The 144,179-nt window shown below is 38.9% G+C and overlaps 3 protein-coding genes and 1 pseudogene across 7 annotated transcripts in view; all 4 read right to left on the bottom strand.

The window, feature by feature from the left end:
* Positions 1–20,897, bottom strand: part of LOC114245905 (band 7 protein AGAP004871) — a 43,801-nt gene extending 22,904 nt beyond the window's left edge. Inside the window, exons 1-5 of one of the 2 annotated variants that reach the window (XM_028178225.2) lie at positions 20,763–20,897; positions 20,382–20,491; positions 3,995–4,067; positions 2,482–2,564; positions 622–881 (exon numbers count right to left, since the gene is read on the bottom strand). In XM_028178225.2, coding sequence (XP_028034026.2) covers positions 622–881; positions 2,482–2,564; positions 3,995–4,067; positions 20,382–20,491; positions 20,763–20,784 — 548 coding nt within the window. In that variant the 5' untranslated portion in view covers positions 20,785–20,897. Of the gene's footprint in view, positions 1–621; positions 882–2,481; positions 2,565–3,994; positions 4,068–20,381; positions 20,492–20,563; positions 20,697–20,762 lie in introns of those variants that run through there. The other variant, XM_028178217.2, reaches the window with a different exon arrangement.
* Positions 20,898–25,699: 4,802 nt separating this feature from the next.
* On the bottom strand, positions 25,700–41,153 carry LOC114245454 (uncharacterized). Its single transcript, XM_028177630.2, has 8 exons — positions 40,981–41,153; positions 39,361–39,513; positions 38,579–38,714; positions 38,165–38,292; positions 37,433–37,558; positions 34,556–34,720; positions 30,916–31,140; positions 25,700–25,830 (listed from the first exon to the last, which is right to left on the bottom strand). The coding sequence occupies exons 1-8, from the start codon at positions 41,105–41,107 to the stop codon at positions 25,709–25,711; spliced, it is 1,182 nt and encodes a 393-aa protein (XP_028033431.2). The 5' UTR covers positions 41,108–41,153; the 3' UTR covers positions 25,700–25,708.
* An 11,626-nt stretch (positions 41,154–52,779) lies between these two features.
* On the bottom strand, positions 52,780–120,609 carry TrpA1 (Transient receptor potential cation channel A1). Of its 4 annotated transcripts, none has more exons than XM_089727153.1 (21): positions 120,452–120,609; positions 100,346–100,498; positions 78,493–78,649; positions 70,415–70,505; positions 69,430–69,499; positions 67,991–68,116; positions 67,133–67,429; positions 66,138–66,377; positions 64,935–65,042; positions 63,806–63,984; positions 63,140–63,419; positions 62,066–62,235; positions 59,613–59,757; positions 58,812–58,910; positions 57,880–58,147; positions 57,341–57,546; positions 56,634–56,822; positions 55,754–56,026; positions 55,482–55,641; positions 55,161–55,291; positions 52,780–54,402 (listed from the first exon to the last, which is right to left on the bottom strand). In XM_089727153.1, exons 1-21 carry the CDS (start codon positions 120,593–120,595, stop codon positions 54,259–54,261), a joined length of 3,630 nt encoding a protein of 1,209 aa, XP_089583279.1. In that variant the 5' UTR covers positions 120,596–120,609; the 3' UTR covers positions 52,780–54,258. The 4 variants fall into 4 exon arrangements, with proteins under 4 accessions (XP_089583279.1, XP_089583282.1, XP_089583295.1 ...); XM_089727169.1 differs by lacking the exon at positions 58,812–58,910 and adding an exon at positions 58,649–58,756 and having other exon boundaries at positions 52,786–54,402; positions 120,452–120,603; XM_089727156.1 differs by lacking the exons at positions 100,346–100,498; positions 120,452–120,609 and adding an exon at positions 94,005–94,268.
* Positions 120,610–137,171: 16,562 nt separating this feature from the next.
* Positions 137,172–139,048, bottom strand: LOC114245806 (carcinine transporter-like; annotated as a pseudogene).
* Between the last annotated feature and the right edge of the window lie 5,131 nt (positions 139,049–144,179).

The raw sequence follows: 144,179 nt of genomic DNA, 5'->3' as shown, positions 1-144,179 counted from the left end.
CATACATTCAAAGGCTTATATTTTATATTAGCTTCAGGACATTCTTTATAGATACAATACTATTGTTCTATGTTCAGCTTCCTTAAGTATCGTGTTAATGTCTTGTAACAAAATTTTGTAATGATGTTTATATGAAGAAGATCTTAATTCCGAAAGAGTTATAAAACCACTAACGATTTAAAGTAATTCGCTAACGATGACACTATCACAGTCTATTAGAATTTTATTTCTTCTACCGAGACCTTCATAGTGTTTTTTAAGTTGTCATAACTATCACTGATTCGGAGTGCCGTCTTACCATTCAAATATACGACCGCTCTGATCCCGGGTAATAGGGATAATAGATTTTATTCCAGTGGCTTGTGCGATGGTAAAAAGTAGATTATGGGATCATATCAGCGGGTCATCTGAGTTCCTTCAATGGAACATACTTTACACAACAGAGAGATAACCCAAGGCTAAAAATAACGATGGATTAATGCTAAAAAATAACGATGCTAAAAATGGATTGGGAGAGGCCTATGTCCAGCAGTGGACGACTGTGGACTGTTGATGATGATGACGATGATGAAAATAACTAAATGAAACAAATATCTTACCTGAATATTTAATAATACTTACATCTCAACACGCTCCACTTTGATCCCCCAAGCCTCGGTGGCCTCATCCAGTGACAGCTGCATGTTGCCAGAGATCGTTTCGCGCTCACTCAAGATCTCGTGCAGAGGTCGAGTGCCCATTGTATTCCTCAAGGTTGTCTGAGCCAAGAGCCTGGTGGAGTGGTGAGCGTTCTCCACGTTGGCGATAGAGATAGTCGCGTTGTGGACGCGGTAGTATACGACGGCGTCCACGGAAACAGTAACAGAATCTTTGGTCAGCACCTGGTGTTTACAGTAATGTTTAGCACAGATGTTTTTCGACCATTTGAAAAGACACCAGTAGGCCAGCTTTAGCCATTTGAATTCCGCCAGCCACCTTGTAATATGAAATCGAGACCTTAATAGTATTGTGGGGCTTTTCTATTCTTAAAACCACTATCGGTGGCCCTGGGCAGTTTTTCAATCGTCGTAGTCTAAAGGATGATACCCGGTGCATTCGTATCAAGCGATGCACCGGTGTTCGAATCCCGCAGGCAGGTACCTACTAATTTTTCTAATGAAATACTTATTTAACAATTGTTCACGATTGACTTCCACGGTGAGGGAATAACATCGTGTACCTAATAAAAATCAAGACCCGCAAAATTATAATTTGCTTAATTTCTGGTGGTAGGACGTCTTGTGAGTAGTTCCCACGATTCTGCCTATTTCTGCAGTGAAGCAGTAATGCTTTTCAGTTGGAAGGGTGGGGCAGCCGTTGTACTGTAAAAAAAAACCTTAGAACTTATGACTCAAGGTGGGTGGCGGCATTTACGTCGTAGGGGTATGGGCTCCGATAACCATTTAACACCAGGTGGGCTGATAAAAAATATACCCGGGCTGTGCGCTCGAGTTCAGCAGTTCACCCTGGTGAATCTGGAAAAGTTCATGGACTACAAATAATTCCTCTAGTCGAAATAGGCAATAAAGTATCAAAATCAATAGACGAGCGTCAGTTGTTCCCTCATCATGGAAGCCGTTCATGAATACTTCGTAGGGACCAATTCATTTAGAATAAAATTTGTTAGCCAGATAGGCCTAGCGCTTGAATCCTCAATACGAGTTTGGAACATTTAGGACAGGCTACAGTTGCTTACTCATCACTACATAGTATAAAACAAAGTAGCTTTCTCTGTCTCTATATCCCTATGTATCCTTAAATCTTTAAAACTACGCAACGAATTTTGATGCGGTTTTTTTTATAGATAGTGATTGAAGAGGAAGGTTTATGTGTATAATAACATTCATTAAATAGTGGAGAAATCAATAATAAATTACAGTTTCCGAAGCGAAGCGAGGGCGGGTCGCTAGTTTACTTATAAGTATCCAACACAACAAAACTGTAAATATTTTTTTATCCATGGCTTACTTGTATAAACTTAACAGTAAAACAACGCGGCACAATATGCCTCCAGGCTTAGTGGGTGAAGCTATCGATACATTTTTCATGCGAGTTAAAACTTCATGAGCCCATCGCTTAGCCATCAAATCGATAACTGACCCGAATGACCCTTTTCTGTCATTGTATTAGAAATAGTTATACGGACGTTGTAAAGTAATAAGCATGCCGAGGGGAATCCATAAAGTGAAAGGGGTGTATACTCCGTTTGAAGTTGTTCCGTATTGTCGAAATTGATATTAAGGCAATAGACAATTTATTAAGGTAACAAATTGATGAATTGTTAATTGACCGATATTCGTTTACAATTAAATAATCTATTAGTATTAATAATTAAATTGTGGAGTTTTATTAAAGACTGAAGTAGTTCACACACAAAAAAAAATTAATACGTATTTAAGGTGTTTGTCTATTATTAAAAATCTGTATAGGAAAGGTACTTACTTCTTGCGGTGGAACATCATAGGTACGTGTGCGTAGGTCGACTCGGGCGTAAGTGTCAATGCAGGGCAGGATGAAGAATATTCCTGTACATGTTAAGAAAAAAAGTAATTCTTATCTATACAAGTAAATAAAATTGTATTTGAAGTCTCTGATGTTGAAGTGAAGCTTATAGTATTGTTCAAGAGTCGACAGCCGAGAGAAATTTCAGAACAAAACCACCACCATTAATGTGATGTTTATCTTTACGTATTTTTTTTTCCTGGGTGGGGACAAACCTCCTACGAGATCCCCGCATCTAAGGGGGGCGCGGGGTTTGTAGGACTACACTGCGAACCGCGGGCCCAAGGAAATTTTAAGGGGCCCTACCGTACTAAACGACAACTGCTACCTTCCCTGCCATAACTTTCCTTCATTCTCATTTAAATACTGAAATTAAAACCAATTAATTTATTGAGTTCGAAGTATTGAGGGATGAGACGTGAAATTTAAAAAAAACAGAGATACGGGTGTTTTTGAAAGAAGAATATATTATGTTATTAACACGTAAATATCGGATTGAAAAAGGTTAGCTACAAATAATTACGCATAAAGAACAACAGTAGTCTGTGTTTTACAATTTCGAGTCAATAAAGATTAAGAGAGACTTTGTTTCGAAGAAGGTGGCTTTGCAAGACTAGATTACCATTTCGATGAGCTTATTTTTCACTCGATTTACCTTTTTTAGAAAAAAAAATCTTTTACCAGTACTATCAGATCATTATTTTGTTGACGAAGAGGTCGGTGCACCCTACGTGTTGTTGTTGATGGTCTCACCTTCATAAAGGTAATTGATACGATCAATCACCGCCACAAAATTTTCCGACACATTCGGGTCTAATACCAAATAAAAGTGTCAGTGTAATCAATTGTTAGTACGTAGTTATTCGGAAGTAAATAAATAGTCACGGTACAGACTATTGTTGTCCAATCATCATCAGAAAATCAAAATACAGTTTTCATTTCAGACTTTGGGTATTATATAATTTCCTTCAATTAATTTATGTACTTCTTTTGATTTCGTTGTTACGTTGTTAAATTTACTCATGGTTTGATGCGTAAAATATTTTTCGGCATACCCAAATCATTATTTTTTGTTGTCCTTTGTAATATTAATTTTCCCATTTAATGAATATTATGAAAAAAAAAACTCTGCTAGAAATAAGGATTAACTTATATTTTATAGAATTTTAGATAGCTGTCGAGCTGTAATTTGGTGGTTCTAAAAATGGACTGTCAATTTTATTCCTTAAAAAGAATAAATATAACGACGCTTGTGTTTGTTCAACAGAATCTCTTTGAGACTATGGCTTTTGAGATTTTTGGTTGAATTATGTTAGAACTTTACAAAAAAGGTGAGCGATAACTAAGAAAACATCGGTGATCCGTGATGAAACAAAGTAAAAGTCAATCAAAAATATTAGCACTATTGAAGATAAGCGCGCTTTCTTGGTTTATTTAATGGAGAAATACTAACCGGGTCCCTTGGCACCTCCAGACAGTAAACGCCCCAAGCGAAAAATTACAGCTCTTTCATATTCTTGCACCACCTGTTGGCAATAAAAATAATTTAAACAAAATAAAGCTATTCCTGAGCTAAAGATGTTTCTCTAATTGAATCACCTGATCTAAATTGGAGAAATATTGAGCATTTGTCTTTAAAGCGCGTTGCGAAATATTCGTAATAATTCTTTAACTTTAATTATTTTATTATCTCTCTTGTACAGTTGGTATTAAGGGGTTATTGGGTAATTGGTTTTAGTGGTGGTAGGACCTCTTGTGAGTCCGCGCGGTTAGGTACCACCCTGCCTATTTCTGTCGTGAAGCAGTAATGCGTTTCGATTTGAAGGGCAGGGCAGCTGTTGTAACTATACTGAGACCTTAGAACTCATATCTCAAGGTGGGTGGCGCATTTACGTTCTAGATGTCTATGGGCTCCAGTACCCACTTAACACCGGGTGGGCTGTAGCTCACACGTCTACCCATCTAAGTTATAACAAAAAAAAAAAAAAACATCATGGCCGTCGGCTATCTTGAGATATGACGTTAAAGTCTCATTTTTATTTCACAAAGGCTGCCACAATCTTCAAATCGAAAGAGATATGTAATTACTTCGCGGTATTAAGGGATGGAATTCTGATGAAAACCTTGTTAAATATGTAGATTATATATTTACTGGTAAAAATTAAGGAATGTCCAATTTGTCCTTCATTCTTTAGAGCATTAATTCTGTAAATAAGTAGATAATTCATCATCATTATCGATCCATGTGTCTGTACGGTGCATCAGGAACCTAACTGCTCTTGATTTTATTTGTTACTAGCTGACCTGGCGAACTTTGTTCCGCCACACAGTTTGTTTTAAACACGTCAACTTCAAAATTCAACTATTATTAACCATAGAATATATTACGTGTAGCTGTCAGTTGCGTTTTGTTATACCATGTTTTATGACACGTCCCAATGGGAACGTGATAAAAAAAGTATCCTATGTCCTTCTCCTGGTTCTAAGCTACCTCCTCACCAATTTTCAGCCAAATCAGTTCAGCCGTTCTTGAGTTATAAGTAGTGTAACTAACACGACTTTCTTTTATATATATAAGATTTCAGATTAATAATTAGAACATAATATTCCGCATTCCTCGATCAATTTCAAAACTATCCTTTATATGCGCCTTGTATCGTCTACAAACTATTTACGTCCACTAATCGGAGTTTTACATTTAAATTGTATTACAGAACTTCTTTAGAGTCGGGTAAGAGAAAATAATTTATTTGCGTTTGCATAATGAAGTCTAGCACAAACAAACCACTGGCTCGACTATGAAGATCCCTTTTATATCCCTAACAACTCAATTTATTATGAAAACCAATGTTTTCTTTCCTACGCTTTTTTTTGCAGATAAAGTCACTAGAATTCTTATTTATATTTTCACTGAAGATTTGTTTAATTTCCTAGTATCTCGTGATCTATAATGCCAGAAAATTACAAGCTGATCCGAGATCAAAACGATTTCATTTCTTAAATTAATTTTATATCATGGACGGTGATAATACGAAACAGAAGCTAAGGTTATTTTTATTATTGTTATGATTTCATAAAATTACTTTGTATTATTATTTACTATTATTATTTATTTATATTTATTTAAAATCTTATTAATTACATAATATTTTTTAAAAAAGATATTAAAAATACAATTTTTAAAAAACACTATATAAAATAGATTACCGCTGGTGGCGGTGTCTACGACACAAGCCACCAGTGGTTAGGACTCCAGAGTGAGAAACCTCCTCACAATGCGTGCAGTATCGAGGATAACTGCTTTCTGTATTAGGCCCTTAACCCAGCTGGATAACGAAAGTTTCTTAAGATGTTGATCGAAACTTTTCGCTATCAAGCCGTGTACCGATACAACTATTGGAACAATGATGGTTGAATAAACATGCCACATGGCGGTAGTCTCGTGGGCCAGGTCTAAATATTTTATTAATTTGTCCTTTTCTGCCTTCACGAGGTTCTCGTCATGAGGAATGGTGACATCAACCAACACTGCTCGACGCGCAGATCGATCTATTATCACAATATCAGGTTTATTGGCAACAATATACCGATCCGTGATAATAGATCGGTCCCAGTAGAGCGTAACATGACCATTATCAAGAACTGGTTGAGGTTGATATTGGTAAATAAGGTACAGCAGAATCAAGAAAACCATATTTCAGAGCAAGTTGTTGATGGATAATCCTAGCCACTTGGTTATGTCTATGCAAGTACTCGCTGTTAGCAAACCGAGAACAGCCAGAAACAATATGTCTAATAGACTCTCCCGGACGGTGGCATGCCCGACAAATGTCGACCGTCCCATCCTTTAGTATATATTTACTATTATTATTATAATTTTTTATTTATATACAATAAAAAAATCATCGATTTAGATCAAAATATTACTTTAGGCGATGTAATCTTACAGAGAAATATCATAGCAGTTGGAGTGAATGGATATGAATTTTAATAGAATAAAAATCTGTAAACAGTTTTCGGAACATTGATTTCGGTTGATATCCCAATTATATTCGATAAGAACTATCCCACCCTTCAAACTGGAACACCTAAATGCGTCGCGGCAGGTCTGAGCAGGATGCCAATAGTTACCGTCCAGTTTAATTGAATCTATAAAATCTATAATAATATTATCTATTTAATCTATAAATAAGGTTGATTGTCATTATTACGTGCTACACTGAGTTTCTAGTCGGATCTTTTCAGTGGGTCGCGATTAAGGTCCGATGGTAGATTCGGTGAAGTACCTACTGCTCAGCTGCTTGTGTTCGTTTTTGTTTTAGGTCAAGCCCGTGAGCACACCTACCCGTTCGCGAGTAGCTGGAATAGCCCCTTAGACAAAAAAAATGTATAATATAGGTATAGCAAAATAATATATATAATAGAATAGACTTACATTAAAATCTGTGGCTGAGTAACAGAAAAGGTCGTTTGTAAAAAAAACTGCGTTATACAGAAATATGAAAATCAGTTTTAACAATCGTACCACATTTTTTTGTTGTGATCTCTCTGGGTATATACGTCATTACGGATCCTCCCGATCTATTAACGGTGCTTTTAGGTACCTCAAGCATCAGTCAACGTCCTCGCCAAGCCCGCCGCTTGCGACGAAGGGTTCGACGAGTAAATTAACCCATAGACACAGCCCACTGAGTTTCTCCCCGGATCTTCACAGTGGGTCGCGTTTCCGATCCGGTGGTAGATTCTGTGAAGCACTGCTTTTGCTAGGGCCAGTGTTAGCAACACTTCCGGTTTGAGCCCCATGAGCTCACCAACACGTCAAGGCAAAGCTGAAATAGCCTCTCAAGGGCTATCAGTATCTCTCTCTCTTCGATCGGTTCCTCACTGCTGAGGATCGTGACCCCGTCCGATTTCGTCAACCAACTGTCTCCATCGATCCCGCCCTGCAGCCCGGTGGAGTGCGTCGCTGATAGGCATCCCCAGTTCCTCCGCTATTTGGTCCGATCATCGTTTGGGACCTCTACCCCTATAATATTAGTATAGGTAAAAAAAAACCGGAATATATTCTATCTCGCCCTTGTCGCCCTAATATCGAAGAGCACTGTTACAGTTGTATGTTAACCACCGTAAGACCTTGTAAAGTACTCAATTATTCCCTCAGGATTACCTTGTTACTAGTCCGGTATGTTCAATGACGCACATGCTTTAACATCGCGCTGTTATGATATCACCATTAAAAAAATCAATAATATGTAAATCTTCGTAATCGTATTGACATTGACTGCTGACCTGTTGGCGATAATGAAAAAGGCAAACCAATTACCGCTATTTAAGCTATTTCGATTAGCAAGTTCAGAAGGTTGTATTTATGATGTTTTAATAGTGTAATCAGTTTAAATAAAAAAATCTGAGCATATGTTTTTGTTAATTATCGAAGGGAAGATGAGTTCAATGCCCACTAGTTAACCGGTTGCGGAACACAAGTCAATTGATTTAGTAGAAAAGATTTTTCTCTTTTGAAGCCGGAACGCATGATTGCTTAGTGGCAAAAATTAAGCAGTGTAGTGATTACCGACCAACCGACTTAAAATATATACGAGTAATAACTTAATGTCGAAAATATCTTAAGAATGTCTATGAAAATATTTTTCAGAAAAGCTGATGAGATACAACCCACACAGATTCTTTGATATGGCTTCCAGATAGATGCTTTATTGCCTTTTCCATCTTCAGTTTTATTGTGATTTTTTTTATCATTTATAAACGAGATCTCTTTAATAAAACTTCTCATATTTGAAAAACCAATCTATGAATCCGATGGAAAAAAAACATGTTCTTATATCTTAAAATACAACGACAGAAAATTTCAATGATCGAAAACAGATTAAGAAATGAAATATATAATAATATTATTTATGCTTGGATGTTAAGTGATTACGTCGCGAGCACCATCACGCAGCTTGAGATCGATGTTGCAATTGGATTTGTGTTTAATGGCCGTCCCAAATTTTAAACTAGCTTTATTGCTTAGATGTGTGAACGAGCTCACAGCCCACCTGGTGTTAAGTGGTTACTGGAGCCCATAGTCAACGTAAACGCCGCCACCTACATTGAGATATGAGTTCTAAGGTCTCAGTATAGTTGCAACGGCTGCCCCGCCTTGCAACGCATTACTGCTTCACGGTAGAAATGGGCAAAAATGGTACCTACCTGGCTTACAATACACCTTACCGTTGCAGTTCAACCTTTTGTGATCTCAAAACTTCACACCAAGATATTTCGATAAACCAATTCCTTAACAAAAAGCACGGCCGTGTTCCAGCTAAGTGAACCGCAAACGATAATATACTGTATTATACTCCCATTAGGTGTGACAGGTATAAGATGCGATCGCTTAATTAATTGCGGGCTATTGGGTAGATCCTTGATATATGTAGCTAGTTACATGTTATCGGTGTGCCTATACGTTTTCTTAGAATTTGTTTGGTCCGTGTAACTCTCAGACACAGCGCACTGAGTTTCTCGCCTGATCTTCTCAGTGGGTCGCGTTTCCGATTCGGTGGTAGATTCTGCGAAGCACGGCTCTTGCTAGGGTTTGTGTTAGCATCGTCATCAGGTTTGAGCCCCGCGAGCTCACCTACTAGCCACGGTTACGCTGAAATAGCCTCTAAAGGCTATCAGCTTAGGTAGGAAAAAAAAAAAAAATTGGTCCGTGTTTGGACACGGTTACTAAGGTATCGAATTCATATTAGTGATCAGTCTTAAAACATATTATTATGTTAAGTCTCATAAATACAGATGGGACGATACTAATGATGGTACGGACGGTGTTCTAAATTCGCAAAATTCAAACGTTTTTTTTTCTACAAAAATTAATAAATATATATTTTTAGTGGATCGGATTGAATGAATGAATATGAATTTTTGAATTTACTGGAACACGCACAAGAAACATCCTCAAAATCGATTATGTTTCGGTCATTTTTATTTAAAGCTGGGCCGATTGTTAGCAAAGGTATACATTACCAAATAACATAAAAAAAAATTATAAACATCAGAAATGTAAGGAGTGTATTTAATTATGCAGCAAATCAGGCACTCTAGTCTTAAGAAGCGACAAGCGTTTTTTTTCTTTTTGAAAGTCAGAAACATCGACAATTTCGAATAACCGAAAAACCAGAGCATTTAGGCGTAATTTTATTTTTGATAACTTTCTAGTGTTTAAGCTTGTTGCTCTTTTAATAATAATAAAATCTGAAATAACTGGTGGTAGGACCTCTTGAGAGTCCGCGCGGGTAGATACCACCACCCTGCCTATTTCTGCCGTGAAGCAGTAATGCGTTTCGGTTTGAAGGGTGGGGCAGCCGTTGTAACTATACCTGAGACCTTAGAACTTATGTCTCATAGGGGTGGCGCATTTACGTTGTCTATGGGCTCCAGTAACCACTTAACACTAGGTGGGCTGTGAGCTCGTCCACACATGTAAGCAATAAAAAAAAAACACTAGTATATAACTTCAATGGACTAACTGCTAATGAAGAAATTAGCTACGGTGGGTCTACGAGGAGCTACACAACGTAGGCATCGACAGTAAAAAGACTATTTGCTACGGAGATTCTCATTTAAACAGTATAAAAGCCATTGAGTATTAAACTCCGTAGTGGATTAAAGTTCATTTTCACTGGAAACTTTTACAGGTCGTGGTAGCTTGTAAGCTCTAAGTCCGTCTTATGTAGTCGTGAAACTGTCGCGAAACTCCTAATTTAATAAAGAGGCTACTTTTAGGAGACGAAACGGTACGAATACGGCTACGAACTTTTTGGACATGTTTTTGAGTTACCATTCTGTTTGTGAATTAGATCATAAGGCTACTACTTATATGTAATTTCTAAGGAAACGCGTACCTTAGTAAACAGTTTTTATGTAGCATTCTTAGTAAAAATAATGTTTTAATCGATACTAGAGGTCCCGCAGTAGTCGAAATTCGACTATAATTAATTGGAATTGTAAGTTTGTACACTATTATGATTGTATTTTATACTTCTATAATCACAAATTTCGTCAAGACTACACTATAAAAATAGTAACAAAGACAAACAATATTTAATCTATTCTCAATTTGACAACAGACGTCGAGAACAAAAGTTTTACAATAAATAGTATGCATGCGTGTGTGCGTCAAATACATGGTATGTAGTGTGTGTAAGGTTTTCTTTATTGATTTAATGTATCTTTTATGCATTATTTAAAAAAAAATTTGCATTGTGCACTTCTTCTCTATATTCTCTATAAGTGTGAAAAATTTCATACTCCTCCGTCGGCGCAATTTTCGTAAAAAGGGATACAAAGTTTTGCGTCACGTATTAATATATAGATAAAGACATTATTGCTAAGAAGTATAGTATACTCGTATATCTAAAACATTTTCGTTGAAAGCATGTTTATAACTAAAATGGTAGATAGCATTTAAAGAGTTTTAATGTGTTTTTTATTTAATACTAGCTGACCCGACAGACTTCGTAGTGCCTCAATCGATAAATAAAAGACCTAAAGTTTTGTATAAAATAAACTTAAAACAAACAAAAGGAATCCATCCGACGGGGGACACATCAAATGAAAAACAAAATTGTTATTTTTATTTAATTCCGAGCATTTTCATATTTATCTAAACCTTTTAAACCTTCTCTGGACTTCCACGAATAATTCAAGACCAAAATTAACCAAATCGGTCCAGCTGTTCTCGAGTTTTAGCGAGACTAACGAACAGCAATTCATTTTATATACATAGATATATAATTATTTTAAGCATAGCGTCTTTATACACCTCTCCAATTGAATGTTGCAACATTAACGAAGATAGACTCTGTTTGATCAATTGGAAAAAAAGCAAGTGCGTTTATTGTTTTTCACCAAGAGAACCAATAGCGTTCAGTAGATACCAATTAGAATTGTTTGCAATGGAATTAATTTGCTGTCTGACTCAATTATCAGCATGTACCACTGATTTAATCACGTTGAAGTTAATAAAATGTTACTATACATGCTAAGCGATAGAAAACGTTCGGATGGTGTAATTGTATATTTAATCGATTATCGAATATATCTATGTAATTGTTTAGTTCTTTTGTCCCTATCTTATCTAGTAAGTTATGTATTTTTAATGTGTAGGCGTCAATATGCGTTGCGGTATGAAATGTGTTGATCAATGCCATTGAAACTTAAATATTACGTGTTTGAGTGGAGATGTTCACAATATGTTCACAAAACGGCCGTCTAATGTAGTGGTAAGTGACATGGTCACTACACAAGAGAGTCGCAGGTTCGAATCCCGTCAAGGGAAGATATTTGTATGATAAATATAAAATGTCTTTTCCAGGGTTATGGATGTATATTATATGTATGTATGTGTATAATAAAAATCTTACATTTATTTTCGTTATCTGGTACCTGTAACACAAGTTCTTTACGAACTTAGCACGGGCCAAGTTCCACCAGTTAACGTGGCGTGATTGTTAGTAAATATTTATTTATTTATTATATTAATATTCACAATATGGTATTTATAGGGTCTAGCAAGAGAACCCCGATGGAGCGTCAATAATTGAGCAGAAAATAAACCTGTTTATATGTAGGTTTAAACGCAATGAATTTTGAATTTTGTCCAAGCTTCAAACGGAACGAGTAGGTAATATATGCGAACACAAATATTCATTTTTATTTCTTGATTCTATTTTATCGACATACGTAATAGAATACAACTTATCTCCTTTATAAGAAGATGTCAGGGACATTTTCAATAAACTTCACGATACAAAAGGAGACACGAGGTGTAAGAAGGTCACATCTAGTATTGCAAATGTTTTACTTGGTTTCTCGACATCCACGTTTTCACTTGTAGATTTCAATTATTGAAAATAAATACGGACGGTGTGTTAAAAATAAATTAGAACTGATTTGAAATGCTCAGTTTTGACTGTCGAGTACCGAGGACTGGGGAGTCATTGTAATACCAGCTATTAACACGTTGATTAAAAATGGAAATTGAGGTCTCGTAATTGATGCTTTCTGTCTGAAATAAAAAAAAAAAAACAAAATGTGTGCAATTCACACGTGGTAGAAGTGAAACCTTCCAAAATTAAAATACAATTATCTTTTTTTTTTTTATATGATTGAAAGTTTACTGGTGGCCCGAAGGCCTTTCCAGTTTCACCAGGACAGGTGGGCGAGCAAAGGCTCAGCCAAGAGGGGTGGGATTTGCTAACAACTGCCCGAGCGCCTCCGAAGGAGACCTAACAACTCAAGAGCAATTGTTTCGCGAATGAATCTACTACCGGATCGGAATCGCGACCCGCTGAGAAGATCCGGCGAGAAACTCAGCGGGCTGATGCATGGGTTAGGTTGCACGTCGACCTCTTTGTCGAGTTCGACGAGTACGGTTACCGGGGTGCCCTTAAGCCTGCCCCTAGTATTAGAGCTGAAGGCATCTAATGCAAAGGTTATTGGATCTGATGGATCCGTAAGGACGTGCCTAGGTGACTGGCTCCTGCATGATCAGGATTCGGGGAGTAGTCAGCGGCGGCAACGATAAGGCGATTATCATGACGCATAGCCTTATCGAAGTATCGTTCCGACGCTGACTTCATGTATTTCCGAATTGATTCGAGGCCCAGGTCGTCGTGTAGGTCAACGTTCCTCACAAACCACGGAGCCCCGACAGCTAACCTGCAAAAGCGGGATTGTAGGGATTGGAGGGTGTCTATGTGTGTGCGGGCCGCGTGAGCGAACACCACACTCGCGTAAGTCATGACGGGCCTTATGCAAGTTTTGTAAAGTGTCACCTTGTTCCGAAGGGACATTTTACTCCGCTTACAGATCATGGGGTAGAGTCTACCGAGAATAAACGCGGCACGGTCACGGACTGATTTTATATGCGGGCGGAATGTCATCGATGCATCCAGGGTAACGCCCAGGTACTTGACCTTCCTGGCCCAGGGTATGGGTTGTCTAAAGAGAGTAATCGGGGTTGTGAGATTCCTCCTCCTAATCCGGGAGGAAATCCGTGTAGAGCTTCCCCTCTGAAATAGCACCGCAGTACTTTTCGCTGGGTTGATGTCTATGCGCCATTTTCGGAACCACTGTCCTAGGGCTAGGGCTGCGCTCTGAAGCTTCTTCGCGATTAGGGACTTATTTCTACTAGAATAGTAAACAGTCGTGTCGTCGGCGAATAAAGCTAAATGGGTCGGCGGCGACCGGGGAATATCGTTGACGAATAAGCTAAATAGGAGGGGTGAGAGGACAGAGCCTTGCGGGACTCCAGCTGTGAGAGGTCGTGGGGAGGAGCAATACAATTATCCTAAACGTCTTAAGTATATGTAAAATTTTGTCATTAGTAAATAATTGTAAGGTAGCGCCCTCTGTGAATTGATATTTTAATTTCACGTATAATCCTAAATTAAAATTCACTACAAGAGCTTTCATACACACGTTAGAATTAAAAAATCTCACAGATGGCGCTGTATTAAATAGTATGTATATTTCTGTCTCATTCTTTGTATTTGTGTCTCTTACCTGTCGTTTTTTCCGTTGCATCCGGTTTGAAATCACAACGATTCTAAAGAAGTTTTCACTTCAAAAAATTTCTGAGACCTTTGTTTCAGTTGAATTATTTTCCAACTGACCGGTATAGGTATTTTTAAATCAACCTTTGTTTTAAAAATAAGGTATGAGTTCCCGCGTTATAGCACCAATGAGGCGTAATTAGGCCTGACTTAGGTACTTCGGAGATCTTCACGTTTTATTGAAATTATGATTAGTAAATATATTGTTAAGAAATTGTTGTTTGACAAAAAAATCGGTTGCTTACTGACGATATTTGAACGTACTGAACGTACGTACATATGAAAATACTGATAGAATGGTTTCATTTTTCAAAAGAAAATTCAATTTTATTTGTTTGATAGATATTTTGTATGGACAATTGACACCACATTCACTTTTCACTGAACTCAATACTTGACGAAAACATGTAAATGTATTATTATATAGCAGCTGTCCTCGCGGATGCATCGCTCACTCAAGTAAGAGAGGGACAGATGTCGAACGCTGCCGAACGCGGAGGCCGATTGTGCCTCTTTGTCGCTCGTTGCGCGCTCTCGCTTGCACTTCAAGCCTTAAATGGAACGTCTCAGAGCGAGGTAACGCCGAAAGAGTCATGTTTTTTCGTGCGTGCAGCCGGCTCCATGGAATTATAAGACGTTTTCACGTCAAAAGTGTAATGACGTCGTTGTTGATGCTACAATTGATTATTTTTCTGAATTTTCAGTACACGTTTTAAATTCTACTCAATAGTGAGTCACTCCTTGCAGATATAATTACTCGTAATATACTAGAAGCTAATATTAGCTCTGTACGTATGTATTATATGTTTCTTTTTTATGTAACATAATTTGTTAGAGTCAGTTTTAGCGACTTCAACATATCGAATTAATATGAAAATTTGCAAACGCCTCAAGGACCGATCACAATAGAATAATGATTTTATAACTTCGCCTACCAGTATCACAAAGATAAAAATGAAATTAATTGCTACTTCGGTTTATCATTTACAAATGTTTTTGTATCTTTTTATACATAGAGACAACATATATTATTATATTGCAGTTTAAATCGCAGCTTCAGGCGATGTTCAATCGACTGTACTAAGAGAATCATTTTGTAATGTAGTTAGTAAATAAAATAGAAAGTCGAGTTTAATGGAACTAACGCTGTTTTTTATGTTTTTGGGTGAAATAATTAAACTTAAAATACAATATGCTTTTTGTCTAGTTTTATTAAATGATTCAGAAGATAATGGCATATCAATTCTCTCCGATTTTACGTGACGAGCCGCTCCTGTATCTAATATGCTTAAAATCACGTTCATTACACAAATATTTTAACTTTGACTAAAGCATTTTTTAAATTTTTTATTGTTAAGATAGGTGGACGAGCTTACGGCTCATACCGTGTTAAGTGGTTACCGGATCCAATAGACATCTACAACGTAAATGCCACGACCTACCTTGAGATATGAGTTCTAAAATCCCAGTTTTTACAGTAAACTCGCGCGGTTAGGTACCACCACCCCGCCTGTTTCTGCCGTGAAGTAGTAATGCGTTTCGGTTTGAAGGGTGGGGCAGCCGTTGTAACTATACTGAGACCGATATCTCAAGGTGGGTGGCGCATTTACGTCGTAGATGTCTATGGGCTCCAGTAACCACTTAACACCAGGTGGACTGTGAGCTCGTCCACCCATCTAAGCAACAACAAAAAAAAAAAACGAAATATGTGTGTGTGCAAGTGTGATACTGACTATTCCACTACACAGGAGCATACATATGGACAATGTTTAGTAGACGATAATGGGGATGCTACGAAGAGGAGACCGAGAATCTAATGTGTTCTATCTCATTCTCTCACCGGCCGAATCCTATACATTTATGTGTTTGTGTCTCTATGGACTTATTTTTTCGTTTCATGGAGTTTGAAATCACAATGACTCTAAATAAGTTTCACATAAAAAATAAAATTTAAAGAAACTTCTGGGTACACCAAAGAATTGCTCGTTGCTTCAAAGAAACCAATATTTAGTATAAATAATTTAAGAGTACTTGAGGTTGAGTAGCGGTCTACATGTGCCCCTGGAATTGCAGGCATCAAACGCTGCGATAACCAATAACTGAGGCGGGTGCTCGTTTGACTTCGACAACAAAAAATATATGTTCGAACTGTTTGAAATAATAATTGCATGCAGTTATTGTCACGAATAAATACCGGAATCTATGTATTAATACGTGAAGCAAAAACTTTGTACCCATTTTTACGAATATTGCGCGGACGAAGGATTATAAAATTTCCCACACTTATAGAGAATATAGAGAAGGAGTGCAGAATACTAATATTTTTTTCAAATTATGCATTAAAAACACATTAAATCAATAAAAAAACATTACACACACTTATTTGACACACACATACAATTTATTTGTTTATTTTCAAACTTTTCTTATTGTTTAAAGTCTCTGGTCAAATTGAGAATAGATTAAATATTGTTTGTATTTATTAATATTTGTCTATAGTGTAGTCTTGGCGAAATCTGTGATTACAGAATTATAATAGTCTTTGATAATAGAATCATATAGTGAACAAACTTATAATTAATTTCAATTGATTATAGTCGAATTTCGACTATCGAGGGATCACTAGTTATATACTAAAAGATGAGACGGTCGACGTTTGTCAAGTATGCCACTTTACATCCAGGAGTGTCTATTATACGAATACTCTATTCCAATTACGAAATCCCATTTGACAGATGTTTTTATTATGTTATTGTGTGTGTGAATTAATTGTATAATGATTTAGATTGATTGTATATTTGTAAAGAAAAACCTACATAGTCTAAAACTTTTTAGTTTTAAAAAAAGAATTTTGCTTATAATATGTCATTCAGTGAAGTTTGACATTCAGTAAAAAGAAAGTTATTTTCTCATTATACACATAACAGAAAACGCAATTAAGTCTTTCATTGTTTATTTATTCTGCAGTACCCAATATCATTCATTATAAAACAACATTCAAAGCCCATAATTTAATGAAATTATTATTTTTAACAAACTGAACTTTCTTTTTACTGAATGTCAAACTTCATTGATTGACATATAAGAAAAATTCTTTTTATAAAACTAAAGAGTTTTAGACTATGAAGGTTTTTCTTATTTAAATGCTGATTTACGAACATGAACAAAAAATGATTATTATTATTATTTCAAATTATGCGAAACGTGAAGGGTTAAGTTCTAAGAAGTGTCAAAAGGGACTTCGTAATTAGAATAGAGTATAAGTATATTGTTTCTGGATTTTCTAATGGCGAGTACCTGCATAAACGCAGCCATAGCATTCAACAATATTCTCTGAAACATGGTTTTGTAGATTCTGCTGTACTTCATTATTAATACAAACTACAATCCAGTTCTTCAGAACTCTCACGTTACGCTCTACTGGAAACGATCTATTAACAAGTAAAGGACTATTGTCGTCAATAATATCGTCTGGTGTCGTGATAAAAACAACGATCTAGTGACGAGAAATTCGTGAAAACGAAACAGAGTAAATTGTTAAAGTATTTAGACCCGTCCCGAAGGTTAGAGTTAATTCAAGTATGCTTGTCCCGATAGTCTGTGCAGTGCTTGGTTTGATAGCGAAAATTTTCGAACAACAACCTTATTCGGCTGGGGTCAAGGGGCTTATGCCGAAAGCGGTCATTCTTCACACGGTATATATATTTAGGAGGTTTCTCACTCTGAGGCTCTAACCACTAAGCCCTGGAAACCGCCACCAGTAGCAATCTACTCTGCTGTATCCTCCAGCGTACCCAAGTGTTTAAAAATATACTTTCTAATTCAAATTCTTTAAATCTTTTTTTAAATATGGAACAAAAAATATTGTTACAAACAAAAATAAAATGCAATTTTAACCGGTAGTCCGTAATGTAAAACTGAAAAACGCGTTATAAGCATAGGAGTCTACAGTTTATCTAATGGCAAATGATTGTTAATGGTCACGGACATCGGCCAGAAGCACAGCTCTATTCCGGATTCTATTTAAACCTCCATTTTGTTTTTAATCTCAATCTTAAAAGTGAAATCTTTTATTTATTTTTCATCATATAGCAGTTCACTGAGCATTTATTTTTACTTCAACGTAATAAATAATCTTATTTTCCGTTTCCTTTAAAAATAACGCTGTGAAAAATACATTATTTTAATTAATTTATTCTGAAGACGAATATTTTATTATAGCTCCCGAAACTTTTACTGAGATTCCTCAGCGTGCTTACTGATCGATGTTAATATAGAATTCTTTCTCAGGAAAGTAAACGTAAAGCCAATGTCTATTACCAGGCGAAGATCAGCTTCGCAAGTCGGCTGTGTCACACCTCCGGGTCGCGTTTATTTGAGAATGAGATGTTGTTTTAATGGGTGTTGCTTTTTAATGTTTTTTTTTTTGTATTTCATTCACAGTCAAAATTCGAACGAGAGTGTGGCTTTGAAATAAAAAAAAAAACTTTCATGGCCTCACTTGCGACCCATCTGGTGTAAAGTGGTTACCGGAGCCGATACGACATCACAACGTGAATGCCGCCACCTATCTTGAGACATCGAAGTCTCAAATATAATAGCAGCTACAATGCTAAAATGGCTCCAGCTAAAATGGACAGGTTAATGGTACCGACTCATAGGGCTTACAAAACGCCTTACAAGCGCTTAACAGAGATAAGAATCGAGAAAAGAAAACATATCTCAGTATGTAACTGTTCTATATTGTATTATTAGTTTATTTCTGTTCCTTTGCTACGATTTTATTTTACTTTTACTTATTTCCCTCACTTTTGTACCTTAAGTAAGGGTTGCCGATAACAACGGCCGAAATAAAATGCTTTCAGCTTTAAATCCACCCTTTGTAACTGTGTGTTTATTTTTGTCAGTAAAGATTAAACATTCAAACGAGAAGGAATATAAGTTTAAGAAGACACCGTAAGATATAAAATTGTCTAATGATTATTCATCATCATCATCATTATCAACAGCCCACAGTCGTCCACTGCTGGACATAGGCCTCTCCCAATCTACACCACTGAGCCCGGTCTGCGGCTCTCCTCATCCACTTCTTGCCGGCCACCGTGTGGAGGTCATCGCACCATCTAGCCAGGGGGCGTCCCACGTTACGTTAATGATTATTCATACAAACTATTTTCACGTAAAATATTCTAGCTAAAAACTATCAGATATTGTTTATTGCGACGGTATACCGATCGCTATCACTTTTTTTTATTCCGACCAATCTCTTGATATCAAAATCTGAATAACGCCACCCCCATCAGATGTGAGGTGGAAATGTCCAACGAAATGTATAACGGCTATCCCACTTTTCCAAACAAGCCCCCACGAGTGCTTCGCGATAGAAACAGGCAGGACGCAGAAACTTACGGTAATACTACTACGCAAGTAATTTTTTACGTTGAAATGTCATTTGCACTAATTGTTTTTTTTGCTTTGAACTAGCTCGGGGCCCATCTCGTATTCAATGGTTTTCCGAACCCATAGTTATCCACAATTGTGATGTCACAAAGTGGGTGGCGGTAACTTAGAAGTGTCTAAGTTACAGCTTTATAGTAAAACGGTTGCCCCATCGTTCAAACTGAAACGCATTACTGCTTCACGGCTGAAATGGACAGAATGACAGTACCTATCTGGCTTCCAAAACACCCTACCTTTAAGCCGAACCCATAGCTATCAACAATGTAAATGCCGACACCCACTTTGAGATATCATTTCTAAGTCACAGTTTTATAGTAAAACGGTTGGTCTAACATTAAAACTGAAACGCATTACTGCTTCACAGCAGAATTAGGCAGGGTAATAGTACCCACCCGTGCAAGCTCACAAAACGCCCTACCTCTAAGTACCATTATAATTTGTGTTGTGTAAAGACTTTGGTAACCTCATAAAAATGACATCTGTCTTAGTTATTCAAACCCCATCGCGCTTCAATAACATTGGCAACGACAAATAAGTGCAAATATTTGTTTATTATACGCAGTAAATTGTGAGACGTTGCCGCGCCAGCAAGTACATATGTAATTATTCGTAGTAATCGTAGTCAAATAAACAAACTGACGTCTCGGTTACAATATAAGAAAAAAATTAGCAGCACTCCAGAACTTTCGCTTAAAAGGTGAATGAGTTTATTGAGTTCAGTGGTATAAATTGAGGTGGGTGTGAAATTTATTATAAACTTACCTTGAAGCATATGAAGAGTGAAAACGGCATGGTGAGGATCACCAGCATCCATGATAGCACCACCAGGATCTTGCCACATGTCTTCGACTCTGAGTCGACGTCTTCATTCGCTGAAACCGTTAAAATATTTTAGAACAATTGTGTTTTTTTTTTAACAAAATAAAACCGTAGTAATTTTTTACATGTAGTAATGGCTGGATACAAATTCTGGCGACTAGACATTTCTACCATCATGTTTTCTGAATGTGATAAAATAAATGATGAACCACGTTTGTTGATAGGAGAACTACTGCCGCGTTGAACCGGCCAATATATCTTTTAATAATTTACGTGGGAATTTTAAAGGTGGCTATGACGTCAGTCATATTTAATGATTTGTACCTGTCGCTTCGGTCACCACCATCGTGGTGGAGTCGGAGTAGCGAGCCAGGGTTGCTGCGTGGATGCGTCCGCTTCTGACGACTCTTCGCTGTAAACTGTGAGGAGGCTGAGGGCCTGCGGGTAAATATACTGCGCGGGGAGGACGCTACGCCGACCTGTAGCTCGTTTTTGTATATATAAGGATTTAGTTTTTCCTTTGACCATCACTTGCTACAACTTTTAAACTTTGCACTGGCGTAATTTCCATGAGCCTTAGAGCAGTACAAATTTAACTACAGTTGATTCGATTAAAATCAGTCTATATATTTTATGTTTTCTTTTTGTAATAATTAAAATCGTCATCTAAATTATATTTTCGCGTTTGCATTTATAAGTTACAGCATCAGCGGCTTCCTATTGCAGATTGGTGTATTTTTTCCATTATCGGAAAAAACCGTAGGTGTGACATACATTAATTAACGTATTACCTATATTACCATTCATTGTATTACCTATATTACCATCTATCTATATTGTTTCATTCTAAATATTACCATCTATCTATATTGTTTCATTCTTCATTCGTTCATTAATTTTATTGAAAATTTATTTCAGCGTTATTGACTTTTGACTGTATACGTGTTAATTACGTTGTTTTTACTACGAGTATTTACCTTTTACCTCAGTATATACATAATATTTATATTACCTTTGAAACATGAAGATTGCGCTTAAATGTTATCAGCTGTAGTGATTAGAATAGCCTTTTATAAAGGCTAAGACAATATTAGATTTTTGTACTCTTTGTATGATTTATGATAGGCAGATGAGCTCATAGCTGATTTGATTTGACGCGGTTACTGGTGGCTCTGTCTGGTTACTCTATATTTTGCGTGGATTTAGTTCAAAAGCTGTACGATTTTTAGTTAATGATCTGCTCTTGAAAATAGCTAGCTCCTTGTGGCGCCAATATCTACCAGCCAACGAGCGGCCGGCGGCTGGTCGAGGCGATCGTTGTACTTACCTCGCTTCTGTGGTAATCTACCCTGTTTATACATTTTAAGAAAATAATCTTTATAGTTTTTGTTAAATAATTGTCATAGCACCGCATGTTGTTACCATAAATTATTGTCATGTACTGCACGATCTGAATTAATTATAACTATTTTAATGTTCTCATTTAAGTGAATTTATGTAATTCTTTTGAGAATAAAGAATATCTTTAACCCGAAAATACCTTATGAGGCTTTGTTTTTGCAGGAATACACATTTGAGCGCAAAATTACCGCTACACACAAGCCGAAGCGACTCAGGGTAAATAACTGTGAATATAACGTAAATATTTCGCTTCAAATTGTTATATTCTCTAAGTTTCAATGTAGGACACAATGCTGTGCATGTCAGAAGTTGCATAGCGACCGCCGCTTACCCTAGTTCGTTGCATTACTCAAACATACAACGTTTATTCAACATTTTAGCCTGCATATTCATCATTTTAGTCTTGCATCATACGTGTATATTAGAATTCAATGGAAATTGTTAATTACTCTTTTATTTTGGCCTCTGTAGGCAAACGAACATACGGCAAATCTGATGCTGAGTTGTTACCATGCTACCATACTATTACCATGTATACCATACTATTACCATACAATTACCATATTATTACCATACTATTACCATACTATACCATTCTATTCTCACGGATGTGTGCTGAGGCATAGCCAATTGGCTGTCTATCACTGAAAACTCTCTGGAAACCTCTTTTGAATAGAGACATGTCACAACGCTCTAGATACATGGTAGAGGGAAGTTGGTGGGAGGTGCATATGTAGGAAGGAGATGATGGGAACATTTTGAAACATTTCTCAGAGCACTCTCCATAGAACATACGGTACAAAACATAAAGAAAATCGAACCTATCTATCTAAGCAATAATAAGGGCCGCAGACTCAGCAATCCTCGTTTACTCTATTTCATTAAAGCAAAATGATAAAAACTTAATGTTCAACTGGGCGGTCCTACTCCTCAGACCGGAATGGCGTGGCTGCTTTGCAGCAGAAATGGGCAGGATGGTGGTACTCACCGGTGTCTGCTCACAAGACGCCTTATCGCCAATAACTACGCAAATAGCTGTTGAAGTTGAAGCATCACTTGTATTGGATAACATTGTGTTGCCTATATGTTTCGGTATCTATCGAACATCCGGTGAGTCGTTCGAGTCTTACTGGTGGTAGGACCTCTTGAGAGTCCGCGCGGGTAAGTACCACCACCCTGCTTATTTCTGCCGTGAAGCAGTAATGCGTTTCGGTTTGAATACTTGAGACCTTCGAACTTATATTGAAGGTGGGCGGCGCATTTACGTTGTAGATGTCTATGGGCTCCAGTAATCACTTAACACCAGGTGGGCTGTGAGCTCGTTCGCCCATGTAAGCAATAAAAAAAAAGAATATATAATTTTCCTTAAATATTAATAAAGGCACAGAGGGAAAAAGTGATAATGTAGCTTGGAAACTTCACAAAACGACCACAAATAAATTCATTTAAAGTTGGACAAAAGCAACGTCGGTATCCCACTTTTTAATAAGAATAAAATAAATATAATTTTAAAATAGTTCTCTCAGTTTTTTTATGAGTTTAGCATTTTATATATACAATTGTTATATACATCTAAATATAATATAATGATTTAAATATGAATGAAATAGTCTTATTCGAACATAGCTATTACTCTATATTATTTAAATTTAGTGAAGTCTTCAGAGCACTGTATCGAAAGACTTAGACTATTAAAAACAAAAATACTCAATTAAAATGTATTTATTTATAACAGTAATATATTAGTCGACTTCAATGGAAACCTATTTTTATTTAATGCGTAGATCGGTATCTAAAAATCTCTAGATTATACTTATGATTATGAAAAATTTTGTGTCACAATATTATACAAGTAAAATGAAATGTACAGAAATAGAACAAGGATCAATTTTATAAATTGTCATCGTATCTTCTGAAGTATATGATTTCGGATCTACTTGTAGGAAAAATAACATTTACGTCGATCCATAAGTGATCTCTTGGTTTTTTTATTGGGACAGCGACTTTTAGCCAATAACTAGATTTTATTTAATAAACGGTATTTCACAAATGGTAAATTATAAACCTATAAAATTCTACTTTAGCACCAACAACGATTTGATATTGTTAGTTCGCAAGCTGAAATCATAAACATGCGACCTAATGGCTGTAAAAGTAGGAAAAAAAACATTTCATATACTAAAATATACATATACGCAGCTAAGAGTGGAAACTAATTTAATTAATTATATAGCTAAATTGAAATCTTAAAATCTACCAATCTATAATATCATTATCTCGCAGAACAGTTCCTATAAATTTATCTTTAATATAGTTATATTATAATCTATAAGAATATCTTTAATATTTATCTCTTTTTATTGTCACTTTTTCTTTTCATCGAAATTCAAACGCCAAAAGTCTAATAAAGTTTATACCTCAAAATTTTAATGTTCACGTGTTATTTTGTTGTTCACGTTTGCATACGAAAGAGAAAAATTGGGTTCCAGGGGAAACTTTGTTTTCCTAACGCTGCCATACATCATACTAGTAGATTCGTGAAATTATTTTTTTGACAAATGTAACATCCCACTGGATTGTTGGTCACACTGCCAAGGGATCTAGTTACGCTGGTTTACAGGAATACGTTGGATAAACTCGATTTACCTGAACCGCCTGTTAATATAGTACATCTTGTTCGCTGGAGTTTTAATGAGTGATATTCAACGGAACGTGATGAAGGAAATGTTAAATTTAATGTTTCGTCTCGTATGGAATATCAGAGTTAATATTATGTAGATATATTGAGAATTAAAATTATTATATTGACAATTAAAACGAATGTTTCCACATAGGTAGACGATACTAAGGTATTTAATGAAATGTTTCTTAATAATAGTGTCATTGGGAGCTACAAATCGAATTGAGATCGAGAAAAGCTGACCTGTATTTTCTTTGTGGCTTTACGGTGGCATCTTTCTGTTGAATGTTTTATGCTCAATTAATATCTGTCAAGTATTAAATTATTTTACATCGGTTACAATGTAGATAATAATAGATGTTAATTGAAGGAGAATAGATCGAAGTAAAATGATTTTTTGGTTTCGTTTTATGAATCAGTAGTTGACAATTGTTGTGTGGTGCTTCGGGTAAGATTTTCGACTTAGTACCATAAATGATTGACTGGAGTACTGGTATGGAGATGCGTGAGACGGTTTTAATGATATATTGTACTCGTTTAGTCATAACCTCTCTGGAGGCCAGGTTCCACTAAGAGCAGAGGAAACCCACAATAAGCAATAGTTGTTATCATCAAAAAAATCGATTGTCTGTAAAGTCGGATTTCTGACGATAGTTGAACGTGACAACGTCATAAGAAAATACTGATGGAATGGTTTCATTTTTCAATTATCGCAATTATCGTTGCGATAAACAATTGACACCACATTCACTTTTCACTGAACTTCATACTTGACGAAAACATGTACGCCTCAGAGCGAGGTAACGCCGCATGAGTCATGTTTTTTCGTGCGTGCAGCCGGCTCCATCGAATTATAAGACGTTGTCACGTCAAAACTTAAATGCCGCCACCCACCTTGAGATACGAGTCCTAAGTTACAGTTTTTAGTTCGTCGAATGTATACGGAAATAATATTCTTAACGGGACTTCAAGTTTTATTGTGAAGCCGTATGTATACTTTACGTAAATTCTGTGACGCTCCTGAAGTTTTATGTGAAACGCTTTCCCCAAATCATGGCACGTTTGACATTTACCAGCATTCCCTATTGTTACACCCGCGCAAACACGTTTTAGTTACGTCGATCTACACAAATGTTTGTTTTCAAACGAGCTCATAGGATTGTGTACTTTAATTGCATACAATTTAAAACTAAATTACGTTGTTGGTGCAAGGCTGTTGAACGAAATTGAGGCAGAATCCACGGTTGTCTACATCTATCGGCGCCTCCACATTGTCCGCGTGGAACCATAGCCGAAACGGCTTCACCGTGCCTGTACGAAAGGAAAATTGAAATACATTAGTTCTATTAATAAAAACAAATTTAAATTGTATCAAATTAGATATTATACTAGCGACCCGCCCTTGCTTCGCTTCGGAAACATTACATTTTATTATTGATAGCTGAGTCTCGCGATGTTACCTGCGATTATTGTTGTACCGTGGGTGACGCCGCGGGGCGAAGCTAGTCTAAAAAAGTAGCCTAAGTTACTTCTTATATCATCAGCTACCTATCAGTGAAAGTCTCGTCAAAATCGGTCCAGCCGTTCCAGAGATTAGCGGGAACAAATAGACAGACAGACAAAAATTGTAAAAAATGTTATTTTGGTGTATGTACCGTATATATATTTATATGCATGTAGTAAAAAGCCTTTATTTCAATATTACAAACAGACACTCCAATTTTATTTATGTGTATAGATGATCGCACGCATGATCCTTTGCAGTTTTCCTACTTATAACAAACACTATCGCTATTAATAATTGCTTTCTTGGAACAAAAAAAAAATAAGAATGACAGTTTTATGAATCAAGTTAAATATTTTTTTCAAAGTTTTAATAAATAAATAAAAACTACAGCTCCTCTTTCTTTCGACGTAAGGGTTTCAGCTTTAATTATCTGCAAAGTTATTTTTGTATCACTTCTGTATTAATTTTAACACCTTTTTATTGTTAACGCATGTTTATTTGATCAGGGACGTCGATGATGACGTAAATTGTAAAGGGCTCGAAGCGTCGGCCGATAAATGAAAATACTAAACGCGAAATGATTACAAATCGTATAATCTTAGTTACATATAATTGTATCTAACGACACGGGAAAACTGAAGAAAATGCTATTATACTCTGTAAGTATTGTTACGCCGGTAAGAGTAACGCCATCTATCGCCGAATAGTCGAACGAATATCGCAGGATCTAGTAGCATCTAGAACGCTCGAGAGGTACAACGCCATCTATTGTCAGATAGTGAAAACAATAAACAATACTCGACTTTTGTAGAATATTCTCGATAATTCTAGGGATGTGGTATCGCCTATAAAAGCGTTATAGAGATGGCACGCAGCCAGTCAGTGAGAGGAACTACTCGAAGCGAAACAGCGAACGGACTACCTGAAGCGAAGTACAAAAAGCGAATTGGGAATTTTAAAGTGTTTATGAAGTGTTTTAAGTGTTCTAAGTGCTAATACAGAGTTAACTTGAAATTCGGTAGAATTTTTATTTATTCCGAACCCCAGCGTGTAACAGTATGTTACGATGTTATCTTGAAACCTCTTCCAGACATTCTATTTGGTTGTGAATTTGCACACGTTTATGATTTACGTCAAAGGGAAAATCTTGAACCGAGCGAGTGCTATTGCTCGGTAGACCGACGTTCCGAATGTCATTCATCGGGACTTAACTTGGAAAAGCGTTAGAGAGATTCAGGCATCTGTCAAATATCTTGTATTCAGTGATAGGTAACCGCCACAAACGTGTCAATGCCTAATGACCAAAATCCAGGCCAGATCCGGAAAAAATACTTGACATTAAAGCCTGTTTTTAACCGACTTAAAAAAAAGGAGGAGGTTCTCAATTCGACTGTATGTTTTTTTGTTTGTTACCTCACATCTTTAGACTGGGTGAATGGATTTTGATGATTCTTTTTTTATTAGAAAGCTGACACTTCCGGTATGGTCCCATTTCAATTTAGTCTAGTTTTGATAATGGTATCCATGAGAAAACCATATGTCTTAAATTTGCATTAAGTACGTGCGCGACAAATAGATGAATAACTCAATAACTCAATATCACGCCAACCGATTTCGATCATTATTGTTATTAGTGTATACTAATTTGTTTTGGAATATCTTTTTTTTTCTAATAACTGAAGTCGATTTTTATTGTTTTTAAATTCTATTTCTATTTCTTTTACAGCGATTATTATTGTAAAGGTGTATATATGGAAAACAAAGGCAAACGCTATTAACCAATCTAAAATACATAGTCGAAGCGGTGTGTTTCCAAAAGAACCGGACGAGGAAGAGTAAACGGTCGCCATCAATAATAACTACGATTGAAACAATATTAACAAGAGAGAAACAATCACAGCGTACGCTTTTAGTCGGGTACACAGAATTAAAAATCAATTTCCACGTCCATTGTAAGTGAGTAGTACCGCGCTGGGATAGATTTGATTTTATCATGTGCAATCGAAGTGTCCGACGTTCGAGGGCAAGCATCCGTATGCTTAGTCCGAGTTTTTTAACGTTCTCGATAGCGTAAAAGTTAGCTCATATTTTTATGGAATGAGATCGTTTGCGTATGTTTGGGCGCTGTTTAAATTGCATAAAAATTTGGCTTAACTTTTACGCTATCGAGTACGTTAAGAAACTCGCACTAAGCACACCGATTTGTATACGCTTCACTTTGCTTGTGTGTCGTAACAAAAATGAGATGGGGATTTAAAACGTTTGTACTGTAAAGTGCACGAGGAGATCGTGTTTGCTTACTCATTTTTCTTTCTGCGTCCATATACTCGTAATGTAAGCAAACATTTCATGAGGGCGCACATTGATCGACATAACGTCCGGGACGATGTTATTCCGTAATGAATATCTATATATTTTGTTATTGCCTATACATTATTACTATTACTGGTGGTAGGACCTCTTGTGAGTCCGCACGGGTAGGTACCACCGCCCCGTCTCTTTCTGCCGCGAAGCAGTAATGCGTTTCGGTTTGAAGGGTGGGGCAGCCGTTGTTGTAACTATACTGAGACCTTAGAACTTATATTTCAAGGTGTGTGGCGCATTTACGTTACAGATGTCTATGGGCTCCAGTAACCACTTAACACCAGGTGGGCTGTGAGATCGTCCATCTAGCAATTTAAAATAAACATATGAATGGACGAGCTGACAGCTAAACTAGTGTTAAGTATTCATCGAAGCTCATATATATTCTGTACGTAATGCCGCCACCTATTTAGAAACACGATTTATAACTCTCAGTTTTATAATGCAACGGCTGTTTCACTTTTCAAACCGAAACGCATTGTTGGTTCACGGTAGTAATAGGTAGGGCGGTGACACCTACCCTAACGGGCTTACTAGACGCCTTAGGAATCAATAAGGAAGTAAACTGGTGTTACGAATTAAATATGTTTTTCATTCTTTAAGTCCTATTTGGCGCGTGAGATGAACAATTCATCTCTTTTGGGAATTCGTTTTATTTCAATATTGTTTTTCCGTTCGATGACCACGGTTCTGAGGCACCCACAGACCGGTCTCATAGTCCAGTGCTTTTTCTGCCGTATCTTAGCCTCTAATATTTAAAAAAAAAGACACGCCCGCTGAGTTTCTTACCAGTTCTTCACAGGACGGAGGCTAGTTTTTGTGAATTGGCGGTAGTTCTTTTTGACGTTTAGCAAGTATGTACTTTTATTTATGTTGAATTTTTTTATTTATTTGATTTGATTTAGTTAAGATCAATATAGAACTGTTTATTTATTGGCAGACAAATAACTAGAATATAAATGATTTCATTTCCCAAAAAACTCGACTCAATTAAAAATATTAACAATAAATTGCAGACTTTGTCTTTCGGTTTAGCGGTAACTAGGCTTTAAGGCGTGTATTTTCATTGGTCTCTATAACCTGTCTAACTTTTTTATGTGAATTGGTCATAGCCGTATTTAAAAATTACGTTGATAAATTTCATTACAGATAAGGTAATTATAAGACACAGGTCAAGCTAATAAAAATGTGTCAATAATATTTTAGCATAGCAGTTTAACATGCTAGGCGAAAACCTTGAAAATGTCCATATGGGAATAACACGCGGCACTCACATTATTGAAAAATTTTTTTCATAACGCACCTCTTTTCCAGACTACGCGTAATTTATACGAGACATTTTAAAATGTTTAGTAAGAAGGCACGTTCATCGTAATTTGAAGTCGTCGCGGCCTAACGGATACGACGTCCGGTGCATTCGTGTTGAGCGATGCACCGGTGTTCGAATCTCGCAGGCGGGTACCAATTTTTCTAATGAAATACGTACTCAAGAAATGTTCACGATTGATTTCCACGGTGAAGGAATAGCATCGTGTAATAAAAATCAAACCCGCAAAATTATAATTTGCATAATTACTGGTGGTAGGACCTCTTGTGAGTCCGCGCGGGTGGGTACCACCACCCTGTCTATTTCTGCCGTGAAGCAGTAATGCGTTTCGGTTTGAAGGGTGGGGCAGCCGTTGTAACGTAACTATACTTGAGACCTTAGAACTTATATCTCGAGGTGGGTGACGCATTTACATTGTGGATGTCTATGGGCTCCAGTAACCACTTAACACCAGGTGGGCTGTGAGCTCGTCCACTCATCTGAGCAATAAAAAATAATAATAATAAAAAAGACACCTAAGCCTTTTGAAGAACATTTCCACGAAGACTTTTTTATTGTCTTTATTTGCAGACGAGTCTACGGTCCATCAGATGGAAAGTGGCCACCGTTAGATGGAAGTCAGCAATGCCAGCTACACAGTCAACACTGCTGATAATATCACCGCCATTTTGAATATATTTATATTTTTTATTGATTTATATTATGTACGAAAACATATCTGCGCCGTAATCCTAGATTTACAACCTAGAATTCTAGATCAGCAATAAGTAATTGCAATTTAACGTAAATAGCTATTTTGAGTAGTTTTAGAAACATAGAATAAAGTCTACTGACCTTACTTAGTGTCTATTGAGGCCGAATACTATGTTCTTGTCTTCTTTAATAATTTTGAAAAGGTATGTTCATTTTTAATTGTTAGCATTACGCATGACTTAGGTTTATCACGGTAGTAGTAGGTCATGAGCAATTTACTTACATTGTCAACTTTATAGAAGACCTCACCTTACGACCTTCTGCTAGTTTCTCGCCGTAAGCTAATAAAAAAGTATTAAAAACAAATCTCCAGGCTTTGTGCAACGTCCCTAGATGGATAGTTACGTCAGTCTACGACAACGAACACCGCTTACTAATAAAAACAGCCATAAAAAGAACGGTAAAGCTGTTACGGAAATGTCTTCGTGTAATAAAGGACGCTTACTAAGTACTTGCGAGGCTTGCATTGACAGATCAGCAGAGAACGTCCCGCCGCAGATCCTATCGGTGCAAAGAGCTTGATTGGGCTGAATCCGGCCAACGTTTGCCGCACAAGGTACAAGCAGCCAATCATTCGCGCAGTTGTTGGGTCCAGCTCCGGAACCAATCATTGAGTTGACTGGATTGTTGCTGTTTCCGCTCAAAGTGAAAGATCTTGAGCGATTGTTTACTGAAATTAAAGACATTTGATGTTTTTTATTTCACTTTGCATTTTAGTTTATGAGATAGCTTAAATAAGATTCAATTAACGAAAATCATAACAATAATTTTTAGGCGGTACGAGATCTAACATATTAATTATTGGGTGCTTTCTTAGTTACGTGAATAATCGGCATAAGCCGAGATTCGAGCTGGGTACCTTGCTAATTATCTTTACACTATCTTATCTTCGGTTGAAGATGAGAGATGCCATTAAAATCAGATTCATTACATGTTGTATGTAGAATATCTAAGTCGATACCATCGTCCTAGATTATTTTCGTGGTCACGGATGACTAAAGTTCGACGAAAGTCGTTCGATGACATTTGAATATTGTGAAAACTACCCTCTATTTCTCTATAAAAATGTTCTAAGACTTCTAAATTTAATTCCATACAAAACGAACTAATAGTATCTCGGAGGTTTGTTCGAGTCAAGTTTTCGTCTTCTCGATAATTGGAATTCAGATGTCTCATAAATACTAAACATCTTCTTTATTCAAGTTAGGGCGTTCTGTTTGAGTTCCATAGCCTCGCGAGCCACATGTCGAATCAATTTCTTCTCATTAGCGAGTATTTAGATTTCATTAAATCTTATAAAATATTTGATACCAATGTTCAAAGCATGTTGACAATTTTTTTATTACTTAGATGGGTTGACGAACGCGGCCCACCTGGTGTTAAGTGGTTATCGGAGCTCATAGACATAGACATAAATAACGCAAATGCTGCCACCCAACTTGAGACATGAGTCCTAAGTCTCAGTTTTTGGTACAACGGCTGCCCCATTATCCAAACCGAAACGTATGGGTGCTTTAAGGCAGAAATAAGCAGCACGGCGTTACTTTCCTGTGCGGACTCACAACACGCCCTACCTCCAGAGTAAAATCTGGGGAAATGGACTAAAAAGACTTAAGATTAGTAATCATTGCTGAAGCAAATTAGCAATACCATGGACTATCCGAGTCAACGCTAAGAACTTTTTTCATAGTCAAGCCGTGGCGCTTAGGAAGCATCGAAAAAGAGCATCATTATTATTAAATAAGGCCGTCAGCACTCGGTACAATTGAAATGTAAATATGTACTATGTGCACAACTTAAAAACGCTCGTACGATTTGAGGTCAAAACTGCTATGTAAGGAGAAATGTCAAGGAATATATCTATCACGTTGACTCACTTAAGAATTGCATGTTTGGAATTAAGTAATTAAATTTACATTTCCTCGACTCGGTCCCAAGGCGACTCAACATGATTGACCATCCACTACGAGATACAATTTAATCAATTAACTACCATCGAGGGTACACGCAGTATCGTTAATGAAAATGTTAAATAATCGCGGCTTAGAATAGAAATCGCGGCTTTGCATTAAAATACATTTCGCCATGAATAATTACATATAAGTGTAATCAGTTTAATATTACGAAAAGCATGAGACGATAAAACGGTCCAAAAAAATCTGGACGGTATTACTGTCCATGAGCATCCGTGACCATTCCCATCAGGTACGCCGTGTGCCCGTTTGTCTATAAAAGCTCTTTCATTTTTGAAAGCACCATACTGAAATAGCTATCGAAAATGGCTCATTGAAATCCATTGTAATGAGTGTATCTATTTATGGAAGACTTAACAGGTATTTTCTCGTCCTTTATTTCGCAGAACGCACTCAAAGTCGATAGTCTACAAGCCGTTGGAAATTTTCGCGCAATAGAATCATAAAGAGAATAAAACAATCGCAGTTCGCTAGTACTCCTCATCTATAACATCCGATAAAATCCTCATTTTAATATCAAAGGTCGTTACGGAATGCGAAATCACGATCGTTGTTGAACCGAAGTAATCCCAATGCTGTGAGGGAAATGAGACTTCTACTCAAGTTAACCAATGATGTACTTGTGCTAGAAGAGAATTTCTAATTAAATTTACATGCGTTTAAATTTACATATAACAAAATCTATTTTCAGAAATACTAGGTACACGAATTATTTATTATTTGAATATAGTATTACCAAATTCCAATTATCTATATCGAAGTTTTCTCATTATTCCGACATTATGAATAAGTTTCCGTGGCCCAAATATAGGATATCAAGTCTATTCTTAGCATCAACCAAACAACCAAAGGTAACATTAAAGGTCATCCTTAATTACTCTTAAAATAATTGCCAATCAAAGTTTTAGTTTATCATTAAATTTATACACTCATTAAGATATTGATGTTTTCGATGAGAAATTAAAAAAGTAAATTTAAAACAAATTATTGAGTAAATGATCACTTAAATATAATTTTAAAATCGTAAATTGATTGTAAATTAAAAGAAGCCTCGTACCTCGCGAGTGTATAAAACATGTAGTATTCCTGAGAGAAATAAGTGACGTAATTGTCTAATTTTATTTAACTAGAGGTCCCGCAGTAGTCGAAATTCGACTATAATTAATTGGAATTGTAAGTTTGTACACTATTGTGATTGTATTTTATACTTCTATAATCACAAATTTCGCCAAGACCACACTATAAAAAATATTAACAAAGACAAACAATATTTAATCTTTTCTCAATTTGACAACAGACACCAAGAACAAAAGTTTGACAATAAATAGTATGCATGCGTGTGTGCGTCAAATACATGGTATGTAGTGTGTGTAATGTTTTCTTTATTGATTTAATGTATCTTTTTTGCATTATTTTAAAAAAATATTAGCATTGTGCACTTCTTCTCTGTATTCTCTATAAGTGTGGAAAATTTCATACTCCTCCGTCCGCGCAATTTTCGTAAAAAGGGATACAAAGTTTTTGCTTCACGTATTAATATATAGATGCCTTCGAAATTAGACAATCATGTGACCTTTCGTTGTCTGCTTACTCGGATTTTATTGAAACCTTATTTTTCAACTATCAAAGATCGCAGATCGAGGAGACTCATCTAGGCCCTACTTATCAATATTTGTAACTAATATTTACATTTATTCCGTTAAGAATGATAACGTTTATTGGGCCGGTCTTAACTTGACCTTCAAGAGTGTCTGCCAGCCCTCAAGTTAAGTATAAAATTATATTAAGTAAATTTTCTGAAGTACCTAATCATTTCCAAAATTGACCCTATTTACATTTACATAAGATATACGCCTACATTGAGATTCAATTGGTTTCGTGGTTAGCTATGTAATAAACTGGAAAATACAAGCGGTCATCAAGCATCAGTACAAATATAAAGGTCACCGATCCCCAGAACAATGTGATTATAAAATGTTTGTTAAAGATATTTGAGGTCTGGATCCTGGAGCACGGTGCTTGTGGATGTCCAATGTTTATATTAGCTCACATTTTAATAGGATTTGTCAGAAGCGTGCAAATTTTTTTAAAGACTTTTAATTTTAAATATACCTTGGTCGGGGCAGGCGGTGTACAGGATACCGCAGAAGTTCCTCTCCATTCTGATGCAGATGCCGTAGTCTTGATTACTCAGCTGGAATCCTGAGGCTGGGTCATAGTTGAAAGAGCGTAATTGACCAGACACGCCCGTGTAGTACTGGAGGCAGCCTTCGTCAGCTGTTATCATTTCAACAGGTATTTAAAACATCGGGAATCATTAAGGTACCATCTTTCAAATGTTTCTCTTAAAAACGTGAGCTGACCAAGAGTGAAGTGAACAATCAAAATTTAATGGCAACATTTCCCACCATTACGAGTTCAAGCCCTCAATTGCATTGATTTTGCCGATCACTGTCCTCGCCGAGCTCCTCGCTTGCGACGAAGGGCTCGACGAGTAAATTAACCCATAGACACAGCCCACTGAGTTTCTCGCCGGATCTTTTCAGTGGGTCGCGTTTCCGATCCGGTGGTGGATTCTGCGAAGCACTGCTCTTGCCAGTGTTAGCAAAACTCCCAGTTTGAGCTCCGTTAGCTCACCTACTAGTTCGGTGAATCTAGAATAACGCTTCGAGGTTACTAGAACAGGTAAAAAAAAATTTTGATTTTGATTGGTGTGACCATTCTACATCTATTCTTTCTTATAAACTCGGGTAAAGAATCCATTAACTAAATGTGAAAATCTTCAATAATTTACTGTGGATTTCAATTAATATACTAAATGAAATAATGTACGCCTTAACATACTTCGTTTGACAGTAACACACTGACTTAAAGACATATGATGAATGATCTTTACCTAGTTTTGTAATTACAAACAATTCGTCGAAGTTTAAAGAATAAGAAAATAAGAAACACGACGTACTCGTATTAAGCGATGCGACTAGGCCATTGTTCAAATTACAGGCGGGTACTAATTTTTCTAATGAATAAACGTACTTAGCTTATCACGAATAACTCCTACTATGAAAGAATATTATCGTGTAACTAGCTGACCCGGCAAACGTTGTGTTGCCTTAAATAAGATTTCTAGGGAAATTCTACTGTAGAAAAAAAACCTCATTTAAACACATAATACCTCATTATAAACAAAAAAAATATCCAAAAAATTAAAATAAAAAAAGTGTGTGTGTCCGCTCCGACGCACGACTGGAGTTTACTGGATATAAAAAATTAAACGAAACAATACGAGAAATAGTTCTATATTACGACAACACGATACACTACAGATTATTAACAAATTAACGAGATACAAAACAAACGACTAACAAATATATGAAAATACAATAATGAGAGAAACGCGCGATCAGTACGAGGCTTTGTGGCGGACTGCCGGCGCATGTACTAGCATGTCACACGAAATGCGCATAACGCATTTCGTGTGACATGCTAGTACGATTTTGGTCCCCATAATTTTCATACCCCGGGCCTATATATGTAAATCGATTCTAAAGGAGTAAACTCCAAAAATAAATGTTTGGGGTGGACAACCCTTTTCACTTAGGGGTATGAAAAATAGATAGTAGCTGATTCTCAGACCTACTGAACATACTATTGATACACAAATAAAACCAAAAAAACATGGCTGAAAAATGTATAGTATTGTATAGCTCTCAAATTATATATTAAGTGTATAATCTATGATGTATAGTGAGTAAGTAAGACAGGAGACCGGCTTCGTCCTCATCCCTACTACGTGATGTTTGCTGGATGAGTGGTGATACCTGGCGGGGATAGCTGATCAATTGATAGTTGATCAGTAGTCGACCGGCGAGGGCGGGAGATCAAATTCAAAATTAAAAAAAATCATAATTAAAGGAACTTGAAATTATAAACTCTGAATAAGAATTTATCGTACTACAATTATAAAATTTGATTGCCATCTTGCAACCTTATTGCAGATCTGTGCATAGAAAAAAAAATATTAATCGGGGTGGAAAAATAGGGGTTGATCATATAAGAGTGAAAATTGAGAGTAATATGATTTTTTTTATTTTAAGTCATAACAAAATAAAATAAAAAACTTGCCAAAAAAATTAAAGTTTATAATTAACAAATAAAAAATAGCGGTTGATCATAGAGGGATGAAAAATTGAGAGTAACATCAGATTTTTTATTTTAATTCATGACGAATTAAAAATAAAAATGAAAATCTTGCCAAAAAAATTAAAGTTTATAATTAACAAATAAAAAATAGGGGTTGATCATAGAGGGGTGAAAATTTCAGAGTAATATGATTTTTTATATTCTACGTCATGACAAAATAAAAACAAAATTCTAGCAAAAAAATTTAAATTTTTTAATTAGCAAATAAAAAATAAGGGTTGATCGTAGAGGGGTGAAAATTTAGGGTTGTATGTACTTTTGTATGCTGTATCATAAAAAAATAGAAATTAAAAATTTTGTCTAAAAAATAAATAAATAAATTTAGGGGTGGACTATCCCTAACATTTAGGGGGATGAAAAATAGATGTTGGCCGATTCTCATAGATACCGGATAAGCACAATTTTTTTTATCAAAATCGGTCAAGCCGTTTCGGAGGAGTATGGCAACGAAAACTGTGACACGAGAATTTTATATATTAGATAAAAATTATCTGCGAATTAATGCTCGTGAGGCGACTTGTGAGCGTGCACGGGTAGGTAATCGGGTGGACAAATAATGGTGTACTGAAATAGCTTAGACAGTCATAGAAATCTTGTAAGTCCAACAAAAGATACCGTCTTCATCCTAGTCGTTTGCACTGTTGGCAGAGTGGCTATCATTTCGGGTAGAGCGCTTCGCAAGACGTCGCCATTCCTCGCGTACTATGTATGGCCTTTCTTGTGCACTCGTTGACGTAAAAAGATACCGTACTTACGTATTGATGATTCATTAAATTCATAACTCACCCTTATAGGTTGAACTGCAAGGAATCTGCGTGACTTTGACTTTCCAGATTCTTTCGAACGTATTCCCGCTGGTTACGAATGTTAACTTAACCGGATTTGTTGTTCCGATGCCCGCGTCTATGTACACTGGAGGAAAACATTTTCACGGATTAGCACCTTCACTGGGGAATAGGTCCATATGGACCCGCCACGGTACTTTCAGATGGTGCGGACGAAGATAACTATGTCCCTCTCGCTGGTGAGAACCAATTATTTCAGTTCAGATTATACAGTAGGTATGTTCTCTCAAAGTTATAGCATTTTAATCTACGCAACCCAATTTAAAGTTAAGGAGCGAAATTATGTAATCATTGAAATGCCAAGATCTATGAAGGCGCCATCTTGTTGTAATAGCGCTGTAAGTGTTGTCATTTATATATTCCAAAACCTATATTATGTATGTACATAATGAAAAAATAATAACTTGTACATAGCCGTAGTAAAACTTCGACGTGGCTTACAGAGTAATGAATTTCTTAATAATTAAGTTTATTTTCACAGATTCAATGCCAAATACGGCTGATGCTGTATTAATGAGTAAATACATTGAGTTTGACTGGACTTCGTAGCGCTTGGATTCTGAAGTTTGTTTGAATTTAATATCGCCACTCCGAGTTTCTTCGAAGACGATCCGACTCGGCTGGACTTTGTACATATTTGATTTCTACAGTTTTGTATTTGGCTATACTCAACTGTGATGCCCTTGGTTGACTCCGCAGATGGCGGGGACCGGGTTTCCACCGGACACGATGAACTGGTCCTGGTTACAGACATGGTTTATTGGCTCGGGTCCAGTGATTGTGAATCGATCGAAATCTAATCTGTTGAAGGTTTAACAAAAATAATAAGAACGAGATACTAGGTCCGACACTTACATTGCAAAAGCATGACTGCGTTAGCTATTAGTATAGTAGTAGCTATTAGTATAGTAGTAAAGACAGAAACAAAAGCTGTATAAAAAAAGTTAAGAATTTTCAAACCGCGATTTGTTTTTGGATTTTATTGTAATTAAAATAAAAAAAATCGATCGATTTGGAAAGGCCAAGATGTGGCAGGATAACCGTTACGTGTAAATAAATAAACGTGGCAACGATCAGATATAGTTACCTTATCTGACATACGTCAGGATGTGATTTTATGACAGTGAGTTCGCAGGATCCCGTACCGTCGTACGATGAAGGATACCCAGAACTGACGAAGTAAGTTCCATTCTCAGACGTCGTACTCCCACACGATGTCATGACTGAAGATAATTGAGGTAATCAATTGTTTTGTTTTCCAAACTAATCACGTTTATTTCTGAACTTAATAGTAGCAAAATTCGTTAAAGCTTTTCGAGAAATATTGACACGAAGCTTATATGATCCAATTAATGTAAATCGTTTTTTATCTAGTTGTAGATTGTGTTGTAACAACGCATTAGTAGGGTAGTAATATCGCCTATTTCTACCGTGAAACAGTAGTCAGTTTCGCCTTACAGGATGGGAACTACGTTGCTTCAACGTTAATTTTCAAGAGGCTAATAATAATAAAGTAATTTTCTATAAGTTCCGGTAACCACTTCACACTAAATGGGCCGCGAGTTCGTTCATCTGTTCGATAGATGGTGGAGTCTGCGAACCCTTCAGCTTCTTACCTCTTGACTTGTCTGAGTGCGTCGTGATACCGGTCCAGTGGTAGATTTAGCGTGGCACTTTTTTAAGAAGCTAGTGAATATGTTAACAAACCCTCCCAGGTTGAGCTCCGTGAGCTCACCTATCAGCAATAATGTATCCTCAAAGCTACTGGCAGATAGGTAGATAAAAAAAAGAAATACCATTTTCGTATTTTAGGTGACCTTAGTCACGTAGAACTGTCTCGTTCTTTGATAATTTATAATTGATACTCACAGATACAGCACAGTCCATAGCCGTTGGCGCAGTATCCATTAGCAGAGCCACCTCTGGTTGAGCATTCTCTTGCTGTCATACAGGTGCCGTTATCACCGGAGGCTCCAGCGCAACCACCGTTTGGGAATGTCACTACAGTGAAAAGCGAGAGGACTGGAAATACAAAAAAACGACCGAACGAATAAGAAAGTCACCAAACAATACCAGCAGGGAAGTATTTTTTTTAATTGCCCTTGGATTGCCATTTTTTAATTGCCCTACCTAGTGGTGAGTGGTTACCGTCGCCCATGGACGTTAGCAATGCTAGTGCTAAGTGCTAATGCTAGTGCCAAGCCACTGCTTACCGTTAAGTACTCTCCAAACTGCTACTAAAAACTTGGTTGAAAAATTGACGTGTTTTTTTTTATTTGCCATTGGAGGTAGACGAGCATACAGACCACCTAGTGGTGAGTGGTTACCGTCGACCATGGACGTTAGCAATGCTAGGGCCACAGCCAAGCTACTGCCTACTGTTAAGTACCCTCCAAACTACACTAAAAACTTGGTTGGAAAATTGAAGTGTATTTTTTTTATTTGCCCTTGGAGATAGAACGAGCATACAGATCCCCTAGTGGTGAGTAGTTACCGTCGCCCATGGATGTTAGCAATCCTAAGGCCACAGCCAAGCCACTGCCTACCGTTAAGTAGTCTCCAAACTACTACTAAAAACTTGGTTGTAAAATTGAAGTATAATAAAGTATAAAGTCAAAGTAATAAAATTTCTGGCTTGTAGTCGGTCCTTGAAAGGTTTGCAAATTTTTTAAGTTAATCAAACATTTTGACGTTGTTAAAAAATACGTTGCATGATTCCGTAATACATGTATTTGCTCAAGCTGATAAAAAAGTGTGAAAGATACATAGAAAAGTGTGAAACTTTTATAGAATTTGGATTCATATAAAATAAGGTATACCTTGGTACGTATGGTTTAATTCGCGAGCGTATTTTCGGTTCTTAGAATGGAAACAAGATGTTAATTACATTACGTAGACAATGTATGTATGAAGTATGTAAATGAAGTGTAGACACAAATTAGGCTGTAGCATGAAACATGGAAATTTTACGGCTTTTTCGACGTTAAACATTCGAAGCGTCAGAAAAAATAACTTGAAATTAATAAACCTAAGATTATACCGTAAAAATAGCTATCATTTGTATCTAAGACTGTCGAAAATCAAAGAAAACACTACTACTGTACATAATTGTTTCGATAGGAATACTTCGTCACAATTTTAAATCAATAACACAATATATCATCGCCAAGCATGTGACTAGGAAACGTATGGAAATGGTAGTGCAAGGTAGAGGGGGAAGAGGTCGACCGAAGAAGACATGGATGGTATGTGCGAATGACGATATGAGAGGGAGAGGAGTGAGTATTGAGATGACGGCTGCTACAAGAGAACAGAAAAAAAAAATTGCTGTGCCGACCCCACCTAGTGAGGTAAGGTGGAGACAAAGAAGAGAGTATACCATCACCATTGAAATGCTGGAGCGTAAAAGAGATGACGATATATAGTTATACGCAATGTTAAGCAATTCATGTAACAGAAGAGAATTGTATTATGATTTTTGGTACTCACAGCGACTTTCCTTGGGCGCTGCAGGCCAAAATCTTCGTTCTTGTTTTATGTCGTAATAATTCTTTTTATAGCTTCGATTTAATTTTGGCAATGAAACACCATTCAACATGCCTGTACCGTGCACCATTTCTTTTGCATCCTGCGATGTAGCCAACTCTATAAACCTAAACAATATTGGCAGGTAATAAAATTTCATTTTTTTTATGTTAAATTAGGCAGTTTATTTGTATACGTTCAACTGGTAGCGTACGAATGGAAGTGTTTTATGAAACACAAATATAGCGGTTATTTTAATATATATTATATGTATAGGAGTAGGGGAACAATGGTGTTAAGTTTCTCTTATTATGGGACATTTGTGACAATGCGCGTTTTGTTTGTACAGTTTCCTGGTGAGTGTGTCTGCAACGAAACGGAACGCTTTTCCACTTACATCATGCACGTTTGATAATCACTTTATTAATTGGTGAACGCAGGTTGCGAGTTAGTAGCTATTAAAATAACTAGAGAGGTTAACGTGATAATAGCATGCTGGCAATTATGAGCACTTATGAACAATCTTATTCTATAGCCAGAGATACTCACCCGCCGTTCTCGTTTGACAATCGAAGTCAAGCAGCATCGCAAGTGGTCAGTACTGGGATTGGTGAATTAGGCAAATTAGGTGATGACGGCTTTTAATCTTTTTAGTTTCTCACCGGATCTTCTCAGTTGGTTGCGAGTCTGATTTTTTTTATTGCTTAGTTAGCTTGGCGAGCTCACAGCTCACCTGGTGTTAAGTGGTTACTGGAGTCCATAGAAATTTACAACGTAAATGCGCCACCCACCTTGAGATATAAGTTGTAAAGTCTCAGTATAGTTACAACGGCTGCCCCACCTTTCAAGCCGAAACGCATTACTGCTTCACGGCAGAAATAGCCGGGGTGGTGGTACCTACCCGTGTGGACTCACATGAGGTCCTACCACCAGTAAATTACTCAAGAAGAATTCCCCCGCGATTACTCAAGGAGCTTCAGCTATTAGCTCGTGAAGTTGTTGGCAAACCGCCATCCACCGTTTCTAGCTAAGCCTTCGAAAAGTCTGTCTCTAAAATAAACTCTTTCTGTTCAAAGCAAAGTCGCTTAAGCCAATAAAAAATGAAAAATATTCATTTCCCAGTAACAAATTTACTTTAAATATTGCGAAACAACCACCGGTTCGTTTGAAAAAAAAAAAACGTAAAAAATATTATGATTGCATTTTGAAGTCGACGAGTGTCTGAAAAGCTTTGATGAGATTACGGGAACGCGGTTATTTTTTTCTCGTAGAATTCTAAGTCGATGTTGCTGATAATTTAATATAAAAGGACGACTCCGTACAAAAAACGAGGCAATTCGAAGTGCGAATAGAAGAGAACTAACTCCTTCCTCTTATGTACGTAAGCTAAACAATTTATTAAACTTTAAGCGAAGCATTTTATGTCTAACTTAAATATAAATATGTATTAATCTAAAAAAAAGATTAGTTGATTTCGTAATAGGTTTTCATTTGATTGTTCGATCATTGTTTTTTTTTTTCTTAAGCCATAGAAATTGTTCTATAACACACAATAAGCGAATAAAATGGTCTTTTGATGATATTTTTGAAGTTACGTAATTATGAGTATTCAATAATTATCATATTACATTTTAATTTAGATTCAGATTTTATATAAACTTACGTCCTTTAAACGAATTTCTATGGAGTTTTTTTTTTATGGTTAGATGGGTGGATGAGCTCACAGCCCATCTGGTGTTAAGCGGTTACTGGAGCCCATAGACATCTATGATGTAAATGCGCCACCCACCTTGAGATATAAGTTCTAATAGTTACAACGGCTGACCCACCCATCAAACAGAAACGCATTACTGCTTCACGGCAGAAATAGGCAGGGTGGTGGTACCTACTCGTGCGGACTCACAAGAGGTCCTACCATCAGTGTAGTTACGAACCGTATTAAATTGTAATGTTAATAAGAATATTCCTACCTATATTTAATTTTCAGACAACCATCGCTTGTCATCAGTTTCGAATTGCAAGAGGCCTTAGTTGTGAGCACCTTCATAAATATATATTGGCGTCCCGAAAAGCATGCTTTAAATCGTATCTTATTACGTTTGACCGCCATATATATATATATATATTTTTAGTCCCTGTAATTTATTTTTCCCAAAGCAAACGAGGTTAAGAGGATTTCTTTTGAGGCGATTTTTCCATTTATTTATAAGTATCAAAATAGATTAATCGTCTAGACTTTCAATATATTTCTAGTAAGGAAAACAATCTCAGGTAAATTTATGTATGAGATGAAAATGAGTCTTCGTAATGCATAAATAAGGTGTTACGAAGATATTGTGTTTAAATTTAATCTTTGTCGTAGACGCATACTTTGAAAAATGGGTGGTAGCCACAGATGAGCGACGGAGAACAATAGCGACAACATGCGATCTATTGCCAAAAATATATTTATTGACGCAATATCAGTTGATGTTGATCATAACTGTAATTTGTTTTATCACTACAGTTAAGATTATGGCTTCATTAACTTGAGGAAGATAGTTATTAGAAAATACGAATAAAGCATAATTAAGATAAATAAAATTATAATTATAATTGAATAAGAAAGCGTACTCATTTCTTATCTTTATCTCATTTTCGCAGAGAATAAATTAGAAGAGTTTACAGGTACCCGCATAGCAAGTACTTAGAACCTATTGTTGAAAACAAAAACAAATATTCTTGTATTGTAATGTAATGTCTTTGAAAAGATCTTAATTCAAGTGTTTTAAAGAATTAAACAACTATTTATGAGTCTATTTTGGTAATGTCTGAAGTGGGCACTGAGACAGCTTGTGTAGATCTATTGGTTTATAGTCTAGACAATATGTTCCCGGGGCACTACGATATGTTTTTTTTTATTGCCTTTGTAGGCAAACGAGCATACAGCCCACCTGATTGTAAGTTTACGGTGTTTCCTCCACCGTGTTTCATCACCGGGGCTTCCCGAGCGCTATGACATGGCCTTCTTCAAACGAGGTTTTTGGAGAGTATTAAGCGGTAGGCAGCAGCTTGGCTCTGCCCCTGGTATTGCTGAAGTCCAAGGGCGACGGTTATCACTCACCATCAGGTGGGCCGTCTCGCTCGTCTGCCTACAAGGGCAATAAAAAAAAGTGGTCGCCGTCGCTCATGGACGTCAGCAATGCCAGGGGCAGAGCCAAGCCGCTGCCTACCATTAAGTACTCTTTTGGTTTGGAAAGAATCTTCAATAGAGACTTGACTTACCTGGTATTTGTGAAATTTATTAGTGACAATAATCACTTGCCATCCGTTGTAGCAGATATCAGTCGACCTATGAAAGCAATAAAAATAGATTTCATATAAGTGAGCTCGTATTAAACTTTAGACTTGTGTGGGTTGCTGCCTCAGTCTTATTAGCATTAATTTCTTTAGCTGTGTCTTCAACTATAGAGAAGTTAAACTATTATGGTATTACTTTCTCTTTTATCTTCACATTGTACATCGTATAGCGTTGCGTAGGACTGTGTGTACATCGCTTGTCGAGATATGGTTCCATAAATATATGCACTTCATTTCAGCAAAATGTGTTGTTGGCGATAGACATTTATATTCGATATTTCAAAGGATGCTATACAAGTATATTTCTATAGCTTGCACTATTCAAACAGTACTTCGCGGTCTTTGAGACTTCGTTTGTTTTAAATGAAAAATTAAATTTTATTTATGGTTTGAGTTGTGCATAGCCGACGCGATGTACCAGCTAATAGAATTCGCTAAAATAATTTCAAGTTGTCAAAACGTATAAAAGTAATTTGTAAAAGTAAATTACAAAATAATCACAAAGCCTTTGGATACAAAAATTTCAAAGGGATTTCAAAGAATTCTTCACTAAACGAAGCTGCACAGAAACCAGCCAATAAAACAAAGTTGAATAAAAGTGAGAATTCAATTTCAAGTTTCGATTAACTTGAAATAATATTTCCTCTAAGAGTTTTCCGTCTATCCTTTACAATATGTGTCCTCGGTAAATGAAAGGAGAGAAGTCGATCTAATAAGAGCTAAGTCCTAAAGACAACCATTCTCAATGTTCTTAACGAAATTTACGATGCAGTGAATGTAGTAGACAGCCCAAAAGCCAAATTATGTCCACACAAAAATTGATTGGAAATAACTAACTTCTACATACACGTAGTAATTGAAATCTTCAAGAAATTTGAAATTAAAAATAAGTCGTTTTGAAATAGGAGATACATAATAAAATTAGGTATATATCTATGAAATGAACGTTATGTAAATTGAAATTAATTTTTGTTATAACGTTTTTTAATTTTTTTTTTTTTTTTTATAACAACGTGAGGGAAACGAGCAAGACGGGTCACCTGATGGTAAGTGATTTACCGCCGCCGACGGTCACCAGCGTTTACGCCAGTGCGTTGCCTACCCTGAAGGGTAAGAATATGCTCTTTTCTTGAATAACCCAATGTCGCAGTTGTTGGGGAAGACCGATCAATCAAAATATTAATATATAATATAATAATATTACATCCATGGTATTGATGCATCTCAAGTCAGGTGTATGGGAGCCAACAAACTCTTCAAAGTTATTTTGTACTGCCTCTTGGGTATTGAATTTCGTCCCTGCCAAGAAGCTGTTCAAACGCAGCGGTAGGATTGGGTATCGTTACTATTATCGCCTTTAATTCTTCGTTGTTGATTTTAGTTCAGGTTTCACATTTTTAATTCATTTGAATTTATGATTCATTGCCAGTCACACATAAATTATATTTCAAATGGCCAATATGTCAATTTCATGGGTAAAAAGGTCCTATTATTCAATTTTGAGCTATTAGAATATTTAGTTTTGAATCCGACTACTAAAACACTTTTCAGTAGTGTGAAAATATATCTCGATTTTAGAACAAAACATCGAACAATGAATCAAACTGCAATCTCCGCTTTACGACTCAAGTAAATGTTGATTAGTCAATCCAGGCGCAATAGCCATTTGACAGGAAACTGTTCCCCATACCAATCGGTCAAGTGCGAATCGTCCCTATTTTAATTAATGTGGAGAACTGATTGTTCGACGCTAGACTACCTGCAATCTATATATTTCGTAACATAGTATATCGTAGAACAGTATACGAGCTTTTGGTTAACGGATTAAGAGAAATGCTGCTTCGATATTCGATATGTGGTGGCATTAACGTTGTAGATGTCTATGGGCTCCGGTAATCACTTAACACCAGGTGGGCTGTGAGCTCGTCTACCCATCTAAGCAGTAAAAAAAGACTTAAGAGACATATTTGCAATTTTAAAGGAGAGCCATTTAAAGTTTATAATATCTCCATGATGACCTGAAGCTTGACTCAGTCAGTAAATATATATAGTCGGCATCATTGCGCTACTTTGAAAAGGCACCACGTCACGAAAACTCCCGATCCATTAGCGGTGCTTTTAGGTACCTAAGCACCGGTCACCGTCCTCGCCGAACCCGTCGCTTGCCACGAAGGGCTTGGCGAGTAAATTAACCCAGCCCACTGAGTTCCTCGCCGCATCTTCTCAGTGAGTCGCGTTTCCGAATGCTCTTGCTAGGGCCAGTGTTAGCAACACTTCCTGTTTGAGCCCCGTGAGCTCACCTACACGTCAAGACGAAGGTAAAATAGCTTCTCAAGGCTATCAGCATAGGTAAAAAAAAAGTTTAATTTGGAAACAATATCATAACAAAAACATTTCTTCAGCTATTTGACTGAAGTAATCTTCATTGAAGTTCAATTAAAAACATAAAATTGTTGTATCTTTAATTACAAAGATAAATGTCGGTTATTAAGCGAAATGTCGCTCAAGCCAAATAGTCTTTCACCCCTCTATTTCCACTCCATTCCTTTCGGTCTTTTGCCATATTTCAGTATCTATATAAATATTTTAGGTTATTTTCGAACATGATCCTTCCCTTTACTTGAAGCTTATTGCGGAATATTATCAATTAAACGAATTGTATAGTTGTTAGCGCTGGATTTGCATTCCCAGGCTCTAGCTAATCTAATAATAATAATAATAATAATAAGCCCATTTTATTTCCAAAACACAAATAGAAAAAAAGAAAAAAAGAAAAAAAAAGAAAAAAAACACCTTATCAAATAAAAATTACAAAATTAAATATAAACTTGTGCTTGGAACCCCATTCGGGTATAGGCCTCCTCCAGCTTTCTCCACTCTTCCCTATCCTTGGCTTTGTTTCTCCATTCTTTTCCAGTTGCTGCTATTATTTCGTCGATCCATCTGCTTCTTGGTCGTCCTCTTCTTCTTTTGCCCGCTGGTCCTTCCCATGTTGTAATTTCTAATGTCCATCTTTTATCCGTATCCGTATAGCTAATCTAATAATCTATTATTAATTCCGGCATCAATATTTTCAGTACAAATATTAACTGCAAATAACAGAAATAAAAGAGATTGACACACTGTCCTGACATATTCTGGATTATGATTGTGTTACATTTCAATGATGGAACTGAAACCATATTTTCAGTTGCGGTCAGAGGCATTCACGATGTCTAATGCTTTTGAAATGCAATTTCAATCCAATCGTCTAGGCATTATGCATGCGGTTCCCACTTTAACCATCGCTCGAAATGTTTTAATGTTTACAACACTCTTCAATGTCGGCTACAGGACATTCGATGGGGTTGATTATGACAATTTATTGTATTTAGTAAATAAATTTACTCTGTACGTGGCCAAGCTTTGCCTATTATTATTATTCGATATTCGAAGTTCGAAAGTTGATGTTCGGATGGAGTAGGTAAACATATTTTATCAAAAGCAGACTGACTACAGGAAGAATGATTATGGCCAGTTTGTAAATTAGTCGCTAATATAAAACTGGTTTGTAAAAAAAATTTACTCTTTATAGGATGCGACGAAAATTTTTTTTAATTTTATTGAAAAGCAAAGATACTATTTACCGAAATCTAAAAAATATATATAGGTGGAAATAAACTTTGATTACAGATAGCTGGTTTCTAAATATAGGAAAGTACAATGCATTGCTAAATCAACTCGAAAACGATGTGCAGTTGACACAGTTACAAATAAATTATCACCACATTGTCATATTCCGTACACATCCGGTAAATGCTAAAACGTTTTACAACAACGTCGTAATTATTACAACATTATTGTTGTACATTTAAATTGTCTGATATCATTTCGTTCATACAAAGTACGTTTCAGTATATAGAATTTACCATTCATTATCCGGCTCTGGTATAAGAACATGTCCAGGATGTTTTCTGACAGGTACCATACGATAATTTTTTTTCAAATAATATGGTTTCTTTTTTATATGTTGTATGACCAAGACTCACAAAGGCTTTAGTCTACAACGTTATACTAATTATTTTTTCACGAACACCAGTTTGTTTAGTGAAACTAAAATACCTGACTCATCAAAATCTAATCGAATAGCAGGATTTCTTCTTTTTTAGCGATACACACATTCCATAAAATTAGTAGATACAATATTTGAATACTTAGAATGGATTACTTTTCTGAGTGGTGGAAAAGTTTAATAAATTCTTTAGCATTTTCCCCAAGGATAACTCTAAGGAAATTCTATCGGTCAAAACCTGTTTCTCAGTAATTTACTATGATATTGTAGTCAATCACCTTGGATCGTGAATTTATCTCGGTTACTTTTATAAGATTTTCAAATAAACATGTACATAAATGAAGTTTCATTGTGCTCTTCAAAGATGCATAGCTCTTTGGCGAATATCCATTGCAAACGATAATTAAGAAAAAAATACGACAGAAGAGAGGAAATTATTCTAAGGTACGGTATTGTAGTCAGTAGAATCTTACTTGATACTTAGATAGGAAATAAATTGATGCCCTAACTTTAACGGAATTAAATGCAGCTTTTATTAAATTAAGCTTGTAAATTTTGATAAATTAAAGAAAGCACTCAAATCAGACAACTAACAAACGTTAAATGCGATCTGCAATTTTTAACTTTAGTTCCAGGTCAGTGAACCAAAAGCCAAGCTAGTAAAAGTCATTTCAAAGTAAAATAGAACAGCTCGCTTAAGCCAACGGAGCCGTGATCTTGTTGTACCAACTATAGCAAATGAATGAAATTAATGAATATACATAACTGTATAATGGCTACTACCGTTAAAGATGATAGATGAAAAATCGGGAATGGATGATTTGTTTAAATTAGTTCTAAATTCATTTCTATTGTTTTTTTTTTTGTTAAATTGGCACAACCGTTTTTCATTTTGACGCGGAGTCGAAGTTGCATTTGTTATTTAGATTAATTATAATGCTGTTTTTAGTTATATCATATCTAGTACATATGTATATATATATTTGGAATTTCAAAATAGACAAAAACATCGAACAGAGTTTTTTTTTTCAGTTTTTCATCGCCAATGGAATTTTGTGAATCTTCTGAGTCACTGAAAATGATACAGAAGGCTTACAGTGAATCGACTTTATCAAAAATACATACTTACGAGTGGTACAAAGCGTTTAAATAGAAATTGAGATGTGACCAAAAATTTGCTTCGTTTTGGTAGGCCATCAAAGTCTGCAGCTGAAGTTAAACATCCCAAAAGTGAAGGAGATAGTGATTGAAATTTTTTATTGAAGCTTGAGAGAGAGAGAGAGAGAGAGAGCTGCCGAACATTCTGTGTCTGACGATGCGACCCGTAAAATTTTAAATAATCACTTCGGTATGACACATGTTGCCGCTCGGCTAAGCCCAAAAGATCTGAATCTCTAAAAACTCAATACAGCTCGCTGAGAACATACTCGAACGTGTCAATTCCGACCCGACATTCTTGAAACGCGCTGTTACTAATGACGAGTTGTGGGTTTTTTAAATGGTTTTTCAAAAGGGACGCTCGAACTTTGACAGCTCATAGCGGCCATCTTGGTAAAGCGATAACTGACAATATATTTGGTCGTAGCATCAGATGATCCGCAAGGACCCGCGATCACTCTCAATGACGACCGATATCGGATGACGTTAACAAACTTTTTATAGCTTAGGATAGATTGTATGGATCTCACAAACATGTGGTACCAACAGGACGGCGCTACTTACCATACAGTACGGGAAACATTAAATTTATTGTATGAGAAATTCAAAGGCTTCATCATCTCGCGTGGGGGCGACATCAGCTGGTTACCGAGATCGTGTGACTTAAAACCGCTCGACTACTTTCTGTGGGGATACTTGAAATCTCAATCTTAATTCAACAACAGTCAACAAGCTTCGCAGTGGCGTCTTCCAACTAAACCAAAACTCTAAAAAATCACGCCAAAGTTGATAAAAAGTCAAAGTTATGTTGATTGTTTTATTAGACTACCGCAGTGTGTACCAGGAGTTCTTGCTGAAAGGTCAAACGTTAAATAAGGAATATTATTATATTTGATCTTTATGTGGCGTTTAAGGGAGAAAATACGACGAAATAGACCCGATATGTGGAAAGAAAATTCTTGAATTTTGTACCACGATACCATCAATGGCCTTCGCTGCCCAGTGCTATCAATGTGAACCAACTTTGGACCAAAAATTCAACAAATACTATCGAGCAACAGCCTTCTTCATCAGATATGGCTTCAGCCGACTTCTTTCGTCAAATTACCCGCTCATGGCACTCGTATTCTTTCGATAAAAGATATAAATTAGAATCCGCGGCGAAAACTAAACTCAATTCGGAAAATAAGCGTACATAAAATGTTTCGATGATTGGATTATTCGTTGGGGTAAGTATATCGTTTCTGAAGGAGCATACATTGAAGGTGAAAATAAATTTGGATGAATAACTAACATTTTGTGTATTATTATTATATTATTATTATTATTATTATTATTGATCTTTTTTTCGGTACTTTCTTGGCTGAGTGGTACTTGAGATGTGGTTTGACGAGAATCAAGTTTTTTTTAGAAAGAAAATAAAACAAACACTAGTGGTTTATATTTATTTCACCAAATGACATCGACAAGTCTAATTAGTAAACAAATAATGAAATATTATATATTTTATCTGAATACTTGTAAATCCTGTCATATATTCGCGGGCCGAATTTCCATTTAAAATCACTTATTAATATTCATTTCTAAGTTGACAGAGAAAAAAAAACTTTTTCAATTAGATTTTTAATCATAGTGCGACTTATGGAAGTTTTGAAAATACACATACGACGCGCGTGTTTTCTCTTAAACACGAATGTATAGGTAATTTATTTAAATTATTAAAAAAATAAGCTTCAGTCATTCGGGAACCAAATTAAGATAAACATTGTTTTTCACAAATTTATATTGTTTGCAGTATCAAAAATGGAAAATGAATTTACAAAAAAAAAAACAATTTCGAACTGTAAGGTAATATAATAAAATATGTAAAAAAATATTATTCTTTTTTTATCATACAAAAATATATTACCGATTTTGGTTGTTTGTATAGTATGTGAAAACCAATAACTAGTAAATATTTAACGAAAATATTAATTGTAGTGTTCGAAGTTCACTTTGAACATTTGATTTCGATTTCAGTTGATAGCTATGAATAAATAATAAATCTATTTATTCGTAGGTTTATAGAGACTATTAAAACGTTTCTGTGATGATACGAAATTTAACCAATGTCAAACTTTATTAATAGATTTAAAAAGTTTGACTAACTTAGAATATTTATCTTTTGTTTTTAAATCCGAAAAAATATACCTTTTAGTTGATTATAATTATCAAGATCTATAAAGGAAAAACTATATCTTATCTCTTATCTAGATTAAGTACTAGTACTTAGCTACTAACATTCAATATTCCTATAACTAATTAAGTTATAACATTATATTTTTAATGACTAGCAACGACACTTATAGCTTTTATTCAAACAAAACGGTCACATCAATATATTGTAAATTTTAATTTAGAAAATGTCTGATTGTAAATTTCGCTGTAAATAAATTACTTATTAATGCAAAAACATAAAAAGTAATGTTAAATAAATGAAATTCATTAGAGTACTTCAGCAGACAAGCGACGTAGAAAGCAAAATTTACCATTAAACTCTTTGTAAAACATCATATAATTAGTAGGTACTTATAAACTATTTTTTAAAACACCAACATAAGCTTACAAATTTACGATTAACGTCTTTACTAGACTTACTCATTTCAGATTATATAAATACAGATATTCAATATTAAATTCGGAATCGTAACACTTACATGTAGATATCAAATATTTGATTGTTACTGGTAGGTACCACCACCCTGCCTATTTCTGCCGTGAAGCATTAATGAGTTTCGGTTTGAAGGGTAGAGCAGTCGTTGTAACTATACTTGAGACCTTAGAACTGATATCTCAAGGTGGGAGGCGGAATTTACGATGTAGATGTCTATGGGCTCCAGTAACCACTTAACACCAGGTGGGCTGTCAGCTCGTCCACCCATCTAAGCAATAAAAAAAAGGACATATGGCACTCGGAGACTGCCGCGGTAAAGCTATTGCATAGCATTTTTTATCAACTTATGCAATTATAAATCGACAATAATAATTTAATATTAAAACAACAATAAAAGATCATTTTCTATTTTACAATTCCGTTTGTTGTCGATAGATGGCGCCGATAGATGACGCAAAAGCTGAATCGCGCTATCATTGTGTTACCCACGAAATTATATTACATATTTTGATAGTACATAAATCGGTGTTTAGACTTCTTACTTTAAACACTACACAAGCGCAACGTGTGAATGTGTTGAACGCGAGCTACATAGTAGGCGTAGTGAGGGGTGGAAGGTTTTTTTCGTTACAGAATTTCACGATTCCGCTCTCAAGCCGCGTTCAAGGGCCGCGATAAAATCTATGCAATAGCTTGAAAATTCTATGATTATGATGTCTGGAGAGTTATAATAGGAACTCAGCAATGTCAGTGCAGCTTCAGAACCTATTGTAACGGTTAAAAATAGATAAATGTACGTATAGTTCGTTTCTATTACAATAAATAGTTCTTTAAATACTTAACAATAATTTGACACCAATACAAGTGATTAATATTATATTAATTATAATTAATCTACGTTAAGCCTGATGACACGTGCATTAGTGCAGGACAATAGTAGCGGAAGTCACTACAAAACACACAGCGACGAGACAAAAATTAAATAAAGAATTAAAAGAGAACTCCCAAAAAAGGTATTAAGCTTAAAAATTATAATATTATAATATTATTAAGCGTAAAAGCAAAAAAAATCCCAAGCTGTGGTATGCCGCTGTAGATGCTAGTTGTATCTACTGTTTCTTCTTTACACGTCTTTCACAATAATGGCCCAAATAATGGCCGCGAATCCAATCTGGTAGAAGATTCAGCGAAGTACTGCTCTTACTAGGCCCAGTATTAGCGAATCCTTTCAGGTTTCGGTCCGTGATCTTACCTTTAATCATAACGGCCGAATAGCCCCTTAGGCTACTAGTGATTAAGTAGGGAAACAAAACTACGGACAAATTAAGGAGAAGTAACAGTAGTTGGAAAGGCGTAATACAGAAAAATACCCAATAAGATCTTTACTTCTTATTCTCATATAATATTATTTAAAATGCTATTTCGACGATAATAACACTTAAAAATGAATATGACCAAACCCAAATTTTACTGGTGGTAAAACGTTATTGTAAGATCCCACAGCTAGACAACACTAGCACACAGCACACAAAGCCACAAATCATTAAGCATTCGATTTTAGCACTCGAGATATATGGTGGGATTTATGTTGCGCTGTCTACAGGCATTAATAAATAGTCAATGTTGAAGTTGAAGTTGATGTATGTTGATACCGATGTTGAAGATGTTGGTTGCGTGTTTGATTAATAAAGTCTTGTCGGGCCAGCCTACGTCCTGTATTTATTTAGGGAATTACATATATATTTTACAGCTTATATTTTTGTTTGTACCGCAAGTCTAATTTGAGGGAGGTGATTTTAGGACTTTCTAAGGTGTCCGGTACCGGGTGCTTAAGGCCATGGTTGTGGAGTGACTGGGTTCACTCGTTTGTTCTATATGGTTATTAGAGAGTGACTGGAGAGCAATAAAGGCTTAAACTGCGATTTTTCGCGCCGACAAGTCGTGTGTGACCCAATAAAAAAAAATTAGAAATCTCAGAGCTACGTGTTGTGATGAATGAGAAATATCCCTATTTCAATTTGAAGCTAAAAAGATGCGCAAATCAAGTCGACTTGTTAAATGATGCAGCTCGGGCCGAATGCAACTTCTTGCGGTTCCTATGAGAGCTCCAGCGGGGAACCACTTTAGTGTCGTTCGGCGATACGCCTTCGTCCACATCGTCGGCTTCGGTTTTGATTTCCATTTTCTTGAAAAATAAGTAATTTATTCATTCGTGCTATAGAAATAATCGACACTAATCTATTAACAATACAAGCAACAGTAATATGACACACTATATCAGTCTTCTGTGACAAGTAAACTGTAAAATATTCGAAACATTAAAAATACTGACTTTTCTACTGGGGGTAGGACCTCTTGTGAGTCCATACGGGAAGTTACTACCACCCCGCCTATTTCTGCCGTGAAGCAGTAATGCGTTTCGGTTTGATGGGTGGGGCAGTCGTTGTAAGTATACTTGAGACCTTAGAACTTATATCTCAAGGTGGGCGGTGCATTTACGTCGTAGATGTCTATGGGCTCCAGTAACTACTTAACACCAGGTGGGCTGTGAGCTCGTCCACCCATCTAAGCAATAATAAAAAAAAACGCAAGCAACAGTAATATGACACAGTATATTAGTCTGCTGTGACAAGTAAACTGTAAAGTATCGGAAACGTCAAACATAAGCCCGAGCGAGTCCAAAGCGCTGGTCAGACCAGATACGCTCTACTCTCAACACTTCAGTCAACGTTGCCATCTACACAGCCGAGCTGGAGATAGGTAGAAGTGACGCAGGATAATCCAAGAGAAAGTTATCAGAAGGAGGCCACTACCATCAGCAATGAGGATTATTCGACGCAAGCAGGAGGATATATCTTTACATATAGCTCTTACCATGTATTAGTATTTTATTATTACTTCCGTTGATCAAAGATTACATAAAAATTATTTTCTAAACAATACCTGCACAATTAGCCGGAGTAGCAAATATTGTTGGTCCAATACATTCTGCATCTCACGAAATTTACGCTTCTGCTTTTCCATTTGTTCCGTTACGTAATCGTCGTTGTTCTCCAAAACTAAGTCCAAGCCAGCTGATTTCAAAAACATTGTAAGCATTTCAAAATAGCCATGGTTGAAAAATACTATTTGGTTAATTTTTTTCTACTAAACAGCATCCATTCAGGACTTATTTCGCTTTGCTAGTAAATCTTACAGTAATAGTGTACTTAATTATAAAATACAGGGTAATAAAAATGTGTAACAAAATCTATATGTACTTACTATCTTCTGTGAAAGGATTACAGAACCATTTATGCAAGATTAAATCCAAAAATCCGAGTTTACATTTCTTATTATTTGGATATTCGATCAGTTCTAGTTTGTCGACTTTCTCCAATAGGAATGCTGGTAGTTTTCTTTCAAGTTCGGTATGCAAGACGACCTACAAAATTGCCATTATAATTTCTCATATATTTTGTTTTATGATACCTATATATTACATTTAAATGTAAATTTCAATGAAATCGACTAAATACAACTGGTGTTTGACGAACCTGCATAGCCAGCCGTTTCAGCTGAGCGTTTCTCCTAACACTCTCAATATCACCAACGGCCAAACCAATAAGCAAGTTCATTAGAAGTATAGGCATCAAAATCATGAAAAGAGCAAGGATTATGAACGTCGGTATCGGGAAAGGCAGAATTATATCAGAGTCATCCTTGTAGTAGGGCTGCACATAAGTTCCGACAAAATCTAATTCACCAAGCATCATAGCAAATGTTCTCATCAAAGCAATAGGGATGTTGCTGAAAGAAAGGTGATTCCCCTGCAAAGAAAGATCGTAGGTATATCGTCGCATAGTTTCCGTTACAAGTCGCTGAGCCTAGCTGGGCACATTCGCTTGGCTTACAAGTACATTCAAATATTACGTGATGGGTTTCTTATTGTTTGAAAAGAAGACGACTAATTTGGAAATCGATTTAACTTGTTAACGAATTATAATAAAACAATAAGTTCCCAGTTTCGATTGAAACATTTCGAATAAATTTTCATGACGTCATGAAATTAACGTTTTTTTTTATACAACCAAAACGACTCAATCTGAAAAATAACAAAACTGTAAAATTTTCTAAAACAAGCACCACTCCTGGAAAAAAGTGTAACAAGAAAAGAAAAAAACACAAAAATGAAAAAGAAAAAGAAAGAAACAGACTACTAGATACGAGACATTGCAGGAAAATAAATAGAATATAGAAGGAATTGAGCTGTTCAATTAAAATAAGTCCAAAGCTATATTTGTTGCTTTTTAAATTCATGGGGACGTTCTGTGTCACAACGACTATTCTAGTCAGGCCCCTGAATACAGGTCATGCTAATATTTGTGTTTTTCCAAGAGTAGTAAAGTTTATAAATACCATTTCGACTGAACCCACTTTAGAGAGCAAAATGTAAAAGGCCAGGCCGAACGCGATGATCAGAATGGAGAAAACCATCAACACTTTGATGAGAGTCTGGAGTATTTCGAGAAACATCACAACGTAGATCCCGACTTGATCGAAACGTTGGAGCAGCAATAACAGTTCGAACCAAGATAGGAATACGGTTATCGATGCCGCTGAGAACTGAAAATTAATTTACATAACGATTAGTTTTTTATGTCAACATAATTTCTATTTATTTTTATTTTTACACCGCGGGTAATTTGTTTCCTGATGCGATTCTTCTCTACGTGATTGTTGTCTGTCTTAGCGATAAAACCGCCCATTGTATTTTTTTGTATTTAATTTTTCGCATTTCATTGGTTTTGGTGTTTAATAAAGCAAACTCTCCCTCTCCTTCTTTCTCTGTTTCTCTCTTTCTTTCTCTCTCTCTCTCTCTCTCTCTCTCTCTCTCTCTCTGTCTCTTTGTTTTTAATAGTTTACGAAATTACATATAAATTTAAAGATATTATGTAGGTCTTTGGATTTTTGTGATTGTTTTGTTTTAGTTCAGTGTTTCTAGTAATTATTACTAATTGACATAAGCTGTTTTTAATAATAAGCAAATTTCATTAATCCTGTTTGAAGATGGATGTAAGTGAAATTTTTATAAAAAAATATAGTAATAATTTTCTTTAACGTAATAACTTAAATCAAATTACCTGATAATTACTATAATGTCCATAGAGAGTTGGAAATACTGTTATAGTGGCACTAATATACAATGTCCAAGATACAAGGTTAGATGGGTCCACTATGTAATGCCATTTTTGCTGCTTTAAATTATATGCTTCCCGTATCATACAGACGGAAATATAAACCATAATAACCACAGAGCTTGTATACATAATTAAGATGGCTTCGAAATCTGTAAGATATTATGTTAACATATTAGATTAAAGTCCGAATTGAAAAGAATCAACATTCTTTTGTCGCGGTCCAAAAAAGAAAATGTCGCTTTTATATAAGATTTAAACTTTCATTGAGCCTCAGTTTAATTATTATTCGGAGCTGGCTGACAATTTTCGAAAGTCTTCCGTCCCTAATACCTTACTTGGCCTATAATTAAATTGAAAAGTCCATATCGGAAATGATGCGTTTACTAATGATCAAACATCATTTTTATCTATGCCCCTTAGATTATTGTAAGTCTTATCTTTTTTAATTTTATAAGGCTCTAAGCATGTTTTTATTTATTTACCTGCATCAATATCCCAATTTGTTTGTGTTCGATTTGTAGCGGTGTAATTGTAATAGACATCACCAACCCGACGCCTTTCCCTTTTATTTATTGGATTCACGTGCTCCATCAGAAGATATGAATACACAGTGACGAAGATCAGGAAAATACAATAGAACAGCACATTCACGAGATGAAAGTATTTTCCATAGGAATTCCACTTCATTTGCAGGTATTTTTGGCTCAAGGGATGCGCCAATAGCTCTACACGCCCGTGTGCTACCATCGCCTAGATAGGTCCAAAATTTATTAAAATGTAATCGATCACTAAAATAGCAGCGTGTTCAAGTGTATGTACAAATATTTCGTGTAAACACAGAATGTTCCACCACCAGAAAGTGTAATTAGTTTAACAAAGACGTACAAATTGGTGGGACAGAGCGTGAATCTTCTTTTCCTCTGTTACGAATGGCACAATCTACGTAATGGATGATTTGTGATACCCTGATTATATTATTAACGAAAACACTTTTACTTATCTTACATTAGTATATAAAAATACGTTCGAATTATTTATATTAGGTATATCGCATTAAAACAATGACGGATCAGTTTAGTGTTTTCTTTGTTACTGATAGCACCGTTTTGCCTAAAGGACGATCGTTACCAGGGAACGTGTCCTTTTTTTTATTTCTTATTTAACAAGTTTTATACGTAGAGTGTGTCTTTCCGAGCCAGAGTTATAACATTTAACAAAAAGCCAGACGTCAGTGTTCGTTTATCGACTCACGTTGATAACACTCAACGGTTCTGGACGATATTTTGGGTCATTGTGCGCCAGTCTTAGCGCTTCGATTTCATGCTTGGATTTCTGGTAGTATTTGAACGAATACTTAATCTGTGATCAGGAAAAAAAGATAAAGTTAAAATACGTAACTTATTTACGGACTTACGTTGAGAGCCGGTAAAGGTATTTGCTGGGCTTGTTGAGATTTCCTAGTTCCGTCCTCGTCCATCAATTGAGGGCAGAGCGCCTCGAAGCTGTACTTGATCTATAGTTTTTAAATTGAGATTTCTATAGTTAGGAGCGTTTTCAGTCACATCAACTCGTCATGCAATTGTAACTACTGATGTACTTACATGATTGAAGGCGGAAGACTACCGTCGCGCAACAAGTCTAATGTGAGTGTAGGAAAAATATTTACTACAACATACGAAGCAGTACTACGGTGAAGAACTTGAAACTTTAGAATTAACCTCATTTAAGCGGCAGAAAAAGTAAATTAAGAGGATATTCTGATCTCAAAAATTGATAAGACTTTTTTTATATTTTCAAAGTTTTGATCTGTACGATGCTGAAACATGTGTTTCAATATTCGAATTATTTTTAGAGATAAAGCGGTTTTAAAAGCATTACACTTCAAAAAATATATTTGTAGACCAGAATACACCGTTAAAATCAAAAAGCCAAGAGGTCGAAATGACAATGTTTGCGTCAAGTATAAAACGTGACAGGAATTAGGGCAAAATAACCTTTTTGTTTCCGTATTGCTTACATATGACGCACTCGATGACGATGTACAGACATTTTTGGTACACACACAACAAGCTTTCTACTGTTATATTATATTTTATGTTTATTTAAATAAATAAATACATACCCTAAAATTTGATAAATGCGTCAAATTCGATACAACGAAAATGTTACCTTTCACGATGATTAAGCTAAAAGTTTATCCGCTACCCAGACTTACATAGAAGCTTTTTGAATCCTTCTTGCAGTTGGCTTTGGTAATGCACTTATCTTGTACAGCTTCAAAGACTCGCGGCATGTAGGCGATGAGAGCCAAGGTCACGCATGGATGGCGATCTGAACGTAATGCCATAACTTCTTTGGCTCTGAAATTATTACAATAGGTCCGTTAAATTACTTCCTATTTTGGTTTCAAACATTACTGTATAATAATCGTTAATAAGCAATAATATTTCATTATTAAGGTAAAGTGTGTAAAGCATCCGTTGGCAAAACGCCCAGTGTATTTGTGTGCAGCGCTGCAAGTTTCTTGAACATTTTCAGATTCCAGATAGATAATTGTAAATAGACATACATGCTTTAACCAAAACCGACTTCAAATAGATTAAAAAAGATATTCCAAAACAAATGAATATACACTAAAAACAATAATCATCGAAATCGGTTGGCGTGATATTGAGTTATTCATCTATTTGTCGGGCACGTACTTAATGCAAATTTAAGACTTATATGGTTTTCTCATAGATACCATTATTAGAACTGGACTAAATTGGAATGGGACTATACGGGAAGCGTCAGCTTTCTAATAAATAAAAAGAATCATCAAAATTAATTCACTCAGTCAAAAGCTATGAGGTAACAAACATTAAAAAAAAACATACAGTCGAATTGAGAACCTCCTCCTTTTTTGAAGTTGGTTAAAAATTGTGATTTAGAAGAGAAACTAGGGTGATGTATTATTTGACGCACTTAAAAATATCATGAGTTTCTATTTCTATTCGTTGAAGAATGATACGTATCTACGAGTATATTAAATTATACCATAGAGAATTCAATCTGATGTATAAGGATGCAACACCTTGTGATATTTAAAAACACATCCACATAACATCGTGTTGGCTGTGAACTCGTCTGTGCATTTACAGCAACAAAATTATAATATTAGCTATAAAACTTATCACAGTTAATGCATATTGGGTACTTCGTCATTATGAAGAATCCAAAATAATAATCCAGAGTCCGAAAAACATAGGAATTTAATTTAAATACCAAAAAAAGAATATTGAAAGTTAAAATAAAATAATAGGTCTTTACGTAATCGCCATTTTAAGATACTGGCCATTTGAAGCGTCATTTAATTTTGGACCTCAAATGACGCAAAAGACAGTCCCTAAGCTACAAGAAGCTTTGCGTCTTCCACCCTACTCACCAAATCTTACGCTGACAGAATTTTACATTTTCCAAAGTTTAAATAACTTCAAACAAGACAAAAAATTAATACTTATTTACTGGTGGTAGGACCTCTTGTGAGTCCGCACGGGTAGGTATCACTACCCTGCCTATTTCTGCCGTGAAGTAGTAATGCGTTTCGGTTTGAAGGGTGGAGCAGCCGTTGTAACTATACTGAGACATTAGAACTTATATCTCAAGGTGGGTGGCGCATTTACATTGTAGATGTCTATGGGCTCCAGTAACCACTTAACACCAGGTGGGCTGTGAGCTAGTCCACCCATCTAAACAATAAATAAAAAATTAAGAGTTTATTGGTTCCCGTACACCTGACTTCTTCAAGAAGGACATTAAAAAACTACCATTGCGCTGGCGATGCATCGATACCATGTGTGCATATTGTGATTAATAAAAATAAAAAATATCTATAAAAATAACTTCCATTTTTTGTATAATAAACTGTGGGCTTACTCCACATAGCTATTAAATATTATTTACAATATATAAACATGAGAGATATATATATATATATATTATATATTAATTTACTATATATAAATTACACAACACATAATATATACAACAATATAACATAACAATAACAATAATATTAACATGTACTGTATACATTCACACAACAAAATACGTTTACATTATGTACGTTACGATACGAATCTGACGGACGACGTGACGACATAATGGAAACGGACAATGCTACGTCATACGAACGAGCTTGGTGTAATGTATGAGCCAGTGTGAGGGCAGTTAGTTAAAAGATTGGAATTGTTTACACATCATATCGTTCTCACAAAAAGTATTTATTTTTCAATAATTTGTTTGTTGTTGTTTAACCTATCTCTGTGCTTGTCACTCCTTCTTTCTCTTTGTTAACTTCTTGTGTGTATGTGATTAAATAAACTGTTTGTGTTTGTGTACGGAGTGTACCTACATTATTTGAAACCACCTACCAACAATCACAACCACCGAAGGTAATTGAGCTAAAACGCATTAATACAACTAAAAATCAGCAAGTTCATTGGCAAAAAGCCTATTGAAAATATACTATAAATATACCTAAAAAATATACTATTGTTTATATGAAATAATCTGTTCTAGACCCAGTAGACGAACAATAACCATGATAGTTAATTCTGAAAAACTTTAGAATACAAAGAGTATGATTGAAACCGAGATCTTTACGAGACAAAATTAAGTTTAACTCACCTTTGCTCATGAGTGACCATAGCAAGAGCGGCTTCAGGGAACTTGTAGTATATAGCGTAATCTATTGCGCTCATATCCATATTATTATAGCTTAGTCGACATCCCATAGACAATAGCAAAGCAATGGACGACGGCTTGTTCTCCATCGTGGCCAAATGAAGAGAAGTATTCTGGAATATTTCAAAGATTTTGAAGGTAATTCACTTGTATCTGTTTTAGTATCCGTTATTTTCAATGTTTCTTTACAAATATACATTAAATATTCCTTATAATATTCATGATTGGAAGGGCAGTTGCGTTATTTGGTGTTTATGGGGTCAACTTAGCATAGCCCTATGCCATCGTGATTAATTTAAGTGGAAACAAACCGTATATTCACCGCAGACTGGGCAGCAGCGTTCTTGGAGTATTCTACTGCTAGAGTGCTGAGATCTTCAACCAATATCCTGCCACAAAGCAGCTACGAGTTGCGGTTTGAATAGCGATACAGTTATATACCACAATTGAAACATCGACCTTGATATCTCAAGGTGGAGGCATTCTCATTGTGACATTATTATGGGCACCTGTGACACAACTTTGCATCAGATGGGCCATGAACTCGGATTCATAAATAGGCGACAAAAATTATTTTCTTAAAACGATATCGTCGTGGCCCAAAGGATAAGACTCCCGGTGCATTCGTTACAAGAGATGCAAGGGAATTCGATTCCCGCTGGCAGGTACATACCAATTTACCTAAAGAAAAAATGTACTTAATAAATGTTCACGATTGATTTCGACGGTGAAGGAGTGGAGGAAGGACTTCCATCGTGTAGTATAAATCAAACCGCCAAAATTATAATCTGCGTAATCACTGGTGGTAGGACGTTGTGAGTCCGCACGGGTAGATATCATCACCATCCTGCCTATTTCTGCCATGAAGCAGTAATGCGTTTCAGATAGAAGGATGTGTGTTCGAAGAGAAGATTTACGTTGTAATGTTTATGGGCTCCGATAACTACTTAACACTAGGTGGACCATGAGCTCGTCCACACATCTAAGCAATTAAAAAAAGCAAAAACAAGAACCTACCCCATCCTTATCAATCTGGTCCAACAAATGAGAATGAACAGAATGTAACAGTTCAATGGTTTTTGTATATCCACTCATAGCGGCCAGGTGCAAAGGGTTTCTTCCATTATGATCTCGATGAAGCAAGGCCCCGCGGTTTAATAATAAGTGCACGACTCTTGTATGTCCTTCGCGTGAAGCTATATGTAAAGGAGTTAGGCCTTCGCCGTCACTCTCATTGATAATGAAAGTGCCTTTATCAGAATCGAGGAGTTGACAGGCGGTATGAAAGCGTCCGTATCTGAAATTATATCAACAAACGTATTAATTAAATACGGAAGCATTATCAGAAAATGGTGTAGATTGATATTTTTCCTCAACAAAAAAATTAATATATAGTTTTGTCTTACTTTAAAAGACAGATAATGTAACTGGTAAAAAATAACAAATAAATGTTGCAAAGATGATTAATATTAAAAATATCACATACTAAACCCTTAAAACACTCTCCTGTAAAATTAGTAAGTTTTGAGATTATAGTTTTAACGCGAGAAGGCGAAATACGATCAAATTAAAAAGTCGATTAATAATAAGTCTGAATCTCCAAAGATTTTTTTATGAACCACGATTAAATTACGAACTAACTGACATGGATGGCAATAATGAGCTAAAGTTTAATGAACTGACCTTGCAGCGAAATGCAATGGACTCTCATTGTTGTTGTTCTTGAGATTGATGCAAGCTCCCAAGCGTATCAAGTTCTCTAAAGACCTGATGTGACCTTCACGACTTGCGTAGTGGAGTGGCGAGCACCCGGTGTTGTCTTTTTCGTTCAATAGTTGTAAGAGACTTTTCTCGCAGTGATCCTGGAAATATTTGGTGCAAAAGTTAATGAAAATGAAGATGACAAAGCAAGCCCGGCCAATCTAAAGTTACGTTAATCGCATGAAAAAAAAAATTGAAACTCTTTTGTAATGTATGTATGATATATTCTGAAATTTCATCAAAATTCGTCTTGAGGTTTTTGTGTACTTATATTCATCCAGTCATCTCTACTAACTTTCAAGCTTACAATATGCATAGGATATTGAATATAGGGTACGAAAGCATTACTGGACTTTGTTCATTTGTTTTACCAAAAAAAAAAAACACTAAATAAAATAAGTATCATATGTTAGAAAATTCTATTCTATCTGATTCTATTCTTTTTCTGTGACAGTTTCATGTTAAAAGAAACGAATTTAAAAGCAAAAACATCTAATTTAAGCGGGACAGGATTTTATCTAGTAACTGAAGAAAAATTAGGCTTCAGCTAAAATCTTGTTATTGGGTTTATTAGGGTTCACGAATCTCCGCGCTCAAATAAATAATAAGACTTAGTAACGTTCTCGAGAATCTGCACAGTTTATTATGTTACGAAATTATCAAAACATAAATATACATAAATACATAAATACATAAATATATAAACAATAAGAAACGGGTTTCGTGTTTCCCTCAGACTATCTGTATCACAATGAACTTGATGAATTACTGAAATAAAATTGAAAGCTACAGGTGTAAAGCTAAACTTTTAAAGCAAATGTATAATTAAAAAAATGAACTTTCTAGACTAACCGGCGGACTATCCTAGATATAAAGCTTTAACCTAATATCCCGAAATGGGCAGTGACGTTTCTGATATTTACTTCGAAGCTTTTACTAGCGTGTGTGTAGAGTGACAATAATAAATAGTTTCATTAATTTACTACTGAATTAGCTCTTCATTTATTTTTTAATCGACAGAGAATTCAGTGAATAATCCATGTGTACTAACCTTGCAGCTCGCAGCGAAATCCTCTAGGCGACCACCATTCATGACGACCAGATGCAACACGTTGCGACTGTTGATATCCTTTAGTTGTATGTCAGCACCCAAGCGTATCTATACATTATTAATTATATGCTTTTTTAGCTGTTTAGAGAATGCTACACTTACAATAGCCTACATGGGATCTATAGCTAGTATATTAATCCTTAACACATCCGGTGTAACAACAACAGCATTGTCCATAGCTTCCTAAATTCTTTCTGGCCCGCCCTTTCCTATTTACCATGTTTACGGTATCATACCATGTTTTACCACTTCACCATTCACTTCACTACCTATTTCCGCTGCATATGCATTGTATCTTAGGGTCTAATGAACAGGACGTCTTAAAACAGATGACAACATGAAACCAGTCGGACCATGACCATGTTCACCCACCTACGTAATTAATAAATAAATATTGAGACTTCAATTCATGTCTCGAACAGTAAAAAATTTAGCCTCATAGTCGTTCATAAACAGAATTATCTAAGACTATTCAATGTAAATTATATAAAAACAATTTGGCTTCCGAGTACAAATTCGATTATGTAAATTTATAAAATTTAATTTTAGAATCCAAACAGGTCAATCAGTAGATTGGTTTTTTAAAAGACTCAATCAACATGATATAGGTTTTATCCTGATTAAAATCACAATTTTAATATCAAACTCGCATGCAACGTTTTATTAATACACGACAAGCTTGCATGAAATTTTAAAATAATTTCCAACTTAAAATGTTAGTGACCTCTGTTTCGCTGTTTAGCTTATAAAGTCGTCGCATTTAAGCTAGAGCTGCGATTTATGTAAAATTCTTTAATTTATCGCCACTGCGCTTTATGGACCTATAAAGTCTCTGCATATTTAGGGTTTAGAAGATAAGAGGTCCACAAATTAGCTAACGGATTTTAAATGTAGGTAATTTTATTTCATGAGTGATTATTTTAGCAAGAGGCTTACTAACGTAAAGCTTGTTGATTACGTTATTAATAAAAAAGTGTTAAAAAAAATTTTTCTATTATTATTTGTTTATTATCATTGTTCGTCGTGAAATCCGTTATCAATTTGCTTTTATTATTTTCAATTTCAGTAAAAATACGTTTCTGAAAAATGTAGATTGCGGAATATAATGTTAGTGTAAAAAAATTTATTAAATATTTTTATTACCAAAGTGTGAACCGTACGCCATCCCGCCCTAGATGCAGCTAAAAGTAAAGGGGACCTTCGCTCCTTATCCAGAGGGTTGATATCAGAGCCTTCGTTGATTAAATAGTTTACGATCTCCGGGTGGTCGAACATGGCGGCACAATGAATAGGCGTCATTTTCTGTACGTCACAGGATGTCAGACACGCATGCTTCTCTTTTGGTTGCATAGTAAACATTAACTTCACGATGTCCAGTGCTCCCTGGATGTGATATCAAGATAATTGGGCATTAATTAAACAGGCGTTTTGATGATTTAATGCATGTGACTAGGAAATGGTAGTGCAAGATAGAGGGGGAAGAGGTCAACCGAAGAAGACATGGATGGAGTGTGTGAATGTCGAATATGAGAGGAGTGAGTGTTGAGATTTCGGAATAAAATCATCGGGTCGGCATAAAAATTTGTTATGCCGACCCCACCTAGTGGGATAAGGTGGAGAAAAAAGAAGAGGTGTTTTGATGATTAAGTTTTTTATGTATTTGCAGTGTCAGGAAACGGCTCTCAAAGTTAATATACCTACCATACATAGTAACTAATATATTACGTCCCTTGTATCGAAGGTGGGTGTATTTTGATCCTGAATATACATTCCAGAAATATGGATTCCCGGTTTAAGGGTGACACTGCCTTACTTAATCGATCAACCGAAATAAAGGTTAAATTTTGATCTCTATGGACTCTAATGACCCCCATTAAGGTTCGTAAGCTCAATTATAACATCACATTAGTATTTCATATAGTCCTTTTGAGTGTAATCATCAATAGAAACAAAAAATATATTTTGAAATTAACCATACTATTTATTTTAAGGGTGTTTATGAATTCATAATTTCTCAATCTAAAACAAAGATAGTTTATGGATTTCACGCACGTCACCCAGGACCCAGCTGTAGTCGCACGGACTGTTCAAACCTCGCTCGTTTCAATATTTATATATTATAATACAAAAATACTCACTTGAGCACAAGCTAAGTGCACAGGTGTTGACAGATCATGTTGCTGTGTGGATATTTTTGCTCCGGATCGAAGACACAGTTCTACGGCCTTGATATCACCTCCATGAACGGCTGAGTGTAAAGGGACGTTGCCTTCGTTGTCGTAAAGGGAAATCATTTGCTCCCTAGTACACCCTCTTTGTTCGCCCCACTGCAGGAACACTTCTATAGTCCTTGACGAAGCGTTTTTTGCCGCCTCGTGAATGGGATAGTAACCGTTGTTGCAAGGCTTCTTCCATTCAGCGTCCAGATCGGTTATCTGTTGTTAAATTGGTTCATTACCAGTATTAATTTTTTATACGATATGGATGTAACTTTATTATATACCTACTAGCGGCCCGCTCCGGCCCCGCTCGGGTCTCTAACAAAAATTTCAACGATATTTTGACGTTTTTTTATTTTTAAAAATAAAAGAACACTTATTTCGGCATAGCTATAAGTGTGAGACATATGCTGTCGCGAGACTTTTTGTAAAAATAATGTGTTTTACTAAGTCGTAATATATTATTTTATTCTATCATCAATAGTTTTCGCAGGGCACGCGATTTAAAGAATATTTTAGGTAATTTTTTTACACCTTGGGTTACATTATCGGAGTTCCTTAATTTTTTTCAAAAAAGATTATAGCCTATGTCACTCGGGAATAGTGTAGCTTCCAAAGAGTGAAATAATTTTTCAAATCGGTTCAGTGGTTTCGGAGCCTATTCAATACAAACAAACAAACAAATCTTTCTTCTTTATAATATTAAGTATAGAAGTATTCTTAATCGTTTACGTGGCTTTTTTTTAATACAAAAAACAGGTCTTTAAAAATACGTACCAATATTTTGGCGCAGAGATCGTGGTCGTGTATTGCAGCGAAATGAAGAGCGGTTCTGCCGTGTTCGCCACCTTGATTGACGTTGAACAAGGACTTGTACTTCGCAAACACTTGCAGTACAGATACCTGAGCAACATCATATTATTTATTGAGAACTTGGTGATTAGAAATAACTGTTGACCTTTATAATAAATGAAAGGGTGTTTTTCTTGATTTCTGTCCAGACCTGAGAGATATGATTTTTCGTTATGAATTTAATTACGGTTTGTACACCAGCTGCTTCGACTACAAATTAATCTAAATGCGGTGCACGAAAAACATCCAAAGATGTTAAAACACAAATTAGATAGAAGTCCGTTTTAATTGTCTGCGTGGCTAACGAAAGCCTAAAACAATAAATTTGCAAAGGATTGCGTTTGGCGAGATTCTTGAGGGTTACAACTCTAAAATAATTGTGGAGAACAATTAATTTTTAATGAAGCTAGATCCTATTGTTTTTGAGTTCTGATAAGATGAATACCCCCAAGAACACAAATCGCAAACGGCCAAATTTATAAAGCAAATGAGATGGATATAGTGTACAAATTACGCTGTTTCTGTCGTAATTTAATCTTTATTTTCAAAATGAACATGAAATGGATTTCATTTTTTAAATAATAAGATTGTATCTAGTTGCGCAGGTTGGCAACATGCTATGGGCCGTTAGTATGATTAGTTAGACGTAGTTGAATCGCATTTACCCCATTTTAATAACAATAAATCATGCCAAGGTAGATTATGTTTCGACATCTAACCTTAACCTAATTATACTGGCTATCTGAAATCCAAACAGACGTTACTACATATCTGCATCTTTCGGTACTACGCTAGGCCGAAACATACATGGTTTTTTATCACCCAGTATAAAGTAATTATTATCCTGGAAGAACTAGACGTTTCCTTAAGACTCTCCAACATTTGCCTACGTAGAATTTTAGAGTTTTTTGGTCACGTTGCGGGGAAAAAGGGTGCCAATCTCGAAAAACTTCTCATCAGCGGCAAAGTGGAAAGAAGAGGCCTAGGGGGCGTAGTCCCATGCGCTGGTCCGATCAAATTAAGACGACTTTGGAATCCAGCATCAATGTCGCTATCCACTGCGCGGAGGACAGGAGTGAATGGAGGAACATAGTCCTAACAAGTGCTCAGTAAAGGTCACGACCCTCGGAACTGAGGAATACGACGCACAGAGAGAGATAAATTATATAGATTTTTATTATGAAGTCTGTTATTTTTTTATTTTTTTTATTGCCTTTGTAGGCAGACGGGCATACAGCCCACCTGATGGTGAGTGGTTACCGTCGCCCATGGACTTCAGCAATAAAGTATGGGCGACGGTACAGGCAATTGAATTTCATATCGGCTTATATTTTTAAGCAACTGGAAAACCAACCATCTCTTACCTTATTTAGTTCAGTTGCCATGTGTATTGGAGCTTGACACTTCTCGTTGAGGACAGAAGTTTCAACGTGTCTAGAACAATAATATAAAGTTTCAAATGCACGCACGAGCTATATATTTCTGGTTATAAAATCGAAATTTATGACAGGAAAGATAAATAACTGTCAGCAACGCAACGACGACAAATAGGAAGTACGTTAAAAACAAAACAATAACTCAAAGCTGTATCAGAAGTGAATTGTTTTGGGAATATTGTTCTTCGTAAATATTGTCTTCATTAATAAATAAAGCTTTTTTTTAAGCTGCCGACAGGTAAAATGTAGTTGCAGCTTAACTATTAGCTTCGAGATTGACAAATAAAAATCGGTTCAAGAATGGATACTCTTATTGTATTTCAGAAATAAATAAAAGATTTACAGTCTATGTTATCTACGTTTTACAATTATTTAAGAAGCCTAGAAAATCGTTAATTTTTTTGGATACAAAACATCGCCAGCAACGGTTAGTAATTATCACAAAGTTCATTAAACCGGCTTGCGGTAAGAGTTGACTAACAGAAATAGTAACGTAAGGAGAAAACGTTATGCCCCCTCCATGCGACTTTCTCTCCCTATCTCTTTCTTTTATATACCAGTAGGTGTGTGCCATGATTTATTGTCTCTTTTTGTATTGAATATTTAATAATTTTTAATAAATGTTTTAATAAATAAATGTGTTCTTAAGATATTATAAACGTTAAACGTAATATATATAAACGTTTCGTAAACCTTTTTGATCACAAAGAAATTCGCTTCTGACATGGAAACCACGATAGGACATTATTATTTCAATCTATTTTTGAAATATTAACTCAACCACGGGCTTGCGTAGAACCAAATGCTTATTTCAAGCAGCACCTCAATTATGGATTAATAAGTTGAAATTTCTTAGATAAGTTGTTGTATTAATAAGTTGAAATTCCTTAGATAAGTAAAGTCAAATACTCACTGTTGCAACAAATACTCTATAGCGTCGAGGGCTTCATTCTCGACAGCCACGTGGAGCGGTGTGTTCCCGGCGTTATCCTTAGCGTTAAGGTCTGGAATTTATTGACAGAATGTAGTTTTGTCAAAATTAATTTACTTTCATGAGCAAGCTGCACAGAGAAGATGCTCTTTTGACATTCATAGCTCAAGTAGATGGAACGGGGATAATAAAGCTTTCTTATATTTTTCTTATATCTTATATTTCTATTCTTTCTAAATAAAGTTTTCTTTTGTTTTTTTTTTTTTTTTATTCTAATATTTTCTTGCTTTATTTTGTACATATCATTGTTGTTATAATTTGTTATAATTTTTTGTTTTGATTTTGTGTGCTGAAAATAATCTGTATTGTTATTTTTATTATGTATACGGTGTGTGTTGACTGGCGGGTGGTGCAGAGAAATCAGCTTTTTGTTTTTTGTTTTTGAACTCATTGCATTTACTTTAAGTTATCAATAACTTTTATAAAATTTGTTTTCTATATAAGATAATAGTATATATATTTAAATTGTGCATTGTATTTGTATTGCATTGATTAATTTATGAGTAATTCATGTGACGACCTTTATCTTTCTGCCAATGAATCTCTTTCTCCTGTTTCTTCGTTAAATGAGGATAGTTTTTGTTCAGTTACTGGTACTCTTGGTGACTGTGTACGACGATGTTTTAGCAAAAATTCGGGCCTACTAAATTTATGTCACATTAATGCGCAAAGTGTGCCCAGTCATTATAGTGAAATTCTGGAAAGTTTTGATAATACTGACGTTCATGCTGTGCTGATATCCGAGAGCTGGCTAAAGCCTCATCTTCTTTCCACTAGTTATCCTCTTCCTGGTTTCGATTTGATTCGGAATGATCGTGTTGATAGGAGAGGCGGCGGCGTTGCTATCTACCTTCGCAGTGTTTTTTCTTATAAAATCCTCGACTGTTCTCCACCAAACTGTTCAACCTCTGCTGAGTTTATTTTTTTGGAAGTTTCCGTTAAGGGAGTTAAATTAGTGCTGGGTGTTGTTTATTGTCCTCCCACTGTAGATTACTTCTCCAGTCTCGAACCAATTCTGGAATCCTTAGGCTCAAAATATTCACATCACGTCATTATGGGAGATTTCAACACCGACCTTGCAGTTCATTCACCTCGATCCTGTAAACTCTTGGCTATCGTCGAATCTGCTAATCTTCAAGTCCTGCCTCTACAAGCCACTCATTGGAACAGTGATGGGAAAGATACCTGGCTTGATCTAATTCTTACTTCCTCTCCCACCCTTGTATCATCTCATGGTCAATATCCCGCACCTGGCTTCTCTCATCATGACCTCATTTTCCTCTCTTACTCCTTAAGTCCTCCGAAGTCCCAACCTAGGCTTATGAGCATACGTAGTTTCAAACGCTTAAATTTAGATCAGTTGCAAAAGGATGCGTCAGAATTAAAATGGGATGATTTCATGGCTACACCTTCTATAGATGATAAAGTGCGTATTTTTAATGAAACTATCCTTAACTTGTATGATATCCATGCGCCTGTTAGGAAGGTGAAGATAAAGCGTCCTCCAGCTCCATGGATAACGAAAGGTGTGCGTATGTTTATGCGGCGTAGAGATAGAGCTTTTCGTAAATTCCGGAGGGACCGATGCGATGACAATTGGGCTTCTTATAAAATTGCGAGAAACCGGTGTAACCAGGTGATACGAAATGCTAAACACCGCTACTTTCTACATAATATATCGTCTTCTTCAGTTGCTAATATCTGGAAGTTCCTCGGAACTCTAGGTATTGGCAAACAACGTCAATACAGCTTTCAGTCGGCAATTGGACTGGATGATATCAATGCGCACTTTACTACAAGTATCCCGTTGGATTACCAGTCTACGTGCCGTACTGTGAAGTTTCTGGAAGGACTATCCCCTCCAAATATCGACCCCTTTAAATTTTCCACGGTATCTATGGCTGAGATCAAAAAGATAATCCTCTCTATAAGATCCAATGCTGTGGGTCACGACGGAGTGAGCCGCCAGATGATAGTTCTGATTCTCGATTGTCTTCTTCCATCGTTACAACATTTAATCAATTCATCTTTGTCCTCTGGTACTTTTCCTGTACAGTGGCGCAAAGCATTTGTGATTCCCTTACCCAAAGTCTCTAATCCGACTCTTCCTACTCATTTCCGTCCCATATCGAATCTCCCTTTTCTGTCCAAGGTGTTGGAGGCCTGTGTACATAACCAACTGTCCCAGTTTGTTCATAAGAATGGTTTAATAAACTCCCTACAGTCTGGCTTCAGACCGGGCCACAGCACCATCTCCGCTCTCCTCAAAGTGACAGGCGATATTAGGGCTGGAATGGAGGATACTAAAGTCACATTGTTGGCTTTGGTCGACTTCTCTAATGCCTTTAATACCGTCAGTCACGAAATCCTTTTATCTATCCTGTCCTATCTTATGATTTCGCCTGAGGTGCTGAAATGGTTTACATCATATCTTCGAGGGCGCCAGCAATCGGTCCGCATTGATGAGTCTTCGTCTTCATAGCGTGATCTAGATACTGGTGTCCCTCAAGGCGGAATTCTTTCCCCTTTGCTTTTCTCTCTCTTTATCAATCTCATAACTCAGTCCCTTCAGTGTTCGTATCACCTGTACGCTGACGACCTACAGCTGTACTCGCAGGCTACTGTGGACTGTGTGTCTGAAGCGGTTCGCAGAGTGAATGGGGATCTAGAGGCTATATGCGATTGGTCTGGTAGGTTTGGTTTGACGGTCAATCCAACCAAATGTCAGGCGATTATTATTGGTAGTCCCCGTTTGTTGGGACGATTAGATTTTAGCTCACTCCCACCCGTAACTTATAATGGAGCAATTATACCTCTGAGCCCATCAGTCAAAAACCTTGGACTGTATATGGATTCTAGACTTGACTGGGCGGTGCAGGTGTTGAATGTTAGTCGAAAGGTTACTGGATCTCTGCGTGCCCTTTATCGCTTCAAGAACTTTCTCCCTTTCAAGATAAAGTTGATGCTTGTTCAAGCTTTAATCCTGCCCATAATTGACTATGGCGATGTATGCTATCTGGACCTGAATGCAGACCTTTTGAACAAACTGGACCGCCTTCTCAACAACTGCATTCGTTTCATTTTTAATCTTCGCAAGTATGACCACGTGTCTACTTACCGGTCCGAAATAAATTTTCTTCCTATACGCGAGCGCCGCAATCTACATGCTCTTACTGCGCTTCATTCTATACTAACATGCCCAACTCCTCCCTCCTATCTGACTCAGTACTTTAAATATTTACATTCTTCGCACGATAAGGACTTGCGTTCCTCTAATAATTTACTCCTTCACTGTCCCACGCACAACTCTAGTTTGGTCCGTTCGTCTTTCGTAGTTCAATCTGTTCAACTTTGGAATTCACTTCCTCTTAATGTTAGGATGATCACTGATCGCCTAACTTTCAAAATAAAGGTACGCCAACTTTTTCTAGAGAAACTTAAAAACTTAACAATTTGACCTGCAATTTGTGTTCTGTGCAATATACTATTTTTTCTTGTACTATATATGTATGTATGTGTGGTTCTATTTCTTTGTTATATTTTTGTTTAAGTGTGTATATGAATATGTATGTGAATATGTGAGTATATGATAGAGATTATATATAGATATATGTGTAAATTTTATATTATTATCATGATATAAAATTGTGTACGTTGTTTCTGTGATTATATATATATATATATATATATACCGTGTATGTGTTTGTATATTGTATAATGTAGTTTGGTTGTTTCACATTAAGTTATGCACCTACCACAGGATTCTCTACACCACCCTTGGTTGACTGGTAGAGAATGCCTCAGGCATTAAGTCCGCCATTGTACTTATGTGCATTAAGTTGAATAAATAAATAAATTAATAAAGCATATTGTACTTGAATTGTAGGTATATAGCATCAGTTTCATTTGTATTTGTATTGTACCTATTTAAATGTATACGAGACATTACCCGTGATGATGTTTTGAATTTCCACCCCTAAGAATAGATATGAAAAATTATAACTGGGTTGTCTTTGTTTTTTTCTAACGCCCGCGAAAAATCTTGCACTCAGCACAATATTTCGATGATGGTTTTTTAAATACAATAATTGAAATATGTACAGTACACATGTATATTTAATAATACATTTCCAATGTATTCCATAATATATAAAGTATTGTGCAAAGATGATTCGTGAAATATTATTAAATCAAAAATGAATTCTAGAGTTCGCATTCTCTTTCCGATATAAATATATTTTTCAGAGTCACAGCCAAACTTTTCAATGTCGCAAGTGTATGACGGAGTTGAACAAGAGTGTAGGAGCTTTATACCGAAATATTTGAAATATCCAAATCCGATTATTCATATCATTGTTCAAATTTCGTCAACTTAAAAATGTTCCTTAAACTGCAGTATCAGCGGTGCAATCTTGAATGTTTGATGGATACTCGTATATAATTTATATTTTAATATAAGTGGTTTTACATTAAAAATCATATTATTTTTATGCAAACATAGTGTTCGCTCATGCAGCCCGCACCATCTTGAAACCCCTTCAAGTCTTTCAATCCCATTTTTGCAGGATAGCCGTCGGAGCACCATGGTTCCTAAGTAAAGTGGATCTCCATGATGACCTGGAGCTTGACTCAGTCAGTAAGTATCTACAGTTGGCATCATTGCGCCATTTTGAGAAGGCGCCACGACATGAAAACCCTTTTGTCGGGGCCACAGGTAAATTACATACCCGACCCTGTGGACCGAATGGTAAACAGTCGACGTCGCCCTAAACACGTCATTACGGATCCTCTGGATCCAATAACGGTGCTTTTAGGTACCTCAAGCACCGGTCACCGCCCTCGCCGAACCCGTCGCTTGCGACGAAGGGCTCGACGAGTAAATTAACCCATAGACACAGCCCACTGAGTTTCTCGCCAGATCTTCTGAGTGGTTCGCGTTTCCGATCCGATGGTAGATTCTGCGAAGCACCGCTCTTGCTAGGCCTAGTGTTAGCAACACTTGCGCTTTGAGCCCCGTGAGCTCACCTACTAGCTCGGTGAATCTAGGTTACTAGAATAGGTAAAAAAATATATTTTAAGATTTTAAAATTTAATTAGATGGCGTTCACTTACACCCCAAAAACACTAACACTAAGAAAAGCGTGAGATTGTCAGCAATTGAGACGAAATATTGAAGATTGATATGACATTGCAGTCGGTTCGATTCTGCGTGACGGATTGACGCTAGATTAAGATAAGTTGCATTTTTTGTCGATTCTGTAGGTACATGACCTTGGTATCAAACTTAAATATAGACATGTAATTTTTTTTATTGCATTTATATTTATTTATTTATTGGATGAACTCACAGCCCACCTGGTGTTGAGTGGTTACTGGAGCCCATAGACATCTACAACGTAAATGCGCCACCCATCTTGAGATATAATCTCAAGTTACAACAGCTGCCCTATCCTTCAAGCCGAAACGCATTACTGCTTCACGGCAGAAATAGGCAGGGTGGTGGTACCTACCCGCGCGGACTCACAAGAGGTCCTACCATCAGTAATTACGCAAATTATTTTTTTGCGGGTATTATGTTTATTACACGATGCTATTCCTTCACTTTGGAAGTCAATCATAAACATTAACTAAAAATACTTTTAGAAGATTTTTAACCAACAACGTAACATACAACTTATAATAGAATTGTCAAATAAAACTCAAACCAAAAAAAGCATTTTCATAAACAGTATCGATAATGTTATTCATTTAATTTTCTTTGGATTCAGGGCACTGTGAATTAAGTTCTCGGTTTGCATCGCCAATAAGCCAAGCTCAGTTACATCGGTTTTCAATTCTCCCTTAATGTGATCGAGGCAAGTGACGATCTTATTTAAATTAGAAAAAAGCTATATAATTTTATAAAAACTATTCAATGACGAAGCTAAGAAACAGAATACAAAATAAATGAGATAAAACTCTGAGATTTTTTTCTAATAATTTCTCAAGATATTTTTGATTTATCCGTGTCTTCAAAAGTTGGGTTATCCCAATTACCATCACGGGGCCCGGAGAGCGCCGCCTCAGGAGGGCCACCTCGTGATCGGAGGCGTTCGCGTCGAGATCGAGGCGACCGGCTTGCGGTACCCGGTCTCGTACTGGACGGTCGTTGAAGCTTCCGGGCTCACTTCGAAAGATTGGGTCCCCGACTGATGGCGGCCGCCGGCTCACTGAGTCGGCTGTTGCCGAACGTCGGTGGTCCCGACATGGTGGTGCGCCGCCTCTACACGGGGGCGGTGCGGTCGATGGCACTGTACGGGGCTCCCGTATGGTGCCACGCCCTGACCCGCGATAACGTCGCGGTGTTGCGACGTCCGCAGCGGGCGATTGCGGTCAGGGCGGTTCGCGGGTACCGCACCGTCTTCTTCGAGGCGGCGTGCGTGCTCGCCGGGACGCCTCCCTGGGACCTGGAAGCGGAGGCACCCGCTGCGGATTACGCATGGCGATGCGATCCCCGCTCCAGGGGGGAGCCGCGTCCCGGCGCGGCGGAAGCTTCAACCTCGGCGTGTCGTGCTCGAGGCGTGGTCTCACCGCCTGGCGGACCCCACCTACGGGCGACGAACCATCGAGGCGATTCACCCGGTCCTCTCGGACTGGGTGAATCGTGACCGAGGACGTCTCACCTTCCGAGCGACGCAGGTGCTTACGGGACACGGCTGTTTCGGTCGCTACCTGCACCTCGTCGCCCGTAGGGAGCCGACGTCGAAGTGCCACCACTGCAGTGGCTGCAACGAGGACACGGCGGAGCACACGCTCGCATACTGCCCCGCTTTCGCGGAGCAGCGCCGCGTCCTCGTTGCAAAAATAGGACCGGACTTGTCGCTTCCGACCGTCGTGGCTACGATGCTCGGCAGCGACGAGTCCTGGCAGGCGATGCTCGACTTCTGCGAGTCCACCATCTCGCAGAAGGAGGCGGCGGAACGGAAGAGGAAGAGCTCTTCTTCCCTCTCGGCGCCGTGCCGCCCCCGTCGAGCCGGGGGTCGGAGGAGGGCGTTTGTCTAGCTCCGGCCCCTCTGAGGAGGCAGTCTCCTCCCGGTGATGGTCACGGGGCGACCTAAGGGGGTTGAGGCTGCGCCGTACGCTACCGTCACTCTAGCGCGCTAGCACCATGAGGACGGGACGGCGCGTCGGCGGCTGCGGACTGCGATGCGGTCCGCAATTTCGTCGTCGCTGTCGTCGCCGAACATACTGTTGAAGAGCAACCCGGTCGGCGGTGTATCGCGTTCCGACCCAGCAGGCTGGTTCTGGCCCAGCGGGGTATCCCGGAACACCAGCGGCACCGCCTGGGCGGCCTGGTAGGGCTGCCGTACCGCAGAGACCGACGTCGTTGGTCGTCGACTATCGCCTCGACAACCCGTCGGTCGGGCGTCCTCGGGGTGGCACCGCGTGTCTGATTGTAGTGTTGACCGCGGGAATCCCCCTACTCTGACCGGGTTCTGACCCCGGATGGAGATCGGACGTCGGGTGTAAGAGTGCAGGGGAGTCGTTTAGTGGGTGGGCCCTAAAATCCTTGGGCCCGCGATCTGCTCTCAACACCTGCAGATCGTTGAGTCTCACATACCCCGCGCGCCCCCTAGGCGCGGGGAACTCGTAGGAGGTTCGGCACCCGGCCCGAAAAAAAAAAACCCAATTACCATCACGCATTATAAGCCAACTAGCTGTACCCGTCCGCTTCGCTGGGCATTTAAAATTAACATTATTATTTCTCACCCCCACAAAGATTCTCATCATTAGCGCCCCCGCAACTGGTGTAGGGAGTCCAACACTTATATAAATATTAGCCTATCCATTAAGTACATATATTTTTTACATAGATACCAAGTTTCAAGTCAATCGGATGCATGGTTCAGTAGTTATAACGGAACATCCGTAAAAACCACTGTAGATTTATATATTAGTATAGATTATCAGTTTATATGCAATGAATGATATGATAACAAATCGATCGAAACTAGACTAACCACCAGCGTAGTTATTGATGAAATGCAATATATTAGTGTTATTTCGAGCAGAGGCTTGATGTGCAGCTGTACGACCCCTTCCATCGCGCACAGCCAGACGAGAAGGCTCACTGAGGTACAACCGCATGAAGTCATCGACATTTCCGCTTTCAGCAGCCTGTACAAAAAAACTAAGATTAACCTTGGTAGAGGTAGAGAGGTGAATGTAGGTAGAGTGACATAAATGAACGCATAGAAAGACAGATGAAAGCTAATATCAGCACTATGGCGCGCACATGGCAGTACCTGGGTCCCCGCCCAGCCGGAGTGGAGGAGCTCGTTGGGGTTTAGTCGGTAGTCGTTAAGCTGGGCGGGTTTGGCGAGAGCCGAGCTTAGCCCAACGCGCCTTTCTAAAGACGTAGTCTCCTATGACTAATTGGGGGAGGGCACGGACCTCGGTTCGCGACCTCTCCCTTGATTTGTAAGAATTAATATTGAAACTGCCCAAAATAAGTTCTTCTATGAAGTAAAATATGAGTGTATCGCGCTTGGATCAAAGCTTCCGAAAACATAGAGAAGCGCTCATTAGGATTTTTAAAACAGAGATCGACAAAAATGTCCTAAATTGCCTGCAGTCATTGCGTCTTCGGTGACTTGAAGTTCCTGAGGAACTAATACAGATAACGCCATTGCACTTCTTGGTACCAGGGAAAATTTCACATCTCCTATAACCACTTACTTACCTTCTATAATGGTTACCGAGATTCTATGTACCTAAAATATCGGCATTGGACTGCCTGATTCGGTGCTACCCCAACGACTAGCATGTCTTCTTCTAAAGTTTCTTCTTCTAATTCTATAATGGTTACAGAGATTCTATGAACCTAAAATATTGGCATTGGACTGCCTGATTAGGTGTTACACCAACAGCTAGCATGTCTTCTTCTAAAAATAGCTCAAGCACTAATTTCTAGGTATATACGGCTTTAATGGTTTGCAGTTTGATACTATTCCATTTGTCAGTGTCTGACGTCATGAAGTCATCATAAACCCTTTGACTGCCATGTATGTTACCGATGCCTACGCGGCACACTGAAGTAATTATGTCCATTTCCTGCTTAACCTTTTTTTTTTTTTTTTTTTCGGGTAGAGGGCCGAACCTCCTACGAGGTCCCCGCGCAAGAGGGGCGCGCGGGGTATGTGAGACTCAACGATCTGCATGGTGTTGTGAGCAGACCGCGGGCCCAAGGATTTTAGGACCCACCCACTAAACGACTCCCCTGCACTCTTACACCCGACGTCCGATCCCCTCCGAGGTCAGAACCCGGATGAGGTAGGGGGGCTACCGCGGTCAACACTACAACCAGACGGCGCGGCTCACCCCAAGGACGCCCAGCCGACGGAGCCTTCGAGGCGAATCGAAGGCTCTGAAACGTCGGCCGTCTCGGTACGGCAGCCCGTCGGGCCGCCCAGACGGTGCCGCTGGTGTCCCGGAATACCCCGCTGGACCAGAACCAGCCTGCCGGGTCGGGACGCGATACACCGTCGACCGGTCGCTCTATTCACTCCACGGCAGCGCGCTAGAGTGCTGGTAGCGCGCCGCGCGGCCTCACCCCCTCAGGTCGCCCCTTGACCTTCACCGGGGGGAGGCCGCCACCTACAGGGATGCACCTGCTTAACCTTGGCTCCTATTATTTTTAATATATCTTTTAATCCTTTAAATCTCTTAGAAATAGTTTCTTTCTCAGTACCCTATGGCTATGGAATGAGCTCCCCTCCACGGTGTTTCCCGAGCGCCATGACATGTATTTCTTCAAACGAAGCTTGTGCAGAGTATTAAGCGGTAGGCAGCGGCTTGACTCTGCTCCTGGCATTGCTGAAGTCCATGGGCGATGGTAACCACTCACCATCACGTGGGCCGTATGCTCGTCTGCCTACAAGGGCAATAATAAAAAATTTCGTCTTTCCCATAGACTAGTCACTACATATTCCGGCGCCTTAGTAGAAATTCCATATCATCGGTTGCTTCATCGGCGACTCCAGAGCGCAGTAGCCACCATGGGACAGTGGTTACGGAAGTGGCGAATCGATATCAACCCCACGAAAAGCACAGCGGTGCTCTTCAAAAGGGGTCGCCCTCCGAACACCACTTCGAGCATCCCACTCCCTAATAGGCGCGCAAACACCTCCGTCGTTAGCCCCGTCACTCTCTTTGGCCAGCCCATACCGTGAGCCTCGCAGATCAAATACCTAGGCGTCACCCTCGACAGAGGGATGACATTCCGTCCCCATATTAAAACGGTACGCGACCGTGCCGCCTTCATATTAGGACGTCTCTACCCTATGCTTTGCAAGCGAAGCAAACTGTCCCTCCGTAATAAGGTAACTCTCTACAAAACTTGCATACGCCCCGTTATGACGTATGCAAGCGTAGTATTCGCTCACGCAGCCCGCACCAACTTGAAGCCCCTTCAGGTTATTCAATCCCGATTCTACAGGATAGCCGTCGGAGCACCATGGTTCCTGAGTAACGTGGATCTCCACGATGACCTGGAGCTCGACTCTGTCAGTAAGTATCTACAGTCGGTATCATCGCGCCATTTCGAGAAGGCGGCACGACATGAGAACCCTCTTGTCGTGGCCGCTGGAAACTATATACCCGATCCTGTAGACCGAATGGTAAACAGTCGACGTCGCCCAAAGCACATCATTACGGATCCTCCCGATCCATTAACGGTGCTTTTAGGCACCACAAGCACCGGTCACCGTCCTCGTCGAACCCGTCGCTTGCGACGAAGGGCTCGACGAGCGAATTAACCCATAGACACAGCCCACTGAGTTTCTCGCCGGATCTTCTCAGTGGGTCGCGTTTCCGATCCGGTGGTAGATTCTGCGAAGCACCGCTCTTGCTAGGGTCAATGTTAGCAACTCTCCGGTTTCAGCCCCGTGAGCTCACCTACACACGTTAGGGTGAAGCTGAAATAGACTCTCAAGGCTATCAGCAAAGGTACAAAAAAAAAATTTCATTCAGATTTACTGTAGAATACTGTTTTTTTTGGGACGTTTCATTAAGAAATAGTCGATTCGACAATCGATTATTTAAATGAGATATCACAAACAATTCGTTCGCGATATAGTTAAGATTCAATGGAGCAAGAAAAATTTATCTTGTCTGGAATTTGTTCCATAAATTATATATAGTTGCGAAAACGTTGGCTAAATTTGAGTTAGTATTAGCAAAATCTTGAATATATCAGGTTGGACAGATTAGGTCGTGTACTGTAGTTAAATGAGCTCAATAACGTCACGAGCGGCGCTATCTCCATTAACACATAGGTCGTAAGTTTTATTGTATAGTGACCGTCAGTCTGACTGACAAATATTAAAGGAAATTATTTTTGTTTTTTTTTGTTTGTTAAATTGAAAACTCTCTCAATTTTCGGGATCATAGAAGAAGAACTGAAGGAACGCCGTAATGACTGGGGCGTTATAAAAATACTGGAACAGACGTCATCGATTCTAAAGTTCACTGAATTTCAATTTTATTCTTTGGCAGTTCAATTTACTGTCTGTCTTGATTTTACTGAAGAATTTGACCGTGCCTTTGATACGAAAATGATAAGTTATAAATGAATTTGTAAATCGAAATTAATCTAATACGTTTTCTTACAACGTTTGAAATGGCGCTATATTTAATAAGCTTCTATTTTTCTTTGAATATCAAATAATGCGTTTTGATTAAAATTATTATAGCGCAAGCATTTTTCAGTTCACTTTTACCTGGAATATTTAAGAGATTTTTTTATTTTTCTAGGTGGGAAGTGGAATTTACGGCGCTCATTTTGTGAGCGGTTACTGGAGAAGAGGGTCGAGAAAATGTCGATGCTACCACACACCTTCAGATATAAAGTCGAAGTCACAATTTTATTTCATTATTTAATCACAGTACAATTAACCATCAAACTGAAACGCATGACAGCTTCACGGCACATACAGACAGGGTGTTGGTACTTTTTTTCTTCTCGGACTAGAGGCGAACTTCCTAATAAGATACATGGAGTGTGACATGGATTGAGATCCCTCTGTGGCTCCTTTTTTTTTCTTTTTTTTCCACCTATACTGATAGTCTTGAGATGCTATTTCAGCTTCACCCTAACATGCAGTAGAGCTCACGGGGCTCTAACCGGAAGTGTTGCTAACGCTGGCCCTAGTAAGAGCAGTGCTTCGCAGAATCTACCACCGAAACGGAAAGGCGACCCACTGAGAAAATCCCGCGAGAAACTTAGCGGTGTGTGTCTATATGTTAATTCGCGACGGGTTCGACGAAGACGGTGGCCGGTGCTTGTGGTACCTAAAAGCACCGTTAATGGAACTCCTTAGCGCAGAAGGCAGAGTGCCCGGTGCTCAACTGTCGGTCGGTGGTAATTCAGCGCATGTTGGCCTCCTGTGCACCACGCCCAGAGTGTCTCCCGAGATGGTGTCCTTCGAGATTTTCCCGGGAATGAAGCCCGAAGTCATCAGGACGGGTAACTGCGAAGGTGGACTTTTGCCGTCCACTATGCGGTACCGTCGGTCACGTTTAGCCGGCTTAGTGATGTAAGATGGATGGGGCTTAGACGGTAGTCAGTTCGATGGGGTGCATCTTGCGCGGCTCACGCTGCATTCCCCCTCGCGCGCCTTCTTCAAGGCGTAGTTTACTGGGAGGAATTGAAAGAAGAAGAGGAACTCGATCTTCCTCTTTGCCCTCTTCTTCCCCGGGGACGCTGGATTCTAACATAGCTCGGTTAGTTACCCCCTCGACCCAGTATCCGTAAAAGGATTCCCCAGCGATAAAAAAGGGTAGATTCCGCGGTCCAGACTATAGTCAAACGTGCAGCTCTCCCCAAGGGTGCTCAGCCCACGGAGACGTAGAGAAGATAGTCGTTGACTCTACGTCAGCTGTCTCGAGAATGGTACCAGTCCGGGCTCATAGGTAGGTAGTTCCAGGTATTGTTAGAAATTGAACGAGTTACACATCTCTGTAATAAAAGTTCAAAGTATACATATGTATTTGTTTCAAGAGCGTGTACTCCCTACTGAAATACGTCTACGTCTAATTTGTATCAAGAATACCGTAACATACAAGGTAAAAGGAATTTTAAGACAATTCAAGAATTCAGGAAAGTTTACAATCGTTTATTGGCACTTTGATAACAAATTTCATTTGAAATTTCGTTTTGTTCTGCTTATATCATTTTAAATAAGCTACCTACTGATTAATTGGATCAAGTCAGGTGAAATTTGTATTGTGTTTTCAAAGGATGAATAAAGTAGTTAACGAAAAATAGGCCATTTTATTGTCTTAAAATCAATTTTTTTACCTTAATTTCATGGATATGGACGTTTTTTTTAAATGGTTTTTTATTCAAGAATTTGTTCAAAACATGAGATTCCTGCAAATAAGTGTTCAGGAAGGCTCTCTATGAGCCTAGACCGCAGAAATCGTAATATCGGGTAATAATAATCACAGTAAGAATATACATTCAATTATTTTTATCGTTATTAGCGAGTCGTAGACATGATTAAAACTATTATTACGATTTGATTTCGGTGTTTTTTTCAATATTTATATTAATTGCTTCCGATGTTTCGAATTCTGTACAGTTTTCTTGGTGTTACTTGGTGTATGTGGATGATTATGGTGTTATTCTTAACCCTTTTAGTGCTGACTTTATTTATATATTATATACTAGCTGACCCGGCAGACTTCGTAGTGCCTCAATCAATAAATAAAAAACCTAAACTTTTGTATAAAATAAACTTAAAACAAACAACATCAAAGGAAAAACAAAAATTGTTATTTTTATTTAATGCCGAGTATTTTCATATTTATCTACCTTTTAAACCTTCTCTGGACTTCCACAAATAATTCAAGATCAAAATTAGCCAAATCGGTCCAGCCGTTCTCGAGTTTTAGCGAGACTAACGAACAGCAATTCATTTTTATATATATAGATTTTGCAGACGCCAAAATTGCTAAAGATTTTTGGAAAAAAAATCCTTATATTTCATCATTATATTAAAAAGATTTTTGTATTTTTACTAACTTAAATTTGTAAGTTAATAAAAATACAAAAATCAATGCTAAATTCACAACATAATAATTTTAAATAGTTATTTATAAATTTTATTACTAACTTATTAAAACGTTATACGTGCGAGCACTAAAGAACGTCCGTACAGGTCGATATCTATAATCAAACAGCGAAATAGTCGGTATTCCTACGCTCCGCACTTTATACACATAAATAGAGAGTCGATCTATCGACGGCTCGTGCTCAAATGGTTAATAATATGTAGTTCTTAATAAGATGTTCTTCATAGTAACAGTGAACGTTTAAGCAATAAGAGTAAAGGAGATGAATCTTAGCAACATTGTAATCGTATCAAATTAAAAACGACAGTTAAAAACGTGAGATTAAGTCGTAAATAGAGATTTGATTACAATATTCATTAACTTGTGTAATCATTAGTGGCACTGTGAACTCTCATAGATAATTATATCTGCAAATTGATATGTTACTGCCATTCAGCTTATTTATCTGAATATTCTAGAGAAATTGTCAGGTCGGTCACACAGCATGTCGGTTTGAAGGGACAGCCCAGCTCCATTACATTTAAGACAAATCTATATTCATAAAATGAGTGTCGTTGTCTATACATCTATACAAATAAATAAAATTGGAGTGTCTGTTTGTAATAATAAAATAAACACTAAATGCGTAAGTATGTATACACAGTAAATATACCAAAATAAAATTTATTTTTATTTTGTCTGTCTGTCTGTTTGTCTGTTTGACAGATAAGCAAGAAACTTTCACTGATAAGTAGCTGATGATATAAGGAGTAATTTAGGCTAGACTTTTTTAAAGTAGCTTCGCTCGTGGCGTCGCCCGCGGTACGACAATGACCGCGGGTAACATCGCGGGACTCGGCTAGTTATAAAATAAAAACACTAACCATTACTTGGTTTGTACGTTGCATTAATACAATCTACTGAACTGAAAAAGCCATCAAAAGATAGTCGGTATAAACGACGGTAGCTATCAAGCACTCTTACTTATTATAACTAATTGCTCCGTAGCACGAACGTAGGCATCTTGGAATGACCTAAATCGAGCTACTCACATTGAAGAACAGATACTAAACTTAAGATAGGAGAATAAAAAAAAGGTGAATAAAATCTTTACATAATTTAATTGTTAATTTAATTATTTCGTATTTGTTCTGACGTCATGGAAATTCTTTATTACGTTTTAAATGATAATAAATGTGACGGCATTTGTTTTTTGTCAGCAAACATATCTCGAAAGGAATTTTCCGCCCAAGGGAGATGAGTGTTACCTGCCGATTTTGTTTTTGTTCTAAAATCTCATATGAAAATGTGGGTTTTTAAAAAAAAAGATATTGCGTAGATAAGCGGACGAGCTCACAGTCCATCTGGTGTTAAATGGTTACCGGAGCCCATAGACATCTACAACGTAAATGCCTCCACCCACCTTGAAATATGCGTACTAAGGTCTCAGTATAGTTACAACGGCTGCCCCACCCTTCAAGCCGAAACGCATGACTGCTTTACGTCAGTAATAGGCAAGGTGGTGGTATCTACCCGTGCGGACTCACAAGAGGTCCTACCGCCAGTGTTGTGAAATGCCGCGTGGAAATTAATTTTAGAGCAATAACATGATCCTGTTTCTGGCAGGGTACTGTACCTCATAGGAGGTGGTCGCGCCTAGGAGACGGACGGGGTATGTGGGATTGACAATCTGCTGTTATTGGGAGCAGACCGCTGGCCTAAAGTGATACTTGGAAATGTACTGTAATTAGAGGAATGTATGTGGTGGAATGAACAACGCTTTTGAGTGACCTCTAAGTTCTTTTCTCGGCGCTGTGAGAATAAAATTGTCATTACGTTGTTTCTTTACCGGTATCGGCGAGATTATACAGGCTAAAGGATAGTGAGTAATAAATGTCGATAAACGTCAGTAATAATAATGAAATTGCTCAGCCAATGCTGCTGTGAACTATCAACGAAGCATGTTTCGAAAAATAATATCCGAAAGCTCTCTCTGTGGATAAACTCTATTATCAGTTAGTATGATTGAACTCTACATCGGACGCGGGTGGCGCTATGGTAATAAAGAAATAACCCGATAACCTCCAATAATTCATCACAGTAATCCACATTAAATATATATAACGGTATATGATATAGAGCAAACCGTAGTATATATAGATTCTTTAAGCATTTGTCTACTTAAAGCTGTAACTAGAAATATAAGAATAGTTCTTATAACATATAACGCAAAGACTCATTTTACTTTAAATAGAAAACATCCACCCCGAAGCATGAAAGTTTCGGAGTGTTCTCAATAGATGTCACTGTGCATTTTTCTGAATCGCGCCTCTGTTTATTGACACGGGTCGTATAGTAAGGCAGGCTAACCAAAGTATCGGCACAACAATTCACCATGTACTAAATATATACTGTATACATAATTATCAGGAATATATTTCCAGAATTTTTGTATGGGCGGCTGGCATAAAATGCCACGAACCCTCATAAACTAACATAAATACGGAAAGAAGAGATTCTATCCGCGACAACGTAGATGCGACAATTGAATAATTTTCAATATTGTGATATTTCGAAATAAATTTTATTTACAAATCGACCTGCGTTCGTTTTAAATAAATATAGCGTATCATTTCCTTCCTTATACTATCCATTTTCAGAACTTCTGTTTTACGTATTTCTTAACTAAGTTTAGTCTAATTCAGATTTAAGTAAGCCTAATAAGAAACTTGATTACACTGGTATAATTATATATTATGTACATTAAATATAATTTTTAATATTTATGAATAGCTAGTTGGTCGACTTATCGGAGTTGATTTTCACTATATCTACATAAAATAAATTGAAGGGTCCATCTGTGATATTGATATAAAGGCTTGGTACAAAACCTTTTCTTTCAAAATTTTTTCTTTATTTTTTATTGCTTCGTATGTGTAGAATGAGTTGCGGCTCAACTGCTATTAAGTCAAGACTCAATTCTATTTTTTACAGTTGTGTCACTACTTCAAACGAATATTAATTGTTTTTCATTAAATATGCTTCGTCTGCCTGACCATAATTATCAAAATATGAGAAAATTTATAACAACTGGGCTATTTTGGGAAGTTCTCCGTTAAACTGGCCTTTCGTTTCTTATAGTTCGTCTAATCAAAAATCTATAGAAGGAAAGGATTCGGAACAATTAAGCCTTGGTAACCACATGTCTAGTCAATGAGTTACGTAGAGGAGTAAGACAACGCTATGTAATATCTCCCATGTTGTTTAACATATATGAAGAGTATATATTACACAAAACTCTGGAAGTATGATAAGGAAGAGTCATAGTCAGAACGTGGAGTCGAAGTTGGTAAACTTCGATTCCATCTTCTCATACTAAGAATTTCCAACCATGGATAGGCTGATGACAGCACTCTACCAGTCGCCTCAGGATCAGAAATGAGGGACCTCCTACGCGGTTCAGAGTAGGCTGGCGATGAACTTGGTCTCAATTTTTTTTTATTGTCCTTGTAGGCAGACGAGTACACGGCCCACCTGATAGTGAGTGTTTACCGTCACCCATGGACTTCAGCAATACCAGGGGCAGAGCAAAGCCGCTGCCATCAGTAATTTTATTTAAAAAATCTGACCAAACTAATGTCAGCGTTCTCTGAACGGCTCGACGTACTAACGTCTCCATTCTCCGAAACAACTCGATATCGACAAGCACCAACCCCTCTCTACATAATACCTCTACAGGATACTTCGGTACCTCACTTATATAGCTCGCCGAAGGACAGATAACATGAAAAAGTACTAATTACGGGTAATTTAGACAGTAAAAGTCCTCAGGGAAGAAGCCGTAAATGTTGGTTATACCAGGTGACCGAAGAACTCAAAATACCAATTCCTCAGACCCTCCATCAGTCCGAAGATCGTAACAAGGAGATGAGTTTGCTGTAGCGTTTCTCTCGATCCTCATTAGTGTTTTTTTTTGGTCATGAAAAAATCGTCGGACTTCCGCCTTTCACTGGGGAAGGCGGGCGGGGTATGTCAGAGTCGAACTAACTAAAACCTCCTGTCGCTCAACAACCAACATCCAAACCTCGCATGAGACAGAAGTTATAAAAAGGCAAAGGGGGAAAGTGAAGCGATTAGTATGGAGCACATCTCTCACCCTCCCCCTGGGGACGCCGGACCGGCGGTCGTCGGCGCCACGACAACTAGCCCTCTTGGTCGACAGGCTATCCGAAGCCCGCCTAGATGACGCCGGTTAGAGTGAGTTACCCTACGGAATACCCCGCTGGGCCAGAACCAGCGTGGGTCGAGGATAGCCGGCCTTTCATCACCCGGATGCTCTTGCGTAAAACGCGTGCAGAGCAGCTTGCAGGTCGTCTTCTTAGGCCTCCCTCGCCGGTCCCCAGACCGACATGTGAGGGGGACCCGAAACACTTAGAGGGCCAGGCCTTGGGCGTGATCCGCCTCCCTGGCCCCCATTCGACGGCGGCGGGATTGTGCGTCTCTCACGCGCCCCGCCGCCTCCTTCTGCGAGATAGTGCACTCGCAGAAGTCGAGCATCGCCTTCCACGACTCGTCGTCGCCGAGCATTGATGCCACAACACTCGGCAATGACAAGTCGTTTCCTATTTTTGCGACGAGGACATGGCACCACCCCTCCCATGCGGGGCAGGCGACGAGCATATGCTCTGTATGAAACAACCATGCCCAGTGAGCATCTGCGTGAGCTGGAAAGTGAGGCGTCCTCTGTCACGATTCACCCAATCCACAAGGACCGGGCGAATCGCCTCTACGGTCCTACGACCAGCCGAAGGACCAGCCAGCCGTCTAGACCATGGCTCCAGCACGGACCGCTGAGATTGGGCCTTCCGCGCTCTGACCACACTGGAGTCCTCATTAGTGTTGGAACGAATTGGTGGAAGAGGAGGAGAGCTATTTTCTGCCCAAGCACTTTGCAAGCAAAAGGTTACTATTAGTTACAGTAATAATATACATAATGCTGCTTATGAAAAAATATATACGTAGATGGGTAAACAAACTTACGACCTACCTGGTATTAATTGGTTACCAGGACTCTTAAACGTCACAATGTGAATGTCACTACCCGCCTTAAAAGGAAACTTAAGTCTCAATTGGATAGTACAACGATCGTTTCACCGGAATTCATTACTGCTGTACGAGAGGGGGGCAGGGTGGTCGTACCTGCCGATGCTAGCTTACAAGATGCTTTACATTAATCGAATATCCCGGATACGTATTGGAGCACAACCACGGGGGCCAAACTTAAAATGTGGTGCTTTAGGATGGAAACGCGTTTGTATCGCCTTTCTTGTAACACTAACAGAATTCCGCCTTCGTTAGAACGTCCACGTCCATCCTAATTCCAAGAAGGGTTGGACTCCTCAAGTCACATACCTTTTGCGATAGCTCCCTTGCTTGCCGAGGTGATAGAGCAAATAAAAAATACACAATTCCTTAAGTATTTTGAGGATTGCCAACTGTTCAGTGACCGATAGTACCGTTTCTGCCATCGTCACTCAGCTGGTGATCTTCTTATATACCTTACTTACAAGCGAACTGAAGCTTTGGAGAAAAACCTTCGACTGGGTCTGATATAGGGCACTTCTGTCGAAGTTTCCAAGTTGCGGAATCCCCGAGGAACTCTGCAAGTATATTACATAGGCACTAGCTTTTTGGATGAGCGGAGTATGGCTTTCGCCATTGACGGCTAGTGCTACAATACCATGACTGTTGATTGTCACATATGTTGGGCATGTTAGCACTTGTTGGCTTTCCAAAAGGTTAGGTAATCTCCCTCACGCTTTTCATCCTCTATATCAATCAGATGCTATGTGTTGATATGTTGATATGGATTGATGTATGTATGTATTAATAAGCTAAGATGAAAGTACGGGGAATAAACAATATATTGGTCATCAGTCTCTCACTGCAGAGTGCAATAGAAGAGAGATGATTAAAACATATATTTTAGGACGAAAACTCTCTGGGACTGGTCTCCGAATGCGATGAATTGAATTTAGTTCCGTTCAACCCCTTCAAGATGCATGCAGATTTGCACATTCACTACGAAGATGGACGCTTTTGTCATTGAGTGGCACCGCAATTCCAAGAAGCATCTCGACAACTTTCGACTAACATAAATATTCTTGAGATTTACTTTTCGAGCGTCTCCAATAACAGAGTCATTTGGAGGGAGCGCAAAGCCAAGTTGGAGTAAGAAATTCTGTGAGTTCTTCTAAAGCGGTACTTTACTCCCGGACAAAGACTTTTTTCTTTATAAAACACAAGTCCGACCTCGTGTGGAGTATTAATTCTATTTGAATTCACACTGAAGAGGGTTGTTCAGATGGTGGTAATTCTCACGGATCATTAGGAACCTCTAAGTCGACGGAGAAACTTTGGTTCTCACTGTGTTTTGTACCGTATTTTTGTTGGGGACTGCTCTGAGGAATTTGTGTAAGATGATCATCTTGATTCGTCGTCTCATTGCTACCATCGTACCGCTCGTTACCAGGGCAGAGTTTATCCACACTACCTCTAACCGCTGCGTTCATCGACAGTGCGTTATCAAAGCTCTTTTTTACCGTGTCCAATCGACTTTGGAATAAATTTCCCTCCTCGGTGTTTCCTAAGCTCTATGTCAAGTCTTTTTTCAAACAAAGTTTGCGGATACTATTTAGTGGTAGGCAGCATTGAGTTCATGAGTGACTTTAACCACTCAGCATTAAGTGGGCCGTATATTATAAACGCAAAAAAAAAAATGTTTAATTTACTTTAAAGGGTTGAATGAGTACGTTAAAAGATGATGAATATTTTTTTTTACAATGTACAATACTTTTATAAATAACGAAACAAAACAACGCGTCGGTTACTTTTGAATTTAATTTAACGCAAATGACATCGCCGGTCACCTTTGGCTTTAAGTATAAAAGTTGACATAAACTTATATTGGTTCCCAACGTGGTTCTCATATCGAAGTGAAAACTACCGCTACCGGAGGTTGCTTCTAAGAATAATTCTAAGATTATTTTTAATATTAACATTCATATAGATCTCGTTATAGATAATTACGATTGACTATCGTCCGCTACTATTAAATCTATAAAATATTTGAAACGTCGGAAATAATAAAATGAAAATTATGAACGCGATCTTAAATTACCAAAGTACTGTAACTATGTCTACGACTAACTAAAACCAAAGAAAATAATGGCTCTTCACCTATGAAGTTGCTCTTTTACAATACTGGCCATTTGAAACGTAATGTAACTCTAACCGGCGCCATCTAGGCGGGCTTCGGACAGCCTGCCGACCGAGAGGGCTGGTGGTCGTGGCGCTGACGACCGCCGATCCGGCGTCCCGATGGGGATGGGAGAGTTGTGCTCCGCACTAAGCGCTTCACTCTCCCCCTTTGCCTTTTCATGAGTTCTGTCTCATGAGAGGCTCGGACGTGGGTTGTTGAGCGATAGGATGCTTTAGTCGGTTCGACTCCGACATACCCCGACCACCATCCCCAGTGGAGAGTGGTAGCCCGGCGATTTCCTCCTGACCAAAAAAAAAAACCAAATGTCACCAGCATTACTGTGGATGTGTACTGTGAGGAACTTGCTTGGTTAATCGGTCGTCCTAGCTGCTACTACACGACAACGCTTGACCTCATACTGCACAACAGGTTTCTGAGCTACCAGACCTAGGATTGGAAGTTTGATGGCATCCACTGTACTCACTAGACCTTAAGCTGACAGCTACTTGTTCCAAAGGTTGGACAAGGCTTCTTGGCAGCAAAAAATTCAATACAAAATGCTTCTGTGTTTGCTACCGTAAAAATGATTTCTACAAGAAGGTCTTTGAAAAAATACCATTCCGCTGGCAGAGATCCGTCGATAATATGGGTGGTTATTTTGATTCATAGCAAAAAAAAAATATTTATAAATAATGGCTAACTTTCTGAATAATAAACAGCAATTTTAATAGCTAATAGCTCTAAGCGGTTGTCAACGGCTCTGCTAAGTCCTTTGCATTGCTGATGCCCATAGCTATTGATAAAAATTCACCACGAAGGTCGTTTGCTCGTCGGCAAATAAAAGAAATGTTATAATAATAAAACCTACCTATTTATGTCCTCCGACAGATACGGTGAAATCTCATTAACTTGGAACTTCTGTAACGCTACCGAAATAACGAATAGGCTTTTTATAACCATGAAGAGTTCGGAAACTTCTGAAGGCTTGCCGTAGTATTTTCAAACAGATACCAAATTATCAAATTAGGTAGTGAACGAGCAAAGCTTTTCGTAGAGTCATATGATAATGGAATAATAAATACTGAGGCTTTATACTTTTTCTTATTTTTCATTTTCTGAAGTTATTTTCAGAATGTGATAGGTATATGTCATGACGTGATATGACTTTGAATAAGACTTATTTATTGTAAACTCGATGGTATCGGAGTCGTGCCTATTTCTGCCGGAAAATGGACATGGTGTGTGAATGACAAGACAGTCATTAAGGTGAGCATTGTGATGCTTATAAGCCCTGGTAAGTCACCAAGAGAGTCGTGATCTCTTCTACCAATTCAGTACAAAACAAATAAACATTTCTTGATTCGCTTGACTTTTCGATAAGAGCATAGAGTGCACCGATCGAAAATTTCCCGTACAGTTTTGTTTTCCATCCGTCTAATGATCGAATCCGATCATGATGATTGACGTCTCAAGATTTTAGATCCATTTTATGTGTTCGCTTTTATTTATTTTTTAGTGATTGACATTTAACTTGCAAATGTAGTAAAAATAACGTTTCTATTTCTTTTTGTTTTTTTTTTCTGTTTGGTTAATACTTAATAAACCTCGTTAGTAGACAAAAATAATCAGTTGACGAATATAAAATAAAATTGGGTTTAACTGTTTTGTCTTTGACCATTTTTAGATAGACTAATAATTTTTCTCAATTACAATATCATTCATGCACCCTATGTTATTTTGAAAAAATTAAAACTTAGTCTAATTAATCTTTGTATTTATTGTGATATTTCGAAAATAAGTAGCGAGTACCTTTGTTACAAAAGTGGCATCAGCATTGTGATATATAAAAATATTTAACAAAATTCCAACCATCCTTATAATGGACTATCCAATTAACCCTCCACGATGGACGTTTCTTGGGGTATGTGAGCAATTTCATAATGTCTTTCAGGGATCTACCCGCCATGGCCTGGGCTTAACGGTAGTCATTAGTTTGTTTTGGTTCTTTAATAAAATATGATTAAATATAATTTGTGTAAAAAGATAATTTGAAACTACTCATTTTAAAATCATTATCATTAATAAGTCTGCATTTGACGTGTCATAGTTCTAAATTAATGAATGAGAATTTTTTTTATTATTCTTCGAAATACTGACCTGAAATAATTCCTCAATAGTCGCTTTACTGATGTTCACAAGTCCCAACATCTTAGACCAATGACGGGGAAGTTTCATCGCGCCACTTTTTAAATTTTGCAAATTTTTCAAACGTCTCGATTGATTGAACGAACCCATAACGGACACTTTTAGAGATTATATTTAAGATAGGCCCGTTGTTCCACAAAATGTCATGACTTCGAGCAGTGTGATAAATCGACTTGACCCGAGATTATTTATGTGGCTGGGACGCGGGCATCAACAACGACCGCATGACTCCAACTGAATGTAGAGAACGGGAATGTTGCCGTGTTTTGACGAAGCTAGCTATCTGGAAATTCGGGGTATCGCTATTATTCAAATACAATTAAGCACTCAAGTCGTTGAAGACAAAGAGAATCACTATGCCACCGAAGACTTTCATCTTTAAAAGCTCTCTGCTTAAAACTAAACTAAAACGTTTTGAACAAAACAATTTCTGATTGATTTAATAAAAGGAATTTGTACTTTGTAACAATCTTTCAGGCAACATTATTTTTCCATAAGCTTACATTATTAATTATGTCCTTTGAAATTTAAGGATTTTCATGTTGATCCTTAATCAACTTGTAGATAAAAATTTAAGGACTTTAAGAATTAAATTTAGTTTGTGCAACTCTCGAAGATTGCGGGTGCCTTTTCTTAAGGGCATATTCTTTACAATTACGTGCAAACCGTGGCAATACAGCCGACGGTTACGGATTTAATACAATTACCTTGAACGTGAACCCTTGCTTATTACACCGGTTTTCTCGAGCTAACGGAGTCAGACTGAATGACCTCATATTCAGAGAAAATCTGGTGAAGAAACGCAAAAAGAAAATACAGGGTTTTTTAATTGTTCATACATTCTTTGGATTTGCTTCTATTTAACGAAGCGAAGGAGTCGTTCTAAAGATCAACCTCAGCGACGTCTATTAGCAAGCCTTAGGTCCAAAAGTGCGTAAATAAGGGCCGAATAGCTATATATTGTTTATTATGTTTTTTTTAAGTATACACATTCTTTTAATAGACACATGAGATTATCGATTATAACTATCGTTGTTGATAGTCAACGCTCACCATAGACCAGCGGTCGGGGAACCGGGGTAAATTACCCCAAATGGGGTAAAATGCAATTTTGGGGGTAAAAATGAAACTTTTGTAAGTAAAAAGTATATATTGAAGTGAAACTTCTTTAGAATCGTTGTGATTTCAAACTCGATGAAACGAAATGAAACGAAACGAAAAAATAAGTCCATAGAGACACAAACACATAAATGTATAGGATTCAGCCGGCGAGAGAATGAGATAGAACAAATTATTTGGAAACACAAAGTTCACGTGATTGACCCAGGTATTTTATTGAGGGCTATAATATGAAAGATGCTAAAAAGAACCGAATTCGTTTTTTTTGTTCTTCGCCATGGGGTAATATCAACTTACACAAAAATATTTTGGGGTAATAATTAAAACAGTTCCCCGACCGCTGCCATAGACCTTAGATCTTCGATGGGATAAAATTTTCTTCGGTCCGATACCAGAGTATGCAAAATATAATCTAACATCTAGTTTTATCTTTGAAATGAATTTGTAAGTTGAATTTTACCGTTTAAAATCTTGGCTGTAGCAATTAAAATCATAAACCTTCATCTGGTGCGGCGGTGATTCGAAATTCGCCCCCAACGATAGTTCCACCAGTGCGAGGCAAATCTTTCTCGACCCACCAACACTAGGGTAGTTAAAATGCTGTAACTTTGCGAAAACAAACTGTATACAATTTATAGTATACAGTTGTCATTGTCGAACTCTTACAAATACCTGAAATAATCGGTCCGCACAAGCGAGAGGGACATAGTTTTCTTCGTCTAAAGTGTCTAAACCAGCTGAAAGTACCGCGGCGTGCCGATATGGACCTGTTCCGCAATGAAGATGTTAACTAACCACGTTGCGTGGGTCAAAATCGTTAATAAAATACGTTTACTACGTCAGCTATTAATGGGTACATAAGATATATCTGACAAATTCTAGTATATACAGTTTTGTGTACTCTTCAAAATTAGCATAATATTGTTAAAAGAGCATATGGCTAACGCGGTATTGTTAGTTAAACGTAAGGATATTAAAATATTCATGAACATCCTATAAATTAAAATTATTACACCGAATGAAGTTATTTGGAATAACTCTCTATAGTTTCGTTGGATTTGTATGATAGATGAATAATTGTTAAAAATCCCGATCATTGTACCGCTGGGTCTCAATTCGATTTCTTGTCGATCTTCGTGACAGACATTTTGACGGTGACTTCTGTACTTTTTAATTATATATTTTCCATCCAACTAAAAATATCAGTCACCTATTTTAATTAAATCAAAACATTCACATCACTGCACATAAATAATAACTTCGCTAAAAATATTGAATAATTACAGGTTTCTTGTGGCAGCTGAAGCAGCAAAAAAAAAGACTATAACTATCAAACATCAAAAGGATGAGATTGTAATCGATCCGTAACTCAAAAGAGTCGACGACATATTATTTGGTTTGGATTACATAAAAGGTGTTCTTGAAAAACACAACCTTCTCGATAAAGCGATGTAAATGGGTTAGTATGAGTATATCCAAGCTCTTCAGAACTAAACTTGTGAATGTCAAAAGTCATTGATCGATTGGATGCTGAGTATACCATTTCCATTTTACACATAATAAATATCCTTTAGTAAGTGATAACAAGTATTTCGCATTTATAACAATGCATTGTTAAAATAGCTAAACGCGAATGTGTTTCGAACTAGATTTTTCGTTTAGCTGACTTTTTAGATCACTATCTATTGATTACATCAACAGGTAATGATTCTCATTTTCAGTGGAGACTTCGAATACGAACGAGGTTAGCCATACTAAATACGTCGAATACGTAATAATAACTCGTTCTCACAAAATAATGAATTTATATCATTGGCGAACAGGCAACTGCAATTTCCACTAGATTCAGTCAATTTGGAAAACAGCCAGAACGGAGTTCTCAAATACAGCACACACAACCCTACTATTTCGATAGAGTAAAGCGTTATTTCAATATTGTTTTATAGTTTTTTGTTTTACTAATACACATGAGCAAAGAGCTGGTCAAGATAAATTATCTAGATCGAAATTAATAAAAATGGTTGCTTTTATGTTCACTGACTCCGATCAACCACGATATTTAGAAGGATCTATTTAACAGATACCGGACACATTTTTCGAAACTATTTTGCTACATAAAGTTTCAGACATTTTACACAATTAAAGAAAAGGATTTTTGGTGATCAAATATTTTCGATGCGCATTTCACACCAGCGCGGAGATCTATAATCAATAAAAATATATATCTTTAAAATCTCAACTGTGCGAAAAATTACCGAGCACACCATTTCGTAAAATCACACCGAGCTCCAACTATAAAACTACGAATTAAAAAACTAAAAAAAGCAAAACCACATAGTACAGTAAAACTTACCTGATTTAGTTTACAGGCGGCCACAGGAAGATTTGGAGCAGTTTGAGAGCGCCTAAATAACCACATTTTTCACGATACGACTGAAAACTTCCCTACATTTGCACGTCCAGTTGTTGATAAAGCTTTTATCAGTGCGACAAATACGCTTTCATCTAGCGTATCTATAACATGATATAACCATTATTTTTTGTTTGCTTTTCCCTCATTACCTACCTAGTTCGTGGTGAGATTAAATTGCAGTACTTTATTACTAAAAAAAATAACACACAACTAGAATTAATTAAACCAAAGTATTTGGTAATGCGTAAGACAATTGAAGTTTAAAACATAGATACACTAAATTTGTATTTAGGAAGTGTGCGTGGAAAATTTTCATGATTATCAGAACCTACGCTTGTCTCAGTTAATTAATTGTGCATAAGTGGCAATGGGATCCCAAATAAGAGTTAATCCCACTTTAGTGGGGATTTTCATAATTGGACCCTAGTGGTACGTATGTTCTTCTAATTAATTTGAGCTTCCAAATGTAAAATTTTAACATATTCGTTTTTATTGTTAAAAAATAATTTGTCTCTCATCACGAGATATAATATTCAAATATCTATTGTATTGGTCCAAAACCTGACGTTTATTTTTTGGTGCAACGCCTGATGTACCCTTCCAACTGAAACGTGTCATTGCTTAGCAGCAGGAACGAGGAGATTTCCTGTGTGCAGGCCTGCTATATCATTTACTTTAAGTACTTTAAGTAGGATGAAGTGACTTAGGAACCTAGGAGTCCGGTCGGATTATAAGTGAGTGAATGCTATTACGGGTGAATGCTACGTCTAATGCCGATATCTTCGGAATAGACTATTGTGTTAAGAGCCCTCGACCTCATTAGAAGAAAAAGTCTTAGGCGTATTATCCAAGTCAAGTATATATTGTTTCTCAACTCCATCAAACAACGTGTTAATAGTAATATTAATGGTATTAATATCATCATTTCATGGATACATTTTGAACTGTAAAACTGGATATTAACTTGACATTAAGTAAGTAGCTTTTACTTAGAATAAACTAAATAAAAATGAGAATTAAATTTGCTTACAAATTAACCTTAAATCGTTTATACTAAAAATATTTTTCTTTAAAAATAGTCTAACTTCTAATACGGTAAAAAACTTTTGTTAATTTTGTAGGCGTTATGAATAACTACGGCCTATTATATCAATATATGGCGTGTAGTATTATTGTAAATAGAGTGTTTGCCAATCCATTATTATGATTTTAAGTATGCAATCGATTTTTTTAGTGTATAATATTTACACCCATTATAAGGCTTCGGTTTATCTTTCATCCGAGTATTACAAAACATGACATTAAATCTATATATTAATACGTGAAGCAAAAACTTTGTATCACTTTTTACGAAAATTGTGCGGACGGAAGAGTATGAAATTTTCCACACTTATAGAGAATATAGAGAAGAAGTGCACAAAGCTAATTTTTTTTTAAATATTGCATAAAAGATACATTAAATCAATAAAAAAAACATTACACACACTGCATACCATGTATTTGACGCACACACGCATGCATACTATTTATTGTCAAGCTTTTGTTCTTGACGTCTGTTGTCAAATTGAGATTAAATATTGTTTGTCTTTGTTAATATTTTTTATAGTTGTAGTCTTTGCGATATTTGTGATTATAGAAGTATAAAATACAATCATAATAGTGTACAAACTTACAATTCCAATTAATTATAGTCGAATTTCGACTACTGCGGGACCTCTAGTACATAATAATACGTACACTCCGATTTAGTCGTATTGATACATGCAGAGCCTTCTTGTTAGAAAAGCAATCTTATGTCATTTGATGCATGCCAATTCTTCTCTTCTGAGTTTAATTTAAAAGTAAATATCAAAAATTTCGACGGTCCTTATGTACAAAGCGACATATTAAAATGGTGTGTTTATTTTTCATTTATGGCTTTGTGTTGTCCATGCCCTTATACGTATAATGATTTTTTTCTTAATTACCATGTGCTAAATAAATGCTCTAATCGTATAAGAGAATAAGTATAATGGTTTCAAAGAATTGGTATTGGTATAACATACCGATATCTTTGTTTTTTTTTATCGCTTAGATAGGTGGACGAGCTCATAGCACTCAGCCAGAGCCCATAGACATCAACAACATAAATGCCCCCCGGCCATCTTGAGATATAAGTTCTAAGTCTCAGTTTTATAGTAAAACATTAATTCTCATATTCTTATTCTTCATATTATCATCATTATCATCACCATCATCTCAGCCTATCCACTGTCCACTGCCGAACATAGGCCTCTCCAAGTGATATCCAGTGCGGTCGGTCCGTTGCCACCTGCATCCAACGTTACCCAGCGGTTCTTGCCAGGTCGTCGATCCATCTCGTAGGTGGCCGTATTAATATTATAGTAATCATTAATTAGGCTTAATAAAAGTAATTATGTCGATTTCTCTCTTCGACTTCTTACTAAGGCGCGAGAGTATCTAGTAGACTCTGGGAAAGACGAATTCGAAGATAATGAGAATGAATCTATTCCTAACAGACCTAAAATACTGAAACATACATTACCAAACAAAAGAAGGCAAAACTAGGCAATCCAGGCGCTTAATAACAGAAATCGAAATAATCGCTTCAGTGCGCCACGTAGGGCACCGGTGACCTACATGGCAGTCAATGTGTTAAAGGCACAAATGATTAAACTTTGGTGATTAAACTAAACGTCGGTGCATGCTTTATGATGTTAAACCAACTTTGACATAGCTAGTTAATTGAAAAATGTCTTACCCTCAGTATCCTGAACGGGCTCTCGGCTAGGAAGCATACTTCCCCCGAATTCAGCATATCAGTCGTACTGGGAAGCATTGTCTGGAGTTCTCCGCCGGGATCTGGCGTTTCGTGCTGCTGTTGATTTCTTCCACTAAGAGTCCACATCCAGTCCTGATTTGAAAAAAAAAGTACTTTTAGTGTGTTCTTTTTTTCAATTGGAGTCTCTTAAAATTTCACCTGTATGAAATTTGGGATAGGAAATCTGATGATACTTATATTGGCAGTTTATATTTTATTGCTTAGCCAATACAAAGTTGCATAACACCAATACCCAAGTTTGATAACTTGAAGACATACAATTTCTACAAGAAAATGATGAGATTAATTAGCAGCTGCTCGAAAAGACCGGTTATCCTTAAGTAGGACCTCTTGTGAGTCCGCGCGACTAGGTACCACCACCCTGCCTATTTCTGCCGTGAAGCAGTAATGCGTTTCGATTTGAAGGGTGGGGCAGCCGTTGTAAGTATACTTGAGACCTTAGAACTTATATCTCAAGGTGGCTGGCGCAATTACGTCCTAGATGTCTACAGGCTCCAGTAACCACTCAATACCAGGTGGACTATGAGCTCGTCCACCCACCTAAGCAATAAAAAATATATGTCATTTCCTATAATGCAAGAACACCTAAAAATATCCAACTATAAAATGTATAGATACTCGGACCAAACATTCCAAATTGGAGCACAAGATAAATTAGTCTGAGAACCGGACCCGAACGCTATTACCAAACCGTATAACATCACACACATTGATAACAAAAACAAGTCCTGTTTACACTACCGAATCAACCCGAGATTTATTTGAAGAAGTTTAATTAAACTCCTGATAACATAATTTATTATGTTCCCGAGAGGGCCATTCGATGCCGGGGCCCAATCCTGATGATGGCCTTCAAATGAGGGTCTACCTCTCAGGAATTTCGTAGTTGGTTGAAATCTAACCGCATCATATTATAACCGTCTTTAGAACAATGATGTAATATTTATTGTCATCTAAAAGCTAAAGAAGCTATTTAATTACATATAGACAGAAAACAATAAATTAATAATTAAAAGTGTTCATTCAAAATATTAATGAAATAAAAATTAAATTATTAGTTATATCAGGAAGAAATGAACGAACAACAAGTCGCCACTTACTGTCTGAGTACATTGATAAATAAAAAATTTAAGTGTTTATTCAAAACATGAACGAAATATTAAAAAAAACACAATAATTTTTATTAAATTAAACAAATTAATTTTATTAAATTTTATTTAATTTTATTAAATTAAAAAAAATATTCTGCACGTACTGACTGGAAGACTCGGGTTGTGATTTGACTGAAAAAAGGAAACGATCCTTCGAACAGATATCGAAACGATTTGCTTAGAGGCATAATAAGCTTTGAAGTCGTCGTGGCCTAAAGGATAAGACGTCCGGTGCATTCGTGTCGAGCGATGCACCGGTGTTCGAATCTCAGGCGGGTACAAATTTTTCTAATAAAATACGTACTCAACAAATGTTCACAATTGACTTGCACGGTGAAGGAAGAACATCGTGTATAAAAAATCAAACCCGCAAAATTATAATTTGCGTAATTACTGGTGGCAGGACATCTTGTGAGTCCGCGCGGGTAGGTCCCACCACCCTGCCTATTTCTGCCGTGAAGCAGTAATGCGTTTCGGTTTGAAGGGTGGGCCAGTCGTTGTAACTATATTTTTATACTTATTGTACACAAAAAGAAAATACAATAAAAACAGATTTAAAGAATGTCTAAATACTATATACAAAGGCGAGCTTAACTCATTCATGAGTTTTCTTCCAGCAAACCATTAGCAGAGAGAAATACGATGTATAAGAGGGGAATAGTGTACAATATAAGAGCTATTAAAGCATGATTTTTAAACTAAGCATTAAAAAAATAATCTAATATTAAATGAAAAATACATATAAATAAAAATACATAAAACAATAACTTAAATACGATTAAAGTGATAGGAAATGTTTCTTCATTTGACTCTTAAAAACTTCTAGAGAGGAACTAGCACGAATAGGTTGAGGGAGAGAATTCCATAATCGCACTGCTTGTATTGTGAAAGAGCCTCTATAGCGACTAGAGATGTGTATGGGAGTTTTTAAAAGAAGAGAAGTGGCTTGTTGACTAACTTTGCCGTCAGGAATCAGATATTCAATATCACTCTAATCACTATATTTGAAATCTTAGAACTTATGTTTCAAGGTGGGTGGCGAATTTACGTTGTAGAGATTTATGGGCTCCAGTAACCACTTAACACCAGGTGAGCTGTGAGCTCGTCCAACTATCTAACCAAAAAAAAAAGCTTGTGACCACCTCACAAGCTCTTTTAGTTTACCAGGCAAGATAATGCCAATAACGTCTGCTCCTTTACACGGTACGGAAAAGATGCAACTCGACATAGTGCTATTCTCCGCCGTCAACCTTCCTATCATGTTTGTGAATTCGAGGTCTGTGGATTGAGAACTAAAGGTACACTGGGTATGCCGTTTATAGGCCAGTAGTTACTTCTGCATTTTCTTCGTCATCGCATGCCGGTTTGGCTGAAGGTCATATAAGTAGAACTTGAGGTTCCGACAGCGCGAGACAACTCGTTGCTAATGAACCTTAAGGCTTCGTCAAACAGAACGCGTACTTAGCTCTGCGTTTTGACGTCAGGCATTGTAATTTTTTACAATTTTTATTTTAGCGTCCGAGTGAATATGTATTAAAATACTGGATAATGCCCGAAAAATTGATAGAATTAGTTAGAAAATACCCATGCTTATACAATACCACATCTGAATCACTCGATTTCTTAATACTTTTAAATTTTCACACTGCTATCGAGGGCACTATGATTTGGCGAATGCGTTGCGTCAAGGAGCGTTAGACTCATCTAGTCAATTTGTGTGACATGAAAAGAGCGCGACGTTAAGTACGCGGCGCTAAGTACGTACGTTCTGTTTGACGAAGGCTTTAATGTTTTCGATCAAGACAAAATTAATCGAATCGTGTAAATTTTCATCAAAGTTAAACGTCAATGAAATAAGCTAAATCGTTACTAATTAATTTAGTACAAAATTAATAGCAAATTTAAGTGATTTCCAATTTAATTTCATGTGAGCATCGATACTCGTGCATCGCCACGTGACACACGTTCTGTTAATCGTTTTAATAAAACAATAAATAATAAGAGCGTCGTTCGTATTGAACGTGATCAGAGAAAGTTGTTCGATAATATCAACTTGTTGCTTTGTAACAAAAAAAAAAACTTTTGAACAGAATATGGTTCCTACTAGTGGTAGGACCTCTTGGGAGTCCGCACGGGTAGGTACCACCACCACGTCTATTTCCTTCGTGAAGCAGTAATCGTTTCGGTTCGAAGGGTGTGGTAGCCGTTGTAACTATACTGAGATCTTAGAACATATATCTCGAGGTGGGTGGCGCATTTACGTTGTAGATGTCTATGGGCTCCAGTAACCACTTAATATCAGGTGGGCTGTGAGCTCGTCCATCCTTCTAAGCAATAAAAAAAAAGTAAGAATTACAAGAAGGTATGCAAAGTGTGAAGAACGTAAAATGTTACTTGTAAAAGCATGTTGATGAGGTTTGTTAATTTATGTCATTTATTCTTCTTTTTTTATGGCTTTGATGGGTGGACGAGCTCACAGCCCACCTGGTATTAAGTGGTTATTGGAGCCCATAGTCATCCACAACGAAAATGCGCCACCCACCTTGAGATATAAGTTCTAAGGTCTCAAGTTAAGTTACAACAGCTGCCCCACCCTTCGAACCGAAACGCATTACTGCTTCACAGCAGAAATAGGCAGGGTGGTGGTACCTACCCGTGCGGACTCACAAAAGGTCCTACCACTAGTAATATATTTTGTGCACAGATATTGTGCTGGAGCACACAGAGACCATAAAGATAGGAAGCCTGCAATGAGCAAGGCCTGTGGTGTAAGCAGTCGAGGTAGAAGTACCCAAATCCCTGGTGAAGAGCCGCAGAAATAGACATAGGCCAATCTCAGATGGTTGAACGGCGTCGAACAGGACACTAAGAATTTAGGGTTGATAGCTTGAAGAAGAAAAACCATTAATAGATTAGACTGTATAGATTTTTAGCCGGGCTAGGGCATTAGCCGCTAATGCGGCTTAAATCAAATCAAATCTAATCAAATCAAAAAAAATATATTCAACATAAATGAAAGTACATACTTGTTGAACGTCAAAAAGAACTACCGCCAATTCATAAAAACTAGCCTCCGTCCTGAGAAGAACTGGCAAGAAACCCAGCGGGCATGTCTTTTCTTTTAAATATTAGCTTCTTTTTTTTAAGTATTAGATTTTTTAAAATATTCATTTTTACAATGAGTATTATAACGTAATGCTTCAGATCAGGGACGTCTTAAACTAGGATGGGGCCCTTGGGCACACAAGAATTTGAGGCCCTTTTGGAAAGTAAAAAAAGCGAATTATAATAACATTTTTTTACTGAGTATGACCATTTATTATAGGTAATCAAATACAGTATGATATAATATGTCGTTAATGATATTAGAATTATGCTGGTTTTTTGGTTACGATTTCGATAACGGTTTCTTTCGGGATTTCGGTTGAGCAAAATCTTCTATTATAGGCATAGTACATGCCTTGTAAATACCTTCTGATTACTGATTTGTGAAAAAAGTGTAATGGGCCCGAAAAAATGTTTTGAGAATAAACGTGTGAGAGAAATTGTCGGTCTTTCGGGGCCCCCTGAGAATGGGAGCCTTGGGCACGGGCCCCGTGTGCCCTTATGGTAAAGACGGTATTGCTTCAGATGATGATGATACAACACATGCAGACAGGTAAACGCTCATAGTTAATGTTTACAGCTCTTATACCGTATCGTCATATACTAATAACAATTTACAGTTAAATTTGAGTCGTATGCTACGTTCTGAAAAACATCAAAAAGCATTCGATACGTCGGAACTATAATATAAAATTTATTAAAAACGAAATTAAAACAATTAAAGTACATTTAATGTAGCCGCGATTCGCTAAAGCCAAACATCAAGAAGTGAATACCAGCATGCGATAAAGCTTATTTAATTCTTCACTTTTTTGTATATTTTTTCTTTTTATCGAAAGGCTTATTTCACGCCTTTGATAATCTTCTAAATCTCCAACAATAAATCCCTTAAAGCATTTAAGGGTCCGTCTTAATTTCTGGCACACGAAGCCAATTACGCCCACATTGAGGCCGTCACAAGACATAAAGAACAAGGACGACACTATAAAGACAGAGTGCGTTTTGTCACAGGTCAGTTTTCGGGGTTAAAAGATGTACCGATATTTTTTGCTTGGCAACGCTTATATTCAAAGACATTAATTAATATATTTTTTTAAAAAACAACAGTGTAGGAGTTATTGATTTTTTTTATATTGCAACCAAAATATCACATAGCTAAAATTGGTTTTCTGTTTTCCTAATTCCACTGACTCACTAATTTAATAAATATTTTTACAATAATTTTAATTTCCATAAGGTACTATGGCTCTTGTGATTTCTCAAAGTTAGTTTTTGCTAATCAGTTTTTTTTTCTTTCTTTCAAAACTCTTATTTTTTCTCAAATTTATGATTTGAAACTCTACCTACATATTTACAAGAAACAAAAACCTATCTGAGTTAGCAACGGTAAAAAATGTTATTGAATTTTTTCATGAATAAAAAAGTAGCCATCTTGATTGACAATGTTAAAACGAGTTAACTTGATGGGCTTTTAACGTTTTATGTAATGCTTTTTGATATACTCGTCGTAGACAAAGAGTAAAGTGGTAGAAGAATGAACAACGGAAACTTGCAGTAGTAAAATTTATTATTAGAAGCCCAGAAGAAGGATAATATTTATAAATTTCATTAAACGTAATGTTGTCTTCGGTTTTCGATAAACGTAGATAAAACATACTGTTATTACGGCTTAACTTTACCTTGATTATTATTGTTTTTATTGTTGTTACGTTGGTAAGAGTAACGCCATCTATCGCCGAATAGTCGAACGAATATTGAAGTACAACGCCATCTATTGTCAAATAGCGGAAACACACAATACTCGACTTTTGTGGGATATTCTCGATGATCGTAGGGATTTCGTCTCGACTATAAATGCGTTGCAGAGATGTCACGCAGTCAGTTAGTGATCGGAAGTAATCGAAGCGAAACAGCGAAGGGATCAAAACGCGAAGCGGAAGAAGCGAATTGAGAATTTTAAAGTGTCCTGTGAGCGTTCTAAGTGCAAATCACAGTGTGAACTTTATTTATCCCGAACCCCAGCGCGTAAGATTATTTAATTTCATGTATTGTGTTTTTGTATATTAAATAACCAAAGTAGCTTGAAAATTTGTACTGCAGTGAAGATCACCGAGTCAACATTAAAATGGCATGCATTGTTAAGTCCTCATACCAGTGTGCTTAGTGCGAGTTTTTTAACGTTCTCGATAGCGTAAAAGTTGACTCAAATTTGTATGGAGTTGGAACGTTTGCCTACGTTTGCCGCTAGGGGCGCTGTACCCAGTGAAAGAGAATAGTTACCAGAAACGATGATAGTGACAGTAATCCATTTTGTTGGGCCATCACTGGAAACTGGATAATCAATGAAACCTGTACACAATGACGTCACTGACATGTCAATGACGTAAATGACGTAAATGTATCAATGACGACGAAAAATTCAATAACATTTTTTACCGTTGCCAACTCAGATAGGTTTTTGTTTCTTGTAAATATGTAGGTAGAGTTTCAAATCATAAATTTGAGAAAAAATAAGAGTTTTGAAAGAAAGAAAAAAAAACTGATTAGCAAAAACTAACTTTGAGAAATCACAAGAGCCATAGTACCTTATGGAAATTAAAATTATTGTAAAAATATTTATTAAATTAGTGAGTCAGTGGAATTAGGAAAATAGAAAACCAATTTTGACATGTCAGTGACGTCATTGTCGATATTGTGTCATTGTGTTCGATATTTTTTTGGCAACATGTTGCCAAAAAATATCGATTCCAAAATAGAACTCAAAATTACTATTTTTGCACTGAACGTAATTTACTATGGCTCATATGACCCTGGGTTAGTCCGCTAGCTACCTTATCTTTAGATCCCAAGCCTGCGTTAAATGAACTACCTAACTAAAACACCAACTATTTGTAAATATGTAGGTGGATAAGAAAATAAATATTGTTTTCCTTTGTTAGGGTCGTTTTCTTGGCTTCGGACTATTTATTTTTTTCTACAATATTGAAAGTCACGAAAGTTTGAAACGATTGTTGTTACATTACAGCATACGCAGTTAGCGTGTGCTCCATATACCAGTTCACGATTAGTGTATTTAACAATTAAATAGTTTTTAAATATTGTCAACACTTTTTAAATGTTTCATATACTGTGTACCGTGCATAAATTTAAAAGGAACCCTAAAATTCCAAAACGTAATAAGCAAAGCTACCTACGTTAAATTATTCACGAATACTCTTAACGGTTTTTTTTTCATGTTCACTCAAGTTCCAATTTATTACAAACATATTAAAAATTCATAAGCAAAATGAAATAGCGATGTTTTGCAAGTTTCCTAATCAATTTCAAAGGAAACTGTTTTTAACACAACCACAATAATTTACATGTCTACATTCAACAGTTCACTTTATTTAACATGCTTTATAAATTAGCTATCAAAAAATAAATCATCACTACTGTTTTGTCTTAAATTTCAAACAGTATTGATATGGTTTACTATAAGCCTCCAAAAGCAGGTAGAATCATAGGACGTCATTACGGATCCTCCCGATCCGTTAACGGTGCTTTTAGGTACCTCAAGCACCGGTCACCGTCCTCGCCGAACCCGTCGCTTGCGACGAAGGGCTCGACGAGTAAGTTAACCCATAGTGAGTTTCTAGCCGGATTTTCTCAGTGGGTCGCGTTTCCAATCCGGGGTAGATTCTGCGAAGCACTGCTCTTGCTAGAGCCAGTGTTAGAAATACTCCCGGTCTGAACCCCGTGAGCTTACCTACACGTCAAGGAGGAGCTGAACTAGCCTCTAAAGGCCATAAGCATATGTAGGAAAAAATAAAGTATCATAGGTTTTTTTGACTGATTTTGCTACGACAAAGTAAGACATTCCTGTACAAAATATAGGGTAAGAAGTTGATAATAAAATTAGTGTTGCTGGGGGCAGCTACAGGAAAAAAAATACCACGATCTTACCTTAGTCTAGGTAGTGGAGATAAATTTATTCTCTGTTCCCCGTTTCATAATATTTTAAAACGTAACCGACCCTTTAGAGGCCACACTTAGAAACCGAGCAGTTTCTAATTGGATGTTGTGTTAATGATACAACATCTTGTTATGCTCTAGAATGAATCTGTCTAGTTAAAGTTAAGAGCGGAATGGAGAACGGATAATGTTAACGAAAAATTTGCATTCCACAAAAAAATATTAATCTACTTTTTACGCTAACTAATATAGCATTTATGCATTATTATATATTATATAAGGAAATAAAGTTATAATTACTTATTTGGTTATGCGTTGTATATATATATATACAACTGTATATATTTATACTGCTAGAAATTGTTAATTTATTTTTTTATTCCTTCCCGGTCGCGGACGGAACCCACAGCACTCAATCTGCGTGCTGTGGGTCTCGTCTGCGGAGGAGATGCTGGACTCCTACCGGGCGCGTCCGTAGGTGGCGGATAACGGGATCCTCTGGGCGACATTCCCAGAGGTATCGTCCGATCTTTTTCGTTGCAAGGATTCTTAGGTTTTAGGTCCTAGGTATAGGGTTAGGTTTAGATGTAGGTTAAGGTCCTAGGTTTAGGATTAGGTTAAGGCTTAAGTTAGGATAATGTAGTTAGGCTTTGCAACGAAAGAGATCGGATGACGCGGACCAAACCGGCACTAGGAGGAGCGGAAGGACTGCGTCCTCCACACTCTTCATTAAGTGAAGAGTGCTCCTTCTGGAGGGCGCAGCTTTCGAAGGCACCGGTTCGCCGGCCTGCCGTGAGCGGTGGCACTCTGCGCCCCGTTGTCGTGGAAGTGAGCCAGCAACTGCTGGCCGCTGGTTGCCATGTCCCCGGCTTCGGCTACAGGGGAACGCCCCCCAGATATGGGGGGTACCGGTTCACCGGCGTGGCTTCGTGGTTGCTCGTTTCGAGCGTCGGGCGGTGGTCTGCCGAGTTGCTCTGTGCACTCGGTGTGCTGCCGGCCATCCCGTAATCCCCACTGGGTGGGGGACGGTGGCCGCTGCCGCAAGGCATGGGGCTGCGAGGACGCAAACCTCTATAAAAAATACCCCAATCCCAAGCCTTGATGCCCGGTGAGGGGATGAATGGCTGGAGGGAGTCCAGTCCCGAGGGCATCACCCGATCCCAGGGGACTTCACCCCTGGTTAAATAAAAAAAAGAAAAAATCAAATGTAATGGACAGTTGTAAAAAGATATTACCCCAGGAGGGTACCTCCCGCTCTGCGGGAGGAGAATCCCTCCGTGCATCCGAGCAATCGGATGCACGCTGCCCTTCGTATTCTGGGGGGGGCACCAACTGCCACGACGAGGAAGGCGGTAGCACGAGCCGCGTAAGGGAGAGGGTCCCGATCGTGCTCTTGGAGCGCTGCGACAGCGTGGTCTCACTGCGCTCGACACGAAGCTCCGCGAGGGGTTGCGTGTCGAGTGGTCGAGATTCGCCGCGGCTGTTATCTTTAGGCAGCGCCGGAAAAGGGGAGAAAGAAGCAGGGAGGATTCAACGGAAGCGGAAGACGGTCAAGCGGCCGACGAGTCCCGCCCCGCTCGACTCCTCCGAAGGAGAGCCCATGGCCGCGAAGTTCTTGGCGATCGAGGAAGGGCCGGCAAATGCTACGGCGTCGCTCGCCAATAGCAAGTCAACCCGAAACGGACTGGTCGCGACCGGATCGGTGCAGACCAGAGCCGCTTGCCGCAGGGCAAAAATCACGGTTGAGCAGCTGCAGGCACAGAACGCAGGGCTGCTTGCCGAAAATTTGGAGCTGCGCGCCGAAGTCGCCGCGCTGCACATGCGGGTGGATGAGCTTATTGCGGAGCTCCGTAACCTGACTCCACCCGATGGCGTGGAGGTGGCGGAGCTGAAGCGGCGGTTCGCCATCTTGGAGGCACGCAGCTCACCGGTGGAGCGTGCAAGACCGCCGCTTGCCCATGAGGGAAAAGCCGCCGCCCAAGCGAAGCCCCAGTCCGCTGGGCTCGCTAAGCTTGAAAGGGCCCAATTATCAAGGGCCACTGTATATGGACCCGCTGGACGGCAAACGCCTGTCCAGCCCGCAAGACCACAGCCTACGGCCGCTAACACGCGCCAGGCCGTTAAGGTGAGGCCCGGTAGGAGCCGCACGAAAAAAAAGGGGAACGTGAATGCTGCTAAGCCGGTACCGCCACCCCAGCCCCACCCGCTGCCTCCAGCTCCATCCAGTATGGATGTGGCCTGGACTGAGGTGGTGAAGCGGGGCAATAAGAATAAAAAAAGGGTGCCGGCTGCGGCACGCCCCCAGCCCGCCCCAGCGGCTGCTGCTCCCCATCAAGAGGGTCGAGTGGCAGCTCAAGGAAAAAACAAGAGGCGTCGAAACGGCAAACCGCGCGCTCCACGGTCAGCGGCAGTGGTCTTGGAGCTACTGCCGGCTGCAAAGGAAAAGGGCATTACCTATATGGAGGTAATGAGCCGAGCGCGTGGTGCCGTTGATGTCGACGCCATAGGCGTGGAGGGCGGGCTCAAGGTTCGGCACACCGCTAACGGGGCCCGGCTACTGGAATGTCCAGGCGCCCAATCTGGCGCAGCCGCGGACAGACTGGTGGCGCGGCTCCGGGAGATTTTGCCGGACCCAGAGATAGTGCGCATCGAACGCCCCGTCAAAATGGCGGAAGTCAAATTGACGGGCCTCGATGAATGCGCGACCCAGGACGAAGTGGCCGCCGCCATTGCATCACAGGGGAACTGTGCCCTGGCCCACGTTAAGGTGGGGGAACTCCGGAGCACTTACTCCGGAGCCCGCACCGCATGGGCGCGGTGCCCCGTGCAGGCGGCCATTCTCCTAGCCACACCTCCAAGTGGGAAGCCTGCCAACACGCCTGGAAGGCTGCGCGTAGGCTGGATCATGGCTCAGGTGCAACTACAGGAGGCAAGACCTTGGCGATGCCTCCGGTGCTTCGGTACTGGGCATGGCCTCGCTAAATGCCCGTCGACTGTCGACCGCAGCGGATTGTGTTTCCGTTGCGGTCAGTCCGGGCACAAGGCTGCCACCTGCACCGCCGTTCCGCACTGTGTACTTTGTGATGCGGCGAAGCGGCAGGCCGACCACCGGGCTGGGGGGCCAGCATGTCGTTCAGCCCCCTCCTCAACGAAGAGGAGGAGAGGTGGAAAAAACAAAAGAAAAAAAGGTGCAGAGGAGGTGCCAGCTGCAAATGGAGTAGCAGGCGAGCTAGTTCCCGCCGCGGCTGTCGAGCCGGAGGGCGGGACGGACGAAGGAGCGATGGACATAACCCCTCAATAATGGGGCACGTCCATCGCTTCCTCCAGGCCAATCTGAACCACTCCGCCAGGGCGCAGGATCTCCTCGTCCACACCATGGCGGAGTGGTCAATTGATGTCGCTGTCGCCGCGGAGCCGTACTTCGTCCCTGCTGATCAGGATTCGTGGATCGGGGACATCGACGGCTCCGTGGCAATCATAATCAGACAGGCTGCGGCGTTACCCCCCCTGGTGATGGTGGCCAGGGGATCCGGTTACGTCGCGGCCAGGGTCGATGAAACCGTCGTGATCGGGGTGTACTTCTCTCCGAACAGACATCTCGCTGAGTTCGAGCGGTTCTTGGGCGGGCTCGAGGCGTTGGTTAATCGCCTCGGGTCTCGCCCGGTGATTTTAGCGGGAGACCTCAATGCCAAATGGGTAGCTTGGGGTTCCCCCCGCCCGAACTCGCGTGGCAGGATGCTCTCGGAGTGGGCGATCGCGGCCGGTCTCTGTCTCTTGAACAGGGGTTCGGTCGCGACTTGCGTGCGATGGAACGGCGAATCTCACGTGGATGTGACTTTCGCATCTCCTTCCATCGCACGCCGCACCCGTGGCTGGCGTGTTCTTGAGGGGGCGGAGACGCTCTCGGACCATCGATACGTCCGATTTGAGCTCTCTGCCTCCTCTCGCTCTGCGTCAGCTATGGTCGCCCGTGGTGAGGAGGAGCTCCCGCGTAGTACGCCTCGATCATTCCCCAGGTGGGCACTGAAGCGCCTGAATAAGGAGCTCCTGGTGGAGGCGGCTGCAGTGGCTGCGTGGGCACCCGTGCCCGCGAGCCCTGTGGATGTGGAGTCGGAGGCTGACTGGTTCCGGGGAACGATGTGTCGGACTTGCGATGCAGCGATGCCCCGGGTAGGTGGCCATGCTCCGCGTGGCGGTGCGTACTGGTGGTCACCCAATATCGCGCAACTCCGTGAGGAGTGCGTGCGGGCGCGCCGCCGGAGCGCTCGCCACCGCCGCCGCCGTCTTCGCGATGACGACTTTGCGGAGGCGGCGGACCGGCTGCACGCCGACTGCCGTCAAAAGCAAGAGGCGTTGCGGCTGGCCATCGGTGAGGCCAAATCTCAGGGCATGCAGACGCTCCTGGAGACGCTCGATCAGGATCCCTGGGGGCGCCCATACAAAACTGTCCGCAAGAAATTGCGGCCGTGGGGTCCCCCGATGACCGAGCGACTCCAGCCTCGGCAGCTGCGGGAAATAGTTTCTGCGCTGTTCCCGCAGGGAGAGGGGACTTTTCGGCCCCCTTTCATGGGCACGCCACCACGTCACGATGGTGGTGATGCCCCTGCCGACGTGCCCCCTCCGAAGATTTCGGGGGCAGAGATCCGTGCGGCCGTGTCAAAGATGAGGAGGAAGGACGCGGCCCCCGGCCCTGATGGTATTCACGGCCGGGTCTGGGATTTGGTCTTCGGTGCTCTGGGGGACCGGCTTGTGCGACTTTTCGAAGCTTGCCTTGAGTCGGGACGGTTTCCGACCCAGTGGAAGACGGGCAGACTCGTCCTTTTGAGGAAGGAGGGGTGCCCGGCGGACTCACCCGCGGGGTACCGCCCCATTGTGTTGCTGGACGAGGCGGGAAAATTGTTGGAGCGAGTTGTCGCCGCCCGCATCGTCCGGCACCTGACTGGGACGGGTCCCGATCTATCGGCGGAGCAGTACGGCTTCAGAGAGGGCCGCTCTACCATCGACGCGATTATGCGCGTGCGTGCCCTCTCTGATGAAGCTGTCGCCCGGGGTGGGGTGGCTCTGGCAGTGTCCCTGGACATTGCCAATGCTTTCAACACCTTACCCTGGTCAGTGATCGCGGGGGCGCTTGAATATCACTGCGTCCCTGCGTACCTCCGCCGGCTGATCGGATCCTATCTTGAGGACAGGTCGGTCGTATGCACCGGACACGGGGGTGCGGTGCTCCGCTTTCCGGTCGAGTGCGGTGTTCCACAGGGGTCGGTCCTTGGCCCTCTTCTGTGGAATATCGGCTACGACTGGGTCCTGCGGGGTGCCCTTCACAGCCCTCTCCCGGGCCTACGCGTTGTGTGTTACGCGGATGACACGTTAGTCATGGCTCGGGGGAAAGACTACCATGAGTCTGCCCGTCTTGCCTGCGCAGGGGTGGCATTCGTCGTCGGTAATATTCGGAGGTTGGGCCTCGAGGTGGCGCTCGAAAAATCCCAGGCCCTGCTGTTTCACAGGGCTGGAAGAGAGCCGCCGCCCGGGGCCCACCTGGTGATTGGAGGCGTCCGCGTCGAGGTTGGGGTAACCGGGTTGCGGTACCTCGGCCTCGAATTGGACGGTCGTTGGAACTTCCGCGCTCACTTCGAGAAGTTAGGCCCTCGGCTGATGGCGACGGCTGGCTCGTTGAGCCGGCTCTTGCCAAACGTCGGGGGGCCCGACGCAGTAGTACGTCGTCTCTACGTGGGGGTGGTGCGGTCCATGGCACTATATGGGGCCCCCGTGTGGTGCCGCGCCCTGACTCGCAGGAACATCGCGGCCCTGCGACGCCCGCAGCGTGCAATCGCGGTCAGGGCGATCCGTGGATACCGCACCGTCTCCTTCGAGGCGGCGTGCGTTCTCGCCGGGACGCCTCCCTGGGACCTGGAGGCGGAGGCGCTCGCCGCCGATTATGCGTGGCGATGTGACCTTCGCGACAGGGGGGAACCACGTCCCGGAGAAGGAGCGATTAGAGCGCGGAGGCTCCAATCTCGGCGGTCTGTGCTGGAGGCGTGGTCTCGCCGCTTGGCGAACCCGTCAGCCGGTCTCCGGACCGTCGAGGCGGTGCGCCCGGTCCTCGCGGAATGGGCGAACCGTGACCAAGGGCGTCTCACCTTCCGGTTGACGCAGATGCTTACCGGCCATGGGTGTTTTGGCCGGTACCTGCATCGCATCGCCCGGAGGGAACCGACGATGGAGTGTCACCACTGTGACTGCGACGAGGACACGGTCGAGCATACGCTCGCATATTGCCCCGCATGGCTGGAGCAACGCCGTGTCCTTGTCTCGCAAATAGGACCGGACTTATCGCTGCCGACCGTCGTGGCCACGATGCTCGGCAGCGATGAGTCCTGGAAGGCGATGCTCGACTTCTGCGAGTACACCATCTCGCAGAAGGAGGCGGCGGAACGAGAGAGGGAGAGCTCATCCCTCTCCGCACCTATCCGTCGCCGCCGAGCCGGGGGCCGGAGAAGGGCCTTTGCCCGACTCCGGCCCCTGTAGATGGCGGCTTCCCCCCGGTGAAGGTCAAGGGGCGACCTGAGGGGGAGAGGCCGCACGGCGCGCTACCAGCACTCTAGCGCGCTGCCAAGGAGTTACGAAAGAGCGACCGGTTGGCAGTGTATCGCGTCCCGACCCGGCAGGCTGGTTCTGGTCCAGCGGGGTATTCCGGGGCACCAGCGGCACTGTCTGGGCGGCCTGACGGGCTGCCGTACCGAGACGGCCGACGTTTCAGAGCCTTCGATTCGCCTCGAAGGCTCCGTCGGCTGGGCGTCCTTGGGGTGAGCCGCGCCGTCTGGTTGTAGTGTTGACCGCGGTAACCCCCCTACCTCATCCGGGTTCTGACCTCGGAGAGGATCGGACGTCGGGTGTAAGAGTGCAGGGGAGTCGTTTAGTGGGTGGGTCCTAAAATCCTTGGGCCCGCGATCTGCTCTCAACACCTGCAGATCGTTGAGTCTCACATACCCCGCGCGCCCCGTATGCGTGGGGACCTCGTAGGAGGTTCGGCCCCCGGCCCGAAAAAAAAAAAAAAAAAAAAAAAAAAAAAAAAAAAAAAAAAAAAAAAAAAAAAAAAAAAAAAAAAAAAAAACGATCTTACCTTAGTCTAGGTAGTGGAGATAAATTTATTCTCTGTTCCCCGTTTCATAATATTTTAAAACGTAACCGACCCTTTAGAGGCCACACTTAGAAACCGAGCAGTTTCTAATTGGATGTTGTGTTAATGATACAACATCTTGTTATGCTCTAGAATGAATCTGTCTAGTTAAAGTTAAGAGCGGAATGGAGAACGGATAATGTTAACGAAAAATTTGCATTCCACAAAAAAATATTAATCTACTTTTTACGCTAACTAATATAGCATTTATGCATTATTATATATTATATAAGGAAATAAAGTTATAATTACTTATTTGGTTATGCGTTGTATATATATATATACAACTGTATATATTTATACTGCTAGAAATTGTTAATTTATTTTTTTATTCCTTCGATGGGTGGACGAGCTCACGGCCCACCTGATATTAAGTGATTACCAGAGCCCATAGACATCTACAACGTAAACGCCGCCACTCACCTTGAGATATGAGTTCTAAGGTCTCAGTATAGTTACAACGGCTGTCCCACCCTTCAAACCGAAACGCATTACTGCTTCACGGCAGAAATAGGCAGAGTGGTGGTAGATACTTGTGTGGACTCACGAGACCTCCTAGCACCAGTAAATTAAATATTAGACCCAAAAGTAAAATACATCTTATTCATGGTTAAGGTAAGAAAATATCGATTCCGGCTTAGTAATAATCATTTCTTTAAATCTATGAACTAAAATGATCCAGAACTAAGTTATTTTGTTTTTTACTGTATTGATATAACTTGTATGGGGCAGCCCTTGTAATGTAAAAACAGAGACCTTAGAACTCGTGTCTTGAGGCGTTTGGCGGCATTTACGTTGTAGATGTCTATGGGCTCTGGTAATCACTGAACACCAGGTGAACCGTGAGATCATCCAACCATTTAAGCAAAAAAAAACATTTAAAAAAGTTTGAAAAGTCTACTTTAGATAAACAGCAGAGCTATTTATAAGAGGCATTATGAAAGGGAATTTCGCGAAGTGAAATTTAATCATATTTGATAGTTAAAAAGCTTCGTTAAAAAGTTCATTATCACTTTAATGTAATGCTTAAAGTAATGATTGATTGATTGATTGAAAGAGCATGGGGTAAAAACAATTGAAATGTTGATCTTAAAAGGTCTATACAGTTTTTGCAGATAACCACATATCTAACAGTGGGATGCGCAAATATTGTTCTTGAAACAGAAGCCGATTCATTTGTAACATCTTCAATGTGAGAGATATTTTTTCGGATGTACAGCAAAAGAATACTTGAAAAGTTCACATACAATTTTCCGGAGAGCAAGATAAAAAAAGTAACGATCTTGAAATATCGCTGAAAGCCATACACTGTACCGAATTTTAAATAGCACGTTCGCTGTTAAACGTCGCGATCGTGACGAGCAATTTACAAAATGAGGACTTTTATTACATACACGAGTTAAAAAACAATTGTACCTAAAACCTCCTAAGTTTGTTTATTGTCAACGTGGCAGAGAAAACAAGAACGTTTTTTAAGTAACAGATTACCTATGTATCTGTTTGACCGTTTTATTTCTTTACTTAATCGTTGGTAAGGATTGCTCCAAGGGTTATTCCAATTTCATGCGAACATGTAGGTAAGCTCACAGGCTCAACTTGACAAACTTGCTAGCACTAGTCCTAGCACGTGGGTCCAAGGGGTTAATCCAATTTCACGCGAACCTGTAGGTAAGCTCAAGGGCTCAACCTGATATGCTAGCACTAGCCTAGCAAGAGTAGTGCTTCGCTGAATCTACTACCGGATCGGAATCGCAACCTACTGAGAAAATACTGAGAAACTCAGTGGGTTAATGGGTGTCAGTGGGCTAAATTATAGAAAAAGATGCGTATCGTGCACATTTTGCCTCGTTCCGTTGCTCCGGCGATTTTTATCCGTGCTAATAGATAGAGCAACGGAACGAGGTGAGATGTGTGCGATACGCATCTTTTTCTATAATCTAGCCTCAAGGGAACCTAGTCCAGCTAAGTCCCTGAAGCCCACCAACCATGAAGATTCTACAGAAGATCGGCATCCTACAACTGCGGCTATTTAATTTCCAGTACTTATTCATATGTCCCTAATTCCTCTAATAGTTATACTACATACACACTAAGGATAAGTGACAAAGCATATCTGTATGGCTGACTATCCATCCTGTTTATTTCTTCTGAGAATACATTTGTTTCGTGTAGGGAAGCAGAACAGCCCTATTACTAATGCATTTTAAGCACAAGCTCAATGTCAATCAATCTCTCATGTTCTTCCTGTACTTATAGTGCCGTCCTTTTGTCTTTTCTCATGTCGGAAAGTGGCGTCTGCTGAAGTGTCAGTGGTAGCGGGGTCTTGAAATTGATTAACGTTCAGCAGACCGTGAGCTCATCTGCCCTTATTAGCTAATTCAGAAAGCGAGATGTTAAAAACTTCCAAGAATTTAATTAAAAAAAAACTTTCTAGAAGTTATCTCCAGCCTTCGAGTGACTTTTGCAACTAAATAATCATCATTAAATTTTATTTAAGCAACAAGTATTCGGATTAAAATACTTTTGGCCTTGTTATGATAATAAGCGTAAACTTGACTGATAATATTGTAATTAAAACTATTTGTGCGATTTAATCTCGTGTTTGTTATATTCGTTTTATTATATCTGCCGTTTCAAATACTTTACTATTTTCGTGATAGCAGACGACTATAATTAGTTTTCATTATGTCTACAACTCGCCGAAAGCAGATAAAACATGATAATATACCAGTAGTGAGGACATGGTGAGGTTCCTACCATAAACTACCTTCCTACCATAAACTACAGTTTCTGGTAGGAAGAGCACTTACACAGAGTACTTACGCTTATGTAATGACTCAATTTCATGTCAATAACGGCTATGACATTCGTTAAAGTAGAATCCACGGTTGATTTGTGCCAGAAATAAATAGCATGGAGACGTTAATTAAAAAGACATTTTTTTAAAATCACTACACCGTACAAAACAAAGTCGCTTTCTCTGTCCCTATATGCCTATGTATACTTAAATCTTTAAAACTATGCAATGGATTTTGATGCGGTTTTTTTAATATATAGAGTGATTGAAGAGGAAGGTTTATATGTATAACAACATCCATGAAATAGTGGAGAAATAAATAATAAATTACAGTTGCCGAAGCGAAGCGAGGGCGGGTCGCTAGTACCGAATAAAATTGACAATTAATTTGTAAGGCTATGCAAATATTATAGTAACATTGAATTGTCGTGCGAAAAATTTTCAAAGGCTATATAACAACATTAGACTAGTAATGAAGTGATAAAATCTCTACACGATTCATCCTTTCCGCATTTTATATTTATAGTATGAAATTAAAATGGATAATAATAATTGTAACAAAAAAAACAAGGCCTTGAATTCTGACCACACAGCAGGTTCGTTTAATGAAATTATCACAATTTATTACAAAATGCTTGTACGGAGTACACGAGAGTGTAGTTTGATTATGGGTCCTATGTAAATACTGCAGGTAAACTGTCGGCTGTTATATTATTACGTTTGTGTAATAAAAGCGATCTTCGGTTGCAGCTATTTGTGAGGTGTCCTCATAAAGTTCATCTACCTATTAATGTGGACATTACCTGACTAAGGGGCGGATTTTTAAACGACACTTACATATTTTATCATGTTTAAAGCAGCGTTATGGCAATCGCGTAATATTTTAAGTAATACTGCGCATTCATTTGAAATTGATAAACCTTTTCACTGAATTTATTCATCATATTCGAACTAATTTTAAACAGTTGTAAAAGTTCATTCATGCGTATTATATCAAAGTTAATATCGCCGCTCACTTCAAGACTCAAGGTCGAAATTTGAACTGTATTGGAAATTTGATATGAGCTCAATAAAGTTCCTAATTTGTAAATTAGGGAGGCAGTAACCTACATAGGAATACTGCTACTATAAGTAATATTGATTTAATCAACTCACCAGACTGGCATAATAATAATAATTCGTTCGATTTTGTTGCGACGACTAACTTCTATTACTTGGGAATAAATTATCAAAGCCATTTAGTAGTTTTACACGAGGTAAGTTATCAGTCTACAAAATGTTTCCCGGTAAAAAATTCCTCACAACGCCCCAATTTGGCAGTATTCAATTTCAAGCCTAAACGTTCTTTCAATGCATTGTAAGATGCTGGACTAGAAAAAACTACATATCGTTTTTTAAAGACTTACATAACGATTTGTCGTTCTTGAAAAACATTACTGCGTTTAAAATTGATTCCAGAAAATCACAACCGCCATTTAAGATCGTCTTCAATTCTGAACCTTATTTAGTAGTTAAGCCCTTAACGCCATATTCATGAAGAAGTATTATGGAAGAATTCATGTAAAAGTACGTATGTCTTAGTACTTAGCCTTTCCCAAAGTGGGCAATAACGCCCCCTTGTGGGCGCTGCAGGCCTAAAGGGGGGCGGTAAGAGACCAGAAAAAAGGGGGCATTATGTAGAGAATTGGGAGGCGATTTGTAACTTCATCTAGGAGGACTCTTAAGCACCGACTGAGCTTTCGCTATAGTGGGAAAAAATGGGGGCGTTAAAAAGTAATATATTCTAAGAGTGGGCAGTGGGAGCCCCTGTCTTAGAACATTAATTATAAAGGTGTACTCACGATGAAGCCTCTCTTTCTTGAATTACTTTTGGCGACGATAATACTATCCTCGACATGGGCGATTGCTCCATCAACAATGATGGCGGGACCGAGCACAGGCCTCTGAGGAACGGGCCGCGAAGCTCTTAACTTTCGAAACCACATGATTGTCTCCTCATTGGGATCTGTAAAGGAGAAATCATCAATAAAATGCATGATATCTTACGTTAGTGGAGCATTTATAGTTTTACTAACCATACTCGCCCGCTTCGCTGGGCATTTAAAATTAACATTATTATTTATTGTCATTATTATTAGAGAGTCCAACGCTCATATAAATATCAGACTATCCATTAAGTACATGTATTTTATACATGGATACCAAGTTTCAAGTTAATCGGATGCATGGTTCAGTAGTTATAACGGAACATCCATAAAAACCACTGTAGATTTATAAATATATTAGTATGGATATGTACTTTTTTTCCTTCCTATACTGTTGGCCTTGAGAGGCGATATCAGCGTTACCCTAGCGTGTAGGTGAGGTCTCGGGGCTCAAACCGGAGTGTTGCTAACACTGGCCCTAGCAAGAGCAGTGCTTCGCAGAATCTACCACCAGATCGGAAACACGATCCACTGAGAAGATCCGGCGAGAAAATCAGTGGGCTGTGTCTGTGGGTTAATTTACTCGCCGGGCCCTTCGTCGCAAGCGACTGGTTCGGCGAGGGCGGTGACCGGTGCTTGAGGTACCTAAAAGCACCGTTAATGGATCGGGAGTTTAATATGTACATATATATCTGTAAGGTACGGTAATCTCACAGTCCATTTAGCTTAAGCCATACTAAAATGTGAATTTGGCCATAACAATGCACGAAGTCTAAATCTCTTTTCAACATTTTTCAAAGATTTTTACTCCCCTGACATTACATTACCAAAAAACATTACCGTCCAAAAATATCGGGTCGGTATAATTTTAACAAATATATGTAAATAGTCTCCATTTATATTAATTGTCCATAACAATAACTGTTCTATTTTCCATGAACTGAAAATAACTAAGCGGTAATACTGCTCGGTGTAGCCTCGTGTTCTGACATCTGTTGACATGTGTCACAGGGTGGGGACAGAGGTCCAGAGCGGAAGCTGCGCGGCAGATCTCCCGCCAGATGGACAGACTAGGTCAAGACTCCAACGGAATACCCATACCATAAGCAATACAGTAAGAAATACCAGAAGAGAGTAATGGCGGCACGTTATAAAACTCGGTATTAAATACTTGACATCCACGATATCTCTGCCAAGAGCGAATAAAAGAAAGAAGATGTTATAAGCTCTCAAGAAAGATGTAATACATGTTCAGTATCCATCATGACCTTTACATATCTACCCCGTAATACTTTGTTCTATTTCAATTAAAAAAAACAGATTGTATAAAGGTGAATAAGAGCAAGTGCTAATTATTAACTTCGAGGTTAATGAATAATATAGAATTGTTATGATTAACATCTTTTAACAGTCTTTTTATAACAAGCTTATAAGCTTTGTGTATTATACTCGTACAACACAAGATATTTGACAGATGCCTGAATCTAGTTTACGACATTTTCAAGATAAATTTGCATTGAGTACAAGTTCCGAACAACAACACACGGACCGGTCGGTCTACCAAGCAATATCACCCGCTCGGTGGAAGATCTTTTCTTTCGTCGTTATAACTACAGCTTCCTAAAACTTATTATTATAATTCTTTTTTATTGCTTTGATGGGTGTACGAGCTCACAGCCCATTTGATGTTATGTAGTCACACACCTGAGATATAAGTTCTAAAAGTCTCAGTATAGTTACAACGGCTACCCCACCCTTCAAACCGGAACGAATTGTTTCTTCACGGCAGAAATAGGCGGGGTGGTGGTACCTACCAATGCGGACTCACAAGAGATCCTACCATAAGACTATCAATTCATATTTTTCTAAGTCGGCATTGTAATTGCGAATATCATTGTCAGCTGGTTTCAATTTCATTACATAACGTGCTAATGAAAAAAGAAACATTTGTAAAGTTTAACGTTACGAAAGTGATTCTTTAATGTTCTATTTTAATACACCCTGTATTTAATTCTTAGTACATAACGATGCTCGATACACCAATAACGATGACTTGCCTTGTTAGCCTGAAACAAATACAACGCTCCAATTTTTAGCGATTACGAAAATTTCTCGTCCAGTAATTTAACTATTCCAATCAATTTGTACATGTTGTAATTTGATGTTTTTGTTTTTTTATCATTGGAACATCGTTCATCGTACTAATGGAGCCACACCTTTACGATGCTTGAGGACTTGACAGGTTGCAGTTACGTCAGACCCACCGTTGACATTCCCATTCGATATGCAAATGGTATTAAGCAATTTGAAACTGCATACAGCGCAACATTACTTCGGTATTTTAGTGGTTTTCCTGAAGGTTTTATTGTATGGGTGCGCCATTTTGACGTTTACTTCGCGAAATGAAACTTCCTAGCTTTTTGACAATTTCTTATTTCTTTTTCTCAGCGTACGTTCGCCGGCTATCGATATTTTAAAATGATAAAATTAATTTTGATATGAAAGCGCAACTTGTATACGATCTAATGGATTTTAGCATATATTTACAACTTGGAAAACTTTTATTCCCAAACTTCTTAGATGAGAAGTACACGAAAGGTGCATTTTTTTTTTTCCACAGGAGTAAATCGCCGGATCCCCGGTATGTGGGAGTTGATTCCCCACTATAAACTCCTGCCGCTCACAGCCGGCGCCGTACCCCGGACCGGGTGGGAACCCAGTCGGAGCTATTGAGACGGCGGGACAGGGTTTACGCAGAGCATATTACATCCATCCCGCCGTCCCCCAGACGCCGGTTCCCTCGGTCGACGGGCCAAGAGCCCGCATTGATGGCGCCGCGCTACACCTTCCCCCGGAGCGGTCGGGGGAACGCGGCTTACCACGCCGCCCCACGCCTAGGCTCCTTCCCGCACAAAACGGGTGGAGCCCGAAGCAGCTCTTAGGGGGCCGGGTTACGGACGAAACCCCGGTCCCGACCCCCTGCTCGGCGGCGGTGGATTTCTGCGTAGTGAGGAGAGCTTTGCCTCACTCGCCCCGCCGCCTCCTTCTGCGAGATGGTGCACTCGCAGAAGTCGAGCATAGCCTTCCAGGACTCGTCACCGCCAAGCATCGACGCCACGACGCCAGGCAGCGACAAGGCCGGTCCTATCTTTGCGACCAGGACACGGCGCTGCACCTCCCAAGCGGGGCAGACAGCGAGCGTATGCTCCGCCGTATCCAGGTCGTGTCCACAATGGTGACGAAAGGTGCATAAAGAATTATGGATGAATATTTAAAAAAAGGAAATTTGGTATAATTATGTCCACGTTATTAGCAAAGCTGAATTGTACTAGTGAAACAACGTTCCCCTGAATGAAGGAACCAAAGTAAAATCCCGCAACCAATATTAATTAACGTAATCTTGTTTAGTAACAAGAATGAACGACTGAACTTTCAGACATCATAAGGTCAATGCTAATGGTCACTTCGAGACATGAGGTACGAGGTCATTAATCATCCAGGTCCATGAATGAAATTATATGATCTTGGGCTTCGATCAATAATACTATTATTGATCGAAGCTCTTGGGTTAACAATATTCATTCAGTTATGCCTTTCGGCAAAATGGCTGTCCAACCTTGTAATGCAGGTTGTAGCAAAACTCACTATACTCTCTTTTTTTCCGAGCAAAATATTTTATCCTAATTTTCAAGTGTAGGATGTTAGTGTATCTAAAGGAACGACTATAAGATATAATGATTTGTACATTTTAGTGACTACATGTTTATTCCCAACCAAAGTATTGTATTAAAAAAAATTAAATTTTTTTATTTTAAAACATTGATTTAGCATTCCGTCCGCACCGCCTTTCCTTCCGGAATATAGATTATTCAAAATCTGATTCTAATTTTTTCGACTAATAAACTATAGATCGAAAATGTAACAATAGATTTCGGTCACGTTTCGAAGTAATTATTATTCTAGAATTCGATTAATTGAAAAGCCCTGAAATCATCAAATGACATACTTTTTTTTTCGAAAATTTCTGGTTCAGAACCGGCTAAATATTAACTTCGTGACATTGAACGTTAAAGACACTAGAGATATCTGTTAATTTTTTTAAAGTATCTTTGTTAGATCTATGTGTCTAGTAATGACTTCCTTGAAACCATCTATATATTAATACGTGAAGCAAATACTTTGTACCCCTTTTTACGAAAATTGCGCAGTATGAAATTTCCCACACTAATAGAGAACATAGAGAAGAAGTGCATTAAAAAGTACAATAAATCCATAAAAAACATTACACACCCTACCACACTACTACACTAACTACTATTTGACACACACGCATGCATACTATTTGTTTATTGACAAACTTTTCATATTGCTTATAGTCTGTGGTCAAATTGAGAATAGATTAAATATTGTTTGTCTTTATTAATATTTTGCCTAAAGTGTAGTCTTGGCGAAATCTGTGATTTTATAATTTGACAATAGAATCATAATAATGTTCAAACTTATAATTTCAATTAATTATAGTCGAATTTCGACTACTGCAGGACCACCAGTTCGAATTATTGAGCAGCTCCTTCATAGACAAAATAAATCAGTTGCGTCAAATTGTCACTAGATGACACCGAATTTGTTCCTTTCGAATCACAGTTAACATCGAAGCTATATAATTAATAGAAAAACTTACACCAGGCACAATAATTATTTATCTTTCCAGTCCACAAACGTGTTGGGGGAGGCGGATGTCACTGCGCGATACCAAGCTATTTTTTTTGTTGCTTAGATGGGTGGACGAGCTCACATTTCACCTGGTGTTAAGTGGTTACTGAAGCACATAGACATCTACAACGTAAAAGCGCCACCCACCTTGAGACATAAGTTCTAAGGTCTCAGTATAGTTACAACGGCTGCCCCGTCCTTCAAACCGAAATGCATTACTGCTTCACGGCAGAAATAGGCAGGTACCTACCCGCGCGGACTCACAAGAGGTCCTACTACCAGTAAAACACAACACAACACCTGTCACAACGACCTGTCCTGCGCTGCCTGCAGCCAGTGCATTCACGTGACCTTCAATAAGTCGACGGTCTACCTTGTGGGAAGCCTGCAAATGCTACGTCTTCCGTCAAGGGGCCACCACTAGAGCAATATTCGGCCTTAGTGGCCATACGTTCTACGAGCGATATGCCCTGCTCAGTGCCACTTCAACGTTCCTATACTTTGAGATATATCATCAGAGTTCTTCTGAGAATTTCCTCATTCCGAATATCATGGTAAAGCGTTTCAAATTATTACAGACGTGAACTACACTGATAAATAATCTAAAGCAAGATTTTCAGCACGACGCGACACGAATGCTCTCTCGCTCATTCCGATAGAGGCACCCGTCACGTGCGGACGTGCCCATCAACCACTCGATCGCCCGGCCTTTGTTCGCCCGGCTTTTGTTAGCCCGGCCATTGTTCGCGCGGCCTGTTTTCGTGGTACATCTGCCGACCAAGTGTTTTTCCTGGAAGTTTTTATTTGTTTTGTTTCCTTTCGTTATTTCTGTGTTCGTGGTACATCTGCCGACAAACTGCTTTCCTGGAAGTGTTTAATTGTTTTGTTTCTTTTTGTTATTTCCGTTTTGTTGTGTTTTTTCTTTGTCCTGTAGTAATCACGCCGCATCGCCACCTGTGTTCAATAGAACCGCTCAGGTCCGAGAAGTTGGGACCTCGCCGCAAGGCGAGTGTTTTCAAGACCCAGGGCCGCCCCACCTGAGCACTCAGCGATCATGGACGCTGTATTCGCGGAATTCCTCCGACTTCGTCATCCACAGCTCGCCTCAGAGTTTCTGGCTTTCAAGGCCAATCACACTGCGAGCTCTCTCGAAGACTCCGCCGTGCTCGCTGCTCCTGCGTCGCCTGTACCTGCGTGCAAAGCTTCTACATCGAGCACCACAGCCTCCGTCGTGCCTGCCGTTCACGCGTCGCCTATACTGGCGAGTAAAACTGCTGCGTCGTCCGCCGTGGCCACCGTTCCAGCCGTGCGATCATCCGCGGCCTCCGTCGCGCCCTCCAAAACACCTGCTCGTAGGTCACCTGCGCCCGCCTCCTCGTCCTCCGACTCTGACTCGGAGATGGAGGTCGACCTTGCCCCCGCCTCATCGACGGATGGATTTACCCTGGTACAAAAGGGTAAGAAGCGTGCCGCGGAGTCTCGAGCTCCCGCGGCCGCTAAAATTAGCAAAGCCGCGAACGCGTCGCGCCCCCGCCCCCAGACTCCCGATTGCGCCTCCAGCCCGTGCACAAAATAAAACCCAGTCCCCTCCTCCGGTAATCCTTCAAGAGAAGGCAGCTTGGGATCGAGTTTCCCTGGCCCTTAAGGCCAAAAATATCAATTTCACGAATGCCCGTAACCTCGCGAACGGCATCCAAATAAAGGTGCATTCATCTGATGACCATAGGGCCGTCACCTCTTACCTCCGTAAGGAGCGTATAAGCTTCCACACTTATACGCTTCAGGAGGAGCGCGAACTCCGCGTTGTAATACGCGGAATCCCTAAAGAGTTAGATGTAGAGCTCGTAAAAGTCGACCTGTTAGAACAAGGCCTACCAGTGAATTCTGTGCACCGTATGCACACCGGTCGCGGTAGGGAGCCATATAATATGGTTCTAGTCGCTCTCCAGCCTACCCCCGAGGGTAAGAAAATCTTTAACACACAGACCGTCTGTAGGCTCTCTGGTATCGCTGTCGAAGCCCCCCATAAAAAAGGCACTCCTAGCCAGTGCCATAACTGTCAATTGTATGGGCACTCTTCCCGTAACTGTCACGCGCGCCCCCGATGCGTCAAATGTTTAGGCGATCACGCCACGGCCCTCTGCACTCGCGATCAAAAAACCGCGACGGAACCGCCTAGCTGCGTCCTGTGTCGAACACAGGGTCACCCCGCAAATTACCGCGGATGCCCCCGAGCCCCGAAAATAAATCGCCGCGTCGCCCGCCAAAACCGCCTCCGAGCTTCCGGCCCAGACATCAAAGCCTCGGCACCCTCTGCGTCGCAGGCTAAGCCAGCGTTCGTTCCGGCGGCGGTGCCCAGTGTCACGGCCTGGGCGAAACCGCTGCCGTACATGAACACGGCTACAACTCCCTCCTCCGCGATTCGTCCCGCCCCCGCGACTCGTCCCTCTCCCGCGACTTGCCCTCCGACCGCGTCCGAAAATCTCGCTTTAGCGATCGACTTCTTACAGTCGATCAACTTTGAGCGCGTTAACGCTTTGGGCGACGCCATTCGCGCTGCCTCCACTGCACAACACTTTATCGCCGTTGTGCAGGAATACGCTGACGTATATGCGTCATTAAATACGTACGTCCTCCCCTCACTCCGCCGGTAATCAATGGCGTATATAAGTAGAATAAAGTCCCTATCCGTGACGATAGGATTTTTTAACGCTTACGGTCTCGCAAATCTACGTGATCAGGTCTCTGAGTTTTTGCGTGACCATCAAATTGATATCTTGTTAGTGCAGGAGACCCTACTTAAGCCCGCGCGCCGTGACCCTAAAATCGCGAACTATAACATGGTCAGGAACGACAGGCTCTCTGCCCGTGGTGGTGGTACCGTCATTTACTATAGAAGAGCCCTGCATTGCGTCCCACTCGATCCTCCCGCGCTCGCTAATATCGAAGCATCAGTGTGCAGAATCTCACTGACGGGACACGCGCCGATCGTTATCGCGTCCGTTTATCTTCCACCGGATAAGATCGTTCTAAGCAGTGATATCGAGGCGCTGCTCGGTATGGGGAGCTCTGTCATTCTGGCGGACGACCTAAATTGTAAACACATCAGGTGGAACTCACACACCACAACCCCGAATGGCAGGCGGCTTGACGCGTTAGTCGATGATCTCGCCTTCGATATCGTCGCTCTGTTAACCCCGACTCACTACCCGCTAAATATCGCGCATCGCCCGGATATACTCGACATAGCGTTATTAAAAAACGTAACTCTGCGCTTACACTCGATCGAAGTAGTTTCAGAGTTAGATTCAGACCACCGTCCCGTCGTTATGAAGCTCGGTCGCGCTCCCGATTCCGTTCCCGTCACGAGGACTGTGGTGGATTGGCACACGCTGGGCATCAGCCTGGATGAATCTGATCCACCATCGCTCCCGTTTAACCCGGACTCTACCCCGTCTCCTCAGGATACCGCTGAAGCCATAGACATCTTAACATCACACATCACCTCGACATTAGATAGGTCATCGAAACAAGTTGTAGCGGAGGACTTCCTTTACCGCTTCAAATTGTCCGACGATATTAGGGAACTCCTTAGAGCTAAGAACGCCTCGATACGCGCCTACGACAGGTATCCTACCGCGGAAAATCGTATTCGAATGCGTGCCCTACAACGCGACGTAAAGTCTCGCATCGCCGAAGTCCGAGATGCCAGATGGTCTGATTTAGCGGTAGGCAGCGGCTTGGCTCTGCCCCTGGCATTGCTGAAGTCCATGGGCGACGGTAACCACTCACCATCAGGTGGGCCGTATGCCCGTCTACCTACAAAGGCAATAAAAAAAAATAAAAAAAAATTCTTAGAAGGACTCGCGCCCTCCCAAAGGTCTTACTACCGCTTAGCTCGTACTCTCAAATCGGATACGGTAGTAACTATGCCCCCCCTCGTAGGCCCCTCAGGCCGACTCGCGGCCTTTGATGATGACGAAAAAGCAGAGCTGCTGGCCGATACATTGCAAACCCAGTGCACGCCCAGCACTCAATCCGTGGACCCTGTTCATGTAGAATTAGTAGACAGTGAGGCAGAACGCAGAGCCTCCTTGCCACCCTCGGATGCGTTACCACCCGTCACCCCGATGGAAGTTAAAGACTTGATCAAAGACCTACGTCCTCGCAAGGCTCCCGGTTCCGACGGTATATCTAACCGCGTTATTAAACTTCTACCCGTCCAACTCATCGTGATGTTGGCATCTATTTTCAATGCCGCTATGGCGAACTGTATCTTTCCCGCGGTGTGGAAAGAAGCGGACGTTATCGGCATACATAAACCCGGTAAACCAAAAAATCATCCGATCAGCTACCGCCCGATTAGCCTCCTCATGTCTCTAGGCAAACTGTATGAGCGTCTGCTCTACAAACGCCTCAGAGACTTCGTCTCATCCAAGGGCATTCTCATCGATGAACAATTCGGATTCCGTACAAATCACTCATGCGTTCAACAGGTGCACCGCCTCACGGAGTACATTCTTGTGGGGCTTAATCGACCAAAACCGTTATACACGGGAGCTCTCTTCTTCGACGTCGCAAAAGCGTTCGACAAAGTCTGGCACAATGGTTTGATTTTCAAACTATTCAACATGGGCGTGCCGGATAGTCTCGTGCTCATCATACGGGACTTCTTGTCGAACCGCTCTTTTCGATATCGAGTCGAGGGAACCCGCTCCTCCCCACGACCTCTCACAGCTGGAGTCCCGCAAGGCTCTGTCCTCTCACCCCTCCTATTTAGCTTATTCGTCAACGATATTAGCCGGTCGCCGCCGACCCATTTAGCTTTATTCGCCGACGACACGACTGTTTACTATTCTAGTAGAAATAAGTCCCTAATCGCGAAGAAGCTTCAGAGCGCAGCCCTAGCCCTAGGACAGTTGTTCCGAAAATGGCGCATAGACATCAACCCAGCGAAAAGTACTGCGGTGCTATTTCAGAGGGGAAGCTCCACACGGATTTCCTCCCGGATTAGGAGGAGGAATCTCACACCCCCGATTACTCTCTTTAGACAACCCATACCCTGGGCCAGGAAGGTCAAGTACCTGGGTGTTACCCTGGATGCATCGATGACATTCCGCCCGCATATAAAATCAGTCCGTGACCGTGCCGCGTTTATTCTCGGTAGACTCTACCCCATGATCTGTAAGCGGAGTAAAATGTCCCTTCGGAACAAGGTGATACTTTAAAAAACTTGCATAAGGCCCGTCATGACTTACGCGAGTGTGGTGTTCGCTCACGCGGCCCGCACACACATAGACACCCTCTAATCCCTACAATCCCGCTTTTGCAGGTTAGCTGTCGGGGCTCCGTGGTTCGTGAGGAACGTTGACCTACCCGACGACCTGGGCCTCGAATCAATTCGGAAATACATGAAGTCAGCGTTGGAACGATACTTCGATAAGGCTATGCGTCATGATAATCGCCTTATCGTTGCCGCCGCTGACTACTCCCCGAATCCTGATCATGCAGGAGCCAGTCACCGTCGACGCCCTAGACACGTCCTTACGGATCCATCAGATCCAATAACCTTTGCATTAGATGCCTTCAGCTCTAATACTAGGGGCAGGCTTAGGGACCCCGGTAACCGTACTCGTCGAACTCGACAAAGAGGTCGGCGTGCAACCTAACCCATGCATCAGCCCGCTGAGTTTCTCGCCGGATCTTCTCAGCGGGTCGCGATTCCGATCCGGTAGTAGATTCATTCGCGAAACAATTGCTCTTGAGTTGTTAGGTCTCCTTCGGAGGCGCTCGGGCTGTTGTTAGCAAATCCCACCCCTCTTGGCTGAGCCTTTGCTCGCCCACCTGTCCTGGTGAAACTGGAAAGGCCTTCGGGCCACCAGTAAATTTTCAATCATAAAAAAAAAAAAAAAAGCTCTCTCGCAATTGGAGCTATAACATATAGCCAAATCATTCAATCATGCAGTAGGCGACAAGCGCCAAAAGGGTTTCTTTTGTTAATTGAATTTCGATCGAACGTGCATTGTGACGAATGCTTACAGGTTCGGTTGCTTCTGTCTAGTTGTCTAGACACGATCATTTTATTTACTAGAGTTAGGATGTATTGTTAGATCGCACTATTATATACCACGATCCTGCCAATTTTTGTCTCAAGGTAGATGGCGGCATTTACGTTGTAGATGTCTATGGGCTCCAGTAACCACTTAACATCAGGTGGGCCTTGAGCTCGTCTACTCGCCTAAGCAATAAAGTAAAAAAAATACTCACTGGTGGTAGGGCGTCTTATGATCCCGCACAGGTGGGTGACTACCCTGCCACGGAATGGTGGTTTGCGGGATAAGTATTTAAGTTTTTAACAGTTTGAAAAGTAGGGTAGCCGTTGCACTATAGAACTCAGTGCTTAGAACTCGTGACTCAAAGTGATTGGTGGCATTTACGTTGTTGAAGTCCGTAGACTCCGGTAACCTTTCAATGCCAAATGTGCTGTTAACTCATCATATGGGCCATAAGAAATTGTCCTACTTTGAAAATTTTAACAATGATATACCTACTTAATATCATCACAGCATCACATTTGAGCTGCAATTGTAAATTTAAATCATCCAGATACCCACACAAAATATACCTGAAAATTTTCTCAAATAATCGGGCCAAAGCTTTTGGGGGTTTTGTGACAAACTAAGTAAAATTCTATTTAGGTATTAATGTTTTGCCAACTATCGAAATACGACAGTAAACTCACTGACACCTCAAGATATATCATCAGTGGCTTTACAAGCAAATGGGAAAACGATCCTTATGTAACGATTTTGTTTTGAAGAAACAATAAATATCTATTCCAATATATATTTTTTTATGGTCCTAAATCTCGTCAATAAATACAAATAACAATAAAAAGAAAATCGGCTATCAAAGAAGACTGTTTCGTATTTACGTGAAAAGGAATATAAATAAAGAAGATAAATGAATTTAAAAAAAAAAACATATAATAATACATGAATAGATACAAAAACTTATATCATACAAGTGTATACCAAACGGTAAATATCCTACATAAAAAAAATAAAAACATTTCATATTCATATAAATTTTTGAATTCCCGGAACAGAAAGGGCACGCCGTGTTTGTTACCTAGCAAAATAAATTTGATGAAAAATAAAATTAATGAAAATAATGGCTAAGTAATTCTCTTCAACGGATAGTCTAATTTTTTTGACAAGTTAATTACACGAAAATACCGTTTTAATAAACACAGCCTATAACGACTTATACTATGTATATTCATTGTTACTATGGAAAAATACATTTTTCCATTACATTTTGTTTGCAATTAAACAATACATTAAGTATACTAGAAATATTAAGTGCTTGTTAAAAAAAAATCTGCGGCCCAATGCGAATTAAATTAGAATAAACTTAGAAGAAAACATTAACATTCATCTTATAATTCATATGGAATCTCTCTGGCTTTACTCCTCGGTGGGACTTTGGTTCGCACTGTGATGACGCCGTATGTTCCATAGGAAATGGATTGTTGATGTGATTCCGTCATCTTTCTACTGTCGTGGCCACTGGAGCAGATTCTTTACTGCCTATGAACTCGCTTATCCACATTACATATCCACGTATGTTTTGGCACATATGCCTGCCCACGGCTATGATATGAGTTTCTATACGGCGAGTCTTGAACGGCATGACATATCCTTGTGTTCTTTTCGAAAGAGACTTAAAAATACTCCTTAGCAATAGGCAACTCCGCTGTTGACTTTTACAACCATAACTGACAATTCTCCATTTGTATGCTTGTTTTCAAGGGCAATAGTGAAAATAAGAAAACAGAAGATTGAGTTACTTAGATTCTAAAGACGCACTCTTGGGTTAACATCGAAGATCTTCGAGCTGTTGGACAATATTATGACAGCTGGTTCCGGGGTCCCTTTTAGTAGAACTATAGAAGATTAGGGTTTCCACACTTCTATCATAACTAGTGGATCGCCTCTAAGTTCAATTTTACACAATTACTTTCAGCTTTTTTTGTGTTAAAGACGTTTCTTCATTTCACTTACCGGGGTTTGTATAGAACCTTGATATAAACGTATTTTCATAACACATTGCGAAGAGAAAAAAATAATTATTATTGGTTCCGTTTATGAGGCTTAGAATATATTTTACATTCTAAATTAAAATTATTCATGACAATCATATAACAAGAAAAACAGGTTTGATATTTTAAGCACATAAAAATACTGGTTTTTAAACGATTTATGTAGTTTGTCTTAGTTTTACATTTATTACTAAATTTAAAACAAACAAATTTAGGAGATGTATGGAAATGGTAGTGCAAGGTAGAGGGGGAAGAGGTCGACCGAAGAAGACATGGATGGAGTGTGTGAATGACGATATGAGAGAGAGAGGAGTGAGTGTAGAGATGACGGCTCATAGAAGAGAATGGAAGAGAAAAATTAGCTGTGCCGACCCTACATAGTGGGATAAGGTGGAGAAAAAAAAAGAGAAGACTAAATTTAAAACAAAATTACTAATATAAGTTTATTTTCACTAGGTAGGTATATTAATGTGACACGCTCGGATACTGGACACTTTGCGTTATTTGGATACTTGAAATTTATTATGTTTTGTTTGTATACTTTTCTAGATTTTATACGTAGCCTTTTCTAGTTTACTCGATTAAATCAGAAAATTTGGTGAAAGAAAACCCATGTTCGAATTAATCCCTTATTAATATTTATGTAATCATTTGAATCGGAAATTTTCATTTATGAGATTATCAACTCAGGCTTTGCTTTGGTTACTTTAAACTACAAAGATGAAATCTGGTAGATAATGGAATCAAATCAAATCAAATCAAAAAAAATGTATTCAACATAAATGAAAGTACATACTTGTTGAACGTCAAAAAGAACTACCGCCAATTCACAAGAACTAGCCTCCGTCCTGAGAAGAACTGGCAAGAAACTCAGCGGGCATATTGTCTATTTCTTTATTTTTCAATATTAGATAAAAAAAAAAAAAATTACAATGAGTATTATAACGTAACAATTATTGCAATATTGAAATGCCCGGAGCGAGCGACTCATTCCCACTTTGTGCAATCTTCTAGATAATCATTGACTTTATAGTAAGCTTTATTGCACAGATGTTCTTTAATAGTTTTCTTAAACCTATGTATATGTAGGTTCTGAACATCTTGTGAGATTTTGTTGTACAGGCGCACAGACAAACACCCGAATGAATTTCGTATCTTATGTAACCTACTCATCGGCACAACAAGCCTCTGTTTGTTCCTAATATTTCTATTATGTATGTCCGACTTTTTAGGAAACTCCTCAAGATGTTTACGAACATACATCAAATTTTCAAAAATGTACTGGGATGGCATAGTGAGAACTTTAATTTCTTTAAATTTTTCCCTCAGGGATTCCCTTGAGTGCATATTATAAATAGCACGTATAGCTCTTTTCTGCAGAATAAATATCATTTCTACATCGGCCGCATTGCCCCATAGCAAAATACCATAGGACATGCCACTGTGGAAGTAACTAAAATAAACTAAACGAGCCGTGTCCGCGTTTGTTAACATTCTAATTTTTTTAACTGCGTATGCTGCACAGCTGAGTTTATTCGCCAATTTGTGAATATGAGGTCCCACTGCAGTTTGGAATCCACTGTTATACCAAGAAATACAGTTGAGTTAATTAGCTCCAATGATTCCTTAGAAACAATTACATTACTATCTACTTGTCTCACATTTAAAGGTGATTTAATACATTTTAGACTAAATTTAATACATTTAGTTTTCTTACTATTCAATAATAGATTATTGATACGGAACCAATGAACCACACACGATAGTCACAGAGTCAAGATCACAGAGTATTTAATGAACAGAGAAATAGATAAAATCATCAAAAACAGTTCAGAACTGACAACCTAACAATTATTAATCGAGCTGACATAGTTATTGTTAACAATGTGTTTTTTTTCGCCGTTCACTACAATATTTGTATTTCGTTGATGAGTAATGAAATTATTAAATAGAATTTCTATGATTTATTTGACGGAAATCAGGAAAAACAAAATATTATCTGCGTCGCAATGTTTAAATTATGTTTTGATAATCGAGAATTTTCTTTTGGTTTACATTACAAAAATACTTAACGTAGGTTATGTTTGTTAATAAGAAAGATCATTGTAGCTGGAAGTGGAACACGAAATGCATAATAACAAAAAATCTGAAGCGTGTGTTATGAACACAATGTTCTTGAAATATATTTAATAATTTCGTGTAAGGAAAACAGATCTTGAAACTAGCAGCATAAGATTGGATATCCATAGTTTTCATTGGGCCTCTCAACATTATCACGCTTACAGAAATGTAGGAGCCAATTTTAAGGAAAAGATTTCAATTTACAATCTAATGTGTGATTTCACATTCCCGATACCAGAAATAATTCCCAGTTCCCAAAGCCACACGAATTAGTGCAATAATCTAACCTATTTGAAGGAAGAGAAGCTGCTATGGATTTTTGTTTGATTAGTGGCAAAGCACTTACGTAGAATAATTAATTGAGGTACCTACTCTAAAACACGTTTTTCAATTTTGTGCTGTAAATATTATATCTGCCTTATTTACATAGCTAAGAAGCGTTTTGTTCCTATTTGCCTTTTGAATTTTTGCGGCTACTGGTTTTTTTTGACGTCCTTGCGATCTATAGCTCACAGCCCACCTGGTTTTAAGTGGTTATTGGAGCCCATAGATATCTGCGACGTAAAAGCGCCACCCATCTTGAGATATAAGTTCTAAGGTCTCAAGTATAGTTACAACGGCTTCCCCACCCTTCAAATATATCCAAAATGTACGTACCTATCCGATATTCTTACATTTAAGTTACAACATGTCATATATACGCAGCGCATGATGAAACATGCTGTACGAGAATTATTTGTGACATTAAAACGCTATTCCGTGTCTTGATAGGATTTCAAAGTCAGGAGTATTAAGGGGAGATATTGGTCGTATTGCACAGCTTTGTATCATTATGCGGTGTCATTATGACTCGTAACACACAAACGGCTAGCTCATTCATGACACTTGACGCAGTTATTGTGAACAGGTAAGAAGCTAACTTCTTTGCTAGGGTTACTGAACGGTCGGTTAGTTCTTTTGTCGTCTATTTTATGTACATATGAGAACGGTCAATTCGTTCCTTGTCTCGAATATATTAAGTATATAATATATGGTTCCTTGTTATCTGGTTCGTGTTAGTCTTTTAGGAAGTCAAAAAAAGTACTGCCTGCCGCTAGTCACGTAACCTCTCGTTCCATTTCTCTCTTTATTTTTGAATTCTTGTCAAGCGTCTGTCTTAGTCTGTGTCTAGTCTTTGTAGGTCTTATGTCCTATCAAAGAAGTTGCACGCCACGACAGCTACCGAGAAGTAAGAGGTAAATATGATTAAAAGGTGTACTATCATTTGAAACAATTGTAATAATATGTTATAGTGTTTTATATCATTTATGCAGATAACATCATTTTAAGAGTAACAAAAAAACGTAAAAGGTGGCGCAACTATTTCCAAACACTGTTTTTTTTCCTTTTTATCTAAGTTTCATTACATTGACCCTATTTAATACTGACCGTATATTTTATATTAGATATAATGATATGGAATTCTTCAGAATGCATAAACAATAAAAGACTTACCTAATTGCGTTTTCTGTTATATAATAAGAAAACAATATGTAAATTTAAAGCCCTTAATCTCTTTTAAAATAAATATTTTAAACAGTATTAATATAACAAACCAAACTCAACTACTCTATTCACTGAATAACAGAAAAGTGAGTGATTCCGTCTAAGAAAAACCTTTTTTTTAAACTGATGAGTTTTAAAGGATTGAATTGATAAAGGTTTTTCTTTAAATAAATTTTGCTGTAAATATATGTACATTAAACAGGTGCTCAATATTTATAATGTTTTCAAATTTAAATTATCAATTTAATTCGAACGATGTGTGGACCTCCCCTGTGAGTTCACGTACATTTTTATTCATTTTCCACATACTTTGATTTCGTATCAAAATCTCGGCATCGTCAAACGTTTGAGGCATCTCGACTTTAGCAGTTTCCGGTAATGCAAAACAAAGAACCGCCGTTAATGTTGATGTGCATCCTACAACGAACATTGGAAACCACAAGCCGAAAACTGTCAAGTGCGGTATAAATGGCGATATCACAGTAGCGACATATCCACATATGTGTATTATGGATGTGCCTGACCCTCGGATAGGAGCAGGCAAAATCTCGGCCGACCATTGCATACAAGTGCCAACGACATATTTACTACGAATCTTGCGACGACTGCACACATTACCGACGGCCATCCATGACCGACAAAAGGTAAGATGAAACTAAATATTCCGCATAAAAACATCGCAAGTATTGTTAGTTTCTTTCGTCCTATAAAATCTAATACAAATGACAGTAAGAGAATCGAAGGGAATTCCGTGAAGGAGACAATCGTGAATAACACGAAAAAGTTGAATTTGAGATCACTGATTGTTCTTATCAAGGAGTCGTACACGACATAACAGCAAAAATACACGAGGCTCATGCAAATAAATACCCTTCGTAGCATTGGTCTCTTCATCATATCTATCATTGTGTTTTTTTCTTTATTCTCGCTACACTTCGAAATTGATAGCTTAAATTCTTCGATGAGTTTCCTTGACACAGTCTTCTTGTTGATTTTTCCTATTGACATCACTTGATTCACAGCATCATCAATTCGACCTCTCGCTAGTAACCAACGAGGACTTTCCGGCAGAACTAATGGGGAAAATAATGTTAAACCAAAAAGGCAACTTGTTACAATGGACGTTATCTTCCAGTCTCCACAAAACAAAGCTATCCACGGCAAAATGCACACACCTGCCGTGAAGAAAATGCTAAAAGCCAAATTCGCCATTATGGTCCTATATTTTGGAGCAACGTACTCGAGTACGAGTAAGTAAGTCATCATCATACAATTGTCGTATGACATTCCCATCAGAAAACGACATAGCGTGAACGTAGTGAAACTTTTAGTAAAAGCGCTTCCAATGCCTGCCAAGCACCCAATCAGGTTACTGGCCATAGCAGCTGGTAGTCTTCCAAATCGATCAGCTATCCAACCAATGATAAAACCACCCAATATTGAACCCACAAAGAAAACAGACTGCGCCGTTGCTTGATGAGTATCCTGTTCGCAGACCCATCCCAAATCACTAGTAATTGTCGCATAAGGAATTTCGGTATTATTGAATTCCCATCCATTTTGGCAGCTTTGAATCGGCCATGACCGGTTAGCTTTTTGACTATATATCAACACTTCACTCCAGTTCGCGGCATACGATGAACATCTAGAATATTCAAATCGATTATTAGCATCAACCGGTATCGCAAGTCGCTTTCGTTCTAGTGCTGTCAAATTTTCTAGCTCAGGTATCCAACACCAGTGGTCCGAGGATGCTTCCGTTAAGAACAGCTGCGAGAAATAGCTGAACGCACCACATATGTAGAAAGGTCCCGAGAGAAAAAACAAATACACTTGATATAAACCGAATTCGCCGGCGGAGAACAACAGTTGATCGTAATCAACATTCTTATTTGAGTCGCATTCGTTAATAACTTTCTGATCAATATTGGGATCATCTTTTTTGGAATTGTCGGACATGTCTTCACCAATAATTACTTAAATAATTACAACGAATATTTTGTTTATCACTAACGTCTCAGTGTCTTCTAGCCGATTTCGTGACTGACTACATTTTCAATCATAAAGTCGACTAGACAAAGAACCGGTTGAAAACATGAATACATTCGCCACGGCGCGGCTATACGAGCTCCATATTGTTTGTAGTGCTCTTTGTCAATTTCTTACACAGTGTATCATCCTAAAAACAAAATCACGTGAGAGACACTCACTGTTGTTCAACAATATGATTTTTTCCATTAGTTATTACTTATTTTCTTCTTCGTACTCTAAATAGTCGTAATATATAGTCTCTAGATAGTCGTGAGCAGAGTATAATTACTAACAAACAAACTGACGTTCAGCTCGTCCGTTTTCAATGGTGAAAAGAAAGCCCACATTACCCAATTATTATAAAAATAAAATTAATTAATGTCAACGCTCACACCAATTACTCGCCTCAAAAACTCATACGTAAGTAGGTATTATAAACGATTTATTCTAAAAAGAATTCAGCCAGCTAGATGTAAACGAGACAGACTTAATTCGCTTTTATTAAATTAATATGACTTATTATTAATATTATTATTGAATGTTTTCAAAAAAAAGTGCGTAACAACTGCAATTTTAGTGAGTGATGTATGTTTTTTTTTAATTAATAATGAACATGATTACATCTGTTTACTATTTTTTCATTAAGCTCTTAACAAATTTCACAAAAATCAGTTAAGAGCCAATTCAAAGCTGATTGTCTATGTTACTCGTTAGTTTTATTCTATTCTATTTTAACGTTATCACAGAACACTAAATTCATCCGACATGCTATAATTAGAAATAAATTATTCATAGACTTGTTTTTTTAATCAAACAATAGTCTTCTGCTACGTTAAACGAAAAACTTGTTTTGATAATGAAGCAAAGTTAAGATCTCTGATGGGTTTCGTAATAAAATTATGAAGGCTTTGTTAAGTTTTGCACCACAGATATTTGCGGCAAACGATACGCTTTCGACTAGTCAATTTTTTAATCTCTTATAACACGCCTACTTTAGTATATCACAGATATATTATATCTTTGTTAATAGAGTAGCGGAAAAGTGTTAGAGACACACTTATCGCATCTTTATGATCAGATACATTTTTTTAGCGACATATTGCTGTTTGGCAATGCCCCTGGCTTCATTGGTGTAATTTTTTTTTTGCATTCATGGGTGGACTAGCTACCAGTCCAGCTCACCTGGTGTTAAATGGTTACCGGAGTTCATAGACATCTACAACTTAAATGCGCCACCCACCTTGAGATTTGAGTTCTAAGGTCTCAGTATAGTTACAACGGCTGTCCCACCCTTCAAACCGAAACGCATTACTGCTTCACGGCAAAAATAGCAGGGTGGTGGTGCCTGACCTGCGGTAAAGACAGTAAATAAGTGATCATGACCACTCGCCGAGAGCCCATCTACATAAAAAAGTTAAGAACTAAAAAAAGCATGTGGTTATACATAACCACATGCTTTACTTAACAATCTACAGATGGCCGCATTATAACTTAAATAATACTTACCATTGTTTTAATTTAAATAATTAGATCATCATCATAGTACACTGCTGCTGGTAGGTCACTTAAACCCGCACGGGTAAGTACCACTATTCTGCCTATATCTGCCGCGAAGCAATCGTACAAAACAAATGAGATTTCGACCTCATGTCTCAAGGTGAACAGCAATACCATTGTGATATATTTTTTTTCCTATATATACCTATGCCGATAGCCTTGAGAGGCTATTTCAGCGTAACCTTAACTAGTAAGTGAGCTCACGGGGCTCAAACACGTACCAGAGCAAAAGCCGTGCTTCGCAGAATCTACCACCGGATCACCGAAACTCAGTGGGCTGTGTCTGTGGGTTAAGTAACTCGTCGAGCCTTTCGTCGCAAACGACGGGTTCGACGAGAACGGTGACCGGTGCTTGAGGTACCTAAAAGCACCGTTAGTGGATCGGGAGGATCCGAAATGACATGTTTTGGGCGACGTCGACTGATTTCCATTCTGTCCGCAGGATCGGGAATGTCACATTGACGCAAGGGCGGACCCAGCTTTGGCGCCAGGAGGGGGTCACATAGTCAAATTTAGATGCGTTCGTTCCCAAACGTTTGCCATTATACAAGGTTATATTAAATAAATTAAATATTGAAGGTATGTAGTTACATAAAATCTGTATGGTGACAAAATATATAAATAAAATCATTATATTCAATTAGTGGTCCACCTAAGTCCTGGACCCAGCTCAGGGGGTGGTCATGACCCCCATGACCCTCCCCCTGGATCCGCCATTGCATTGACGGGGTCCGAATGACGACACTACTAACTGTACAATATCTTACTTTGGTACAGAACCTACTGATTTTTTTTAATACTACGAACAGCGGAAGGATGAGGACACATTGCGAGGCCAAACACTGATTTCTTGGTTTGCTGTTATCTTAAGCACAGGCGCCTTGTCTATTTCTAACGCAATCATACGTTCCTATTTAACTTTGTATCTACGTGAGACTCAAGAATCGGTACTCACGAAAGCTGGTCTGCCCATCTTTAATGAGAAAAATAATTAACTAAATTAGAGGTTTTCTTTTTTTTTACGGCTAGCAATTTCAAATACATAGTGGATAATGAATTAATTTTATTAACAACCACAATTTACGATCTCAGGAACGTGTTTCTTATAAAATTTAAGATATCGCTTTATTTTCTTTTTGTCTTTGATTACGTAAAATATTTTTGTAAAAATTACGATACGATTTGTTTTGCTTAGAACCAGCCATCGAACAGTGATGAAAAAATAACATTCATGATCTAATTCTCTTTTAGTTTCACCTTTATCTCTATATATTATTACGTGAAAGTAAAACTTTGTTGCTCTTTTTACGAAAATTGCGCGGACGGAGGAGTATAAAGTTTCCCACACGTATAGAGAATATAGAGAAGGAGTGCAGAATGTTAATATTTTTTTTAAATTATGCATTAAAAATACATTAAATCAATATTACACACACTACCATATATTTGACACACACATATTATACTCTTTGTTTATTTTCAAACTTGTTATTGTTTAAAGTCTGTAGTCAAATTGAGAATAGGTTAATATTGCTTATCTTTAATATTACAAGTATTTGTCTATATTGTAGTCTTGGCGAAATCTGTGACTATAGAAGTATCATAGTCTTTGACAATAGAATCATAACAATGCTCAAACTTAGTATAATTTCAATTAATTATAGTCGAATTTCGACTACAGCGGGATCACTAGTTTCAATGAAGAGACGATAATCAACTTTTTTTCTAATTCGATATCCAATACCGCGCTTCGCTAACGAATCGTACAACATGACAAAAACTCGAACAACAAATCGAAAAGCTAATTACAAAACAATAAAAAAATCACTCACCAAAATTGAAATACTCGGAACGAACTTTGCATGGAGAACGAATAATTATGTGCGATTTTTTTTGGTTTTTGTTTTTGTTTTTCTCGTAAACCTAAAACACGAATGTACGGTATACGGGCGCTGTTTTGGTCATCGGTTTACGAATGAAACGTTTCAACGCCTCGCTATTTGCAGGCATGCGTGCTACGAGCGAAACCAGTGGTTCGGGAATCGCACTTCTAGGGGACGAGATCGTGAAATCTCATAGGTATTGGAACTGATTCGATGGAATTAAAATAAAAATAAAAAAATCTTTCTTTATTTTTTCGTTATTATTCAAAATGGTTTTTTTTATTGCTTAGATGGATGGAAGAGCTCACAGCCCACCTGGTGTTAAGTGGTTACTGGAGCCCACAGACATCTACAACGTAAATGTGCCACCCACCTTGAGATATAAGTTCTAAGGTCTGAAGTATAGTTACAACGGCTGCCCCACCCTTCAAACCGAAACGCATTACTGCTTCACGGCAGAAACAGGCAGGGTGGCGGGACCTACCCGCGCAGACTCACAAGAGGTCCTACCACCAGTATATAGTTATTTCAAACTTTTTTTTATTATATTTCAAATTGTAACTAGTATGTAACGCCAATACGGGTGATAGCTTGGCCGTACTGGTATATTTAATCGTTTTCCTGATCATAAATAAGAAGAACACAAAAAGAAATTCTTCTAGGCTCAATTGAGAGCCACCATTTTTTATTTTGCCGCCAAACGGCTCGTGTTTTGATTTACAATGCGAATCTGATCAGCCGTCAGCCCAATCTAGGCTAGAAGTTGTATTTAAACTCTGAATGCCAATTATTAACACTGAGCCAGTTGTAAGCTCAATCGCCCCACTTTAATATTTTAACTATTTTTGATTAGAAAAATTGATCTCTTGATTTATGATATGATTTTATTACACTTATTATCACCGGAATACGAGCGCAGCTTATATTAATTACTATTGTAACGCGATAACGCTGCGCTGTGACGATCAGTAATTGTATGAAAAAAGTTCATTTCTTAAAAGGATTGGCACGCCACCTATCACACGGCTATGATGCCATAATTGAAACCGAGTTCCAATCGAGTCCAAAATCCGAGTGAAAATAAATCTGTACTAAATACGTTTACGGTTTAATCTATAGTTTATCATTTTCATTTCATTGATTATGTTTACAATTCGTTTTTGGAACGAAGTTCCTTGCGGGACGGTGCAGAGGGGTACCCCAACCGGGACAAAACGTCCGTAACGTAAGATTTTTATTAGCAGTGCACACAGTGTACGACTTAACTTTGTAATAACTTGTTTTTTTTTTCCTTTCCCTCCCTATGCTGATAGACTCGAGAGGCTATTTCAGCTTCGCCTTAACGTGTAGGTGAGCTCATGGGGCTCAAACCGAGAGTGTTGCTAACACTGGCCCTAGCAAGGGCAGTGCTTCGCAGAATCTACTACCGGATCGGAAACGCGACCCACTGAGAAGATCCGGCGAGAAACGCAGTGGGCTGTGTCTGTGGGTCAATTCGTGATAACCGAAGAAGGTACCCAGTATAATAACTTTGTAAATTTCCATCACAACCGAACAAATGATTTAGAAGGTCATAGAAAACAACACATAAGCATACATTTGTTTTTATTTTATTTATATAGATTAAGTTGTAATAAAAGCATATTACAGTGTGCATTTGATTAATCGTTGCTTATCAGTTAATTGACAC

Source organism: Bombyx mandarina, chromosome 01, assembly GCF_030267445.1.
Source record: "Bombyx mandarina strain Sakado chromosome 01, ASM3026744v2".
In the NCBI taxonomy this organism is placed as follows: domain Eukaryota; kingdom Metazoa; phylum Arthropoda; class Insecta; order Lepidoptera; family Bombycidae; genus Bombyx; species Bombyx mandarina.
The sequence above is the reverse complement of the archived record's forward strand: the minus strand, read 5'-3'. Positions and strand labels throughout refer to the sequence as shown.

What these genes read in the sequence shown, in the direction of transcription:
- LOC114245454 (XM_028177630.2), bottom strand. Translation starts at nt 41,107, where the DNA reads ATGGTGCACGGTACAGGCATGTTGAATGGTGTTTCATTGCCAAAATTA. An exon ending in CTATGGACTGTGCTGTATCT is followed by an intron (nt 38,715 to 39,360) that starts GTGAGTATCAAT and finishes AATTATCTTCAG; the next exon opens with TCATGACATCGTGTGGGAGT. An exon ending in TTGCAGTTCAACCTATAAGG is followed by an intron (nt 34,721 to 37,432) that starts GTGAGTTATGAA and finishes AAATGATAACAG; the next exon opens with CTGACGAAGGCTGCCTCCAG.
- TrpA1 (XM_089727169.1), bottom strand. Translation starts at nt 120,595, where the DNA reads ATGTGGTTTCGAAAGTTAAGAGCTTCGCGGCCCGTTCCTCAGAGGCCT. An exon ending in ATAGAGTATTTGTTGCAACA is followed by an intron (nt 69,500 to 70,414) that starts GTGAGTATTTGA and finishes TTATTGTTCTAG; the next exon opens with ACACGTTGAAACTTCTGTCC. An exon ending in ATGGTCACTCATGAGCAAAG is followed by an intron (nt 59,758 to 62,065) that starts GTGAGTTAAACT and finishes TAATAATTTCAG; the next exon opens with AGCCAAAGAAGTTATGGCAT.